This window comes from Macrotis lagotis, chromosome 6 (assembly GCF_037893015.1).
Source record: "Macrotis lagotis isolate mMagLag1 chromosome 6, bilby.v1.9.chrom.fasta, whole genome shotgun sequence".
In the NCBI taxonomy this organism is placed as follows: Eukaryota; Metazoa; Chordata; class Mammalia; order Peramelemorphia; family Peramelidae; genus Macrotis; species Macrotis lagotis.
Window position 1 is genome coordinate 193,686,111 of NC_133663.1, and position 144,179 is coordinate 193,830,289.

The 144,179-nt window shown below is 36.5% G+C and overlaps 1 protein-coding gene and 1 long non-coding RNA gene across 3 annotated transcripts; one reads left to right on the top strand and one right to left on the bottom strand.

The window, feature by feature from the left end:
- Positions 1–17,975: 17,975 nt before the first annotated feature.
- On the bottom strand, positions 17,976–19,512 carry POU3F3 (POU class 3 homeobox 3). The gene is given in 2 exon segments (XM_074192669.1): positions 17,976–19,401; positions 19,403–19,512. Coding segments are annotated over 2 exon segments (1,536 nt in total).
- A 4,385-nt stretch (positions 19,513–23,897) lies between these two features.
- LOC141491342 (uncharacterized) lies at positions 23,898–102,432 on the top strand. Of its 2 annotated transcripts, XR_012469566.1 has the most exons (4): positions 23,898–24,070; positions 81,234–89,130; positions 93,057–93,273; positions 96,322–102,432. It is a non-coding gene; the product is annotated as an uncharacterized LOC141491342 (long non-coding RNA). The 2 variants fall into 2 exon arrangements; XR_012469565.1 differs by having other exon boundaries at positions 93,057–102,432.
- The last annotated feature ends 41,747 nt before the right edge of the window (positions 102,433–144,179 follow it).

Below are 144,179 nucleotides of genomic sequence, written 5' to 3' on the forward strand. Positions count from 1 at the left end.
CAAAAAGAAAGCCATACGGGGGGGGGGGGCATGCATATTGAATACATGTATGATTAGTAGCATTGATATGTAAAGCTAAATATTGTATTGAAAAGTATGATTAAAACTATGAGGTAAGAACAGAAGCCTCAAGCCCAACATTCAGTTTAAGTTATATGATGCTAACTTTTTCTTCTCCCTTTCCTTCGCTTCCCCTCTGCTCCTCTCCCCTCCCCTCCCGTGCCTTCTTCCCTTCCCTTCTCTTCTCTCCCCTTTTTCCTATTTCTTCCTCCTCCTTTTCTACCTCTCTACCCCGCCTCACTCCTTTCCCCCCTCTCTCCCTTCTCCTTCCTATCTTTTTCAACTTATACTAGAGTAGTTCCTCTTCTAAGCGTGGAAGACAGCACAGAGACCCTGTGTAGGTGTCTGGAGCAACTAAGAGCCAGATTGTACAGGCCGAGAAAAGAGTAACTTTACTACTGTAAAATGTATTATTGTTCGAAATAAAAATAAATGACATACAAAGATACATATCTAGGAACATCAACTTTGTCAGAGAGGCAGGTTTCAGAAAGCCTTTATTAAGTCTAATTGTTAAAATATTAAGGGGAGAAACTCTGAAGGGAAGAGAAGTTAAATGCTCTGAAAAGACTTGGAATTTTAATTTATATTCAAATCTGTAAGAAAGTATCTTAAAATGGGGCAGATGACATATGCTAGTGTGATTTCTTTGTGTTTTTTTAAAGTTTATTTTGTTTGTATTCTTTTATTTTAAGTCTGCTCTATATTCCGGGAGTGTTTTCAAGTTAGTCAGGACAGAACAAGGTTGCAGCGACAAATAATGACACCTACATGAATTAAAATCGCTTTTCAGGTTTTTCCTCCTAGGTTTGTGGAGTATGTGAGTAGTTGTAAAACAACTACTTAATTGGCAATCTCCTAATGTGTGTCCCCAAAACAACCATCACTCCAGGCCTCCTCCTTAAACTACTTCTGCAAAAACCGGACTTCATCTCTTAAGTTCTTTCTTTGGCGGTCTGGGTGAATGGGTTCAAACCGAGGAAAATGGGCTCCAAATAAGAGGAGGAAGGGAAAAAAAGTTCCTTTCCTCCTGGCTGTGAACTTTTGCTTCTGGTAAGTTCTCCTTTAAGAAATGAACTGTTCCCTATGAATATTTAATGCTGTTTGTCTGAAGAAGCCAGATGACGCGGACCGCAGCCTGCCTCACATACAGGTCCTGAATTATGGTGGAGTAAATCAGCATCCTCTAAACGCACCCACCGCAATGAGTTCTGGTGGCATCCAGTTGCTAATGCTATTAAACATACGTATTCCAAACGGGAGAATAGAAAAGATTGGGAGAGGAAGAAAGAGGAGGGGGAGGGGGGATTAAAAAGAGGAAGAAGTTGAAGGGAAAGGGAAAGGGGCTGGGGCAGCAGAACCCAGGCTTAGGGGTGAGTAAGATATTTTGTTCATTTCCATAAGAAAGCTGAAATCACAGTTGGAAGCAAGATTTCTTGCCTCAACAGCCCCCTTTTCTGCATGAAGCAGGCTCGCGAGCTCAGAGCCATAAGTGTGTACTCTTGTCTTTGATTGTGTAGATAAAATGTGGTTTCATATTTTGCTCAAAATGAGACCGGTTTCCTGTCTGTGTATCGAGTGGAAGAACACCGCAAGGGTAAGTCCAAAGCTTGGGTTAGCCGATGAAGGAAGGGGGTGGAGGATTGGGGACTGGGGGTGGGGGGGGGAGAGAAGGGAGGAGACGAAGCAGAAGTCTATTAAACTTCCAGATCACTCCTAGACCGAAAGGACTCAAATGAATATGAAATAAAGCGAGTTTAATAAATGATAGGTCCTCACAACAATTGAAATGTTATAAATGATCTAGTGACCCTTTCCAGAGGCGATGAGAGAAAATGAGAGTGTTAGAAGACTCCTTACCCAGTTGATCTTCGAATGGGAGATGCTTTCGCTGTTCCTTAACCAACCCCCTTCCTGCGAATGAATAAAGTTAACTTTCTCTGTTGCTTATTCCAAATGCGGCTTGGATCTTTTACTTTCGCATTGTTACTTTTCAGTGTGAACAGCAGACATGTGTCCTCAATTCTATAGTATACCAAAAAAAAAAAAAAAAAACTACTAGGTGCTTTAGGATTCCATCTGGAGAAATTAAAACCCAGATCTGTAATGTTTATTCTTAGATAGTTTACAAAAAGCGAAAAATGTGTGAGACACATGTCTGCAAATATAACAAAAGTACTTTCCCTTATGCTTAAAAAAAAGTTGTATGCAAATGGCATCATTTTACCAACTCTAAACCACCTGTACTTTGCAGTAAAACTAAATCGGGTCACGCAAAAAACTCCAATCAGATCTAGCAATTAAATACCAATTATAACTATTAACGAGTTTATTATCAATGATTACAGTTAAGAAATCTAAACTTGCCCCTAGTAATCAAGTACTTTTTTTTTTTAAAAAAATCTCTTGTCTTAAAACACTACTACTAGAATTTTTTAAAATATAAAACCTACCCCCAACCCTCTTTCCCAAAGTAAGGAAAGGATATGGAGGAAATGTTTTTACATTTCTCCCCAATAAGTAGCTATGGTCAGGGCTAGGTTTGTTACTTTCTGTAAAGTTTGTTGCTACTTCTTGTAAATAATGGAAACTTAGTTCTTTGGAGTATCCAGTTACGAAAACGTGTAATTGATGCTGTAAATTCCAACATCCCTTCCCTGGATTGTAAAGTTAGGAAAATCTTCTTTCTCATCCCTTTGGTAACATCGGAAACTAGGAAGATTTGAATGAAGAAGCGTTTAAAATTTCAAACCTAATAATTAGTCTAGGGAAGATTGTGATGTGGTGAAGAGGAGGGAAAGAGTAGGAAAGTAGAAGAAAGTGCTTGCTTCGACTTAACCTCCCACGTACCCCAGTCTTAAAATGAATTTAGCCTGTCACCAGCCCAGCAACTGTTTGAAAGGCAAATACTTCAAAACAAAACAAACAAATAAAACAGTGGAGGTTGTGGAGAGGCCGAAATTGTGAAGTCTTGTGTGTTGGCCAGCATTCTTCTTCTTACTATCATTCGAGGCTAGTGTGAGCCCCTCTCCCTTACTCTCACCTTTCTATATCATTGGTTCTTAGTGACATACCGATTTTAATCCAAGATCCAAATCAATAACGGAGAAAAGGGATAGGGGAAAAGAAAAAAGGGAAAAGGGAATGAGAGAGACGAGGTAAGAGGGAGGAGGAGAGAGTGAAAGGGAAAGGGAAAGCAAGGAGGGAGAGAGACAGAGACAGAGACAGAGACGGAGACAGACAGACACTAAGATAGAGAGACACAGAAACACAAATGATAGAGACAGAGACACGCGTACAGAGAGACTTGAGAATAGATTGCCGCTGGAATTCAGAGCCAGATAGGAGGGGGCAGCTTTTCTCTGTGGCTTGCAGCCAGTCACCGCGAAGCAGGCTGTGGGCAATTGGGCGTTCAGAGAAAGAGCTGGCAGGTCAATAGGGTGGAGGTCACCTCTGCTCTTTACTTCATATCTCAGCCTATTCTCGGTGGCCTTTTAGGCCTTGGGTGCGTTAGAGCGATGAACCCTCATTCTATCTTATTTTAGACAACTCTTCCTGCATATCAGCTCGCCTGTTGGAGCTAAGGCAGCAGACATCTGGTTCTGATGTATTTCCCATGCTTGTTTGGAAGTGCCTAGGCTGAGATGGCAAAAACATGAGCCGCTTGAAAGAAGTTCGCTCTTTTGCCTGGTTATGTAAAAGTTTTGACAATTTCTGAACCCTGAGTATTAACCCTTTCCCAGGGCAAAAAGCTACAATTTCATTTACCTGCTCTTTGGGGATGCTGAGTGTAACCTAGAAATTGTCAGGGAACAATGAGAAAAGGAGTTCCAATTCTTAGACAAGCCAAGAATCATGGCAGTGAAGAGACCCTCTTTCAAAAATGGGGGAGGGCAGATATTGATAACTGAACAAGCAATTGGATGGTTAGGGAAAAGAAAAAAACTTGAAAGGAAAAGAAATATTTCCATTCTCTATTCAGGAACAATCTAGATCAGACCCCATTACTTATGTCTCACATAACTAACTGTACCCTATAAGTGAGGCATCTCGTCAAACAGAATAGCATCCCCAGGATGCAAACCCATTAAGATAACTTCATTCTATTTTGAAAAACAAACAAACAAAAACAAAAAATAACCAGGACCAACGACAACCAACAGAAACCTGGTCACTTGATGCAAATGTACAAGATCAGCACAAGCATGCATAGGTAGGATCAGAGTTAACATTCCTATGTTGCTATACAGTTCAGATTAGCTCAGAGTACTCTTGGCCACAGAAGATGTAGGAAGTGGGGGGGGGTGGATCTGTTAAAAAAAAAAAGCTAAGGGAGTTTGTAGACAATTTTAAAGAATTTTCTTTTTCTCTTTTGAACAACCTCAGGCTGACTAAATATAATATATCCAAAGAGGAAAGGAGAGAAAAGGATTCTTTTGGTCTGATTTTGTTGTGTTTTTGTCTTGTTCTTCCACCTGGATGCCCTCTTCTAAGTTATGCAGGAATTGGAAACTGAGGAAAATAAATTGCTTTAATTGATAATGTGCTATGACTACACTCCTCCTTACCACACCCCCACCCCGAATCCCTCCACCCAGTCCCAGTAGGCATTATTGAGTCATTTTTACAAAGCTATTTTTGTGCTAGGGTTTTCCTCAGGACCATTCAGAAAGACTCAAGGTCAGTGGCTGAGGAGTTTTCAACAGGCCTATTTTCTGAGAAACTGAGTGCCGACATTTTCTCACTGTTGAAGATGTCTTTTTCTTATATTTCTTATGTTGTCATCTGAACAATAAACAAAATTCTCTATACCACATTTCAGAACTAATAGCCAGCTAATAACCCCTCCTAGAAAGACTTTGTTATCTCTTTTAAGAACCCTTCTAGCTCTAACACCAACAATCTCCCCCCCCATCCTCCGAGAAATATAGCCAATATATTGATTATGCCATGGGAGATCATTAAAAAGAATGTATTAGTCCAAAGATGACTTTTGGGACATCCATGCATATATACACATACATACAAACATACATGTATAAACACATACATACATGCATATGTATATATCTTCCTGTCTAGGGCACACACTTTTTTGTAGACAGGAAAAGATTTATTCATCAAAGAGATTATTTGTGTGCAACAAATAGTTGTGTATACATATATACATTTGTATACACAGCAAATAGAAGTCTATCTGTAAGGTTAAGTGATTTGCTTTTCATCTCTCAGCTAGTAAGTATGCAGGGAAGGATTGGAACTCAGATCTTCCTGACTCCAAGTCACCAAGCTAATAGGATTTTAAGGGGTACTGTGCAATGCAATTTTTGTCCTTGACTTTTCCTACCACTCTCCTCATGTGATATTTTAGTTGGAGAACATGGGGGAGGGACGACTTCTCTTCTTTAGACCAGGATATTTGACAAGGCATAGATGCACCAATATGCTGCACAGAATGGAATAGCTAGTTGTTTACCTGATATCACTTAGAGGTTTACTGCTCTTTCCAGTAGTTGGGTAGAGATGGGGTGACTCACTTTAAAGCTTTTTTTAGATTTTGGAAAGGGAATATAATCTGGGGTCTGAGCAGGTGACCCTTATCATAGACTTCTAGAGTTAGAGCTTCATTCTAGGCTTGCTCCCACAAAACTTTCCTGGGGAAATTTTGGAATGGTAGACAAGAATAATAGAGATAATATAATAATAATAAAAGAGATCCAGTTTTATAGCTCTAGAAAATAGGAAATATTTTCTATTTTTTAGCTTAAATTACAGAGGTTTTAATGGGCTTAAGGGTGAGAGTTCCAAAGAAATATTTTTTGTTCTTGACCATATTTTGATAGCCCCTTTCCCCAATCCCATTCAAAGTTCTTGGCCTGTCCCACTTTTCCCTAGCTCACATTAAAAAAATGATCTTGGGTTCCAGGTGAGGGTTAAACCTGTGTTGGGACTTCAATTCTATCCCTGAAATTTATCTCTAATCGATATCTTTTCTCTATCAGAAGTCTATTCTCTGAGATCCTATTCTCAAAGCATTTTTCCTACTTTCTCAGAGAAGGAGACAGTGGAAGAGGGAAACTCTGAAAAAAAAGGATTTGGATTTCTTAAGGCAAAGGGTAGTTAGCAAATTGCACATCCTGAAGGCACTGAAATCAGAGGGACACATTCAGTTAGGAAATGACAGACTTCCCCCTTCCCCGGCTCCAGCCCCCTTCTTTTAAAAACTCATCTTTGAGGTTAGAGTCAAGCACTTCTTTTGAAAGATTTCAGTCCTTTTCTCACTAATCTAGACATAAGGTTAGGAGGGTGAAAGAAATTTAAGTCACAACCAAAAGTATTCCTGTGTCCTTGTTTCCCATTGCTGATTTTTTCCTTTTAGAGTGACAAAAATGGGTTGGATTATAGGTGGGAAATATAATGGAGGTTAGGAGTTGCAAAAAGAACTTAGCATACTGAGGATGTTAGGTAAGGGGAAAAAGGGATGGTTTTCTGTGCATCTGGGCAGAGAACCTGGGGCCACATTTCTCATTTAAAGCATCCTGCCTATTTAATTTGCAAAACCACTGTAAATTAAACATTCCCATCCCCCTTTTCATGACTTGATTATTAATATATACATCTTTCTCTTTCTTGTTCTCTCTCTCTAACTATGATCATTAGGAGAAGTAGCCACACAGGACATGAGAAAGACTCAACAGGGCAAGAAAGTACCAGGGCTGGTTAGGACAGAGCCAGGGAGCTCTGTCTTTGGTATCACTGCCCCCAGAAGTCATATTCCTACCTGTTACCTAAAACAAGACCAAATCAGCTACCTAACTGAAGTCAACTGCAGTCACCTCTCACAGTATTACCACTACTTCCAGCCTGCCTGACAACAAAAACACAACAAGTCTCTGCTTGAACTAGCTTGGAAACCAAGCCAAGCCAACACCAGAGTTACCAATCCACATCATTCGCTCAGTTTGGAATCAGCAGGAGCCAGACCCTCTCCCATCTCCCAACAACCTCACCAAAATGGATAGATTCTGAAAGCCCAACAGACACCAGAGAGCCATTTAAAACCTAGGCACGTTTTCAGAGCCCAAGGGAACAATTGACTGGATTCAGGGTCTCAGGAATTGGGTACATGCCTGTAAGGTGTGTGATTCTTTAAAGATCTGTGCCACTAGTTTTGCATGAAAGCTTTGTTACAGTTTTGTCAGCTTGCTTACATTCAGCATCCTTACTCCCACCCCCACCTATTCTTTTTCTCTTCTCCCCTCAATTGCCTATTCCAGCAAAGTCTGGTTGAGTTGTTTTGAAATTCTCCTTTAAATATATTTCTTGGGGGAAGTTATACACTGACTCTTCTCCATGGTCTCCCTTCTTTGCTTGTTGCAAATAAACTAAATTTTTACTCCCAGCTTATTTGATGTAAATAGTTGACTTTTCCTGTACATATCTAGTTTATGAATTTTACCTCCAGCAAATTCACTGCTGCTACTGAACACTTCTTCTCTCCTCCTCCCTCCTTCTCGACATTTCCCCCATCCTATCCAAGCGGTAGTAGTGTAAAAAATGGCCTGATGTAAATAGATGATAGCCTAGTTTCCAATTCCCCATCCTTTACCTAATTCACTGTTCTACAAGTTTAAATATGAATTATAAGAGAATACATCTTTTGGGGGGAGGAGCAGGACTGGATACGATAGTTATAAGGTAATCTTCGGAACTTGGAAAATGGGTGCCTGAATATGTATTTATGTTGACCAAGTATCATACGTACAATTTTCTACAACCTCTAAGATAACTTGTCTATTTCACTTTCCTTTATTTATTTTCTAGTCCTTTCCTCACCATTGTTATATTGGAACATATACATTACTCTTTATTCATCTCTTTCTCCCTCTCTTTCATGCATTTTGTTACATTTACCATATGCACGGTACATATCTTTTCCCTTAAGCTGTTTTTGCTCTGTTGTCCTAAATTATTGTATAACAGGGTTTACAGTTAGGGGTATAATGTGTGAATGGGCACTTCCCATCCTAAGTCTTTTCCTCCCCTTGAAGCTTCAGTTCAAGGCGGAGAAACAAAAGAAAAAAAGGTAATTGATATCCTTCTTTGTTCCCCCACCCCTTAGATTAATAAAGGGAATCTGTCTAAGGAAAGCTAGCAGGAATATCTGCATATGTAAATAATACTGACCACACATCCATCTAAACTCAACAATTAAAACAATATTAACCAGGAAAAACATCAATGCCAACAACAATCACCACCCCAAACTTAAAACTCAGTCTCTAGGTAGATTTGTCCAGGGAGCTATGTTTAGGATCAGTGTCCCCTGGGTATGTCTAAGAAGCTGAAAAACTCCATTGTCCCTCTTCTCCCTTTTTCAAAAGTAATTTCTGGGACATCTTGTGTACTTGTTACAACTTTTCCTTCAGGATGATTAAATTTTTTTTTTTTTTGGTATGGAAGAAATCTTAAAGTGGTAAAACAAAGTGATTGTAATTAACCAGCTAGCTTTGAGATGTTGTTTGGAAGTTGGAAAAAAATTCTTTGGCTCTGTACTCTGAAAACTTGAATAAATGGAATAAATAAATTTCTTTTGACTTTGTTAGTGGGCTGATGATACTTCCTGAAGATTCCTGATTAGCGTCCATTTTATTTAATTTCTCTCCCTCTGATTTCCCTCCTTCCCCTTCTTCCCCAGACAACCAAGCAATAGGATTCAACACTGGGACCTGGGAGGGGGAGGAGGGAGGGAGACATAGAGACATGCTATATATATATATGGAGGTCTACGGGTTACATTAGACCATTTGTAAAATATAGGGACAGAAACGGTCCCTCTCTCCAACACCTAAGCTGTCCTGTAACAACCTGAGTTAAATGAGGGTTACAGACATAGGACAGATTAGGCACCTTCCATTCCAACTCTGGCTTACTGAGACCTCTTTGAAATGAATATCTATTCAATTGCTGTGAGTCAGGTCCCAGGTGATTAAATGGGATGGCCTTTTCCTGTAAATCCTAGAAGACAAAACAGACCCGAGGCATCTCAGCACTGTTTTCCATCTGCCTCACCCTTTAAAAATTATTCTTAAGTTGATGTTCCTGTTTGATTTTTCTTTGGTCTGGAACACTGTACAATCTGATTTAGCAAGATTGGCAGAAGTTAATCTTTCTATCTTTTGTAAACATGCTAATGCTAAGAACTTCAAAATCACCAAATTTACTTTAAGGAGTTCCTGCACCTTTAATATTGATTTTTAGGAGTAGAATTCGTAGAAATAAATTCAAGACTAAATTTCTCCCATACCCCGTGGGGCCACATCCCCTAAGACTTCTCTTTTCCTTTCCAGAGAGTGCCAGGGGAAGGAAAACTCCCTAAATGTGTCCCAGTTCAGGGCTATGGTAAAAGAAAGCTCCAAATGGAGCAAAAACTTCATTCTGTGCTGTGTTACATTAAACTCTTTGTGCTAAAGTAACTGAAGAAGTTTGGTAGACAAGTTTTACCAGGCATTTCTTTTTTAAAAGTGTATGTGTATGTGTTTGGGCAAGTGCATGTGAAAGTCTTACATCCAAGTCTTTAGTAATTTACATTTCAGCTTCATGCACATATACATAAACACAATAATATACATACTTTCTAACAATCTTCTAATAAGAAAGATAAGACCCAAATGTCATTAACAATGCTTTACCTTAAGAATAGTGAATCTTATAAATTGCCTCCCAAAAGAATTTTACTATACATTTCTTTAAAAAAAAATCCCCAACACTTCAACCTCCCCTCCCCACTATCCTGCCTAAACTCATTGACTGGAAATAGTACATAGGCCCATCCTCATTTCTCTTTCTTTTTAAAAAAGTACACTCAAATGTAGCCATTGTCCTCCTTGTCTTCCCCTTCTCATTTCACAATAAAGCTGTTTTTTTTTTCTCTTTAAGGCCAATATTTCTGTTTCCAAAGAGGGATTAGAAAGAATGAATTCTATTAATGAATTACATACATGGAATGTTGACTTGGTTCAGGATAATTTTATTTGTAAATAAGTGGTTTCCTGCTTATTATGAACTTTACACTGAAAAGCTATGAAGCCTAGAAACATTGTAACAGGAAAGCTTCCATCTCACACCTGATCTCCCCAAAGCTCTTTAATATTCTCATCTCTCTCTCCAGTGAAAATAGGTAATATTACAACATCTAGTTACAAAAATTTACTTTCATAACCACCTAGGTTAACCAGTAGACATGTTTTTTTTTTCTGGGTTACACTTTTGCTTAAATTAGGACATACTTTCAGTTGCCGCTGAGGTATCAGGATCTCTGCAAGATTCCAACTTTTAAGCTATTTTTTAATTAAAGGATGAAAACAGCTTGAAGTTGGGATCTTTTAAACATGCAGAAAAAATGATTGTTGTGTAAGTGCGTGATTGTAGCACAGCCATCTATCTCCTAGCTTTTGCTTATTTGCTCCAGCTCCGCTCTGCTCTGATATCCATCTCATTATCACTGCAGAAAGCAGGGAGCTAAGATCTTGGGTGGTGTTGGACTTTATCGGTTCTAGTCCTCACATAGTGACAGCTACTCCCTCCTCTGCCTTTCTTATTTAAATGTTCGCTACAAGCTTTTATTTTAAACCTAGTGGAAATAGAGTCTAAGGGAGAGAAACTCTTTCCTTATGCGCGCGCGCACGCGCACACACGCGTACATAGAACCTCGGGCGCGCACCAGTACATTTAAGAAACTGCCTTGTACCCAGTTGAATTCTACAACAGAGGGCTATCTCCCAGCATTTCATTGAAACTTTCCTTCACTCCAAATTCCCCCAAATAGTACCACCTTTCTAAACAACTTTCACTTCTCTTGTTTCTTAACAATCATCATATCTCTATTGCAATTAACTTGTATTCCATCGTTGCTTTTAAACTTCCCTCAACCTAAGTATTCCACTCCTAAATAAGTACTGAAGAACAAGGCTAAAAAAAAAGGTATTTGTTTCTATTGACCAGAGTCTCTAGATTTTACATAAGACTTTCGGGGAAAGGGACCACTGAGGCTGTGGCTACGGTAATTCTTTCGATTTAGAAGCTCCTCTCTGGTGGAATCTGAACCAGAAGGGGACGTTTGGAGTCTGGGAGGGAGCAGAGAAAGCGAGACATCAGCCCCATGCAGCCTCAAAACCACAGCACAAATACCCACCACTGCTCGGTAATGGAAATTCAACAAAAGTTGATTTGAACTCAGTAAGGTTAGAATACCCTTCTCTCTACAACCACCATTGTCAGGGCCTTTCAAGTATTCGACAGCACCTTCTTTACTCCCACGGACTTGTCTCCAACTTAACTTTAACAACTTTCTCTTCTCTTGTAGCTGGCTTACTCCAGTAGTCACTACTTTTCTCTTAGTTTAACTCCACTGTAGTTTAATCTCTGTGGCTCCCAGTGCACTGATATTTTTAGATCGGATAGAGATAGGGCATAGGAGAAGAAAGAGGCAAAAACTCTGTGTTTCAAAAGGTTTCGGTTTACAGCTATCAGTAACATCGACAGACAGCTCCATTAAAAAAAAAGAGAGAGAGTTTTCTACTGCTTTTGAAAAGCCGTTATTTTTTACATCGCTTTTAGGAAGATCGATTAACAAAACATCACATTTCAAGCCATTCTGATCTGTAATTAAATGGAGGAGACGGGTTGTATTCTCCTATGGCTTTAACAGAAGTTGCAGTGATCCAAAGTCAGGTTGCTGTGTCAGAGTGGCATTTTTATTAATGAGAATACAAAAAGCTTGCATATTCTTAGCCCTGCTTGAATTTAGTTGCTAAGCAACCGGTGTATGGTAATTCATCCGCGAAATTTAAATCTTTGAGAAAGGATCGTGCGTTTTGCTGAATGGTCGCCACGAGGAAAACAACTTGTGGGATCCGCAGCAGCTGCCACTGGTGAGCGCACAGGCTGGCTGCGGTGAAGGGCCTGAACAGGAGGCTCCTTCTCTCCCTACAGGTCTCCTATTGCCCACGAGCAAAAAGCAGGTTAGAGACTGCCGGCCAGCCGGCAATAACAACAGTGGAGATAACAATATCAATAATAAACAGAAACTTGCCACCTACTAGCACTCAGTTGCTTTTCTTACACACACTTTTATTCAACGCTTCCCCCCTACAACTTTGTTTATTAAAGTATCTCCTATTCTACCTGAATCATACCCCCCACACCTGAAAACACCTACATCCTTAAACTTCTCGAGACTTGATTCACTCTATATTCTCACTCTTTAAATCCTAATCTCCCTTCCCCGTTTTCAAACAAATAAAAATACCAGGCACACCCACTCACTCACTATTTTGCCATTAGTATGATCTGTTAGCTGTGCTCACAGACCCATCTGAGGTCACTTCCAGAGTTGATTTTTTTCCTTTAGGAAAACCGGACTCATAAACGAAATCAAGTCACACAAGTCTGCCAGAAAGACCAGTGCCCTGAAGCTGAAACAGTTACATCATATGTCCATGCTTTCCACATTCACGCTCATATTTTAAGATACAGGAACAAGCACGGATGTTAAACCCAGAATGAAAAAGAATAACCTAATTAATAGGTCATGATCTGATCTAATAAAATCAAAGTCTTTGATTAAATAGTTCCCGTCCCACTGACTCTCCCCATCAGCTCCCTCTTCCCACCCACCCCCCCCATGTCCTTCAACTTCCCTCTGTATTTCCTTCTCCGGGGTAAAGTAAGTGAAAGAGTAAAACACTGAACCTACTGATTTCCTTATGGAAGTCAAGGTCAAGCTTTCCGTGCAGCACTGGCAATCACACAGTCACGTGAGTGACCTCCAGATGAGCAACTCTAAGGAGCTGGGATAAGCAAGTGTCCCACAAGCACAAAGTTAAAGCTAGGTAGTTAAGACCAGCAACCATTTTTATCCTACCAGCCTTTCTGCCCTCTTTATAGCTTGCTTATCATGGAAATAACTGGATGGGAAGAAAGGGATTCTATTCTTCCGAATCCATGCTGAATGTCCTTTTTTTTTTCTTGTTGGTGCTCTGCTTTATCCCCTTCAAAAGAGAGAAAGCCAGACTCATAACATCTTGCTTTGAAGGTCCCATTCGATACCCCAATCCCTCAGCTCTCTCTATTTCTGTCTTCCCTCTTTAAGACAGAATATAGTCAAGAATTTCTAAATAAAATAAAAAATCATACGGTTTTTCCACCAGTACATTGCATCTGTTTTCTTCTTTCTAACGCTCAGCTACATTCCACAAAATAAGAGAATTCGCTAAGAATTTCTGTCTTCTTGCCTGTTTAGGGGGTGGGGGGTGGGGAAGGTCTGGGTCCTAAATAATTAATTTCAATTCTATATCCATTGCCAATATGGATGCCAGGGCATCCATTTTAGAGTTAAATTAATTACCCCAGAACTTGGACAAACTCAACTCCATGGGGAAAGAATGTTTTTCTCCTACAATTTAATTCCGAAGGCTACAATCTATTGATGAATCTCATTCTGTTTACCATACAAACTGGTGCAAGTATATCTATCTCTTAAAATGTATTTTGCATAAGTATATAAAAGTGTCATTTTTGCTTTAACTTGAAGAGGTTGAAAATTTATTACAAAAATAAAACGAATAAATACAACAATATATTGTTGTTTTCAACAGGATAAATATTTTACAAATATATAATTTAAAAAACAAATTTAATTGTTAAAATTATTTAAAATATTACACTTATTGATAAAACTATCAATAGTATATACTGCATTTCATATCAGAACCAATTATTCTCTGAACGTTCCATTGAAAACCATTCATACAGAACAAGTCATGAACATTGCCATATGCAAACACCAGATACTACAGGAAAGCATAAGAAAGCTCTAAAGGTCAATTAGGAATGGTTATATTTGGAAACAAGTAGATCTGTGCTAAATCTAAAAAGAAAATTAGGTAGATCAACAACAGTGAGGTGACTATTTTAAATACACCTTGAAATGATTTCCCATATAGACTTGTGGAGAAAGAATGGGTGGTCAGTGAGAGAACTGAGGCTTAGAAACAAAAAAACTGTAAACTAAATAATCACATCTTGGGATTACCCAGACTGTTTAAATATAACTTTGTTAAGCATTTGGTTTTCCTTTAGGCTAGGTAGGGAAAGGGGGTGGGGTGGGGACAAAAATGGTGGAAAAAAATGGAGATTCATTTGCTAAGCACAAGAGACACTGGTGGTGTAAATGAACACAATGCTTAAATTCATTAAAAGATCTGGTGATATATAACAATATTTTCATATTTACATGTGTAACAATATAACCCTTAGAATAAACCTCTGCATTATAGCTATCCATCACTTTGTTATCCATGTGCTTGCAACCCTGAAGTTTCCAAATACATTCAAAGGATTATTTAATAATAACAATAATGTTGTTGTTGTTATTATTATTATTAGGGGACAAAATGACCTTACTGACTATGCAAAATAATTTCACAAATGGGAACATTTTTGCCAGCCTTTCAAACTTAAGGTTATTCTGCTACTCTAAAACCAGCTCTTCTTTCACAGAGACCGGCAAAGGTTGCCTTTTAATAGAAAACAGTGTGAAACCTAATGTTAGCCTTTGTTGTCATCCAAATCCAGTAACCAAATACCTCCAAGAAATTTAAATAGACCTGTTCCTTGTCTAATCAGCCACTACTCTTCCTGTGTGAAAAACAGGATTCCACTTCACGTGTTAATAGTATCTACCACATAAACACAAACCCACCCAACCCTTCGCCTCCAAATTAGACGGCCATTCTTTGAATCCCCTGAAGACGATAACACTGATGTAGTCCTTCTCCTCCTCCCCTCTATTCCCATCCCTTTCCAGGTTATAAAATTTCTGGACAGCTATTATTCAGCAAAAAAAAAAAAAGAAAGAAAGATAAGAACAGAGTAAAATAATTAAAATTATGGCTCTTTCATCTAATACCCTTCTCTTTTTTCTTTTAGATTATGGTCTTTTCCAAATTTCAATAATCCAAATGATTCTGATTTTTAGTTGGGGATGGTGTTTAAAAATAAAGCATGCTAATACAAAGCTATCAAGTTGGCCTTGATTTATGAAATGACACCAGACCTATTCAAAAGGAACAACTTTTTCTTGTTTCCCTAACTATTTTCTCAGTTTTTGATCCTAAGTTTCAAACAGAGAAAGGGGAAAGGAGGAGGGAGAGACAGAGAGAAAGAGAGGGGGGGAAGCGAAGATGGGGCAAAGATAAAGGAGTGACAGAAGACAAAGTGAGGGGGGTGAAAATCAGTCTATAAAATACTTAAGAATTATATCACACAAAGTATTTTTTGAAAATTACATCGATGGGGGTTTTGACTCTGGATACTTTAGCTTATCTGGTTCTTAAAACCTTAAATATTAAAAATTTTCATTTTCACACATCTGTAAATATTAATAAATTCAGTTGATAAGTATGACAACCCTTTCTGCTGTAGCTAAAGGCATGTTTGACAAACTGATGTACCCCATTGCATTATGAAGATTTAGAAACTGCTGAGGATGAAGAAAACATTGGAGCACTTAACACTGAGTACCAAGAGCTTGAGACAACAATTACACAGAATGCTGCTAGAATTCTGGGAGTATATTGTTCTATTAGAATATTAAAATTATAAAGATAAATGCAATTATCATTCAGATGTTACATTGTATAAAATCATTTATAGAATTAAAAAAACAACCATCCTCCATAGTTTTAGTTTTGAGAAAAGAGGCCAAGCAGAGAAATATAGAAAGGAGGGATGGAAAGGAGAGGGAAGAAGCTAAACTTTTTGGAGCCATTGGCATGAACCGTTAATGATCACTTGGTAGGTTTAGTGAGGCACTGTAGTCTTAAGTTAAAAGAATACAGGTATGTCCAAGAAGAGGGTTACTTACTTAGTTGGATTATTCCACTATGCCTACTTTAAAAAAAAAACTCACTGAAACTAGCAAGAGGAATATTAGGAAGCTTATGAAGTTACCAGGAGTGAATGCTACCTAAAAAGCTTACAGCATGAATAAGTCTTTTCTTTTGCATTTCCAAAAACCTTAAGTGGCTTAGGTTATAGTTCATTAGTTCTATCACTTAAGGATTTTCATTGTCTAAAAATATTTTAAGAAGACTTTTTTTCGACACAGTGTTTACGCATCAGACACAGACTATTTCATTCTAACAAATTTATTTTCTCAATCAGCTCTTACGGAATCACTACTCAAATTAAATTACAATCAAATTATCACATCAAAAGATACCCTTATTACCTAACAACTGTCCATATTTTCATTTCATTTTTGATTTGTGCTCGTCTGAAAAAAACACGTAATACAAGATCTGGGGAAAAATAAATTACCGTTTTGCAGCAGTTCATAGGTATTCTGAATAAAATATTAAAAGAAGTCATTTAATGAAAATATAAAGCAAATATTTTTAGATCAACAACGGATCTAACAATTCTATATTGCCGTCTTTTGAAAAGTCTGTTTATTAAAACCTACCAAAAACACTGCTTGGAAATGGCAGTATTATATAATCACATCCACAGCACCCATTCAATCAAAGTTGGCAACGGATTTAGGAGAGGAGAAGTTCAGATAAGTGCAGCTGCAGATATTCAGTCTTTCTAAATCCCTTTATCTGAATCAGTCCAGAAATAAAAAATAAAAATATTAATAAAAAAAATATTAGAGGTGGATTTTTTTTGAATCTTCCACGTTGAGTGGCAGCCGTCAAAACCACGACTCTGACAGGCTTGACTTATTTCCCATTTCTCTCGCTGTTGCCCTTGATTCATGCAAAGTCCTCCTAGAACTCCGAACTTTCATGGACTGGGAGTCTCCTCTCCCCACCCCCCTTCCGATGTTTGTCCCTTTCCCCCCCTCCCCCACCCATCCTTTTTTTTGGGGGGTCAACTTTAAGGGTGTTCTTTCTTTTTTTTACTTCAGTTATTCAGTCTGCTTATTTTAGTGCTGTGTGCATATTTCCTTTTCTGAAGTGAATTGATATTTTTCATCTCAGAGCAGATGTCTGCTTGCCCCAGAATTATATGAATATGACCAAAAAAAAAAAGCCCAGGGTCCTGTAATGCAGGAAGGTACCCTCTGATGCCTTTACTTCTTCCTTTCTGGACTGTTCCCATGAAAGAAAGAAAGAAAAAAGTTTCCGTGAATCACATTAGACAGCTCTTTGGAGGGAGAGTAAAGGTAGGGAAGGGGCATTTTTTTTTTCTCTAAACGAGAGAAGGAGAGAAGTGTCGAGGTGGATGCTGTCTCGTCCACCGCTCCGACCGGGGATAATTTAGAGGGAAACCCCACATCTGTAGTTCTGGCGCAGCATCTCCACACCCCTATTTAAAATAATAATAATAATAATAATAATAAAAGAAAAACCACCACAGTGTCTAAATGCGATCGCTTTGATGGCTCCCTCTTTTTTTTTTCCTCCGACCATTTTTTCACTATTCATATATGTATGTCTATATACATATATAAAGCAGTCTATTTTATTAAGCTTCTTGTTTCCTTTGCCCCCATTTCCTTTGATTTTGGCGTTTTTCTCCTCCGTCCTCTTGTCTTTTTTTTTTCCCCCTGTTTTTACAAAAGTATGTGCAGTGGGTAGGTGCAGGAGGAGGAGGAGGCGGGGGGCGAGAGGGGGGTGGCTGCGTTCTCCTCTGTGGCTGCGGTAGCGGCGGCGGTGGCGGCTGGCTGCGGAGGCGGCTGCGGTGGCTGCGGTGGCGGCGGCGGCTGCGGTAGCGGCGGCGGTGGCGGGGCCGCCCTCTCCTCCTCCTCCTCCTCCTTCTCCTCCTCCTCCTCCTCCTCCTCCTCCTCCTCCTCCTCCTCCTCCTTCTCCTCTTCCTCCTCCTCTCCCTCTCGGCTCTCCCCGCGCTCACTGCACGCCGGCCTGCAGTCCGTGGTGCGGGGGCGGCGTGTCCGCGTTGACGCTGCCCACCTGCGAGTAGACATCGTCGGGCGCCTGCGGCTGGATGCCGGGCGGCGTCATGCGCTTCTCCTTCTGCCGCCGGTTGCAGAACCAGACGCGCACCACCTCCTTCTCCAGCTGCAGGCTGTCGGCCAGGTTGGTGATCTCCTGCGCCGAGGGCTTGGGGCACTTGAGGAAGTGGCTCTCCAGGGCGCCCTTGACGCTGACCTCGATGGAGGTGCGCTTCTTGCGCTTGCGGCCCTGCGCCGCGATCTTGTCGATGCTGGTGGGGCTGCCGGTGGACGAGTCGGCCTCCTCCAGCCACTTGTTCAGCAGCGGCTTCAGCTTGCACATGTTCTTGAAGCTCAGCTGCAGGGCCTCGAAGCGGCAGATGGTGGTCTGCGAGAAGACGTTGCCGTACAGGGTGCCCAGCGCCAGCCCCACGTCGGCCTGCGTGAAGCCCAGCTTGATGCGCCGCTGCTTGAACTGCTTGGCGAACTGCTCCAGGTCGTCCGAGGTCGGCGTGTCCTCGTCCGAGTGCGGCTCGTGGCTGTTGAGCCCGCCGCCGCCGCCGCCGCCGCCGCCGCCGTGGTGCGGGGGTCCCTGCGGGTGGTGCGGGTGCGGCGCGTGCGGCGCGTGCGGGTGGTGGTGGTGGTGGTGGTGGTGCTCGGCCAGCTCCGGCGTGTCCCCGCGCACCAGCCCCGGGTGCACCAGGCCCTGGCCGCCGCCGCCCCCGCCGCCGCCGCCGCCGCCCCCGCCGCCGCCGCCGCCGCCGCCTCCGGGCCCCGGGGGGGCGCTCAGCATCCCGTTCACCGTGAAGCCCCCCGGCTGCGAGTAGAGCAGGGACTGCGGCGGCGGCGGCTGCTGGCCCCCGGCCATGGACGGGAGGTGCGCGGCGGCGGCGGCGGCGGCGGCAGCGGCGGCGGCGGCGGCGGCGGCGGCGCCCCAGCCGCCCGGGTGGGCCTGGTGGGGGGGCGGCGGCGGCGGCGGCGGCGGCGGCCCCAGGTGCGGCGGCCCGCGGTGGTGCAGCGCCGCGCCCGAGTGCAGGTCGTCGCGCCCGGCGCCGCCCTTCACGTCGGGGCCCTGTGGGGGCGGCGGCGGCGGCGGCGGCGGCGGCGGCTGCTGGGGGCTGCCCGCCATGCCCACGGCGCTGCCCGCCCAGGGCGAGCCCGCTTCCACGGCGGCGGCGGCGGCGGCGGCGGCGGCGGCGGCGGCGTGGGGCAGGGCCGTGACCCACTGGTGAGCGTGGCTCAGCATGTGGCCGCCGTTGCTGGCGGCCATGGCCCCCGGCATGAAGTCGCTCTGGACCATCTTGACGGAGGCCGGGTCCCCGCGGTAGCCGCCCGAGGTCACGGCGGCGCTCCCGGGCTGCATGCCCCCGCCGCCGCCCCCCGCCGCCGCCGCCGCCGCCGCCGCCGCCGCCCGCCGCGTCCGAGTGCACGATGGAGCCGGCCGCCAGCAGGCCGCTCCCGGGGAGGTACGGGTTAGAAGCCGCCGTGGCCATGCCGCTCCGCTCCCGCCACCCCACCGCCGCCACCACCGCCGCCGCCGCAGCAGCAGCAGCCGCGGCCGCAGCCGCCGCCGCAGCCGCCGCCGCCGCCGCAGCCGCCGCCGCCGCCGCCGCAGCCGCAGCCGCCGCCGCCGCCGCCGCCGCAGCCGCAGCCGCCGCCGCCGCCGCCGCCGCCGGGCCCCCTCCTCTCCTCCGCCCTCCTCCTCCTCCTCCTCCTCCGCCTCCCCCCCCCTCCTCCCCCTCCCCCGCCCCGGGCCCCCGCCGGCCCCGCCGCCTTCTCCTCCTCCTCCTCCTCCTCCTCCTCCTCCTCCTCCTCCTCCTCCGCCTCCGCCGCAGCCGCCCCCGGCTGCAGCTGCAACGCCGATCCGCAGGGTGCGGGGGTCGCCGCCGGGCCTTGGTCAACAGCAGCAGCAGCAGCAACAGAAACAGCGCCCCGGGGAGAGGGGCTCGGCTATCTGGGCGCACTCCCGGCCCTCCTTCGGGGATGGTCGTGCTTCTCCCCCCACCCCCCCAAGCCTCGCCAGCGCCAGCTGGAGTGTCGTCTCGGGGAGGGGGGCCCGACGTCGGTCCTGGACTTTTAAGCGCGGGCTCCCTCTCGCCCTCTCTTTTTCCCTTTCCAGGGGGGTGAGGGTGGACTCTGCCCCGGGCTCCGGTGGTCTCAGTTCACCTGTTAAATGCCGGCTCCGAAGGGAACAACAAAGGAAAAAAAAAGGGTTTTTCTTCTCTTCCTCAAAAAAAAAAAATCAGATAGAGGTATCATCTCAACGAACCACCCTTCTTCTTTCACTCGTCCACTTTTTCCCTCTTTTTTTTCCCCCTCTAGGAGCTCATTTCACTTCTTTTTCTCTTATAGTAAAACTTTTTGTTTTTTTAAAAAAAATTCCTTTAAGGCGTGAGGATGATGCTGTTGGTTGCTGGTGGTTCAGGGTAAGGGGAGGGTGACTCCTGGTCTCCCCTTCTTGTTCTCTCTCTCCCTCTCTTTTTCCTCCTCTTTACAAGTTTTGCTGCTGTCCTACGAAAACTTCCTGCGATGATGCATTTCTCCAAAGTTGCTATTGCTGGAATACTTTGTTGCCTCTGAAACAAGCGTCCTTTTTCATCCTCCTCGCAACAGTCACAGTCTGGTGAGACATCTTTCCTTTTGGGCAGAAATTAGGAAACAAATGTAACAAGAAAAAAAATGAAAAGGAGAAAAAAAAGAGGTTGAATCGTTCTGTTACCTTGTTGATGATGGGCTGGTTTGGTGTTTTATTTTTTATCCCAGCAGTTGTCTGCAGAATGAGGAGGAAGAGTGCATTGGTAGAGGTGGAGGTGTGTGTGTGCATATAGGGTATCCTTGATACACAATAACTCCAGTGGGGAAGTTGTTGCAGGGCTTGCTGAGTACACTGGTGGTGGTTGGTGGTGGTAGTGGTGCTGGAGAGGAGTTGTAGCAGCAGCTCTGCGCCCTCTCTTGCTCTCTTTCCTCTTTCCTCTTCTCTTGCTCTCTCTCTCTCTCTCTCTCTCTCTCCCTTTCTCTCTCTTCCTTTCTCTCTCTCTCTCTTCACTCTCTTTCTCCCCCCTCACACTCTTTCTCTCTCTCTCTCCGATCTGACAGTTCTCCCTCAGTCCCTCCCTCACAGAGCAGGGACTGTCGAATGTTTACCCTCCGCCGAGAGCGCGCACCCACCACCACACTTTCCCAAATACAAGGAAGTCGAACGCAAGAGCCCCCGCTGATTGGCTACCCGCTGTGTGATTGACAACCCTAGAATGACTGGCTCAAGACGCGCGGCCCCCCTTCCGGCCGTTCCGATTGGTTGCTTTTTAATTTAGGCAAAGTGTCGTAGAAGCTGGAAATCTGTCGTTCTCCCACCCTTCTCCCTCCTTCTCCCCTCTTTCTCCTCCCTTCCCCTGAAGCTCCCTCCTCCCCCGCCCCCCGGCCCGGTCCTTAACTCTTAGTGCCCAGCAAATACATTTGAATTTCCTAAACGTGAGAACCGAAAAAATGGATCCGGAGAGAGTGGAAAGGAGGGAAGGAGGGAACAGGGAACGAAAAGGAGTGAGAACTCGGAGGAAGGAGCAGAGAAAATAGGTGGGGGAAAATAAATGATAAAAAAAATAATCACCCCCCCCCCCCCCCCAATCTAATAATCCGTTCTGTCTGCGCACCGTTCCGGCGATTTGTAAAACGCGCCGCTTGGGATGCACTTTCTAAATAGATAATACCTATACAGAGAGGTGTCCTCGGCTGTTTCAAACTTTTGCCATCCCTTCTCCAAGCCCCTACCCTTTCCCTCTTTTCTGGCTGGAGTGCTTGCTTTCCCGAAAGCATTGGTCAAGGCATGTCTCCTCCCTGATCAAAACATTGCAACTTTCCGCAATCCTCTTCACAACAGTCTGCGACCCCCTTTGTTTTAATTCTCCGTTGCCATCGACGTGGGAAATCTCCTACTCGGTAGTAGTATTGTGCCCGCATGTGTAAGGGAGAAACATATACAGCTCTCTGTCTGTCTCTGTCTCTGTCTCTGTCTCTGTCTCTCTCTGTCTCTCTGTCTCTCTGTCTCTCTGTCTCTCTCTCTCTCTCTCTCTCTCTCTCTCTCTTTCTCCTTCTCTCTCTCTCCCCCCCTCCTCTTTTTCTCCTTCCCATCTTCACGCCTCCATCTCTCTTCTTTTTTCCTTCATCCTTCCTCTGGAATGGGAGCGAGTGTTTTAACTCTTGCAACTTGGAGGGTTAGTGTCTGTATTTGAAAACCAAATCCGCCCAACCTTTCTCCAGGTACCGGTAATAAGTGCATCAAGCCCGAATGGCCTTCAGACATTTCCAACCCAACGGAGATGGAGCCAAAAAAGCAGGAATCAATTGTCCTGCTTTCTACTTTGTGGCGGGTATATATTTTTTAATTTGGGGTTATTATGATTATTAGTAGCATTAATAATAGTCCACCCCCCCACACACACCCAGTTTTACATGTGGTTGGAGTTGGAGGGGGTGTGTATAAGTGAATGGTTGAATCTGATGTTTTATTATTTCCAAGTCTGACTGAAAGAGTTAAGGGGGACGGGAGGGGGAGTGCGTGGAGGAGGAGGGAGAAAAAGAGAAGAGAGGGTGAGATGCGACCAAGCGGAAACGCTGCACAGAGGCAACCTCAGCGAACCAAGAAAAAAGAGAAAGTGGCAACCAAAACAAGGGCAAATTGAACACTCCTCGGGGATTTCCAAAGAAATAACACAACTCGGACATACACTGAATGTATCTTTGCTAATGATTGTATATATAGGGTGCATCCTATATACCTAGGACATCATAGAATGTGTTTACAGACTTGCATACAGAATGCATAGATGCATAATACTGGCAGATTAAAATGTGCTATGTATTCCTGGAGACCTATCTGCTCCTTTGCAGGCAAGTATGCACAGTATGTGCATGTGTTGCTTGGAGGTAGGTAGAAATTCACATGTGTATTCCTGTTAAATGTGAACCATAGTGCCCTTCTCCCAGTTAATAATTTCACTGTAGAATACAGTGAGGTGGACTCAGTTTATGGCACAAGTTACATCTCAACTCCAAGTGTGCACTAGCATATGCGTGATTTGAAGATTAACTGTAGACGGGTAGAATTGAGTCCAGCTCCAGATCGTAGGGTGAAAGATACTATCTTAGGTAGGTTTAGCTAAACCATGAATGTGAAGTACACAGATCTGAAGGGTATTGGTAACTAACGTCTAAACATAACGATTTTTTTTGTTCCCTGTCGTCCTGCAAAGGTTTCTTTTATACGTGTGTATGTATGTCTATATGAAAGATCTAACACAGATTTCATTGAATAAATCTGAGATCTCCAGGTGCAGACGTTTGAATAAGTCAGTGCCAGAACCCCATGTTTTCCTTTCCAGCCGATTTTGCTTGGATCAGGCTCAAAAACCGAGTGAGTCTCGTGGTTTTGTTTACACTGAATGGGGAGGATAGGAACGGTGCCATGGGGCCGCCTTTCATTAATATACAGTGAGGATTTTGTCTAAATTACTGCTATGAATTTCACAGTACACGCTTTCAAAAGCCGTCTCAGGTGGCCTGATGAAACGTGATAGTGCCTCGGCAAACAGATCTACTTTCTTTTTCTTTTTTTCTTTAAAGGAGGGTGTGTGTATGGGGAGGGGGTGACCCTAAAAATGCTGTGCTCTTAGATAACAGAAATATACGAAGTTAGAATTTTCCCTTCTTATCCCTTTCTTTTTACTTACTTCCTAACTCTTCCCCCCCCCCATACACCCTACCCCCCACCCCACCCACCCCCTCCCTTTGAGGAGTGTGATTGTTTTGTCTGGAAAAAAATCCAAAGTATATAACAAGGGGAGAACAGTTAGTGCTGATTTTCATTTGCATAAATTTTCATATATTTTGGTGAAAATAATAGACTAGTGGAGAGCTAGGCTTAGTGGAGTCAGTGTAAAGGAAAGTCTTAGGATGGATGGTTTCGTTGGAGTTCAGAACATGCTGTTTTTCCCTGTCACCTTATTAAAACCTAAAATAAAGCTACTTAAAATTTCTATTCTGGAAGTTTGCTAGGTAAGTGTTTTTAATTTCCTTCTATTTTAATTACTTTATTTCCTTTATGAGTCTTTGGAAATTATTTTCATTGCTTAGGAGAAGACCGAGCGCTTTGGCAGTTGTTTGGAAGGCAAGTGGGCCTAGTCTGTGCATGTATGTGTGTGGGACACAACCTTTGTGAAATATTATATAAAATGGTTGGATTCATTCCAAAGTTCAAGGCAGAAAGGACCCTTTTCTGTTAGAAAGTCTATGGATGACTATAGTACTTTACTTCTCTGACCACTATTATGATTTTTTTGAGGAAGGCCCCAGAAAAATAGTAGAAATTTCAAAGTGTATGGGAAATTTTAAATATTTCTTATTTTCAATTTTTTTCCTGGAAAATCCCTCTTATTAATGTCTGTATGTGTGTGTGTGTGTGTGTGTGCGTGGGGGGGGGGGGAATCACAGCTTTAGCCAGCTTTGGGGTGGTAAACTACAATAGTGTGACCAAGCTAGAAAGCTAGGAGGGGAGGGTTGAACTCCTGCTGAGAGCTGGGGAGTGAAATGAGGCAGTTTAAATCTTGGAGGGGAAGAAAGGTTGGGGGAGGGGAATAGCATGAGAGAAAGAACTAAGAGGGGGGTGCAAAGAAGAGGAAGAGGAGGAGAATACTACAATGCACACATGGGGTTAATACTGTATCTAGGGAATAGACAGTTAAGCACAACATCTACAGTTCTGTAGTGAAAGTCCATCAGAAAGAGTATAATCCATCAAAACTAACCAGGACATCCCTTCATTTTATTCTCAAAGGAGATTGGAGCTTCAGAATTACAAACCAGATTTCACTTTGTTTTTCGTTTTGACAGCCTCTTCTATCTCTCTTTTTCTCCCCCCACCCCCCAGTTTAAATTGAGAGGTGCAGGCTGATAGCTTGAAACTCTTATGGAGTGAAGTTAATTCCATAAATAAGATGCAAGGAAATCAGTATGCCACATGAACCTTTGGCCTGAGTTAAAACAGTCAGAAGGTAATTTTTAGACTTTGTTGGGTCAGTTGTGTTCTTGTATTTTAAGGAATAGGAGTGGGTATCCAGTTGGCAAAGGATCGAGTACTATTTCATTGTCCATTGGGACACAAAGCATATTGCATTTTAATAGAATTAGACACTTCTTCGGAAACAGTCAATGTCCAAATCAATAAAATGGCTTGTAAAAAAAAAGAGGGTTAGAGGATTCAGTTTTAGGAGAGAAGAATTGCTGTTTTTCCCACTTTCTTGTGGACGTGCTCGGCAGTGTCTCTTTTGACTGGGGTTAACTCTGTGTGCTCCATTGGAACAGATGCCGTATAGAGCTGCTCCCTGAAGATCATTTGTTTCCTTGATGGGGAACATTTCTGAGCAGAACATATTGGTTGCCATAGAGAAAGAAATAAAAGGAAGAACACTAGTCACATTAAGCTATATGTTTGTGCACTGGGCTTTAGATAAAAGGACCCTAGTTCAGCCAAAGAGAAGAAGCCAAACCAGAGCTTTCTAGCTCCACTAAAACTAGCTTTATTTTGTTTTGGACTTTTACAGTTGAAACATATAAGCTAATTTTATTGGTTGTCGTTAATTTTATATGACACGGCTTACTGAACAAAATAAACTTTTGAAGTGTTCAGCGGTAGCATTTTTGGCCAGCAGGGGGAGCACTGACTCGCTTAAGGCAGAGCTGAGAAAAATGCAGCGAGTTCAATAGCCAGTCTGCCCCTCTAAACTTGCCAGAGGAAAGACCAAACGCCACTTTTATGCATATTCACTTGGTGGATTGTATACATTGCACAATGTGTGTGTTTTTACAAGAAGCAAGATGGCCCCCAAACCATATTTGTGAAGTGGACCTGAAAGAAATACAGTTTTAAAGCTAATCATTTCATTTTCTCAATAAGGTGCATTTTTTGGTCTAGTTTCTCTAGAGCTAGGGACACAGGGGTTTAGCTTTGAAGACAAGGATAATTTGGTGGGACTCTTTAGTCTGTTATCTGAAAACTATCTTCCAAGCTATGGGTTTTTGAAACTAAAATCCTTAGTAAGGAGCAGTCCAGTACTCAGTAAGTAATTATTGCAGAAATAACCGGATGAATTGTTTGGGTTTTTATACTAGATAGAGAGCTCAAGGAAATACGGGCTAGAGATAGAGCCAAAAGAGGGAAAAAAGGAGTACATTTTACTTTATTTAATATCTAATTGCTATTATAAACCTTGGCACCAGCAATGTTTTATGAGAAAATTATAAATTTTAATTTAAAATAGTTTTCTCCTTGAATAATTTTTTATGGCCTTCCTATTTTTTGATTGGGTATACAGGGCATATTTATCACATTATCCTACGTAACCCGTTTGGGGAAAACTTTAGAAGGGACACAAGCCGCCCCTCTCCTTGACTTTTGGGCTTGAAATGAAAACTACTTCTCTGTGGGACCATTGTAACAGTGTAATAAGAGCTTTCTAAAATACTGAAAGAGAAACCTAAGCCTGTTCTAAGAAAATAGTTAATTTATCTGCAACATTCATCCTCCCTCCCCCGGGAGATATGTAGAGGAAGATTTAGGAAAGGAAATCATGTATGACACTGAGTAAGAAGTCTCCTTCCATGGGTCAATAGTTGAACACACCTGTAAATGTGTGATGGAGCCTGTTAGCACAGGGATACATTAAGTGCAGAACAATAATCTGCCTCTGGAAGGGTGAGAAAAGATAACTCATTCTTTCCAATTGAAATCCAAATTAACCAGGACCAAAATGGGAAAAGTTTTTATTAACTTTTAAACCCTAGATCCGAGACTAGGTTCATTTTAAGGGGCTACATAGTCACATGTCAAAGCAAGATGGTTTGAAATAATGTGAATAATACTAGTAATGGACTAAAAAGTATTTTCATTTAATCATTTTATTTCATAAACTTCCACATGTAATGTCAGGAGGATGATGTCATCTATACCAGCAAAATGAAGTAGAGAACTGAGGTAATTTTCGCTGTAATTTGAGCCCCCCAAATCTGCTTTTGCTTTGACTATGTGAGTATTTCAAATGAAAGCTTTTTGGGAAGATGGGGATCTATCTATCTGTAGACTTGTCTCAGAACTCTGCTACTAGGAACACCCTGACTAACACGATTAAATGAATTTTAAGAAATATTGGATTTTTTTTATATAAGAAAAAGCGGTTTAAAGCCAAGTATTTGAGAAAGTGTTCACAAAGTTGTTGTGTCACATATTTCAAGCATGATTTTCTTTACACAATAACTTGTTTTTGATATATGGTTTATTATTTTAATTTTATTGATATATTTGTGTCTACATTCATATACATATCCAGACACTCACATATATGTTTTGGGATGACTTGGCTATTTCTTTGATACAGGTAGCATTATTTTCTTTTGTCAAGTATACTTAAAGACAGAAGGAACCACTTAAAAAAACCCACTTTACTGTCACTGCCTTTGGTTTTAGAAGTTAAAAATAATCAGAAAATGAGTTCCTCAAGACGCAACAAGTTAAATTAAGAATGATATTTTATGCAGACTATTTTGCAATACTGCAATTATTTGGGGACGGATGATCTATATATGAATTAAAAAGTAAAGTGCTGGGTAAAGCCACAGATTTTAATTTATTGGAGATTGGCAAATCATCTTTGCCAAGTGGTAGTGGTGTTGTTGGGGAGGGGGAAGAAGACCAGAGCCAATGTAGTACCTGCCCCCAATGCAAAGTGGATATTTATTCATTTGCTTCCATTTGAGAATGATAAGGTGCCGGGACACTATTGCAACAGTGAACAGCAATTGCCTGATTAGCATTTACAAATTAAAACGTTAAGCATACTCATGATCCAGACAGAGTGCTCTATGCACAGGGAGTAGAGAGGTTTTTAAAATGGGAACATTTCCATGAAAATTTACCCCTCTCAATCTGGAGATTTATATGGGATAGGTCCATGTGTTCAATGTTTTTGAAGTTTTCAGATGGAGAAATCTATAGAACTTATGACTCCATTGATAGAACTAACTATCTGTTTTTCAGGAAAATTCAGGTATCTTGGACCAATTTATAGACTCAGTTATAAATACAAAGCTATGAGATCTTGCCACTCAAAGTATAATGTTTGTCAGTCTCAATAGTGTTGGAGCTGCTTTTAACTTGACAAAATATTTCAGGTTCCGGAATTTACTTATGGACATAAGTTACTTTGAAAGATTAAAGTGTGCTTTTAAAAAAATCACTACCACCAACATCATTCCATCCTCTTTGAGTCAGTGCACCTGACAAAGTAATTGAAGCTATCACGTATAGGAGTAATATTGTTGACACACTTGTAGGCACATTAGGGGAAGGATACTAATTTTCCTCCCCAAACTTTCATTCACAAAGGTTCATAACTTTTAATAGAGCTTTTTGAATGGAGCCCGTTTATAAAATTCTGATTCAAAATGATACTTAGTCAAGACATAGTGTCAAAAAGAACTTACAGGATCGGTCACTTTTAAAACTGGGGAGCATTGGCGCAGTCGTGATTAGGGGTGATGTTTTTTTCTGAGCTCCTCATCCTAATAGAATTTAATTCCCCCTACCCCAGCCTCCCTAACAACTAACAACAACAAAAGGTCTCTGTATGTGAAATGGCTTTCCTCTTCTATGTTGGTGCCCCGAAGTCTCTTAGTGGATAAGGGAGTAAGTAATTGTGGTACACCAGAAAACAGTTCATGCAGTTTGGCAGTTCTGTTTTTTATTATTAGATTTTTTGACATTTGAACTTGTCTATTGTCTGAGGAGCTGGGTGCAGATTGCATTAGGTCAGGTTTAAAGCTGCTCTTTTTGGCATTTCACACAAACATGCACATGCTGTCGATTTTTTTAAAGTGAATACAGGACTTAACATTTTACTGTCCTCTCCTCTTCTTTCACTTCCCCGCCATTCTATTCTATTCCCCCCCCCCTCCAAATTTGTGCATTCTCCACCTTACAATATATACTTGGGAGACATTTTCATGTTAGTGTAAACTATTGTTTTCCCCTTCTCCAACATAAGTTTTCAAATGTACTTATTGATATTTTGTTCTTTACAGTATTCCATTTTTTTACAAGAGCTCTATAGCACAATTCAACATCCAATTGTCTGATAAATAGGCTTAATAAGATTAAATGATTCAGTTCCCAAGAGCTTAACTAAACTCTGGTAATGACTCTTCCAGTGAAAAGTTACAGGTACCCACATCTTTGATTGTTACCTTTTAAATCAATTCTCTATCTTCTTTTTAAAAGTCCTGGTTGTGTGACTGAAGAAGACTCCCGGACTTTATAAGAGCATTTGATACACTTTCTATCTTAATTTGGCATACTCTTCGGGTACAGAAAGTCTCTACCAGTGCAAATGGTTTGCCACACAAAACTTGGGCTGTGGTCTTTTATTTGATTAACATCTCAAAACAAATAAGCTTTGAAGCTTCATTTAGGATAGTGACAACTCTCAAAATAATCAAAATTTTAAAGGAAGATTAAACTGCCTAACTGTTCATCTCGAGATTCAGTTTGCAATAAGAAAGTGTCATTTGGATTTTTTTACAGATATATATATATATATATATATGTATATATATTTGTGGAGAAGGGTTTCCTGTCCTCTCCCTTATATATCTGGACTAAAACTTGTGCCTTTAGAATTTTAAATGTCACTTTCCTCTGAATTTTCACTCTCGTATCAGTTTCCAGTGGATGTAGTTTTACAAGTTACATTTAATTTCGTTCAGAAACCCTTTGCATGTTTTTGATCTCCCTTCCCTGCTTCCTTTCTTTCTCTCTTCTCTTTTCTTCCTTTCTCTTTACTTCCTTTCACTCTTTTCTTCCTTTTTCCTTCCTTCCTTCCTTCCTTCCTTCCTTCCTTCCTTCCTTCCTTCCTTCCTTCCTTCCTTCTTCCTTCCTTCCTTTCTCACTTTTGACCTTAGTGTCATGCAGAAATGTACATAATTAACATTTTTAGGGGTTGTTCAGTTATTTTTTTTAAGATAAGAAGAAAGGAAAAAGGGTGAGAAAGGGGAAGGTATGAGAAAGAACTAGAAAGACAGTGAAGGGCATGGAGAGAGGGAGGAGGGAGGGAGGGAGGGAGGGAGAGAGAGAGAGAGAGAGAGAGAGAGAGAGAGAGAGAGAGAGAGAGAGAGAGAGAACGCTGAGTCACTGCAATAGGGTCATTGGGTAAACATGAGCGAGATGCTGGCGTCTTATTGAAAAACCCGGTGCAAATCGCATCTTCAGGGCTGAAAAGCCCTCCTTCCCTGGATTTATTAGTTCAGACTTTGAATAAGATGGCAAAACTGCATCCAGGGTGCCCCTTTGTCACAGGATCTCCTCTTCAGGCACAATGCTGCTGAGACTTGCTTTGTTAAAGCAAAGTAAGGCAAATACTACTATCACAGCAGTCCAAGATCCCCCCCCCCCCCCAGCCTTCCTCTTTTAGGCTTTATTAGAAGAGGAAGGTGGGGGCGGGTGGAAGGGAGGAAGCACGGAGAAGATGGGACAAGAAAGAAGGGAATATCCTTGGGCATATCCGCAGTTGTGATCTTATTCTTTATTCCTTTTTTAATTGAGTTATTCTTTCTTTGCGGAGTGGAAAGGGAGGAGGTAAGAAGTGTGTGGAATAGAGAAGCATCATGCACTTTCTAGGGTAGAAAGAAGGAAAGCTCATTTTCCTGTCCTTGGGTGTTTCCATTTATTTATTTATTTATTTTTGAAACAAACACAGTTGAATCTGATCCCCATTTTAGTTTGTGTAGTTCTTTGGTTTGCTTGTTCGTGCTGCTTTGCTGCCTCTGACTGGTGGATTTGCTTCCCCCAGTGGCCCTTTCTAAAGAGATGTATAGGGCTTCAGGGAGGTGGAGGCACTGGGACCCTTGCTCAATACCAAGACTGCTACTGCTGCTGCCGCTGGGGCTGCTACTGCTGCTCCTCAGACCCCAGACTCCCCACGACTGAACTAGGGGCTAGTGCAATCCATTTGCAGCAAAGGCCTGTGGTGGGAAACAAAAGAAGCAGAAATCCTGAGAACCACAGGGACGCACGCGCGCACGCACACATTCCCAGAGAGGCTTTCCTTCTCAGTGGGTGACAGAATGGTATCCACTGAACTGGCTGTGAGCTTTTGACTGCCCCCATTAAACCAGAGTCAGTGCATATAAAGGAGAATCCAGGTTGTGTGGAAACCATTGCTCTATATTATATTTGAGCTGTATGCCAGAGTGTTTCTGCTCCCCCCCCCCCCCCCACTAAAGGTGAGTGCAGATTGCAATAGTTACTGCACTGTTTTTGTTTGTCAAACAGGGCCCTTCTCTCGGGAGAGGGGCATGTGGCGGATCCCAGGCCAGGATTACATTAATCAAGGCATTATTTCCCCAGAGATGCAAAACACAAATGATAGTAAATCCTAATAAAATTGGATCGCTGAGAAATTGAACGCTTTAAGTAATCTGCTCTGCCCGATAAAAACCTCAAATTTATACAATGTGGGTCTTTAAAAAAATTCCATAACTGTGGTAGCTTATAAATTTTGTATAATCGCATATGAGTGTGGTAGGGTGTGCCCAAAGTAGGTTGCATTCACACAAACTCCCCCTATATACCTCCAAGAAGGACAAACGTATGTATTCCACTAAGAATTCTGGTGCTTTTATTCTCAATCAGGAAGTAAGGACTAATTTTAGCTCGTCCGCTTTTCTTTTTTTTAAGTATTTGGAGAGCAGTTATTTCAAAGGATCTCCACTGCCTGTGCATTGTGTTTGGGAAGGTGAACTTTGTTAATCTACAACCTTCACATGTAGTGTGAGAACTATACCAATGAAGTGTTTAAGAGCTCAAAGGGAAGTTGTAAGTTCATATATCTATATATGCACATATAAATATATAGATATGATCATACATCTCTATAGAAACACGCTTATATCTATCATATATGCATATATGTGTGGGAAGAGGAAAGGGGAGAAAAGGGAGTAGAAGGGGTAGCTATATTCTCCCTTACCCCCTACTCAATGATTTGCTTGCCCATATAAACAGGATACTCTGCACTCATTATTAAGTGAGTGCCAAGCTCTCGGTCACCTTCTTTTTCAGGAGAGTCAGCTAGGTGAGTCCAAGGAAGGACAGCAGCTTCCATTCTCCTCCCTATCTTCACTACTTCCTCTATGAGGGAGACTGTTTACCGTCAGATTGGCGGGGGAAATGACAGCACTCCTTTCAAATTCACCTATCTACCACTTAAAGACGGAAAGCACTCCTAGAAATGAAGGACTGGAAGATCCACCCTCTCTTCCAAGGACATTAGAAACTTCTCAAAGAACTGCACAGTCTTACAATGAGAGGAAGATAGGGAGGAGTTGCGCTCTTTCCCTCTACCCGCACCCCCCCCCCCCCAGTTCCCAAACCACCTAGTAATGATTAAGCAAAGCAAAACCAAACTAACCAACCGGCAAAACCCCAAATTCAATCCTGATTTCATGTTCGAGCCACGTAAGACAGGATAAGTATACATTACTGCAATGCAGCCGATACAACCTCCTATTAGGTAACAAATTTAATAACATACACATAGACACACACACACATACACACACACACACAGATACGCGAATACCAGGTAAATAAGAATGACAGAAAAGCAAACAAATCAGAAACGTCTTAATTGCTTTCATCGGCTTTGCCTGACCCTTTCTGAAGATTTGCGGTTCTGAAAAAGCAATGTTGGACGCTTTCTGTCTTTTCTCATAAACCAATCTCTGTACTTCATTTTGCTGCTGTTTCCATTCCCTCAGCTCCGGTAGTCTCACGCGCGGGCGCACACACACAACACACGCAAGCACAACAATCATTAACACCCCGACGCTTTTGCACCGGTTTGTACACTCATCACCTAGCAATAGAGGGCTGTTTGTGCAGGGACACTCATCAAGAGATTTAAATCCATACATCCTCTTCCTCCCTGCCCTTGATGAGGAAAGGACACAGACTAGCTGCAAAGAAGGGAAATCCAACTGGGGATGTGTTGTGCATGCGTGTGGGAATGTCGTGAATGCATGAGATGCATGCATGTGTGAGTGTGCGAGAGAGAACATCTCTCTGAAAGGTGCATCCTCCAGCGGTAGCCTGCAGTTTGGGCTACATTAATTTTCAGATCAGTCCGTCCTCCCCCGCAGCCCCACACATACAACCCCCCCACCACAATCACACACCACCCTCCCATTCTTCACCTCCCCCCCCCCCCCCAATCCCCTTAGTTCATCTCTTCAGGACTGTGGGATGCTGATGAGTCCTGATGAGAGTTGCTTGTCTCCATTTTCAAACAGGAGCTGCTAGGAGCGGTGAGAAGGGAAGGGGGGGGAAGGGGTGGGGAAGGAGAGTGGTATGGGGAATGAGAACTGAGAATGATGCATGGGATAGAGTGAAGGAGTGAGAAGAGAGGAGTCAACTCGCCCTCCCCCGACTCGACTCCCCCATTCCACCCCCCCCCCCCATGTTTGCTGCTCTAGCCCTCTCTAGTCTAGGCTATGGCAGGAGAGTGCTGCCCGCATTTAGCATCCGGGGGACTGCCTGCCGCCTGCTGTCGTTGCTGCTGCTGTCCCTGCCGCGGCGGCTGTTGCCTCCCCACCACGGCGGCTGCCGCTGCTCTCGGGCTGTCTTGGCGCTTCCTCGCTTTCGCCACGCCCGCCGCCTGAGCAGCTGCTACAGCTGCTTCCACCGCGGGCCTTAAAGACCGACTAAAGCTGACCCCCAGGTAGCTCCCTATTTCCTTCCACAGGGGCCAAGCCTGGCGCCGGGTTGCGAAAAGAGAACTGCCTAACCAGAGTCCCTTCATGCAGCCTGTAGGATGGCTGAGCAGAGGAGAGGGGTGGCCTCTTCCTCTAGTGTGTGTGTGTGTGTGTGTGTGTGTGTGTGTGTGTGTGTGTGTGTGTGTTCATACCAGAGCGGGCGAGGGAAAAGTATCTCTACTAAGGATCGTTGTGATGGAAATTTAACCTTTGTAGCACACTTAGATCTAAAATCTCTCTCTGTCTTTCTCTGTCTCTCTGTCTCTCTGTCTCTGTCTCTGTCTGTCTGTCTGTCTGTCTGTCTGTCTGTCTGTCTCTCTCTCTCTCTCCCTCCCTCCCCCGCCCCCCTTCTCTGTAATTCCCCGCTCTCCTTTCTCCCTCCACTGAAGTTAAGACCCCTCCCCTGTTGATATGATGCTCAGAACGAGCTTTCCTCCTTTGCTCTTCGGACGCTGCATCAGCAAATGACACAATGTCTTTGGGCATTTGTATGACTAAAATAAATATAGGAAAACATTCTGGATTGCTAGTATTTCCAATAAAAATTCGGACAATTAAGATTGTAACTACTTCTCCTCTCCTCCATCACCCAGTCTTATTAAACCTGTAGTGGCTTGGGATATGTGATTTCTTTGCGTTTTTGCTTTTGTTGTGCTTGGTGGATGTGGAATATTCAGGACTTTGGAATGAATTTTGGGCTTCTTGCTTTTCGAATCCACTTCTAATTCTTATTTGTGGTTAGTTTCTAAGCTTAGCCTTTGACATCTTATTGGTTACCTAACTTTCAGGATGTGAATTATATACCGACCTTGCAGACTGAATCTCAACTTTCTCCTTGTTCTAAAGCGGGTGAACTCCAGGATTTCATGCAAAACAGGGGCTGTCAACAACCTGGTGGTAGAAAAGAGAAAAACCAAGCCGGGGGAAGGAAACTCTCCAGACTTGGACCAAATTAAATCCCTTCTGGCCTTAAAACTCTAAAGCGTTCTAGTTTGTTCAGATCTCAAGGGAAAGCTCTGTAGACAGGTTTAAGAGAAAGGTTAACACTTTCCTTTATTTTACCCAAGCGATTAACCTTATTGCCAAAATATATTTTTGATGAAATTTGATTCATGATTTTCTTAAAAGGACCTTCATTAAATTTAACAGTTACTTCCTTAATTGATCTAATCTTTGAAACTAACGATTTTCATTTTTCTTGAATGTGGAGTTAGTTATCTGTATATAATATTTAACTTTTTAAAGTTAATAGATGACTGCCATTATTTCTAATTGCTGTTCAGAATTTCTTTTAGGTAACTATTTCAGCTACAAATAATAATCTCATTGCTTTACTGATGATTTTATTAGAATTAGGTGACTTCTTTATAGAGTTTTCACTTCTTTTAGAAGTAGTTTCATAGTCAGTGGAACTTTAAAATGAAAAAAAGTTTTCATTACGACTAATAACACTCATTGGGATATTAAAAACGAACTTTTAAAAACCAAAGTTCACTTCTTATTTACACTGAGGGTTTAACCAATTTACTTGTAGGCCCTCAAAGTAGAAAGTTTTGAAGTGTAACAAATTTTTAAAAAATATTTAAAACATATGTTAGTATATAAAACTGGCAAAGGACAATGAATAAAGCTACCTGAAAAGGCTAAAATCTGGGATTACAAATTCAGTCTTGTAAGGCAGTAAAGTTCTAGGCAGTTAACTAACATTTTGCACTACATTCCTTGCCAAAAAAAATCATAACAACACAGAGCACAACAAACAATCCATCCCTTTAGTTATATAATTTACTAGTAGAGTATACACATTTGTATGTGTGATATATATATACATAAGCATATGGCTGAGTATAAATCATAACAAATATCTATAGTACATCATCCACAGAAATAGACACACAAATGTATCATTTATATCTTCTTGAACTCAGGCAAACAATCAGATTTATGAAAGACCTCAGAAAATAAGTTTATTTAACATTGTATAACATTAATGAGTGGATCTCTATCAAATATTAATAACATTCCAAAAATTCTGACATAAAATATAACACTTCAAATTTTCTTGAACTCATAATGATGTTACAAATAGAACCAATAGAAAGAGTGTTCTTCTGGATAAAAATAACAAATGTCACTGTGCCTTGGAAGCAGGAAGGGGTGTCAACCTAGGGATACATCATGAAAAAAGTGAATATATGCCCAATATTATATTTAAAAGGAACTCTATTTAAAACAGTTAAGAACTTAGGTATCTTGTTTCACATGAAGAAAAAGGGAGCACCCTTTAGACTGTAAATTGAAAATGTAAACATTTTTATGTAGCAGAGCAATTTCATATAAAATTAAAGTCAGAGTTCTAAATTTTTTTGTTATTTTGAATAAATGAAATATAGCTAGCTTGGAGTATGAATTCAATTCTGGAAGTAATAAAAAAGAACATTAGTTTTATTTTCCATTGCATTGCAAGGAAAACATTTTAAAGTAGCTGATTAATGAGATGAAATGAACTGACACACTTTAATACTTTCATGGGCCTTTATATGTACTAAAACACATTCAAAAATCTAATGACATAGAAAAATGAAATAATAAAACTGAGGTCTATATGCTTATATTTAAGTGATTTATTTAAAATGAAAATATTTAAATCAGCTGCTTTTTGAACAGTATCTTGAAATACTGGACATAGAAAATGAGTGCTGTGTGTTGGTGTGTGTTTGTGTGTGTGTATGTGTTTGTGTGTGTGAGTGTGTGTGTGTGTGTGTGTGTCTGTGTGATAGACAGTGGGAGGTTGTGCAGACTGAAGAATTATACCTAAAATGAGAGCCCTGGGGTCTATTGGCAAAGGTACATCATTCAGATAGAATACAGATGCAGATTTGTGCTGGGTAAACAAAAAATGGCATTTTTATTTAAACTTCTCTGCACTCCAAAAGTGATCTGTCCTAAGTGACAAATGAATCAAAAATTTGAAGGACCTAAGAAGTTTTGAAATCCTCTCTGACAGCTGCACTAAAAGGTGTTTCATATATGACCTGACAGTTTTTTAAATTGGTACTGTAAAAAAAAAGTTTTTCTTTGTTCCTATGTTTATGGAAATATATATTTCTAGATTTGAAAATAGATCCAATATTTACTACTCCATTTTCCCCACATGCAGTTTGCCTTTATTTTATTATTTATTTATTTGTTTATTTTAGAGGGAGCATTTCAGAGATTTCAATGACTTATCTTCTGTTATCTAAGGATTATTGATGAGCAGTGACAAAAATCAGGTTAGCTTAATTTTTCTGCAAGGTTTATATATTAATATATTAAGGAATTTGAAATCAAAATTCTCCTTCCACCCACAGAGAAGGGAAAAAACCTCTCATATTCACTTTTCCTTAAGTGAAGGAAAAAATATATATGCTCCTAGCAAGGGTGAAGTTTTATTGAAAAAAAAATATTTTCTTCTGGATGGTAGAGTTTCTGATGATGAAGTGTATAAAACTTTAGTTATATGACACTTTCAAAAAATGCATATGCTGAATCTGAAAATTGGATGACCAAATAGTAATTCTCTCCAAATAAGCAAAAAACCTCTTCTTTAAATCTATCAGTGGAAGGTAGTTCATTAAGAGGTAGTCGTGCCAGCAGGCACAGATCATACATACCTACAGGATCTGTTTCATTGTGTATCTGGAAGAATTAATACCTTAGTGTCCTAGAATCTAAAAGTAGATAGAAGTGCAATTTGACAAACTAAATCTCTTGAGCGTAAATAGCAGAGATTCAGTTTAATTAGGATGTTTGTCAACTAAAGGGAAGAAGAAAAAAAAGATGCTTATTAAATCAGTGCACTATAAAATATTGACAGAGCTCAAGTTTTATATCTAAGTGTTCTCTCAGAAAATATCGATGGACAAAAGCTATTTTGTAAAGTCTTTTTTTATTTTGAATTTAAAAATCCAACCTAATAGACTCCTCCTACTCTTTCTTTTGCCTTTCTTTCTCTCTCTTTCTTCTTCCTCCTTTCTTTCTTTCTTTCTTTCTTTCTTTCTTTCTTTCTTTCTTTCTTTCTTTCTTTCTTTCTTTCTTTCTTTCTTTCTTTCTTTCTTTCTTTCTTTCTTCCTTTCTTCTTTCTTTCTTTCTTTCTTTCTTTCTTTCTTTCTTTCTTTCTTTCTTCTTTCTTTCTTCTTTCTTTTTTTCTTTCTCTCTTGCTTCTCTTCTTCTTCTTCTTCTCCTCTTCCTCCTCTCTTCTTCTTCTTCTTCTTCTTCTCCTTCTCTTCCTCCTCCTCCTCCTCCTCCTCCTCCTCCTTCTCCTGTTCCTGCTCCTCCTCCTTCTCCTCCTCCTCCTCTCTTCTTCTTCCTCTTCTTCTTCTTCTTCTTCTTCTTCTTCTTCTCCTCCTCCTCCTTCTCCTCTTCCTTCTCCTCCTCCTCCTCCTCCTCCTCCTGTTCCTCCTCCTCCTCCTCCTCCTCCTCCTCCTCCTCCTCCTCCTCCTCCTCCTCCTCCTCTCTGTTAGCAGTTTGGGTGATTCTAGTTAATACTATTTAGACAAATAACTTAGGGGAATTTCAGATCTCTAGCCTCTGCAGAGAGACATCATAAGATTCCAAACATCAAGAATACTGAGAACAGCTGTGTTCCCTCAAAGCATTTATTTTCTTTTCTTGTCCAGACATTCTTTTTCAAAAGGGAGAATCAGTCTACACAGGGAGAATAATTGCTGTATATGTCCAGGTAGTTCCTTCCCCCTTTCCCATTCTACCATCTAATGAGGGAGAAATATGCCATAATGAGATCTGAATGATGTAAATTATCTTTACTTGTTGATTCAACCTAGGAAACACATTTGAATTATCTCTGAAAAAAATAAACACACATGTACATATGAAGTAAAATATAAAGTTTAGATAGGTTCTGTAATTATTAGACCCTAGAAAAGAGAGTTTAGGGGCCTAGATTAGGAAGACTAACTGCTTGCTTTGATTTGACAAAAGTGCAATGTTCTATTTTTCTTTGCTCATGAAAGGGCATATATAAACACATATATGATAAAAATACCTTAAATTATTTCAAAATAGTCCAAGGAGAATATTTGAAATTATTTACACTGAGCAATGAATTAAGATGTTAACATTATACATTTAGCAAATTAGAATCTCAGTATTCTTGCATGCTAAGACTTGGAAATATTTGTTAAGCAAATCTTCAGGGCCTTTTTAGAGAGGACAATTTTCTCAATATAATTCATTGAATTGAAGCAAGCAGTCTTTTTACTTTCTGTGGGGGACAATAAACAAGAGTGAAGAAAAGAAGATAATGTTATGTATTGTAGATAGTAATTAGACATGTACTATCTTCTCTCAAAATTGCATTTCATAAAGCAGTATAAGAAGATTTAAGGTAATAGGGGATTGGGCTAAGCATAGTCAGTAAAATCAACACTTTGCCCTTTAAGATTGAGTAATAAGGTTTCTTTTCAAAGCACAGGATCTGAGGTCTACTCTATAGGTAATTTTTCTTTCTGGCTTAAAAATCTATTCAAAATTGTCACTGCATTAGAATACATTCAATTAAATAATCAGTAATATTACAGTATATTTAGAATATGTATATCTCTTATTATCTTAGAAAAGATGCTTGCCTTTCTCCCTGTCAGTAATAATTTATATGCTATATGAAAAGAAAGCTGATGATTTGATTGATTTTATTGCTGTTTTACCTCTATAGGAAGGGGTGGCTTGGCAAAAAAATTATGTGGGCTGGTATCTTTTGTACTTATTTACAAGACTATTTTATAGTATTCACTCACATAAATTATGTTCAAAGAAAAATAAATTTGAAAGAATGCATAATACCTCTTAAAATAAAAAATCATGCAATTGATCATATACAAAATATGAAAATATTGCAATAATTTGAATTTCGCTCAGTTTCAACATTAATTTTAATGTTTGCTCAGCACTAGAAAAAATAGAAAATTTCAATAAATAAATGAATAAATATGTAATATTTGATATCTATATTGAGTAGTTGTTTTTATTGCTTGCTATTTTTTGGATTCTCCCTCTTTTTTTCTTAAGATGTAAAAAATTTAGACATCAGGGATTCCACTCTTATATGTAACTGGGAAATCTTCTACACCTTACACAAGAGGTATTTAATAAATTTGTTGAATTCAAACGTAAATAAAATAATTACCATAAGAATCAAGAATTAATCTCAAAATGCTATCATTTTTAGGTTGTGAAATTTCTCACTTTGGGGCATTCATAGATATTCCTTAGTAAAGCACAAATAAGATCTCTGAACTTTATCTTTCTTACCTGTAAAATGGAGATAATTGCCTTGCCTATATTACAGGGTTATTGAAATGTAAATTGCCACATAAATGAAAGGAGGTGAGGTCACACAGTCAATAAGCATTTATTAAACCTTTACTATATTCCAGACACAAACAGACCAAAACAGTCCCCAGTCTCAAGGAGCTTACATTGTAGAAGAGAATATAGCATGTAAGTTACTAGTACATACAATGAACAGATGGAAGGTAATTTAGCCTGGCATAGAGTACTCACCATATAAATGTTAGTTATTATAATCTCAGAGAAGAAGGAATCATTAGCTGAAGTGACTGGAAAAAGTCTCCTAAAGAAGGTGGGTTTGAGTTGAATTTTGAGGGAAACCAGAACTGAAAAGGAAGACTATTTCAGGTATATTGGAAAGTCAGTGCAAAGTAACAGATGGGAGATGGAATGACCTCAGTGGTGATTATCCAATAAACAAGGAGACACAGTTAATAGAAAGAGTAATGGAATTCAGGGACAGCTAGGTGGCACAGTGGATAGAGCACCAGTCTTGGAGTCAGGAGTACCTGGGTTCAAATCCGACCTCAGACACTTAATAATTACCTAGCTGTGTGGCCTTGGGTAAGCCACTTAACCCCATTGCCTTGCAAAAAACCCCCAAAACTAAAAAAAAAGAGTAATGGAATTCAAAGGCCAAGATGTGAATTCTAATGCTGCTCATGTTACTTGAATGTCACTTGCTAAACAGTTTTGGACTAGCTTTATTGGAGAGCTCATTACTAGACCAATGAACCTTTTGACCACAGCGACTCATAAAGTTATCACTATTAAAGTATGGAGGAATTGTAAGCTAATTTTTTTAGGGGGCAGGGAAGTATGTGAAAATAAACCCAAACCTATAAAATCACAGATTTTTGAAAATTCTAAAGTGAAAGCCTAATTATTTTTATAGTTTTTTATTCATGAAGTCTGGATTAATAATGTTTCATGGGAAAATCCCCAAATACTTTTCTCAGAAATGATGTCAGCCATTGAAGATTTAAGACTAGGAGAAGAAAAAGAAAATAATAGGCTCGTGGTTGGGAAGCACTCTTTCCATAAAAATTTAATGGTTGTTTTTTTGATTAATGCCTTAAGGGATATTTATTTTGATTTCTTACCTTATATCCTGATTTTAGTTTTAGGGTCTAATTTTCAGTGTTGACCATTGATCATGGTGCAGACTGCTAGAGGTAGGCCTGTAATTTTTATATCTATCACCTACAAATTACACATATTATTTTACTGCTCAAAATAAGCTCTCCCAATGAGTTGCATTCAGTAAATGTCTTTCACAGCATTAGTGCAGAACAGAGGTACAAAAGAATATTAATCTAATACATTCCAAAATTCAAATACTTGTGATTAATAAGCATTATTATCTATAAATAAGGCCCTAATGATACTTTGGCAGTGTTGTAAACACAAGAATCAGAGGCAATTATTGTCATTATTGTTCTGCAAGCACTTCCCATGAATACCAAATGAATTTTGCTGTCCAGCTACTTGGCAAATACAGATTTTGTTTAAAAAAAAAGAAAAGATGTTAGCCAATCAGGACTGGCTGCTATTAACTGTCCTTTGCCCAAGATGTAGCATACTTAAAGAAAGAAGCAGCCAAGTTATTGAAAGGAGTTTTGATGACCCCCTTCTTGTTTCAGTCTTTTTTTCTTCCTGTTTTAGGAAGGACATTATTTAAAATATGAGATGTGAAAACAATTATTGTTGTTTCCTAATATCCTAGAATTTGATGAGTTAGATATCTGAGACCCATTGTACCAGTTGCAAATAAAGATGCAATTTCTGACATGTTTTATCTCCAAATGAAACTTGTAAGAGAGTATAGTAAAAGAAACTTTGATTAGATAAAAAAATAACCTTATAACTTTCATTCTTACAATAAGTAGAATCCTGCAAATAACTAAGAATTTTGGAATTTAGATATAAAATTATCCCTACTTTTTTCTTTTTACCACAGGTTTTATATTCAGACCTAACCAGGCACTCTGATTTGACTTGATCCTCCATTTGACATGATCAGTTCCATCAAGAGTTCTACTGGGGAAAAATATATATCCTTCTAGGTAGTATTGTAAGTTTAAATTCTGTGTTTTCAAACTGTAAACCAGTTCAACACACCTCTAAAATTCCCTTTGCTACATACTTTTTGAAACTATTGCCCTTTATAAGTTTCTAGTAATTTATGGGCATCTTTATCAGAACCCAAATATATTCAGGTCTTTAATCATATTTTAAAACATTTAAAATTTTTTTTATTCTCAGCATTTTACTCTAAATGCATCAAACATTAAGCATTTGATCAATTTCCATTCTTGACTCAATGCAACTTATATTCATAGAACTAAAAACCCTCTGATTTATAGTATTGGAGCTATATGGTGGGAAAAACCCAGAAGAGTTTAATATTTCTTTCTTTTTTTTAAGATTTTATTTCTTTCGAGTTTTACAATTTTTCCCCTAATCTAACTTCCCTCCCCTCACCCCCAGAGTTTAATATTTCTTTTACTGTGGTTGTATTTATGGGCATGGAGTTGTATTTTTGATTTTCCTTGTGTCTGGAATTTGCATCCTCAAAGATAAAGTAATAGATCTGTATAGTAGTCTTTGAGAGTTCATTAAATTGATCCTCTAAGGATTTGGGAAAGCACAGAGGCCAATGGCCATATCAAATCTTTAATGAATTTAGTTGGGAGTGATATTACTCTTATCAACGACTTAAATTTTCAGGGCATGGTTACTGTTTATACTCAATTCTCAAAGGTTTATAAGTGAAAGGTACCTGACCTTTGAGGTAATTTAGTCCAGTCCCCCATTTTATAGATTAGGAAACAGAGACTCAGAGATGTTAAGGGACTTTGTCCAGAATCATGCACATAGATGATATATTACAGAACCTGATTTTGAAATCAGATCTTCTGAGTTCCAAAGAAAATATTCTTTCTTCCACTTTCAGAGACTATCAGGAAAACTGACCTCAGTATGCTTTTTTGATTAAATATGAATTATCAGACTTTGAATATAGTCACTCAGGTATATGTGGAATATTTCTCTTTCCAATATTCACTATTAAAAATAGAATGGAATAAGATAGGTAGTAGCTCACTGCATTGAGAGCTAACACTAAGCACAGAAGGCCCTCTTGAGTTCAGAGAGACTACTTGACCTGATAGAGTTTGTCAACAAGAGTCTTTTCCCTATTATTTTATCTTGTTATTCCTCAAACTGTAATGTCATGGAGGCTGGTATTATCATTTTCATTTTGCTTTCAAAGAAACTGACAATGTATGTATCTCATTGTCTCATCTGGTATGAAATAGGAATAAATGAAATAATTGTTATCAGTTTTTGCAATCATTCATTAAAAGTTATTTTATTTTTTCCCATTATATATAAAAACAATTAATATATTTTTCAAATTTTAAGTTCTAAATCGTCTCTATTTCTACTCTTCTCTCCTCACTGAGAGGATAAGTAATTTGTGATAGGTACATGTGTAGTCATGCAAAGCATATTTCTATATAAGTCATTTACATGTTTTAATGCTCACAACAATCCTGGGAGATAGGTGCTATTATTATCTTCATTTTACAAATAAGAAAACTGAGACTGAGAGAGGATAATGACTTGTCCAAGGTCACACAATCTGTTGTGTCACCTTGCTGGCAATTGATCTTTTCAACTAACCATCTGAATTAATGCTATATTCATTATTCTTACAGATGAGGAAGCTTAGTTTCACAAAAAGAAAGTGAATTACTGATCATTACATATCCAGTAAGTGACAGAGCTGTGATTCAAACTCAGATTTTTGCATTCTTTGTATGACATTAAAAGAGTCAGTCATGTGGTGCAAGGGCCCCATGTGGCCACAGCTCTACTGAAGATAGCCCCAAACAGATTCAAATGTTGTTCTTATCTGATTTTAATGTTGATGTATTAATAAAATAGAAATCTAAAAACTTGTTGTTTTTAAGGTAAATATACAGCTCACAGGGCTCTTAATTATATATGGTGTAAGGGTCCCTGTTTCTGTTGAAGTTTGACAACAGTGGGTTATATCAATCCTCCTTTCCCTTAAGAAAAGGGTAAGGTGGGATTCTGAACTCACCAGCCTCACATTTGGAGGCATTTGCCTCCTGAAACTCTTTACATTATGCTCATATGATTTTTGTCTCAGAGAAGTTGTACCAAGTGTAAAACAATAATCTCATCTCTGAATCTTCATGCATATCTGTGCTTGTCTTATATATGGGGTAGCTAGGTACACTGGACAGAACTCTGAACTTGGAACAGCGAACTCAAAGTTTGACTCCTGTCTCTGCTGCTTACTGACTGCATTATCCTGGATAAGTCACATCACATCTTCCAGCTTTAGTTTTTCTTCTTTGTAAAATGGGGGGATAATAATAATAATAATAATAATAATAATAATACCTATCTCTCAGGAATATTGTGGAGATTAAATGATCTTAACATAGTTAAAGTGCTTTGCAAACTTTAAAGGACTATATAAATGTTAGCTATTTTTACTATTGTACAATACTTAGCTATAACTATCTATTTCAGTATGAAAGTTGAAGGGAAGAAAACAAGATATTGATGAGAAAGGAGTTTCTTTAATAGGCATAATATTGACTGAAAAGATCAACACTACCTCTGAACCAATAAAGTCAGTTTTGTCAATGTGTGGCTCATTGACAAAGCAGAATAGAGATGTGTGAGTTTATAGGAAAATTTTGCCTTTCTTACTATGTAACTTTACTCAAAAGTTAGTCCTATCTCCATTAAAATTTGATATGATATGCATGGTGGCTGCTTCTCCAAATGAATCCTTTACAAAGATGATTGTCATAGGACAGTTGGTTGCAAATTCCATCTGAAAATAATTAGGCCTTTTCAAGTATCCACTGTATAGTCAGTGAAGTTGGAATCTAATCTCAGATTATCTCTCATATCAAACCTTTAAAACTAGAAGTTGCATTCATGTTCACTTCTCAGAAAGTAGGATCTTGAGCTAGGGATATGGGTTATTTATGGTGGTCCTTATGGTTTGGTAGGAAGAGTGGATGGTTCCATTTTTGAAGAGTGGTAACGCATAGTCATATGCATAGAAGAACCTTTGAAAAGTGCTTCCAAAGTTGAAAACTTACTTAATAAAAGAAAAAAATCACATTTTAAATCAGCCTCCACATACAAATGGAACAAATGTTATGTTTCAAATGAAATATTTATAGTTGATATTAACTCTCAAGAGGCAAGGCATGAACTGATATAATAAAGGAAACTTTTTTTACTTTCTGAAAATAACACAAATGTAAAATGTGAGGTTATTAAAGTCTATAATGTCTTGAGGTTTAAATGAAATAATGTAGAGAAAGCTATTTCCAAACCTTAGTGTCATACAAATGTCAACTCTTTTCATTATGTAATTTTCTGTTTTAATAATAATAATAATAATATTTTATTGTTATATATTATATATAAACAGTAATTTATATTGTGATTTAAAGTCTGCAAAGTACTTTATAGATATTATTTCATTTGATCCTCAGAACAACCCTGGATGGGATGTACTACTATTATTTCTTCTTTACAGATGAAATAGAGACACACAGAGAGAGAGATTAAGTATTTGTCTCAGGGTCACACAACTAGTAAGTGTCTGAGGTTGGATTTGAATGCAAGTCATTTTGACCCCAGAGCCTACATTTTATCCCCTTTACCATTGATAGGGTAACTTGTATTTTCAAAGTTCTTAATTGGATTATTAACATTTGTAAAATGTTAGGAGGGTTTTTTTTGGGGCGGGGAATGTGGGAACTTTACATCTATTCCATTCATAATGAAAAAAACCCAGCCTAGTCCTTAATACAGTGAAGAATTTTGTACCAGCAGAAAGACCACAATATCCTTCTTTAACTCTTTTAAACAATAGAAATGAACATTATTTTTAGGTGTTAGTACTTATACGTTCTAAGATAAAGGTCACATTTTGTTACCATTTTCTGACTTTTCTTGTGGTAATTTCTCTAAATTTATTGAAGTTTAAGCTATATTGTGAGTCTACCAATAGTTTCTGTTTATAGCCAGTTAGAGGTAACCATTTTTAATACATGCTTCTACCTATTTGTTTGGGCAGTCAAGACAGCAACATACATATACACACATAACACATATGGGAGAGAGACAGGAGACAGAGAAAGGAAGAGAAAGAAAGTGAGAGGGAGATACAGAGAGAGAGAGAGAGAGAGAGAGAGAGAGAGAGAGAGAGAGAGAGAGAGAGAGAGAATGGTTAGCCTCTTTCAATTGAGCAATAGACTGATATATGTAGTAAGTAGCTATGTGTGATTTTGACTTTAGTTTTCTTTTCTTAATAGGGTTCAACTAGATGATTTGTCAAATCTCATGGTTTAAAAACTCTTTTATACAAATTTTATCTACATGCATGTAGAATCCATTAATATGAGCAAGGTATTTTTCATATTATTATCTTTAAATTGGTATAAATCTGAGTGTATATAAAGTATGCTATTATACAATTTAAATCAATAAAAGGAAAATGTATCAATTGACAACATTTGTATTTTCACCTATTACAATGGCATGCCATTTCTTTGAATACAATGCACTTTATGCACCATTAAAGAATGCTTGACATTGGTTTCAACTATTTGCAAATGCTGAGATGTTGAGAAACATAACATTTACAAAAGATACATCTGGTGCATATTTAACAGACTTAGAATAAGGAATGATTTAAATACTGCTATGCCATTCCATATTAGGAAAAAAGGGATTCCATGTCCATGTATGAAATTAATAGTAAAATACATGGAGATCTAAATGCTTTTTGTATAACAATTTTTTGCATTATGTCCTTTTTTTTTTGTTTTTGCAAGGCAATGGGGTTAAGTGGCTTGCCCAAGGCCACACAGCTAGGCAATTATTAAGTGTCTGAGTCTGGATTTGAACTCAGGTACTCCTGAATCCAGGGCCAGTGCTCTATCCACTGTGCCACCTAGCCGCCCCCCCCCCCATTATGTACTTTTAAAAATAAAGGAATCTGATAAGAGTTTAAAGTAATTCATTTGAATTGTGGACAATTTTTATGTTAAAACTTTTAAGAATTATATATTCTTAAATATCAGCATATGGGCCAAATATGATTGGTTTGTTCAATGGACAAACAAGGATTGCGTTATATTTGTTCTCATAATCTTGACTTGAATAAAAATAGCATCTCTAACCAAGCAAACATTTGATAGCAAAAAACCAAACGACTCTCATTTGTCTACATTTTCTTTCCAGGTGGAATTATTTTTAAGATGGGCATAATATTAAAAATTGATATTTACAGGATACTGTCAAATTTATAAAATGCTTAACAAATATTCTCTCATTTGAACCTCTTATATACCATGTGAGGATGGGACCTACAGGTTTGATTATTCCCATCTCACAGAGGATGGAATTCCAGTGATTTGCTCATATTTATATAGCTCAGAAGAATGAGAAGCAGATTTTTTTTGTTTGTTAGCCAAAAACAAAGCTCTTATTTTATTTTTTCCAATTACATGCAAAGATAGTTTTCTACTTTCATCTTTTTGTAAGCTTTTGAGTTCCACATTTTTCTGCCACTTTCCCATCCCTTACCCGTCCCCATGGCAGTGATATAGGTTGTACATGAACAATCTTGTTTAATTTATTTCCATATTCTTTATTTTTTTGTTATAGTTATTTTTATTTTTGTACAAATGATTTTTTACACATTACTAAAATATTCTTATTTAAGAGTAAACATAATACCCCTTCACCTGAAATGTATAGATCTTCATGAGTAATAAAGGAAGTAGAAAAAAATTAAAATTAAAATAAAAAATAATAACAGGGGCAGCTAGGTGGCTCAGTGGACAGAGCACCGGCCCTGGAACCAGGAGGATCTGAGTTCAAATGTGACCCCAGACACCCAACAATCACCCAGCTGTGTGACCCTGGGCAAGCCACCCCAACCCCATTGCCCCACAAAAACAAAAACAAATGAAACAACAACAACAACAACAACAACAACAATAATAATAAAATGTGCTTCAGTCTATGTTCCAACACCACCAGCTCTGTTGTGGGTGGATCATATTCTTTATGATAAGTCCATCACAAAAGCTACTTCCACATTTTTCCACTGTTGCCATTGCTTATTGCAGCTCCCTCCATTTATACTTCCCTACTACTACACATTATATTTTCTCTCTCCTTTCACTCTGTCCCTCCAGAAGCAGATTTGATAACAGGTCTTCTGCTGTCAAAATGGGGACACTTTTCATGAAGATAGACTGCCTTTCAGTTTTATGTTTTTCTAAGCAAAGTGTAGGGTTCTTTCTGTAGCAGGGAGATCAAGGGGTGAGGAACTCATCTAAAAACTATACTGCTTTTCTAGAATATAATGTGGTACAATATAAAACATATATATTTATATGTATGCATGTATATATATATATATCTTTTATGCTTCAACTCACACATCCTTTAATTAGTGTTATGGACTATGCTTTAAATTGAAAGAAAGGAAGAGAAATCAAGGTAAAGGACACACCATTCTTCACTTAAAGTAAGTAGAAAGGGGGAATAAAAGGATGCAATTATGTAAATGAAGAATTCAGGAATCTCAGTGTCAGGTTTTTTAAAAATCTCTTGTCAGTTTCAATGATCCCTAAACAAGAAGGTTATGTTTTCTCACTTTCTACCTCAACCATGCAATAATTTCTTTATTACAATATATTACACAAGAATCCTATTGATGTTTTGGACTAGGTAATCAGAATGGATGGATGAAGAACAGCTAAAGTGATGGAGAACCTTTAAATATTGCCAAGGGGACAGCTTCTCCTAAATAGGTCTTATTTGGATGTTAAAGTCAGCTGAAGACTGCTTAGTAGTGAATAGCATTGCCCAAGTTAACTCCTCATTTGTGTAAGGCTGTAGTAGTTAAAGTTAAGGTATTTCTAAACTCCCAGATGTTTGACATTGTGTAGACCCAACATCCAGATGATTAAATTTTTCACTTTGCTTCCAGATGTTGTGGCATCATATAGACATAGCCTGTAAAGCTGGTATGATCTATTGTGCCGTAATTTTTAATTTGAGGGGTATTAATTGGATAGATTTTTTCTGTTCCTTTGTAGCCCTTAAGATCTATCATGTCAGTCTGGCAGCTGTGTATATGAACTAAATCCACATGCATGCTACGAACCAGATTCTAATTTCAGATGCAGGCTCCCTCCCCCACCTTTCTTCCCTTCTGTCTTTCCCTAGACATCTACACTACAGATCTATTAGAAGTATTTCATCTTAACAAGAGGGACTGACTTCCCCTGAGTTCAGACCCCTAGGTAATGCCATGTGGAGGAGAGTGGATTTTTTCCCCCACAGGGAATGGGTGTAAAGCATGTGTTTGAAATAGAGTTGAAAATGCCTTCAGACTCAACATTCAAATGAAATTTGGATTAAAATGCATTTTGAAGCATACTGATGACATTTGGGGAAAAAACCTGAATATGCTGGATATTTTCATTTTTGTTAACTCACCAGGAGCAAACAGACCATATTTTAGAACAACTGCCTGTCAAATTTTGTGTTTCAAAGACATACAGTTGCAGAAAAGTATCTAGAAAATGTTTCTATTGGTTGGCATTGCTTTTTATGACTTCTGTCAAAAGTACAAACAGCATGGTTATAAACTAAAATACCATAGGTCAAATTTCAATGAGAAAGACAAAGATACTATACAAAGATAATCACTTTTTTCCCTAAAGGACATTAGCTCTAATGCTCCAAATAGCATCATCAAAAACAGAGATACAGCCTGCACTGCATCTTTCCTTAAGCAATTAAGTTACTGATCTGCCTTTTACATTTATTTACCTTGATGGAAAGATATGTTTACTCAACCTGAGTACAAATCAACATGAGGAGGCGGAAGCTCAGAGTAAATTTGACTAATGATGTTGTGTTTTCATCTTTGGAAGGGAGAAAAAAAGGTTTTTTGCCTTTGATGCCATTTTCTCTCCATTGGAAGAGATCTGAGATGATCTAAGCTGTCATGTGAGAGCCTCAATGTGTTCAGCTCTTCTTTGATTCTCTCTGAGTGCCTTTCTAGGTTGGATCTACCTCCTTCTATAAATATAATGTTCAGCACTTCAGTTGCTTAGCAAACCACACTTCAACTTTCTACCCAGCAATGCTTATGTGGAAAAATCTTTGGGGAGAATATTGCAGAGAAAATGATGACAAATTTGATTAATACTTTTCTCAAAAAGTTGACTGGACAGATTTTGTGTATGACTTCCCCCTCCTCCAACTATGGGGACAATATATTTGTGTGTCTCTTTATTAGAGGGGTTAATACTATGTGAGGTATATCCTGACAGTCTTTGACATTGGGAAGATGTGGGTTCAAGTCCAGCCATGATACCTTTAGTGAAATGTATATTTGTTTAGTGCTTAATATGTTCCAGACAATTTTCTAGACTTTGGGAATATAAAGACTACAATAAAGAATACCTGCCTCCAGGATGTAATATTCTTCTAGTGATCAAATGACCTTACTGTTTAAAGTAAATCTCTAGGACTATAAATTACAGACTGATTGGTGAAATGCATAACTTAGGATACTATTGTAAGGACTTTGGAAGAAATATGCAAAATCATGGGAGAAACTACTTTACAAATGGAAGATTTTTTACTATTTCATTGCATGGAAGAAAGTAAATGCCTTATTCTGGAAAGGTGTTATAGAAACTCAAAATATTCCTCTCACCCAGTTGAACCTCCTTCATGCAGTACAAAAACTTAGAGGATATATAATTGAATTAAATTGACCTGCTGGAAAGTTGAAAAGATTCATTTGGCTTCTAATCCAAACTCCTGACAATTTGTCTGCATTACTTTTTAAGTAAAGCTATGTTTTATGTTTTGTGCATTTTATATATATATATATATATATATATATATATTAAATACGCAATTTGTGTTAATATTAAAAAAGTATTGCTGAAAAAATAAATCTATGGAGTTGGTAATTCTAAAGGAAAAATATTATTTCTGAAGCATTGTGCTCTATACCAATGTAAGTGTTAGATTCTGAAATCAAGATTTTTTTTTGCTGTTTTTTGAAGTAGCTCTTACTTAAGCAAAAAAAAACTTGCTACTACATACTATAGCAGTGGACCTGCATATGCCATTTAAATCACATTTTGATGTTCTAGGTAGTAAGTTCTATAATTGTTACTATAGTGACATTTTATACTCAGAATCCACTCTGAAGATGCTCACAAATAATTCTTCCAAGTATAGAAGGACCTGTTTTTCATCATTTCAGATATAGGGAAGAATTTCCAGAGAGGACAGATAATAAAAGAAGATTAGAAGAATATTTTTCCCCACAGGCTTCTCTCAAAGCAGGAAACATGCACCTGGAGTGGTTTAGATGTGTTTTATTTTGTTTTGTTTTTCTTTTGGAAAGCAAAACATGGATATAATGACCCCCTAGGTCAATGAGAGCTAATATTTTGCTCTTCAAATTATTTCATTTGGTAAAATATTATGGAGAATGATGTTTAGATAATAGCCACATCCCAAAGAATATACAATAAGGAAGAAAGGAAGTCAAAAAAACTCTTCATAAGTTTTAATGTTCAAATTGGACCTGTTCATCCAAAACACCCAGTGAATTTTATGAATTCATCAATGTAGTCAAACTAGCTTGGCTTATGTTTTCATTAACATGATCATCATTATTATAACTTTTCTTAATTCTTTTGTGAAGATTTTTTTTTTCAAATTGATCAATTCAATTGAAATGGGGAGGAAGGGGAGAATGCAGTTTTACTTAGAGATATAAAAATAATTTGTTATGTAGTTATTTGTAAAGAGTCTTATAATTGGAAACAATGTCATAATACATTTATAAGAGGAGAAAAATATTATTTTTGAGCTGAAAAGGATTATAGTTCAATTTTTCATTTTATAACTAAAGAAAATGATGTCCAGAGAAGCCCAAGATCACACAAGTAGTGCTGGAACCAGGATTCAGAATATATCTTCAGAGGTTAGATCAGGACTTTTCTACTATACTTCATTGACAGTCAAACATTAAAGTGAGAAATTAGTAAAATTTTGGAGATTGTGTAACAAGGGCATTTTAGAAAACTTTTTTTTTCTAGTTAAGACTATTTTATTTCTGAGATGGCTAGGTGGTGCAGTGGATAGAGCACTGGCCCTGGAGTCAGGAGTACCTGAGTTCAAATACGGCCTCAGACACTTAATAATTACCTAGCTGTGTGGCCTTGGGTAAACCACTTAACCCCCATTGCCTTGCAAAAAAAACTTAAGAAAAGAGTATTTTATTTTTTTCCAATTACATATGATGATAAGTTTCAAAATTCATTTTTGTAAGATTTGGAGTTCCAAATTTTTCTCCCTTCCTTCATTTTTTCATTCCTCCCCAAGATAGCAAGTAAACTTGTTGGTTATGTATACACAATCGTGTTAAACATATTTCCATATTAGTCATGTTGTGAAAGAATCAGAACAAAAGGAAAAACACATGAAAAAATCAAATTAAAAAGTCAAAATAATATACTTTAATCTGCATTCAGAATCCATAGTTCTTTCTCTGGACATGGATGGCAGTTTTCATCATGAGTCTTGTGGAATTGTCCTTGGTCACCATATTACTGAGAAGAGCTAACTGTATCATAGTTGATCATCACATAATGTTACTGTTACAGTGTACAGCATTCTCCTATTTTGCTAACTTCACTCAGTAACAATTCATGTTAAGTCCAAGTTTTTCTGAAATCTGCCTACTCATGGTTTTTTCAAAACAAAGTGAATTTCAGGATTGGACTCTCAGAAGTCTTCCAATTGAACAGAAATCCCTCTTTAATTTTGAGAGATGAACAGTTACCCAACTCTTCCTGGCAAACCCAGTAATGGGGAGGCAGCCCATTCTCTTTTTGGACAGCTTAGACAGAAAATTTTTTCTTATTTTGAGACTCAAACTGTGTCAACTTCCACCCTTTGTTCATTGTTTTGCCCTCTAGTGCCAAGGAAAAATGTAACCCTTCCACAATGTAGTAGTTAAAATACATTCTAGAATATAAGCAGGCAATTGCCTGAGATTCGTCAGTGTCCAACTTGACAAGACTTAATATACATGCAGTTTTTTATTTCTAAGTGTTTCACCCCTAGATTACATAGTACAGAGAAAAAAATACTGACCCATGAGAGTCAGTGAACATTATCATATATATATATGTCCATCACTGGACATACATACACATATATATATATATTAAAAGACAGGTCTGCTCTTGAAGAGTTGTTCAAACAAGAGAGATACACTGGATAACTTTGAAAAATGAACAGAGGTAGGACACTGGAACTGAAGAATTGGGAAAGTTGTCTTATAGGAGTTGGGACACAGAAGAAAGCAGGAGATAGAGAGAAGGAATAAATATTCCAAACATGTGGGATAGCCAGGGGAAAAGCATGGAGCTGGGAGGTGAGGATATCCTATTGGAGGAATTGAAAAGAAACCAACTTCACTGGATGAATAGTATTTGAAGGGCTGTAAATTATAAAAAGCCTAAAAGGGTGTTGGAGGGTGAGGTGAAGAATAGGTAAGGAAAGGTTACAAAGGGTGTTAAACACCTAACAGGGTATTGTATTTGACCTGCAAGTGATTGAAAGGGAGCCACTGAGTTTACTGTGTTGAGAGGTGAAATGGTCAAACTATGATTGAGAAAGATTGCTTTGAAACCTAAGAGAAAGATGAACTGAAGTCAGTTTGCCAGGGATATTAAGATGTCTTTCCATAGGCATTCCAATGCCACCATTATAAGATGTAATTTGTTACCTCTGCTTCATAAACCTTAAAATGACTTCCTATTTTTTTTAACCAGATAAATCTAAACTCAATTAGATATTGAAAACATTTTAGGACTCCAAGTATCGAAAAGTCCTTTAGTTAAAAACAAATCCCCAGATCATTTTCTGCAGTTGTCAACAGATAGTTGGACAGTGCATCATGAAGAAAAATCTACACATCACTTTAGCCAGTACTATGTCACCTGGACAAAAATTCATATTTCAACCTTGTGTTTTTCAGGAGCTTGAACATCTTCCTACCATAAGTCAGTGATGGACTTTTCTTGATCTTTTCAGTCTAGACTCCTGTGTCAGCTCTTGAATCTTCCATAACATCACTTATGGATTTTCTTTCAGCAGGAAGGATTTTGACTTTTTTTTAAACCCTGTTTTAATCTTTTTTTTTTGTTTTACTCTCTAATTCCATTCTGTTCTTGTGATTTTTTTGTTTAACTAAACTCTTGTTTCCCAAACTATCTCTCATTTCCTTTTATTCTCTCCTTCACATTTTACTAAGAACATTCTCAATTTTTGTTTCTTTCACTGTTTTTATTATTTTAGTTTTCCATTCTCTTTTTAGCATATTTTTAGGTTCTCCTCCACTCCCATCACGGGCATCCATTTCTCGCCTTTCTTTTTACTTGTATATATCTGCATGTGTATGTATACATGCATTTATACATACATACATACATAAATGGATTTCTTTGACAGAAATTGCCCAAATGATTGACTTGAATAATTTATGTTAATTTCCACATGATTTTGCCTACAGTTACTGTTAAATGTCAACATGGATTTCTTTATCTTTCTCCTTTCTCCTCCCAAATTTACATTCAATATACATACTATTTATTGGTACAAAGAACTTCTGCTTACTCTCAGTGTCTCTTGTTCTCTGCTTCTTTGATGAACTTCCCTGTGTCTCCCCTCCCCATTTTTGATCAACCTGGGTAGGACTGAATTGGAAAAAATCATAGGATCACAGATTTAGGTCTATGATTTAGATCATAGATTTAGAGCTAGACAGAACCTTAGGGGTCATTGAGTTCAACCATCTTCTCTTTTTTATACATTAGGAAAAACTGACAACTAAAAAGAATAAGGACTTCCCCAAGGTTACTGTGCCACATTGAAATACCAGTTGAGTTCTTCTTTTAACACTATTCTTGGCTATAGTACATTCTTCTTGATAGTGGTTCTTATCATCAAGACCAGTGAAGCCCATTTTTTTTCAAGTATGAAAATATTTTTATTAATTTGAAAAAATTCTGAAAACTGCCACATGGTAATAGATGTATTTTCAGTCTCTTTTGATTGAAAAAAAGTGTCAGTGAGAAATACTATAACACTTTAAAGCTAGAGCGACATTTAAAAATATCAATTTATATTTTATTAACTATATTACCTATAGGTATTTGAAAAAAATTGCTATATATATGTGTATACACACACATATGTGAGGCATATTATTCATTCAGTGTATAGAAGAAACATTTGCTTTTTTGTGCATTTTACATATTTATATGTGGATCCCTCATAATAACTCTAGGACCCACAAACTGGGAACTAATGTAATTAAATCTTCCACACCCATTCTGTTTGAGACAACAGTAGAGTTCACAGAAAAGATCATTATTTAGATTACAGAGGGCATTGGAGGGGCAACTAAGTGCCAGAGCAGATGTAGTACTGGTCCTGGAGTCAGGAAATTGAGTTCAAGTCCAACTTTGACACTTACTAACTGTATGACTCCAGGTAAGTTACTTTGTCTCCATGTCCTTATTTGTAAAATGAACTAGAGAAGAAAACGAAAAACTTCTCACATATCTTTGCTAAGAAAACCCCAAGTAACCTATGAAGAGTTGGACATGATTGAACTACCAAACAACAGCAGTGGGTACTAGAAACTTGTAAGCAGATTCTGAAGAATAGTAGTAGTCAGACCAGTAATTTGTGCTGCTATTAATTAAATAATACCTTACGTTTGCACAGCATTTTAAACTTTGCAAAAATAAATCCTTAGGGATTTTTTCATTTTATCTTCACAATTATCTGTAAAGTAATTAGGCTCTTTTCCTTCAGAAGAGAGCTAGAACTTCATGTTGGATTGACTGAATTCATAATATACACTGGGGGAAAAGAAAACCCAAGTGCAAATCTCTGTGGTTATTGTGAGGGGTTTGGCTAGTTAGAAGTTGTGTGGAGTGTGGAAAATTGTAGGCATTCAACCTTATAGAAAAGAAGAGTTTATTTTTCATTCCTGAGTTCAGAGAAAAGGAAAAAAACTTTCCTTTTTTCTCCTTGTTGTTTTTGGCAAAAATTTGCAAGGCTCCCACTCAAGTTTAAGACATACTGGGCCAAATTTTTGTAGAGTTTCTATATTTTCAATGTGTTCCATTTTCATGAAGTTAGAAGGGTTTTTTTTTGTGTGTAAATAAATAAGTAAAAAATGAAAGACCCACTAAAATCCAGCCATTTTGGCTTTAATCATTGAAAAACTAAATTCCCTTCTACCCTCATTCCTCAAAAATACTATGAATAGCAGTTGTGATAGTAGTGATGAAGAAGACCATGGTTATTGAGTGTATATTTATTTCCATGTGTAGTAATAAGGGACTTATGTTTATCTGAATGGAGGATACATTTATTCAGAACTGTACAGATTCGAATAGAACTTTCTTTTTATGTAGACACAATTGTCCAAGAAGAGTTGGTTTGTTATGTGAGTATATTTCTGTCTTTGAATTAGGGATGGGATTTCACTAAAAAAAATCATTAGGATTTGGTTGGTTTCAGAAGAATTGTCCAAATTGGAAGTTAAAGCATCTCTTTATTATGACTTTATAAAGAGAGTGGGTTTCTTTATGACTGTGATGGATAGTGCCTTCTAAATTCATCTTCTAACTCACTGATATTTTTGGACAAGGGTGAGTTCTCAGTATAAATACTCTAATGCTTTCCCTGCAAATCTTGGGTTCTCGTAATCTTGTTGATCCTAACACTCTGAGGATTAATGAAGAAGTCATATAATCTGCTCATCTTTCTGAAGATGAAAATCTTCTGAATGAGGATTATAAGAACAAAATTATTACAAAGAGCATAACTTTTCTTGGTCAGTGAAACTAAAATATCTTTTATGAACTCTTCAAGTTTGGTTTTTTTTTAGAGATTGCACTTGTTTACCCTCCTCTAAACCCCACCCCAGTGCATATGCAACATGCTTAACCAAGAAGTAACATCTTTTTTGTACACATTCGTCCCAGTTGTTAAAATGAGGAAATAAAGATCCAGAGAGAAATGGTATATAAATAGCTTTTGAAGGCTTTGACAAAAACTAGTGAAAGGGAGGGAATGGGAACCAAAGTCCTAGTTCTCATTTGGTGTTCCATCTGGCAATATTATCAAATGAGATAATATGTAAAGCACTTTGAAACTTTAGATCCCTATGCAAATGCTAGCTATTAACATCATCTTTTATGTGACCTTAACTAGGGTCATTTTCCTCTTTGTGGGAGAATACTGGGCTATAAAAGTAGCTAGATTTTGCTGAGTTTGGCTCTCCCTGGGGTATGGAGGTGGGATATTAGAGGATATGAGAGACTAATGTCTCAAGAGTCAACAAGGTTAAAGAAATAAAAGAGAAGGGAAAGCAAAAAAAATATTATTGCAACTGATAGCTCTCATTGGCTTAGGGTTGGATTGAGCCTTTCTTTCTTGAATGTGTGTTCTCTTTGTCCCACACTCACTCCTTTTCTCTGGCATCCTCTCTCTTCCCCTGTAATTTGAAATAGAACAGTATTCCATTGATACCTTAAAAGTCAGCAGGCTGTGGAAAAGGAGGTATGTGAAACTGGGGCTCTTCTAAGGGGTGTGTGTGTGTGTGTGTGTGTGTGTGTGTGTGTGTTTCAATAACTTCAAGTCACATATAGTAGGGTAGCTGAACCCATAAACCAACGACTAAGCTGTCACCCTTTGGAAAGATGAAATTTTCAGTGATCTACAATTGGCTAGGTTAAGTTAAGAGTTCTAAAGCACATAGTAAGGAAAACTAGAGAACAATTACTTTATGAAGAACCATAATCCAATGAATTTGAACATAGTTTGGATTAAATTATCCAAACTGACTGTCCACAACCACCCAAATTTGCTAAATAATTACTCCACTGTCAGCTTCAATTTTGGGGGTCAGTTGGAGTATATATACCCTGGGCCTAAGGGAATTATTTTCAGAGACAGACTTTGTAGATTACTCTTGTTCCCTGTTGTCAAAACAGGGCACATTCCCCATATTACTGTTCAAAATTTAGATTCAATGTGAAATCTTGGGATTCCTTGGAGATAGATGGCATCTTGGGTCACTGCCCATAGATTGTGCAGCTCTTGGTTTCTTTGGAAGGTGACAGGAATTTGTGTTTTTGAATTTTTCATTTGGAACTAGTCAAGATGGGACAGCAGAGTAGAGTATTCCTGGTCTAAATATTCTTTTGTTCAGTTGCAGAACTTTTTATTCTTTCTCTCCTCCATTATTAATGAAATAATGGTGTTATTACATTACTGATCCTGGGTCCAATTGAATATTTGCCAAGAATTCCATGCTTTCACCTCACACGATGCCTTTTCTTTCTGGGATTTGTTTGTTGAATCAGTTTACTTCTTCGTGGTCCAATAATCACTAACTGGTATTCTCTCCCATCTTTCATCCTTCATCATTAGAAAAAATATAGTATCACTTTCAGTCAAGAAATAAATATTCCAAAATGAAAGACAATATTTACTGAACAAAACAATCCAGAGCCTTGCTCTTCTGATGAATAGGAATGGGAGGTGATTAGGGCTCAGTGCATTAAAACAATGTCTTACTCACATCCATACCTCAATCTTCATAAGAAAATCAAACAATCCCTTTTATGTAAGTGGGGGGTGACTTGATGAACTCTTCAAGTCAGTTATAGAGAGGCATATTGGTGAGGTTTGAAGGAAATGCATAAAACAGATCAAAAACTATTTATTTTATTCTGAACTTTGAGTCACAGCTGGAGATTCAAGAAGCACTGGAGTAAGTAACCAAGCAATAGATACTCTTCAGTCATATGAATCCTATTTATTTAGTTATTTCTTTGAATGCATATAGCTTTAACTTTCTACTCCAAAGTCAAAGCTGTCCTTTCCACCAAAAGCGTGATTTTTGTATCCATTGGATCCCAAAGTTAGGAAAGATCACAAATATTGTGAGTTCTCAATACAGGGATTAAAAGATACAAAACCATATGCTGCAGAGCTATTACATAATAAAACCAATTGCTTCTAGACTTTAACATCTATGCTTTTTTTCAAGCTTGAAACATGATGTCATATTCTCTATTCTGCCTAGAGGTGGGAAATATTGACTATGTCTAATTTCAATTTCAATTGAAATTTTAAAATGATCACTTATTAGGTATGGAAATCATTATTTGGATATGGAGTGGAGTTTTATTTTTGTGCATTTTTTGGTATTTAGCAAGGCAATGGGGTTAAGTGACTTGCCCAGGGTCATGCAGCTAAGTAAATATTAAGTGTCTGAGACCAGATTTGAAATCAGGTACTCCTGACTCCAGGGCCAGCACTCTATCCACTGTGCTACCTAGCAGCCCCTTGGTGCATTTTTAATTGTATTTTAAAACATTCAATTTGCATGTCTACTAGTGGCTAGCCACTTCTTGTTCAAGAAAAAGAATTTGTTACAATCTTAAACTCAACAGAAATTTAAGAAGCTGTGTGAAACTAACTTATTTTTTATAATATTCTTTAATATATATATGGTTTAAACAAATTCTGATTGAATTTTACAATGCATTTGATAAGAATAAGTAGGAAATGGCACTATGTAATAGATCAATTTATAATTGTTTTTCCTTGGGGTGGGAGTAACTATTAAATAGTTTACCTTTTGGGAACACTATTTTGTTTAAAAATATTGAATATATTCAATATAATCAACTTGATTAATAACTAGTTACATTTCAATTAATTCATTTCAATGGTTAAACTACAGGACAATTTTACAGTCACTTCATCTAAGTTACTATCTGGATTCTTTGTCCATTCATTCACATTCACTTCTCCAGTTCTGTGATTGTGGAGTATACTTTTAGGTGTCTTTTTTTGTTTGTTTCTTTTTTTAAAATTCAAAGTTCTTTTAAAATTTCTTTGAATTTCTTATACTTTTTTTGCTCTTAAATGCATTTTGTGTCATTAATATACTATATTTGTAAAGTGTTACCCTACTAGAAGAACTTGAAATTGATTTACTTTTTAACAAATTAGTTAAAATGTTTCTGTGAAATTAAAACCGTCTCTGTCTATTTGTCTCTCTGTGTCTCTCTCCTGTAGGGCTACATGTATCTTCTTTAGAGATAGTTGATTATAACATTGTTGCAGCAGGTAAGGTTTATAAGGTTTGGAGGGTAGGGGGTTACTTGTTTTTTGTTTGTCTTAGTCCAATACCCAGAATTATATATGAGTGTTGAAGGAAACCTATTTGCTGATAATAGGGTGGGAATCTAATAAGAATGGAAAGCCTGGGACAGAAGATGATAAGTACAAAATGTCAGGTCATATTCCCATCTTTCTTCTCTTTATGCAAATTCTCCAGCAAAATAGCTATATATTGTAAAGCAGGTTTTTCCTTGGAAAAAGCTAGCTGTGGGCACCAATTCAATTGAATTCCCAAAGAGATTTCCCACAGAGGTTCCTCCATAAAATTACAAAGACTGGGAATGTTGCCCATTATTATTATTAATTTTTTTTCCTTTTTGGTAAAATGTCTTCTGGCTTCTTTCAGAGCCATATCGTTTTCAAAGATCTGTTGTCAGGGTGAGAGCAGTTGAAGTTGAAATAGCCTGAATGCTAAATGTAGCTACAGAATGGAAACTTTTCTTGAGCTAAAAAAACTGGTGGAATATTCATAGGAACTTAATATGATCCTGGGATACAGAGTCACTGGTAAAAATTTATTTGAACTGTGAATTTGTCCCCTTCCCCTTTAGTCATTGCTCAGCAGTGACTGTATAGGAGATAAGATAAAATGTCAAAATTGGTCTTTATGCAGAATGAGTAAGTTTGAAGGGGTCATTTAAATTTTTTTCCATGTTAGGTTATGTTAGGAATGATACTTTATCAATGGTAGTCACTGATTTTATTAATCAGGAAATAATGTCTTCATTGCCTAGTGGTCTTTGGTTTTATGACCTGACTTGTTTAGAAGGATGTTTGCTGTAAGCCCTAGCATATTCCTAAAGATGCATGTAGAGTACCAGGTCTGGGGCAATGGACAATATTCTACCATTCTATGTACATAGGGAAATGACATGATCCAACTATATTAATGACATCATACTTGATATATATTTTGTGTTTATGTGAACATATTGCTTCCTAGCGTAGAATCTAAATTCCCTGAAGGCAGGAACTGTTTGAATCTTGTCTTTGTAATTCTAGTGCCTATAGTAGTTGCTCAATAAATATTTATTGGTTGACAAGACAGACTTATGGGAAAGAAAAATGAAATTGCTTTAGGCAATATCTTCTAGAAAAGGTTGGGGTTTGGTGGAATCATGTTGGACTGATATTTTTGTGGATGATATTAGAAAACTCAATGCTCAAACAACACTCCATTGATCCCAGATCATCTAATCCAGTGTTTCTCAAACTTCCTGCTCTGAGGATCACTTTATGATCTTATTTTTTTTTGAGAATTAAAATGTCTTGGCATTATGATGAAAAGAGTTTTGATATGAATGCTCTGAAAGAGTCCCTAGGGATCTGAAGTGTCCCCAGACCATACTTGGAGAACCACTGATCTAGTCTATTATTTTACAGAGAAGCAAAGTCACACAGAAAGCAAGTAGGGGAAGTATAATATGAATCCAGGATCTCTGCCTTCAAATCTAGACCACTCTCTACTATGCCACATGACTTAACAGTAAATCTGATTTAGATATTGTGATTAATCCTTGAAGCACTGCTTAGTCATCTACTCATTTTATTTTAAATTCTAATGCCTAGAAAATATGGATCTGGTAGAACTCCTAAAAGTTAATTGCTGCATGATGTTTTGTAAGTGCAAATAAAATGTTTTAAGCATTCCATCATATTTATTTGCAAATATATCTCTCCTTTCCTCTCTTGTTAGTAATCAGTTGATTGTAACAAGAAATTAGGATCAGAGAATCATTGATCTGGAACTCAAAGGCACTTTAGAGGATATCTAGTCTAACTCCTTCAGGCTGAAACTCAGAAATCTTAAATGACTTAAAATCATAGATTTAGAGCTGAAAGGAACTTCTGAGGCCATTTAGTTCACCCCCAACTTATTTTAGAGATGAGGAAGCAGGAATTCTTGAAGGTTGAGTGATGTCCTCAATGTTAAATACTGAGCAAATATCAGATAGGATCTGAACTCAGATCTTCTTACTCAATAAGTATTCTTTTCCAGAGATTAAAAAAACTCTAAACATTTAAACAAAACTTAAAAAAATTAAACCCACTAGTATAGTTTGACAGTATTTTCTCTTGCCTTCTTCCTCAGCAAGATTTATCATTGTTCTTATGTAATTTTGTTTGTTTGCTCTATTTTCATTGTTGTAGTCATTTCTGCTTCTTGTTCCATACTCCTTCATGACTTTTTAAAAAAGTCCTATTCATGTTCTAAAATTGAGCAGCTGGGGGCACAGTGCATAGTTTATGGGACCTGGAGTCAGGTCTGAGTTCAAATCAGTCCTCAGACACTTATTAGTTGTTTGACCCTGGGCAGATCATTGAACCCCATTTGCCTCAGTTTCCTCATCTGTCATGAGTTGGAGAAGGAAATGGCAAACCATTTCAGTATCTCTGCCAAGACAATCCCAAATGGTGTCATGAAGAGTTGGACATGAGGTAAACAACTGAATAACAACAAACTTCTAAAATACAGTCTAGCTCATTTTCTTGGAGGTATCATAGAATAGTGAAAAGGATTCTTTTTTTTTAGATTTTTCAAGGCAATGGGGCTAAGTGGCTTGCCCAAGGCCACATGGCTAGGTAATTATTAAGTGTCTGAGTTCGGATTTGAACCCAGGTACTCCTGACTCCAAGGTTGATGCTCTATTCACTGCACCACCTAGCTGCCCCTGGATTCTTTTTTTTTAAAACAGGAGTAGGGAATATTTGGTCCTTGGGCTATATTACTATTATTTGGTCTGGTGCTGCCAAGGCAACTGCAGGTAGGACTCAAAATTCAATAAATCTAGGTGTGAAATAATTTTTAGATTATTAGCTTCAGTTATACAACAAATACTAGATCTGGGATTGACTTTTACTATGATCATTTCCTTAAGGAAAGTCACCTAATCTCTCTAATACTCAGTTTACTTATTTGCCAATTGAGGGAATTAAACTAGTTGATCTCTAAGATCCTTTGAGGCTCTGAGTATATAATGAAATAATTAAATGTTTGTCCAAACATAGTAGGTTAATTTGCTAATTTTATATGGTCCTCTAATGGTGTCATTAATATCTAAATGGCCCTTGGTAGAGAAAAGATTCCCCATTCCTGCTTTAAAGCACAAGACAGTTCTATTTCTGGTTTGACAGATAGTTAACTGCAAATTTGACCTTAGGTAAATCACATCACCTCTTTTTTTGTTATACTTTTTCAATTATATGTTATGAATGTTTTTCAACATTTATCCACTTGCATATTTATGTTACACATTTTTCTACCACCCTCTCTTTCAGCCCCCACCCCTTCCCACCCAGCAGCGAACCATCTGGTAAAAGTTATACACTTACATTTGTGTTTAACATGTTTGCATATTAGTCATTTTGTGAATGAGGAATTAGGACTAAGGGAAAAGGAAGAAAATTATGTGATAGGAAGAAAAACCATGAGAAGTTTTTAAAAAGTGAGTATAATATCCATAGAAATTCTGTGGGTTTTTTTGGCTGTTTGTTTTCCATCTGGATATGGATGGTGTGGTCCATAACAGGTCTCTCAGGGATGTCCTAGATCTCTGAACTGTTGAGAAAAGCTACATCCATGCTAGTTCACATCACTTCTTGACACCTTGTCTTGACTGGATCAGAGATACTAAACCTGAAGTCATCATGCTGCTTCCTCCACCAAGGTTTGAATTAAATTAAGATATATTTGGAAAATGTTTAGCAAAATAAATAAAAATGCAATATAATTTGTGGTTTTCTAAGTCAACATGGAGCTGGCAGTGATCCTTTTCTACTTGACTTAGACACCTTATGGACTAGATGATCTTTAAGGTGTCTTCTAGCTTTAAAATTCTATAATTCAATCAACTGATATTTAATTTTTATTCTTTTTTCTTAGTTTAGGGGTAAAAAAGAAAATTAGCATTTAAAATAAAGTATAGCCAATAGCCAAAATAGGCTATAAGTATAAGTAAGAAACTATAACACTTACTTTCTTTCAGAACTGTCCGATTTGTCATGAGAGTAAATCAATCATGCCAGATAAAAATGTCATTTGAGCTTACTGATTACCATAGTACATTTCACTGGCACACCTCGTTGAGTCAGTCATATCATTTTCTACCAGGAAAGTATCATTGAATAATTTCTCTGAGTCTGTGATGGTTTTGCTAGAGTGCCTTGCTAGAGGGCAGGAAGATCAATAGCACCAAGTCTTGGGTCATCTAATTTAGGTAATTCTAAATTATTAGGGTTACTTCTTATTTAGCTTGGCCCATAATTATCATCCACAAGATCATAAATTTAGAGCCTGAAGGGACTTTAGAGTCCAATGCTCTCATATAGAAGAGGAAACTGAGGCCCAGAATCTTGTTTGAAGTCTTACAGATGCAAGATTTCATTCATTCCAAATTTTGTGCTGTTTTCACTATGTGAGCCTAGGAATTTGAGTCAGTGCATTCTAATCAAAGTCTAAGCAGTCAGTCTGAAATCCAAGGAAATGGATTTCCTCTATAGAGGAGGAAGTTAGATTATTAGCTTCAGTTATATGACAAATACTGGCTCTGGGATTGCCCTTCACTATGACTATTTCCTCACAGAAAGTCACCTAATCTCTCTAACACTGAGTTTACTTATCTGCAAATTGAGGGAATTAGACTACATGACCTTTAAGATTCATTCAGGCTCTGAGTCTATAATCATATGATTCTATTATCTAAATATCAAATTAATGGAAAGACAGATTAGAGAGGGTATAGGACCCTTACTGACCCATAGTTCTGAAGTTCTACTAAATCAATTCTGGCAGTACAGACCCAACTTTCCACCTGACTCTCAGATTCTCTTTTCCAAAATTTCTTCAAGGAATAAAGAACAGGACTTGCACATAGAATCATTTGGTCCAGTCCTCTTGTTTTAAAAACTAACAAACTGAAATCTGAGAGATATTTAATTATAATTATTTATTAATAATTAATTAATTTATTTATTAGAGTTTATACTGTTATATAGTCAGAATCAGGATTTGAATCCAAATTCTTTGACTCCACAAATTCTCTTCCCACTAGACCATGCTGTTCCTAGAATCAGAATAGGATTTTGTTTTTTTGTTGTTGTTGTTTTTAATTATAAAGAGGCTTTGTGACTTTGAAATGTATAGGACCTAGCACTATGTGGGGACACTTAGAAAATATTAAATAATTACAGGATGTAATAGAAACCACAATTAAGTATGTTAAGGATTTAAAGGATAACCATCTATCAGAAAAGCTGTGGCAGCTGGCTAGCCAGCCAATGAATGAATATCCCTGGAACAACACCTTGCACCTTGCTATACATGTTACTTATTATTATCTCACACCTGGTCCTGAGTTATTCAACTGACAGTATAGAATTTTGTCATCTTATCAGACAGGATCTGGGGTCAACCAATCATGTATTTCCACAAGCATAGAACAGACACATCTATGCTCCCTCAACAGGTAGAAAACAATGGTCTTCCTATAGTAAAGACACACTTATTATTTGAGATATTATTAGAAAGGGAGGGGGAAGCAAAAATTGATCTGGGGGAGATAGAAATAAATAAACTTTTATTGACTTTTAGAGACTCTTTTGGCCATACCAACAACTCCTTGTCATCCAGATAAAACCGATACACCAACAGGTAGATGAAACAAAGGGCTTATGAGATATAATAAATAGTTATTGTTTTTCATAGGATTTGTTTAGAGTTAGAAGGCATCTTTAAAATTGTCTAGTCTAATATCTTCATTTATAGATAAGGAACTGAGGTCTGGAGATATTCAGTCATTTGTCCAACTGGTTGTAGCCCCATTTTTCTTGGTGTAGATACTGGGATGGTATGCCATTTCCTTCTCCAGAATAAATAAGGCAAACAGGGCTAGATGACTTGCTCAAGTTATACAGCTAGTAAGTATCTGAGAGGGGATTTGAAATCACAAAGATGAGTTTTTGACTCCAGGTTTTATGCTCTATTCATTGTGCCAGCTAACTGCCTTTAGCTCTAGCAAACTTAAATGCCTTGCCTCAGGTCTCACAGTAAACAAGGTGCTGAGAACCCAAGTCCTCCGACTACAGCAAATTTAGCTCCCTTTTCTACCAGGATATTTTTCCTTCTTTTGGGGATTCTTTTGAATTTTTTAAAGAAAACAACCTGTCTGAAGACAGTAATATAACATGTTCTTAGTTATATTATCTATCATAATGAAGTTTTAATGAAGAAATAATGATCCAGCCCAGTTCAAATAATAAGTGAAATAATCATATTTGCAGAGAATATGAAATTAGAAGTATAGCTAACATGTTAAATAATAAAATTTGCATATGGTAGATCTTGTCAGACTGAACTAGCAATCTTAATCTTTCTTTCCACTGGTTTAAAAAATATTTATTAATTTACATATTCCTAAAATAGCTTTTTTTCAAAGTGATTAAAATGGTTTTTTATTAAGATACCTTAAAAATGGCACACTTTTCTCATTCCTGCATGGGAAGTTGATAGAGAAGGGTCCTAAAATAGTTTTGAAAGAGTAAACATAATCCCCCTCCACAAAAATAGAAAAACCTCATGAAAAATAAGTGATAGAGAAAGAAAAGGAAACCATACTTCATTCTGTGGTCAGATACCATCAGCTCTGTCTCTGGGATGGATCACATCTTTATGATAAGTCCATCAGAAAAGTTGCCTCAATACTTTTTCCCACAGTTGCTATTGCTAATTGTATTTTTCTCCATCCATTCCTCCCCATTCTCCTCTTCTATTTTCTCTCTCTTTCACTTCATCCCTCCTTAAAAATGTGTTGTGGTGCAGCCAAATGGTACAACAGACAGAGAACCTCCTGACCCTGGGTCAGGAGAACCCAAGCCCAAATCCCTCCCCAGACACCCAACAACCATTCCAGTCACATGGACCCAGGCAGGCCACCCACTCCCAGAACCTTGCAAAACACAAAATGAAAGTGTGTTGTATCTCAATATTCTCTCCCATGATCTTCCCTCTTCTCTATCACCTACACTTCCCTCCCCTCCCCCTGACCCCTTTCTTCTATCCCCTTCGTTTCCTTTTACCTCTGGTGTAAGATGGGTTAAGTGTGTATGTTGTTTCCTCTCTGAGCCAATTTTGATGAGAATGAAGGCTCACTCATGTCCCCTTGCCTTCCCCCACTTCCACTCCATTGCAAAAAGCTTTTTCTTGACTCTTTTACATGAAACATCTTAGCCCATTCTACTTCTTATTTTCCTTTCTCCCAGTACATTCCTTTTTCACCCATTGACTTCATCTTTATAATATATTATGCCTACATATTCAGCTCTCTCCTGTGTCTTATCTATATACGCTCCTGCTAATTGCTCTATTAATTGAGATGGTTCATTTGAGTTATTAGTATCATCTTCCCATGCAGAAATACAAACAGTTCAACATCATTAAATCCATCTCTGAGGTTAGACTCTGAGTCTTGTACTTGGAGATCAAGCTTTCTGTTCAGCTCTGGTCATTTCCATAGGAAAGTCTGAAATTCCACATTTCACTGAATGTCCATCTTTTCACCTGAAAATGGATGCTCAGTTTTCCTGGGTAGCTGATTCTTGGTTGTGGTTCAAACTCTTTTGCTTTGCAGAATATCATATTTCAAGCCCTATGAGCCCTTAATGTAAACACTGCTGAGTTCTTTCTGGCTGCTTGTAATATTTTTTTTCTTTGACTTGGGAGTTCTGGAATTTGGCTATAATATTCCTGGGAGTTTTTTGGGGGGAGGATCTTTTTCAGGAGGTGATCAATGGATTCCTTCAATTTCTATTTTACCCTCTGCTTCTAGGATACCAGGACAATTTTTTTTCCCTGTAGAAATTCTTTCAAAATGAAGGATCTTTTTAAAAATCAAGACTCTTTTCCCAGTCATGACTTCCTGGTAGCCTAATAATTTTTAAATTTTCTCTCTTGGATCTGTTTTCCAGGAGTTGTTTTTCTCAATGAGGCATTTCATATTTTCTTCTAATTTTTCATTCTTTTAGTTTTGTTTTATTGTTTCTTAATTTCTTGCAAAGTCATCAGCTTCTTTTAACTTCACTCTACATTTGAAGGAGTTATTTTCTTCATAGAGCTTTCTTATCTCCTTTTCCATCTGGCCAACTCTGCTGTTTAAGAAATTCTTCTCATTAGACTTTTGGACTACTTTTTCCAATCGTCCTAAACTGATTTTTAACATGTTATTTCCTTCAGTATTTTTTGTATCTCCTTGACCAAACTGTGGACTTGGGTTTCATGATTTTCCTGTATCACTCTCATTTCTTTTCCCAATTTTTCTTCTACCTCTCTTACTTGATTTCAAAATCCTTTTTGAGCTCATCCATAGCCTGAGACCAATTCCTATTTTTCTTGGAGGTTTTAGATACAGAAGCTTGGACTTTGTAATCCTTTGTAATACTTCATGAGACCAAAGTAATTGTCTATGGTCTGGTTCTTTTTTTCCTATTAATGTATTTCCCTGGTTTTGAAGTGCTTCACAAGCTTTTGAGAGTTATTGGACCCCCATAAGGACATCAGTTCCTTCAATGTCTTATGAGAGGCTCTATCTATTCTCCTGTTCTGTGCTCTGGCCTGTGGATGGTCACAAGTACTCCCCTCTGCCCTGGAACTTTGAGGAGGGTCCCTTTTCTGCTGTGGCAATGGGGCCCCAGAATGTGACCAGGGTCTGGACAGAGCACAAGAGTCCTGCCCCAGGGACAGTAAAGAGATCTCAGTTGTCTCCCCTAATCCCCAATCCCCTTACTTTCTGTGGGCTGAGTGCTCTGGAAGCCACTGGCTGGCTCTGCAGGCCAGCCTCCATTTCCCCAATGGGGCTGTGCTGAGGGCTGGGGCTGCCATCCCTCTCCTCTTTTTAAAATTAATGCTCATTTAATTTGTCATCTCCTTTCCCTCTCTGTAATGAGGGAAAAAATGAAAAACAAAAAACTCTAATAAGAAATTATATAGAGTACAACAAAACAAATTCACCAATAGGCTATGTTAAAAAAGGTCTCAATACACACCCTAAATCCAGCTCTTCTTTATCAGGAGGTATTTAACACATTTAATTATATGTCCTCTGTAATCCTCATTGGTCAGTAGATGACCAGGGTTCTTATATTTTTCAAAGTTAGTTGTCTTTATAATGTAATTATAAATTGTTCTCCTGTCTTTGCTTACTCTGCTCTGCATCATTGCATAGAAATTTTGCCAAGTTTCTCTGAAACTGTAACTCATTCTTATAGTGCAATTGTATTCCATTACATTCATATACCATAATTTTTCCAGAAATTCCATACTTTATGACTATCCCCATAGTTAGTTACCAGTTCTTTGTCACTATAAAAAGATCTGCTATAAATATTTTTGTACATATGGTGCTTTTTCTTTCTTTTCACTCTTAGGGATTTAAGGCTAGAGGTGGTATTACTAGATCAAGAGTTTAGCTTAGTGACTCTTTTAGGCTAAACTTCCAAAATGCTTTTCAGACTGGCTGAATCAATTCACAACTCTACCAACAGTTCATTACTGTGTCTATATACATATAACTTCTGCAATAATTATAATTATTTTACTTTTCTGGTCAGTTTTGTCAGTCACATAATTGTGAGGTAGAGCCTCAGAGTTACTTTAATTTGCATTTCTCCATACATTATATGGGACATTTTTCATATGACTGTTGAAAGCTTGGGGTTCCTTTGGAAACTGTATATTTATATCTTTTGACCTCTTGTCCATTTAAAAATGGCTCTAATTCTTATTCATTTGATTTAATTCCTTATATATCCTGGAGATGAGACCTTTATCAGATGAACTTGCCACAATTTCTTTCCCACTTAATTGTTGACTTTCCAATTTTAGCTGTATTGGTTTTGTTTGTGCAAGAACTTTTAAATTGTATGTAATCAAAATTGATGACATTTTCATTTTCTCTGATTTCAGGAATGAAAAGATCTATGAAGTTGCAATTTATAGGACAAATATTAAGACCACAACATAGATTAAAAATTGTCTTCATATGTATACAGGATAGATAAAATAGACCAGAAGGAAGAAAAAGATTTGAGAATTTAGTGAATTGCCTACTTTACCTGAGTCAACAGGACATTGAAGAAAAGTATGGTATCTTCAATAATCAAGGTTAAGTCTCAAAGACTCTATTCTTGTTTGACAACTTTTGGAGCATTGTAATAAGTCCTGGGTACTAAATTTTAGAAAAGGCACCGACATCTTGGGTGGTTACCAGAGCAAATCAACCAAAAAGTTTAGTGAGAGTGAGGACTGGAAATTATACTGTATAAGAATTGGATGAAGGAACTAGCAATGGTTTGGGGATGGGATAGTAGTTCAAAAGTTTTTCAAGGGCTGTTATATAAAAATGATATTAAGTTTCATTCTTCTTGGTTCCAGGGGACAAAATCAGGATCGGTGGATTGTTGTGAACAAAGTACTTTGTAACCAAAAATTACTATATAAATGTTTTATGATAATAATTCCAATTATATTGTTGTGATAAATTTTGGCTCAATATGAGGAAAAATCTTTCGCCAAATGAGGGATAATGCAATATGGAATGGGTTTCAGTCTCCATGTTGGAGATTAGAGTTATTCAAGCCTATGCTAGATGCCGCTTATTGAAAATTTTTGTAGTAGGAATTCCTGCTTAAGAAATAATAATAATAATAATGATAGCTAAAATTTATATAGCATTTACTATGAGCCAGACACTATACTAAGCACTTTACAATGATTATTTCATTAGATTCTCACAACTATCTTGATAGGTACTATTATTATCCCATTTTACAGATGAGAAAATGGAAAACAAATAGAGAATAAGTAATTTGCCCAAGATCACAGTTAGTAAGCATCTGAGATAGAATTTGAACACAATTAAATGAGATAGAATTTGTTAAGTGCTTAGCACATTATCTGCCGTTTAGTAGCCATTTCATAGATTATCCCCCCCTCCCACTTTTGCTTGTTTCTCTCCCCTTCCCTTAGAACTGTTTGAGTATTATCTACAATTCAGGGGAAAAAAGTGAAATTCTTGAAACAGACTTTCTCTGTTCCCATCATTTTCAAATTTGATACTGATATATGGCAAACACTGCAATAAGGATACAGATAAGAATTCTGACTCCTATAATCCAGAGTGGTCATGTTGTTGCCATGGTCTCCTGCCACCTCTATTCCCTTTGCTTGATGGTCATAATATCAAGCCCCTACTTTCACTCAAGCTTCATCCTAGGTGGTAGTTCATTAGTGATGATGATGATGATATTTGTTCTTTGTTCTTGAAGAAGACATATCATCAAGGAGGTGATGCCATGAAAAGTACATGATTTGGATTTGAATGAGGGGTTGCTGTGTTAAGTGACCAATCTCTCTTTCTCCTCTGGAACCATTTGGGTCCAGTGTCCACACATGGAGATCAGGACAACTAGAGATGGTCCTGAATATGAGGCAATTAGGGTTAAGTGACTTGACCAAGTTAGTTAGTGTAAAGTGTCTTTAGGCTGGATTCAAACTCTTGTCCTTCTGACTCTGAGGCCAGTGGTCTATCTCCTGTCCCTACCAAGGATAAATATATCATTCATTCACTCAGTAAACTTTATTAAGCACTAAGTCATACACTGTACTAAACTTTGGGGGTACAAAGAAAGATAAAAGTAGTTTCTACTCTCAAGGAATTCACTCTCTAATGAGGAAAACAACATTCAAATAATTATGAACCAACAAACTGAAAATTGGAAATCAGCAAAAGGGGAAGGAAGTAGAATTAAGAGACATTAGGAAAGACTTTCTATAATGGGAATGTAGCTAGGATATGAAGGAAGCTAGGAAATGATGCTAAGAGGGAGAACATTCTGTGAATTGGGGACAGCCAATGAAAAATGCCTAATGTCAGGAGATGGAGTCTTGTCTGGGAAACAGGAAGAAGGACCATGAGTATCTCTCCATCTCTCCATCAGAGAGTAAAGGGGGACTGTGTTAGGTGTTAAAAAGATAGTGGGAGATCAGGGTATGAAGGGAGTTTTGAGGGCAAAACAGAAGATTTTATTTTTCCAAGTATGACACCTTAGAATAGTACAATGTATAAATTTCCAAACACAGTTTTTAACTCTAATAATATTTTACTACTGAAGGCTGTTCAGATCTTTGTTATCTCTCACAATGAAAAATGCATCAATACATACAAACTTCAAAATTATAATTTCATTGGTGATGTGTATATCCTCTTCTTTTTTTATTTTAGTTATTTAAGGCAATGGAGTCAAAAGTGACTTGCCTAAGGTCACACAACTAGGCAATTATTTTTAAGTGTCTGATGCTGAATTTGAACTCAGGTTCCTGACTCCAGGGCCAATGTCCTATCCATGGCACCACCTAGCTGCCTTATATTCTCCTCTTGGATAAAGACTGTGGTTCTGTTAGAATTTATTGGTGATCTTCAACCATTAACATGGCCAAATAATTCTACACTTCAAAATACATTTGATGGCTTCTCTGAGCCTAGCTGGAGATTGTTCTTTAGCTGACAAAGATACAGTCCATCATTGGTCCATGCTTAATAATCAAGGATATATTAATCTTCTACTATGTATTGGGCACTATACTAGATCTTGGGGAAGCAAAGTGAAAATTGTGAAAGTTCTTGCCCTCAGGAAGTTTATAGTATATCAGGGGATACAATGTGTGAAAAATATTTTTATGTAAAGTAATTTTGCTATGGAAACTGGGGAAAAGGAACAGGTCTCTTTTTAAAGGTCATATTTTATTCCCCTCCAATTACTTCTGTTCCACTAGCATAACTTCTGAAAATCCACCATGATGAGACAACAAAGGAGGATATTAGTGGAGGGAGGACTTAGTGTACTGATTAGCTGGTGGCTTATAAAATTAAAAAGCGATTCAATGGGAAATGTAATAGTTTATGGAATCCTACTTCTGATTTTCTCTACTAGTGTCATATAACAATCATTTATTAAGCTCTTATACACACACACATATGGCAAACATTGTGCTAAGGGCTGAGGATGGAAAGAAGGTTTAAAACAGTCCCTGCCCTTAAGGAGCTTACATTCTTGTGGATGAGACAACATGCAAACAACCAAGCATATATAAGATACATATAGTGCAAATGGGTGGTAATTTAAGAGGAAGAACACTAGTAACAGTGGGAAGGAGCTAAGTGGGAAATCTCTTGAAGGAGGTATGATTTGAACTAAGTCCTTCATGAAGGAAGCCAGGAGGTAAAAGTGAGGAGGGAGAGAATGCTAATAAAAAGACTTAGAGTTTGGAGATAGTGTATAATGTTTGAGGAACTATATGGAGCTTAGATTGTACAGAATGTAGAGGAAAGGAAGTGTAAGAAGACTGGAAAAGTAGGAATTGATGAAATTGTGATCTGATAACATCTTTTCATCTCCCTGTAAAGTAAGTGAGGTGATTGATCTAAATGAACTTCCAACTCTAGATTTAGGGTCCCTTCCAACTCTAGATCCAGGACCAATTCAAGAATGGTCATTGGCCATTGGGATACAAAGGATTCTCTTACAAAACCAAATTTCCAAAGGGAGGTAGAAATCCTTTATTTGGCTTTTCTCCTTGGTGTTTGTGTGTGTCTGTGTGTCTGTGTGTCTGTGTGTCTGTGTGTCTGTGTGTCTGTGTGTGTGTGTGTGTGTGTGTGTTTATAGGTCCTCACAATTCTGCAGAGCCTCTGACAGTGTTGTTTATAAGAGGCAGTGCTTGGCACCATTACTGTAGAATATTCTTATTAACATCCTTTTCATAAGCAAAGCATCACTCATCAAATATTTATAAGCAATAGACAGCAAAACTAATGTTTTCCTTGGCATCTGTGGGGACATTTCCCACATGAGTTGGGTGGAGTGTGAGCAGGTGAGAGACCCTTCAATTTGATGTCATGGTCTAGGTGCTCCTGGGTGAGCTTTTTTTTGGCATGGCTTCTTCATGGCTGTGGGCCTGATTCTCCAGTCTCTCAGAACTCCCACTTAGCCCCTCCTTGCATGGAGCTCCCTTTGAAGTCCTCAGGAGTTCTTTGAATAGAAAACATACACAACGGGGTGTTGATGCAAATAAGAATCTGGCCTTATATGCACAGTGAATAAAGGTGATTCTTACCCCAAATATTAGCTCTCTATCCTAGAAAGTTTGATCATTAAATAAAAGAACCAAGAAAAAATCCTCCAAGGAGATAATAACCAGCGGATTATTGGAGTGTTTTAATTAAAGCAATAGATAAAATAAGTGGAATGCTTTATTTTTATTCTTATCATATCAATAGGATAAGCATTCTCTTTTTTTCTAGGGCAACTTACTAAATGAAAAAGTAAACATTAACAGCTTCTGAAACCTCCCTGATATAAGATGATAATTTAGAAAAATATCTCTATTAAAGATAGTTATAGATATTTTGGGGGAGAGGGTTGGAAATGCAATCCCCGAATGAGCATATAGCAGCAATCTATAGACAGGCTAAGTAAATTAAATCACTCACTGTCTTTTTTTTCAATAGCTCTAAAGTTAAAAGTAATTTGCAAAGAAAAATACTCAGTTTGAATTGGTTTGTAATATCTGTTAATGATCTTAAAAAAGAAATCCACTTATTCACAATCCTGTCCCTGAGGGAATTCCAATGTGCCATCAGGAAAATTTCCCAAGTCTGAAATGTCATTAGCTAGTGATTTCTTTGAAGTAAAAATCTGTTAAAGAATAAATTGCACCAGGTATACAAATGTATGGGACAATCACTTTGATGAACAATATGCTTCCCCCCCCCCAGATGTTTTCTGTTCCCAAAAGCAACAATTTAGAATCCAAGTTAAATGATGGAGGTGTTTTAGAATTACATCAGGGTATATGGATCTTTTCACTCATTTCAAATCTTTACATATATTTGTAGATTGTTGATGTAAAAACAGTGGAGTTGGAAACAATTTTGATTACATTCATTGTACTTACCTCTTGGAAACATAGCTTAGTAAAAATATTGCCATTCTGGCAAAAACAATAGATAATTTAATACTAAATTCTGGAGCTGAGAGTAGCCTTGGTCAGATGCTTTGAATGAAGGTGTAAATACTACACAACAGTATGAATTGTTCAATACTAGATAACGGACCTGGGAAACATTACACCAAAGGGAAAATTTTTTTCCTAACCACAGCTGGTGATCTGTTTGTGCCTGGAAGTTGAACAGCCTTTGTAATCTAATCCCAGTTAGTATAACTGCAGATGCTAGTTTTAGACCTATAAATAGCAAATCTTTTTTTTTTTAACATTGTTTTTGGAAGAGTTAGATTTTTTTCTAAAAAGGCATTTACAGCAGTAATTTCCACAGGTTAATTATACATTGCATGAAAAGGCATCTCCTCAGAGGCATCCTAAATTTTTTACCTTTAATCTCACTTCATGTGACAAAACAGGGGAAATGAGAGCCTCTAGCTGGTCAACCAAGTTATCATTTATTATTTTGTATATTGCTACCTTTAGCTTTCTTCTCATTTACTCATCTCCTAGATAAGCAAAAGGGCCTTAGTTTTTTTTTTTTTATTAATTTCCCTCCTTGGAGAAGGGTTTCTTTGCTTCTTAATTCATTCCTCCTTCAGAATACTTTTCCAGTCATTTCATATTGCTTCCTTTTTCTCACTATTCTTCTAGATCCTCCCATTTCATGATATTTTATCACCTGCCTCTATGCTTCTTCTTCCCAGTGAGTAAAGGTGATTCTCACCCCAAATATTAACTCTGTATCCTAGAAAATTTTATCATTAAATAAAAGAACCAAGAAAAAATCCTCATATAAATCCTCATGCCTTTAAGGTACTCATTCCTCACCTTCACCTTATAGAATATCATAGCTCAGGTGCCTCTTCTTTCAGTACATTCAGTGCATTAAATAATAGTAGTTATTTAATGAATGTTTTTTTGAATTGAACTGAATAACCCCTGCCTGTTTGTCTCCCAATTTAATGTCTGGTTATCCTTTTCCAACTCTGACACTTTTTCCCCAGAAAAAATAACCTAATTGGGTCCAGTATTTTATGAAAAGGATAGAACATTGCTCTTAAAAAGTAAATAGTCTATTATAGTTTATGCACCCTTTTCTAATTTCCAGTAATTTTTTATAGTCATCAAAGCCTATTCAAAATTTGATATTATTTTTTAACAGTCATAGATTCATCTCATTCAAGGATGACAAAAAGAAACTCTACCTTGAAAGGTCTAGCATATTAACTGAATATCAAGGAATAAGTGGGTGAAATGTGTATATTTCTTTTTTTTTTGAGATTAAATTTTTAAAATTTATTTAAGGCAATGGGGTTAAGTGACTTGCCTAAGGTCACATAGCTTGGCAATCATTAAGTGTCTGGGATCACATTTGAACTCAGGTCCTCCTGACTCTAGGGCCAGAGCTCTAGCTACTGTGCAACCTAACTGTCCCTGAAATGTATATTTTTCAAAGAATAGGACACAGAAATTAAGGTAACATGACTGGACAGGGTGGTCCTGGTTTAGTTCACTTGTTTTTCAGTTGGGTTTAACTCTTTATGATTCCAATTGGGGTTTTCTTGGGAAAGATACTGGTGATTTGCCATTTCCTTCTCCAGCTCATTTTATAGATGAGAAAATTAAGGCAAATAGGGTTAAGTGACTTGATCAGGTTCACATAGCCAATGTGTCTGAGAGTGGATTTGAACTCAGAAAAATGAGTCTTCCTGATTCCAAGAGCAGTGTTTTCTGTGGGCATTAGACATTCATTGAAATGCATCCAGTAAAAATTGGATGCCAATGCAGCCTGTTTTAAGGTAGTGGGTTAAGAAGCAGGTGGTTTGAATTCAAGTCCTCATTAAATTTCTGGACAAGTCACTATATCTTCCCAATACCCAGTTTACTTGTAGAATTATGATAGACTGCTTCACAGAATTGTTGTGAGTAGGACTTGGAATCAGGAAAATCTGGATTTGCATCATATCTCTGATATTTATTAGCAGTGTGACAATGGGCCAGTTACTTAACCTCTCTGAGACTTAGTTTATGCATTTGTAAAGTGGTAGCAATAACACTTTTAATACCTACTAGCATGGCTGTGAGACTGAAATAAGATAAAGTGTTCAAAGAACTTTTCAAATATTAACTCAAGAATGAATTCTAAATTATTTGTTATCATTAGTATATCATCTTGATTCCAAATTCAAATTTGGAGAGAAGAATTCATAAATAAAAGCTCCTTTTCAAAGATAGAGGTTTACATTATATATTTATAGCTGCCAGAGAGCTCATTTGTAACAAGATGCTCTTTTTACAATAAAGATGCAGAGACCTAGGGTTGTTATAGTACTTCTCTTAGGTTACATGGATATATTGACAAGGCCAGGATTTAAACACAGATTTTAATATTCTGCATCCATGCTATCTCTCTGAATAGCATATTCTTGATTATTAAAGTAGAGAAGGCAAAAATAATTGGAACTCTTAGAAAACTCCTGCAACTAAATGTAGCCACATTTTAAACTCTTGTCCCTACTTTAAAAAAATTAATCTCATTTATTTTTTTGTTACATTTTTAAGTTCTGAACTGTTTCCCCCTCCCTTCTCTTTCCATACTAGAGAAGGCCACATTTTACACAAATTTATAAATATATATAAAAACCATACTATGCATACTCCTTTTTATGGCTATTGAATTTATTGAGCTGTCACAATCAAGAAACATTTTTGCATTCCTAATTCAATTTGCAATTGTACTTTGTCCCAGTAGTAAAAATGGGGACGCTGGAGGAGGGGAAGAAATAAGAGTTTAAGGTCTAAGCAGGCAATGTCATAAGTCATGATGTATCGTTTTGCATTCTTCCATTTGTCAGTTCTTTCTCTGGAGATGGATAGCATCTTCCTTCATAGGTCCTTTGCAGGTGATTTGAGGATTTATAACACTCAGAATAACTTGGTTATTGATAGTTGTTCTTTGAACAGCATTGCCATTATCAAATACAATGTTCTCTTGGTTCTGCTCATTTCACTTTTCGTGATTTCATGCAAGTCTTTCCATGTTCTTCTAAAATCAACCAGCTCATCATTTCTTACCACATTAACCCTCTTTGCTCCAAAATCTTTCCGTCTACATATAAATGTCCACCGTATCATAGCATCATAGATTTGGAACTGGTAGAGTCTTATTATTCATAAACAACAAACTTGACCTATTTCAGTTTCACACTGTGTCTCACTCTTCGGAAGTGATACAAGCAAATAATGAAGCAGCCAAAAGGTAGTGAATAGGGAAGCAAGGAACCTGGATGATTAATAGTTGAGAATGTGATGATTAAAAACCTCACACAGTAAAAATCAAATTGCTATGAAAAAGATTGGTAAATATAAAGAATTCAAAATGGTCAATTTACCCAATAAATCTATGTGTAAAATATTATTTTATTTTGGAGAGAAAGCAGGCCACTGTGTTTCCTTTTTCCTTTTATTAATAAATTAGGATGCACAAAAACTCAATAGGAAATTACCCAGGACTCAAAAGAATCATTCCAATCTGTTTTCCTAGTCAGTCATTTCCATTTTGTAGAACCAGCACTTCTGTTGAACTATATTACAGAAAAATGGGCCTTGCTATATTTTTATGTGTCAAGGGTTCTGGCTATACAGTGGAGCCATTCATTTTGTGTGGCCCATTTATTACAAGGGCTTTCTAAATTTGGCCTTAATTATTTTTCCCTTTGCAAAAATATTTCACGGAATCTTTTTGAGCCATGCCTGCTTCCTCCTTGCCCCTTAAAACAGAAGCCAGGAGTGTTATTTTTGTTCTCTTCTAATTAAAATAATTGCTTGGTTCTTTTTAACCGGGTTCTTGCAAGTCATTAGTTTAATACATGGATGGATGCCAGGGGGTGTTTGAAAAACAAAATGAAAAGTAATCATCTAGTGTCACAGGAAAAAGATTCCATGGTGCTGGGGAACACTAATTCCTTTCAACCAGTATTTCCTAAGGGCTCTTTAGTAAACTAGGAGCCCATATTCGTTGAGGGGATTGGCATGAGTGGTCATAGAAAAAAAGATTATCCCATTTTAATGGATTGGGAAGGTCTGCTAACTCACTGCTATTGAGATGGCAGAGAAAGAAGGATACACCAGTCATTGACTTGAATCATCTTTGCTGCACTCCTTTTTATGGAAACTATGGTCAGGAAGCGGATACAACTGATTTTCCATTCAGTGTGGATGTTGTGTGGTAGAGTAGCCAGAAGGCAGAAGGGTAGGGGAAAAAATGCATGGGGGTCTACCTTATCTAAATCATTCAATTAAGTTTTATTTAGTGCCTACAGTGAACCAGGCTATACTTTATTAGTCATCCAATTGACAAGCATTTTCTAATCACCTGGATGCCAGGTGCCGGGGATAAAATACAGATTACAAAAATACAGATTTTTTAAAAAAAGATGATTGAGAGCTCGTTATATGCAAATAGTACCAGATTCCTTGAACCAGTAATATTGATGCAAAACAATTTATTCAATTTATTTTAAATACAAACAACACTGAAAGTCTTAAGAATTGGTCAACCTAATGCCTAACTGTGATTCCAGAGGATAGGTGATAAAGTTTGCCTCTAGTCAAATCTAGAGAGAGAGGTGGGAGACAAATATATTTTGGATATGGTTGATGTGGGTATTTGTTTTTCTTGATTATGTTTACTTGTTATAAGGATTTTGTTTTCTAATGGAAGAGATGAGAAGGGGAAAAACTGATTTTTGGTAATTAAAAAAATGAAATTTTAAATTGAAGACAATGTAAAATATTTCATCTTACATAAAACTTTTCTTGCCTCACTCTATGGGTTAGATATAGTAATACAATTATGATTGGAAAGTGTCGGTTCATATAGGCAAAGACTATATTGTTTTCTCTGGACTTTGTCTTCCATAATACTTTGGGTTCCAGAAAGATTCACTTATATGGAAAGTAACTAGGTTACTTTTGGTTATAACTTGGTTATAGGAAAAAAACATGGTGTGTATGCCTACCTAAAGATGCTATGAGACTGGGCAAATTTTTACCTTACCAGGCAATTTTGTAACCCTTTTGATCACAGGTGAGATATTGATTGTATCTTAATGTTCATATAGCAATAGAAACTACAATTTTTGACCACCAACAAAAAAGTACAGGTGAATGAATGTTAAAACGCTTACACAATTTCAGTTTGAGGCTACTGTGATGTATCTTAAAATTCTGGGAGTTAAAAATGATAAATGTAGGAAAACTCTGTAAGAATTCCTCTATATTTATTCAATGAACCTAACAATGGTTGGACTGGACAATTTTAAAAATTTACATTATCATTGTACATAAACTAGATTCATGGGATGGTTTAATCTCTTTTTTTTGAAAGGATGATTTCCATGTTCTCCCTGCCTCCTATAAAAGCCACTAGTAGGCCACAAGAGATTCCTGAATATTCCGACACAAGTCATCACGCCATAGCTGAAGACTTTCTTTTAGTATTTGCTCATTATTAAGTGCAGCTTTCATTACATGCTTGTTTCCTCTGTTCAGGTTTGTCCTTGAATGTGAAAGGATTCTCTAAAACATTGGATCAAAATGGGACTCAATCCAATACTCTTAGCAATTGGACTTGCCATATGGAAGATCAACTTACTAGAGTTTTCCATTTCATCATTGAATGACATACCAGGCCTAGGAGGCAGACCAGCAGGATGACCTTCAAATATGAATAGAAGGCACCTCTCTCAGCACCTTGTTCTACAGGCTATATTAGAATTACTATTGAAGTATGAAGGCTGTCCTGTCTACATCTGCAACCAGTCTGCTCATCCATATTGTCTTGATGTTCCTGAAAACTCTGCTGCCTTAAGAAATGCAATTTGGTTCACTGAACAAAAATCAAAATCATAACAAGACTTAACATTTCAACAGATAGCACTTTTCCTCCATAAGGAATTTAAAAACATTACCTAATTCATTTAACTGTGCTATAAAAGGGTCAATTTTTGATTGCAATTTGCCACAAAGTATTTTGGAAGTTCCTTCTTTGAACACATTATTCCTTTAGCAGGTGTTCATTTGAAAAACCATTGCTATGCCTGCTTAAGTTTTTTTTTCCTTTTTTAATGGGGAAAATGTATCTTCCCAACACACACTGTCAAATCCCATTGTGTTGCTTTGTTTTCATTGCCATTGTATGTAATTCCAAGTGGAAGCAGAAAGGAGATATTTCAACTGGTTTCCCTAATGCCTTGAAAGTAAACCAAGTCATTTTGGAAAATAACTTTGGTTTTCCTATGATATTAGAAAGCATTTGTTTATTTAATAACACACTGATGGGCATGAAGAAATTGAGGCAAATTCCAAAGGTACAAAATTAATGATTGATAAATTATTATACTTGGGACACAGAAATGTTCAGTATTTGGGAGGGCAGACTCGGTGATAATCCTAGGGAAAAATCAGCACACATTAAAAGATTATAAAAAATGCTTTCTTGAGAATCAGAAAATGTAGATTTTAGTCAAGACTGCTACTAGCTCATGTGACTTTGGACATCCTTTTTGAACCTCTTTTTTATGTATTGTGCAATTGGCAGGTTGCACAAATATATTATGTAAATCATGTAGGAATGCTTTCATGTAGGTTTACATGGAGGCATAAGGGTTCCTACCTTCTTCTCTACTTCATAATTTATGCCTTTTTGCAGAAGTATTGTTAAATAGTACAAAATCCATTAAATTTGAAGTTTGAGTTATAGATCTCAAAAACAATTAGTTGTATGACCATAGTTAAATGTAAAGCCTCAACTTTCCCATATGTAAAAAGGGAATACGTGCTTTGCAAATTTGAAGTTCTATTATCAATAAGTAATGTACCATGTGAAATAATGTCCTCATGTTTTAGCCAGTTCTGTAATTCTGGTCAAGGTGAAGGTCCAGCAGTCATTCTGGCATTATGGGGGGTGCCAATGACTTTTAGAAGAATCTCATTGAATTCCTCTCAGGTTGAGTGATTCTCTCCTGTCCAAGACTTAAGTGGAGATTCTGGAGAGCATAGGAGAGGTTTTTTATCTCTTTGAAGTCTGATAGAAAATTTTTGAACCTCACAATAGATGTAAGGAGAACTGAGAAAAATTGTTTTGGCTTTAAAATGGTTATAATTAAACCCAGTCATTCACATATTTCAAAAGAATGATGTTTGTGAGGAAACAAAGCAGAAGTCCTCTTCTATTAAGCCTCTAACTTCCCTGGCCTTGGTAAAACATCTCTCACCATATAGAGAAGACCAAATGTACATCTCCCTGTGGAGCAGGGAACTCTCTGCAGCACAGCTCTGGATTCTAGGAAAAATAATTAGATTGCTAGTCACAGATTTAACAATTCACTTCAGGCAATAGGATACAGTGAACAACAAACATCACCTCTTTGGTATTAAATTAGATGGCAGTTATAATTGAAAGTCCTTACCTTTTGATTAGAATTTCATTGGTTTGGAGCAATATAATTTTTGTCTCTTCCCTTTACATTCCTTTCTTGTGAAATTCTTTTAATTATGAAATCAATAAACATCAGTATTTTTACATATAGTGAATAAAAAAGGATTTTACTATGAAGGAAACTATGTTAAGTAGTTTAAAAAGTATGTGTTAAATTTAGTGATGTATAAGCACAAATGCTTTACTTGTCTGTGACCAAATCTGAAATTCCTTAGGCTCTATTCTGTATTTTTTAAAATGATTCATTCCTTTATTTTTGTGTCACTATCACTGTACCCTTCTCTCCCCCCCCAGAAAGCTTCTTTTGTAACAAATAGAGCTGAGCAAACCAAATCAATTCATTGGTGATGTCTGAAAATATGTATCATTCTTGTAGCTCTTTGCCAAGAGTTGGGAAACATACTACATTTTCAGTCCTCTGGAGTCATAATTGGTCAGTGCATTGATCAGAGTCCTTAGAGATCTCTTTAATAATAATGATAACTAGAATTATATAGCACTTTGAGGTTTACAAAACATTTTATAAATATTATCTCATTTTATTCCTCACAATAACTCTACAAGGTAGAAACTAATATTATCTCCATTTTACAGTTGCTTGAGGCAGATGAGGCAGGGAGAAGTTAAATGACTCACCCAAGGTCACATAGCAGTAAATATTTGAGGCAGGATTTAAATAAACTCAATTCTTCCTAACTCCAACTCTAGGGCTCTATCTTTTGTACTACTTAGTTGCTTCTGTCTTCAAAATGACAAATTTCACCTACCTGTAGTCTCATCTGGCTTTTGGCAGTGAATTGAGAATCCTCAAAATATTTTTTGATATTTACTGTATATTTGCCTTTACTACTCCAGTTTAAACTTTAGTAAGGACAAAATTTCATAATTTCATGTTCAGTACTTCTTTTTTATCCCTTCCCCATGAAGTATCTCTATGAAAAGTCATTTGTCTTATTCCACTCTAATGGTTGGGAGAGATGAATTATATGGTCCTGAGTAGTGATGAGATCTTTTGCTTTATTCGTTGTTCTAAAGCCAATAGATTAGAATCAGTGTAGTGTCTTGGACTGGTCACTTTCTAATATTTTATCTATATTTTCATAAAGTCTTTGTAGTCTGACAGGTGCTCAGTCAGTCAAATCATCAAACAACAAATTTATTTGTAAGAGTTGGGTCTTGTGGAGATTTTTTTTGGATGGGACTCTTGCTACAACTTCTTATATTGGGTATAAAACCATTAAAATTGTTATCAGAATAAAAAATTGCTTTTAAAAACCAGTTTACTGTTTACTTCAATGACACACAGACTTAAATGATATACAAGATTTGCAATCTACATAGAAGCAAAAAAAGGAGGAAACTTGATTTATTAATGTTCTTCACTCAATTGAAAAAGCTAAAGATTAGGAGAATTTATTTATTTATTTCTGCTACTAGGAATCTGTTTCCTGAAATACTTCTTAAAATAGAACTCTTAAAATTATACATTTATCTGGATCCTTAAGGGTTCATTGCCACCCCAGTAATTTCCATTTTCCTATCCATATAGTTGCAAAAAGAGCAGCTACACAGAAGCAATTTGGATCTCTTCACATCTATCCCTTCCTTCAGAACTTTTGGCTTCTGAAAATGGAGCCTTGGAGAAAAGGGGTTCTTTAATGATTTGAGGGGAGAGAGGAGGAGAAGCAGAGAGCAAAAGTGAGACAAAGATAGTCAGAGACCATAAATCATAAAGACAATGACAGAGAGAGGAGAGGGGAAAAAGAGAAAGACTTAAAAACAGATACAGATAGAGACAGACAGATAGTGACAGAGAGAGGAGAAAGAAAAAGATAAAAGCTATGAAAAAGTGAGAGAAGAGGGGAAAAAGGATTAGGGGTAGAAGCAGAAAAAGAGAATTATAGGAAGGAGGAAGGAATTTCCTTTCCTTTCCGATTTTATATTTGGGGACCAGTAAATTTGTTTGTTATATGAGAAGGACCAGGTTAGGTTCAACTCATTACTCTTGTATCTCTTTATAAAGCTAGAGAAGTATTGGGTACTTGGGATCTTTGATCCTACAACCCAGGAAAGACAGGAAGATGGATATAAAAAATGAAGTGAGAAGCACCTGGGAAAAAAACTAAAGGATGAATGTTAACTAAATTAGGCTTCTCTCCTTCTGAACCAAGGTAGCCCAGACTGCTCCTTTGGCTTAATAATAGTCCACTAAGCTAAAGAGGTTCCAGGTATTAGACTTTAGAATTAGATATATAATTTTATAAATAGAATTGAGGTGTGAGCCCATTAATAATGCCTTATAGTTCAGCTAATATGAACAAACACTACACAAATTCTTGATTCCAGTTAATGCATGAAAAATTTATGTCTACAGATTTTGAAGATGTTGCATAACTTACTCATTTAGATACCTTGAAGGCAATGAAAGTGTCTTTTATTGTTAATCATTTTATGTTTTCAATTCTTGGTATCTAGTTAAGTTCAAGCTGGAGGAGAGCTGAATTAATATGAATTCAATGGAATATTGACCAATCAGGTCCAAATGAAAACACTGCAATCTTAACTTCCTTGGGTCTCAGTTTCTTTATCTTTAAAAAGATTGGGTTGTACTAAATTAACTTCAAGGTCCACCCTAGCTGTAATTCTAAGATCTTATGATTCTACCAAAGACCCACAGCTCAGTAGGCCATTGAGTTCTCTAATTCAAGATCCTGATTCTAGCCATTTCAGTAACCTGCTGCTTCCGAGAAATTTCAAACAAAGCAACATAGAAAGCATCTGGTCAAGGTATGCAATGGGGAAAACAGCCACTGATCCCTGAAGCCCTGAAGTAAGGGATTTGATTACTCTTATCATGATCTTAGCTTCCATCCCTACAAATGCTATTAGTTATATAATTAGATAATGTCATTACTTGTCATCAAATCCAGACAGCACAGTCTCTAAAACCTCCTGTGGCAGTAAATTCCACAGGTTGACAACACATTGCTGAAAATCAAGTTCCTTTCATGCTTTTCAATAATTCTTGTAGTGATCCTCTGGTTCTTAGATTGTGATGCTAAAAAGTTAGAAGAAACATTTTTTGATAGTTCTACATTTAAAACAATATGTTTCTTCTTGGCTAGTTTTTCCTAATCTTTCTTCTCTCTGTGTTAAAAACATTTCTTGAATATTTACTTGAATAAACTATCTCCCTTTATTTCTTTATTTATTGGTTATTTTGGAATATAGAATCATAGGTAGGAAGGATTAAACATTCATACGCAGTAGGTACTGTGCTAAGACTGTTTGCAAATATTATCTCAATTGATACAACAGCTCTACAAGGGAGTTCCTGTTAGTATCCTCATTTTATAGTTGAGGAAACTGAGGCAGAGGTTAAATGACTTACCCAAAGCCACACACTAGGTCTGAGGCTAGATTTGAACTTAAGTATCTCAGACTCCAAAGCCAGATGCTTTATCTGTTGCACTACCAGCTGCCTCTAAATCATAGATCACAGACCTAAGATTGGAAGGGACTTTAGTGGTCATCAAAGTTCAACCCTTTAATTTTAAAGATGAAGAAACTGAGACCAGCAGAAGTGAAGTGACTTGTATAAAATCACAAGGCAGTGGGTAACAAAGGTATGATTCAAATCCAGGTCTTCTAAATCCAGAGCCAGTGTTCCTTCTAAAGATAACCACCACCACCACCACAATAACAACAACCATAATAGCTCTATCATTTATATAATGCTCAAAGGTTTGTGGAGTGCATTAGAAATATTATCACACTTTATCTTCATGATAACCCTATGAAGTAGGCTCTATTATTATTATCCTGATTTTATAGGTGAGGAAACTGATTTTCTCAGAATCACCCCATTAGTGAATATCTCTGACTGGATTTAACATAAGACTTGCTGATCAGGATCCAGGTCCAGTTCGAGCAATCTAGCTGATAGTGTCTACACAGGCACATTGACCAAAACAGTAAACAGCTTTTTAGAAGACAATATTCTCCACATTGGTCATAGTGATGACATTTGTTTGTTTGTTTGTTGTGACCTGTGATTTCATTGGGGTTGGGTGAGGAGATTCTTTTCTTTCAATGTAGGGGGCAGTTGTTCTGCAATTTATAGTCTCAGAATTTTCCTGGTAGATGGGAGGAAGTAAATTATTTCCTACTGGTGATGTAGCCAGGATGCATCAAAGCCTCTGAAACTGGATTTCTGTCTACTATTTTATCTTTTAATTATTTTTAATTTAAGCTTTAAAAAATTCCACATACATTCAATTTATTACTATTGAATGCTAGGCAGGGATATAGCTCATTTGCTAGCATCATTTCTTTAAGTTCCTGTTTTTAATTAATTTATTTATTTGCCATCCTGGGTTTTCATAGCATTGAATTTACCCTCATAGAAGACTTCACCAGGGACCCTGGGTCTCATTGATGCATCTTGCAATTGATGCTTGGAAGCAGAATGGTAGTAGAATGAGCACTCAATCATTTTAAAAAATGTTTTGTTGATTCTTTTGTTGTTTATATATCAGAATAATTTCCTAATAGAATACACTGTTTCCTTTTAAACCTTTCTTTTTAAAAATATTTTATTTATTTTTTTGAACTATGTGCAGAGATAGTTTTCAACAATCATTTCTTTACATGGTTTTGTGCTTCACATTTTTTCTCTCACTCTCCTTCCCTCTCACCTCTCACTGGTAGAAAGCAATTTAATATATGTTATACATGTATAACTATGTTAAACACAAATCCATATTAATCATATTGTGAAAAAAGAATCAAATCGAAATGGAAAAAAGCATTAGAGAGAATAAAACATAATACAAAAGACAACTTTTAAAAATTGAAGATAGTAAGCTTTGGTCTGCATTCAGGCTCCATAATTCCTTCTCTGAATGTGAAAGTCTTTTAGAATTGTCTTTGATTGTTGTCCTGCTAAAATCCACAAGTTCATCATAATTGATTATCACCCAATATTGCTGTTAGCATGTACAATGTTGAACTTTCTTTGCAACAAGGAAAAACTGAATTTGACAATGCACACATTACTCTATTCCAATAGTTCTCCACCTCTTCATTGGAAGGAAGGTAGTATGTGTAGCAGATTTGAAAGAAGACAAGATGAAGGTTTTGCTACACTAAGTTATATGTCACTACTCCTCAGTCTGCCAATTGACTCATTGCTATATATTTAATTTTATCCTCCTGAGCTCTATAGCTATCTAGGCGTATGTTGTAATAATTTATTTCTCATTAATTAACTTGCAATCTCTTTCTCATCAGGCTATTAATTAGGTATAACCTTCATTCTAGTTAATTAAATATTAATTACTTAATGTAATGAAGAAAGCTCATTTCCCAATAGTATTTTCATTTTCTATATTTAAACAAACATTAATGGAATTAATAATAAACATAGACACAATATAACTATTTATAATATTTTGGCTATGACCAGTGTCACAGTCTGAATCACCTCAAACTTTCCATAGATCAGTACATGACTCTTCTTTCCTTTTTCAGAAAGCCTCAGATTATTTAATTCACTCCAGACAATGATTAAAGTTTCTTTAACCTTCTTATTAATATTTTTCTTCAGAATTAGTGCTTTGTCTTTGTTTTATATTCAATAAGCATAAGAAATAGCCTTTCACTTTTCCTCATTTTTCCATGTTTTTTTGTATTAATATAATGTTCCTTTGATGTTGCTGTCGCCATTGTTTGTCCTTCAATCTCAAAGAAGACCATGGCATCAGGGGGTGATGCTGTGACATGCACATGAATTGGATTTGAGTGAGGGGGACTGTGTAAAGTCACCAACCTCACTTTCTCCTCCAGATCCATCTGGGTCCAGTGATCAGATATGAATCAGGATGACTGGAGATGACCCTGGATGACAGACAATCAGAATTGAGCAACTTGCCTAGGGTCACACAACTAGTAAGTATCAAATGTCTGAGGTCAGATGTGAACTCAGTTCCTCTATGCTCTATCCACTGTGTCACCTAACTGCCCCACCTCCTCACCTCTCTGTCTTGTGCACAAATTCTCCATAGCTCTTTGTGGATCATTAATAAAATACACATTTTTATCCATGACACATCAAGAAATACTTCACATTAAGAAATTTCTCAATTATTTTAAATTTATTTTTGGGTTTTTATAAGGCAGTGGGGTTAAGTGACTTTTCCAAAGTCACATAACTAGGTAATTATTAAGTGCCTGAGGCCATCTCATTTATTTTTCATATATTCCCTGATCAAAAGAAAACACCTTCTCCCTGAAACGTTTGGGAGAGGTACTTCACATCAAGTCATTTTTCTAAATTAGCTTTCCAAGATTCTGGCAGAGCTTTTCTCATCATTCTATATGAACTCTCTCTTACTCTTATAATCTTTCATTGCTACAGTTTCTTTAGTCACTGTGTAGGATAGATATTTTAAGCAGAGATTATGTTTCTTTTAAATCAAGAATAATCACTACAATTGAATCAAATTGCATTTTAGTGTATAATTAAAAAAATCACTGTTGTCATTGTCATAGTTTTCTTTTGTTCCTCCTATCTTGCTTTGGATCAGTTACTGTAAGTCCTCTTATGTTTCTCCAAATTGCTCACAGTTGTCATTTCTTGTGGCATGCTAGTTTCTGTTCCTGTCATATGCCACAATTTGTTTTGTCATTTCTAATTGTTTGGCATCACTTCATTTTTCATTTAGAACCATGATTTTTTTGTCTTGATGAATATATCTTTATATTTCATCTTCCATCAGGTTATGCTTATTCTTCAGTGACCTCAGATCTAGTTGGTTCATCTCACATTGTACTATGGTATAGTGGAAAGAACACTGAATTTTGAGTTGGAAGACTTGTCTGGGTTTGAGTCCCAGATCAGTCACTAATTGATTTTGTGATCTTGTTACAAGGATATACATACATACATACATACATATATATGTATATATGTATATACACACATACATATTATATATATATGTATATATATATATATATATATATATACATATATATATCTAGGTAATTATTAAGTGTCTGAGGCCATATTTGAACTCAGGTACTCCTGACTCCAGGGCCGGTGCTCTATCCATTATGCCACCTAGATGCCCCTGCTCATTCTTGTAGGACTTATTATGTATTTAAGGTGCTAAATAAAAGTGAGGCTTGAAAATAAAAATTTGATTAACTGGAATATTAGATTCTCAGATCTTTGAAGATGATGACCATGGCTTATACTTGTTTAAAATTGTACTAGGAACAAAGAAAATTTTCAATTAAATAAATTCTTATCAATGAATTGATTGGAAAGTCTAGTACAATGATGACCAGATCTGTTTTTATAACCTGCCAGGAGTTATCCAGTTTTTCAGGACAAATCTTCCAAAACAAATGTAGCAAAGACTAAAATTTTTCTTCTTTCCCAGAATTAGAAACTGATTCTGACCCTCTCAATCTCCCAGAGACTTTTTTTTAATTAAGCACCTCCTGGTAATTTATTAAGCACCTCTGGGAGGAGTGGGAGCGATGAGACAGACCGAGTTTTATTCTCATGATATCCGAGAGTGTAAAATGTAAAAATCAAGTAAGAGGTTTACCATCTAGACCAAAGGAAGAAAACTTCTGGCCCATAGGCTGTATAATGCCAGTGAAATCATTTGATCTGACACTGCCAAGGCAATTGCAGGGGCAGTAAATCAGGGAGCTATTTAGAGAAGAATTAATTAAATTTTGACCAAAAATAGCAGACTATTTTTTGTTAATAATTTTGTATGGCCCACAAATGATGTTGTAAATGTCCAAATGGTCACTGGAAGAAACAAGGTTCCCTATCCCTGACTTAGACTATAAGTGTTCACTGTACGTTTCATTGAAGTATGCATCCAGAGTTGCATTTTTAATGTTTTAAGGTGAATGTTTATCAAATGCTCAAAAAAATTACTTCTATTCATTAAATTAAAGAAATTGAAACAACTAAATTTAAGACTGAACAGCAAAATTTTTTTTTGGCAAGGCAATGGGGTTAAGTGATTTGCCCAAGATCACATAGCTAGGTAATTATTATCTGAGGTCAAATTTGAACTCAGGTCCTCCTGACTCTAGGACCAGTGCACTATCTACTGTGCCACCTAGCTGTCCCAACAAAATGTTATTTAAAAAAATATAACCTTAAAAGACTGAGCCACTGAAGTAGTAGAATATATTTATTTGGATATATCTGGAACAACATGTATGCACATAGGGGGATTCAATATGAGGTATAAGATTAAGGGTCATAGAAGGAAAATTCATTATGGGGGAACAAGTCTTGATTACCTCCAAAAAGATTCCTTCCCAGGACAGTACTTTAAGTTACAAAGACTGCAAGCTTCTGGGAGAGGTTTATTTTCCTGGGAGTGTTTGGCATGGTCACTTGATGAGATCTAAGTAAAAAATTTTAGGTAAAAAAAGTAAATAAATATAGCTTTGTGGTTGAGGAGTATGTGTGCTTATAAGATGCCTACACTTAGGAAATATCTTTCTATGACCAATTGTATAAAGACAATGAACTAGAGATATGAGAAGTCCCCAAGGACTATGTAGGTCCTTCCAGGTCAGGAGGGTGCCCCTCTGGCACAAGGGACACAGAAATCTCAAAGTAAAATTAATCCACATCTGCTTTCTTAAAAATAAGCATGCCATGTGACATCTTTCATGGAGTTGAGAATGGTGGTAAGAAATAATAAAATATAATAATAAATAAAGTAATAGTTTAGTAATAAAATAAAAATAAATGATAATAAATTAAAAATAAAATAATAAAAATAATAAAAACAAGTGAGCTATCATACTTGAAGTGTTCCATTTCCTTAGAAAGAAGAAATCACTGACAGTGCCTCTTCAAAACAAGTACCTCTTCATTGCTTACTGTCCACAACAAATTTTAAAAAAAGATCTCAAGCTTAAATAAGGTGAAAAGACAAAACATAGTGATTTACTCATGTATTGGGAGAGCTCAGAAACTATTCTAGTATATACATATTCTCTAATCTAGACACGTGTTCATGTGTATGCAGTGAGTTTGATATTACCTGTTTAAGCTCTGTTATTTGAGAGGCAGTGTGGGATAGTGGAAAGAATGCCAGTTACAAAATTAGAACTAACTTGTTAGAACACTTGTTAGCTAGATAACTGTGAATAAAATCACTTAAACTCTCTGATCTTCACTTGTTTAGTTGTTTTTTTTTCCAGTTGTGTTCAATTCTTCCTGACTTCATTTGGCATTTTCTTGGCAAAGATACTGTAGCAGTTTGTCATTTCTTTCTCCAGTTCATTTTATAGATGAGGAAATGGAAGACTAAGTGATTTGCCCAGGGTCACACAACTAGTACATGTAAACAAGATTTGAAGTCAGGAAGATGAATCTTCCAGGTTCCAGGACTCTTGGAACTTGTGCCTAGCTGCCCAATATCCTTTCAAATAAGGGGCTATACCTGAATGATCTGCTTCGCAGGGTTCTTATGAGAGGAAGTGCTATATTATTATTATTATATCATTAATTTATAATTATGCCAAAATTATTTCTGATTCTAAAATTTAGGAATCCAAGATACTTCCATAAAAATTTCCAATGCAGTTACACAGATTCCCCAAAATATCACATATTTTTTTAAAGATAGATTTAAACTCCAGGTGACAATCACCTCTTTTTGTCTCCATTGCTCATCAATATACATATCACCGTCCACAGAAAATTATATACAATGAAATAGCAATTCCAATTTTTTTCTTAGCTGAAATGTTGCTACATTTCCTATGACACTTGTATAATTAGGAGTCATATCTAACCTCATCTGTCTTTTCATCTCTCTTAGACTTGACAGAAATGAGTACTATCACTTACACAGAAGAACTGAATCTCTTAAAATTCCCATTTCTACTTGTTTCCATCACCATGTGGCCTCTATCTAGAACTGGAGGGAAACCAGAAACATGCTATAAAATGGATAAATAAGAGAACAGAGTAACAGTCATGTACTAGAAACCAATGCACTTATTTTTCAGCTTTCTGGATCCTTTGTTATTTACAAGGTAAGGATATTCATTCTGATACTTTTACCTGACTGAATTTTACTGTAGGAAATGAGTTTTTCTCCCTTTTCTTTAACAGCTATCTGGGAATCATAGATCATAGAATTATAGACTTGGAGTCAAAAGACACCTTTAGTCCAGACCCCTCTACAGATGAGGAAACCTTCAGGCAGCACACTTAAGAGATTAGAATCAGCATTAAACTTCAGGTCCTTTACCTGAGTATCTTATACTGACCTGCTAGAATCTTGTATAGAGTTTTAAGGAAATTTCAGCACATTTAGGTGAAAGGCCTGCTAGAATGCAGAAAGCATAATGTATTGTGAGATGACTTGAAATTTCTTCAGCTCCAACATTTGTTGGAACTCAAGTATTAACTTTGTGATCTTGGACTGCTCACTTAAAACTTTTTTGCACCCCAGTTCCTTCATTAATAAAATGAGAATACTAATTGTTGCCCTATCTTTAAGGGTTGTTGTAAGTTAAGTATCCTTAAACTGAAAAGCCTTATATAAAGATGAGCAATTATTAGCTTTTTGTGTTACCTTTCTCAATATTAAAAATTGTTATTTTGGAAACCCATCACAGCTTAGCTCCAATCTTTCATTCAAGCCTTATTATGCATTACTTCTGTTCATGCACACTATGGTAATGCCAAACTGGTCTCTTTATTCCAATCTCCTGTATTTATATTTTTGAGCAGTCTGTTCTCCATATCTGGACAGTGCCATCACCTCCATCTTGATCTTTGTCTTGCCACTTGACTCCAATAACTCTAGAAGTGAGAGTAAGACTGTTGATAATTAGTGTAGTTGTGCCTCTCTTAAATCCAATTCATGTGCATGTAAAGATATCACCCTTAGGATGTCTTTGGTTATCTTTGAGAATGAAAGATGAACAGCAACAATCTCCATGACTGGAATATACTCCCTTTTGAAATCTTTACTTTCTTTCAAAACTCAACTCAAGAGGTACTTTCTACTTGAGAGTATTACTGATCAATCCTGAAAATTATCTTGGTTTTTTTTATGTGTGTGTATCTTATATATGCAAATATGTTGTCACTTCCTATATAATGTAAGCTACTTGAAGGAAACATTTTTGTCTTTTGAAATACTAGATATTGAGTATTAGTGCCTGGCATTTTCAAGGACCTTTAAAGATTTAAAGGAATATCATTTGACTTATAAAAAGTTACATTGGACTGACATCAGATTATGCAAATTAATGTCTCATGCTGTTTGAGCATGAATAAATATTAGAATATATTGAATGGTTCATTTAGGAAGAGCTGTGGTTTGATTGTTCAGCAATTTTTGGACTCCCCTACCTCTGTTTGAAAGATGGAAGGCTGAGGTTTCAGATTTTATTGAACTTTCATTGTGTTTGGAGTTTTAGTTTATATCCTTGTCGGTACCTCCACTACCTCTCAGTTTGTTTCCTTCCAGAAGTCTCAGGTGCATACTATCAGGTCAAGGTGATTTACTGCTATGTTTGAGTTTTTCAGGTTGCCCAGTAACTTTCTCCTCTGAGACTCCAGTCTGTGTTTAGGCCACACCAGGGCTTCCTGTGCAAAGTGCCCTTGGAATGGGAAATTCCCCATCATTCTTGATGATAAAAGGGATGAAAAAAATCCCTTTTAACAGCTTTGTTACCTCCTGGTCCTCATTAATTACTCTCCTATCCCCACCCCCACCCCTACCCCAAATCCTCCCGGAACAGCATTCAGTGATTTCATGTGGATTTGAGTTACACTCTGGGGGAATTTGGCTCCCTGATCCAGTGAATGGATGTCATTCATACAGACTTTTAAAAAATCTGTGCTAGATGAAATAAGGATGGTATCCTTCATTTAATAAGTCACTCATGAATATTATTCCATATCAGTTTCTGGAGCTGTATAAGTTAAAAACACTCTTCATTTACAGCAGCGTATGTTAAAAACAGTCTTCATTAAAAAAAATCAGGAAACCAGCCTGGAAGAACAGAGGGTGAAACATGAATGAGCTATTTAGCTTTTCTTGGAAAATGGCACGATTCTGGGAGGAATGAAAGGCCATGCATTCCCCAGATTTTTGACAGACACATGCATCGTTCCACAAAATGCTGGAACCCCAAACATAAAATGTGGAGACATTTCTATTTCGGTAGCTCAGGTGCTGTGGCACAGAATAAACATCACCAGGAAGGCATCCCAGTGGGTGGAGGGGAGCCCTCATGCAGACTCTGTCAGACTGGCTTCCTCTGTAATTCTAGGCAAAGACTTGAGGCTTTTTTTTTTTTGAATGCAAGGTTACTGATTGGATTGTTTTGAATGAATAAAGCAATTAGGTAGTTTGACTATCATCACTCTGATTGTTAGACTGAACCAAGAGATTCCTTTTCATATAGATATAGCCTTAAACTAACTAATCAAGCTTCAATTTCAGACAATGGACACTTAGCTACTGAGACCTTGACCTATCTGTGCAGGACACAGAAGAATCTAAAGACAGAGTCCTTACCCTCAAAGAATTTGGGATTTAATTGTGAAGGTAGTGAGGTGACACAGTGGAGAGAATTCTGGACTTGGTATCAGTGAGATCTGACTTCACATTCTGCTATAGGTATTTACTAGCCTTGTGACTTTTGGTAGGTTACTGAATTTCACTTAGCTTCAGCTTCCTTATCTATAAAATAGGGATAATTGTTCTTACCTCACTTTGTTGCAATAGATGAGATATCACATATAAATCATTTGGAAAACTTTTAAGTGATATATTAGTATTAGTATAAGAACAATGCTAACTAGTGTTAATTATTTATTTATATGAATAATTAATTAATTAATATTAATTGAGGTGACAAGGTTAGGATGGATGGGAGAACCTCATAATATTCAGTCTAAATTTACAGGTTAACTGCTCATTACTTCCTAGTAGACACTTTTTGTTTCAGCCAGACTGACCTCTTAGCTCTTTCTTCACACAGCATTCTATCTCCTGTGTATTTTTTGACCAGTATTCCCTTATGAAATACAAATGTCACCTCTCTTAATTTTCCCCTTAGAATTCATAGCTTCCTTTGCTGATGACAATGATTGTCCTTCGTTCTCAAAGACCATGATATCAGTGGGTGCCATGACAAGCACATGAATTGGATTTGAGTGATGGGGGTGCTGTGCTAAGTCACAGCCTCACTTTCTCCTTCAGAACCATCTGGTCCAGTGACCAGATATGAATCAGAATGATTGGAGATGACCCTGGATGTGAAGCAAGCAGGATTAAGTGACTTGTCTGAGGTCACACAGACAGTAAGTGTCAAATGTCTGAGGTTTGATGCAAGGCACTTGGGAATAGGGAGTATTACATTTTTGTGCTTTTACTACATTGATTTGCACTTAGTAAGTTCTTATTATTAATTGTTAAATGGTGGGAAATAGATTTTAAGTGGTACAGAAAGTGAGAGAATGGAGTGATTACTGGAGGTCAGAGTATTTCTGGAATACTATAGATGGTGGTGCTTAATCTGGCCCTGGAAGAATAGAAGGATTATAGAGTAATATATATTGAGTCTGAAGTGATTTTAGAGATACTTTAATCCCACCTTTTTATTATATGGATGAGAAAATTGAAACTTAAAAAATGTCATGTAACTACTAAGGGGCAAAACCATCATTTGAATACAAGTCTATGGGTTTCAAATCTAATTCCCTTTCTAGTTCATTATACTGTTTTGATTTGACTGAGAAAAGAAGGAAGAGCATGCCAGAAATGAGATGGGAAGGGAGTCATGTGAGCAAATGTATATATATATATATGCATATATACATATATTTATATAACTATAATGTGATGATTTTGTATGAAACCATATTATAATGTGCTATATATAATCACATATATTTTACATAAACATACAACATATTTATTTATAATATATATAAATACATAATAATGTCATCTGAATAAACTGATACACAGTGGATATTGAGAAGGCTTGCATGAATGGAGTTTCCTTATCTATAAAGTGAAACAATTCAGTTAGTTCTCATATGCCCAGTTTGTACAGGGAAGACTGAGAGGATTAGGTGAATTAAACGAATCCTTCCGAGTCAACAAGATAAGTATACAACCTTGCCATCATCCTGGACTCCTCATCCTCAGTCATCATCTCATTTATCCTTATCAATTCCTGTATCTTGTTGTTCTTGCAGATATATTTTAGGAGAGTTTGTTATTAAATACTTTTCAGCATAGTCCTACTCTTTTTTGTTTTTGTTTTTGCAAGGCAATGGGGTTAAGTGATTTGCCCAAGGTCTCACTGGTAATTATTAAGTGTTTGAGATCACATTTGAATTCAGGTCCTCCTGACTGCAGAGCTCATGTTCTATCCACTGTGCCACCTAGCTGCTCCTATCTTGCTGTTCCTAACTCTACAATATCTACTTCACTTGTCCCTTTCTTTCCACTCATGTGGTCAACCCAATTCAGATCTTCATCATTTTCCCCCCTTAGTTATAATAACATTCTAATTAATATCTCAGACTCAAATCTTTCTCCACTTCAATTCATTCTTCATATGATAAATAAAATTACTTTTTTCCCTAATGTACAACAGGATTGCCCATGTCAGTTCCTTATTTAGCAAACTCTAATGAGTTCTTGTTAATTCTATTAAATCTATTAATTCTAGGATCAAATATAATGAACTCCTCTGGCATTTTTTTAGTTTTTTTTTTGCAAGGCAATGAGGTTAAGTGGCTTGCCCAAGGCCACACGGCTAGGTAATTTGAACCCGGATTTGAACCCGGGTACTCCTGACTCCAGGGCTGGCGCTTTATCCACTGCACCACCTAGCCACCCCTCTCTGGCATTTTCTATGCAATCTCTACAATCCAATAAAGTTGACCTTATTGTTGTTCACAAACAACACTCCATCTACCACCTCCATGCCTTCATGTCTCCCTTGCCTGGTATGTACTCCCTTTTTATCTCTGCCTACCAGAATCCTAGTTTTCCTTTGAGACAGCTCAAGTCCCATCTTTTACAAGAGGTTTTTCCTGGTCCCATTATCTGCTCATACCTCCCTACATCTTAGTTTGCCTTATATATATTTTGTCTATATTTATGTGTGTCTTGTCTTCCCCTTTAGGATCTATTTTACTTTAGTGTCTATATTATTCCCAGTCTCTAGCATAGGTGTGAACAAATGATTAGTATTTGATTGAGCCTAGGGTCATAATTTTAAATCAGAAAGCAACCTTATCATTTTACAGATAAGGAAACTGCTTCCCAAAGGTTAGATACCTAACCTGACTTACACAGGTACATCAAAGAGGCAGAATTTTAACAAGTCTTCTGATTCTAAATCTAACATTCTTTCAAACACACAGACATACATATACCATCTCTTCCAAGTTTTCTGAGAATTGTTTGAATCAGAGGAATAAGAGCATAATGAAAATAAGAACTCACATTTAAGTATTGCTTTTGGAGTTTCCATCTTTTATGTCATTGGATACTCAGGACAGACCTGTGAGGAGCTTTTGTCAGTTTTCTTAACTTTTGTTTTGTCACTGGACTCCAATAACTCTGGAGGAGAGAGTGACTTTGCACAGCTCCGTGTCATTTAAATCCAATTCCCTAGTGATACCATTAGTCCTCTTCAAGAATGAAGGCTGCACAACCACAACAGAAAAGAAAACCCAGGCTCCATGAGGTTAAAGGAGTTATGCCCAAGGACACACAGCTAATAAGTGACAGATAGTGTTCAATCCCAGGTCTTTTTATTCCAAATTTATTGAACACTCTTTCCAATATCATACTTCTTAGCACACATAGAGTATTTTAGAATTTCTGACTCATAGTGTTTTAGAGCTAGTTCAGGATTTCCTGGATGAGAAAGTTGGAGTCCTGAGAAATTAAACTGTTCAATGGCTCTAGCCCAGAAGTTGTGACCATATGTCAAATATTCTCTTAGGCACCAAATACTCTTGCATTGAAACTGCCATCTACCAGGTGGCATATCAGGTGGAAGATTCTTCTGAGGTCCTAGGAACTTCCCTATTCTCAAATGGACAATTCACTCTGAAGCTGCAATAGCTGTTAGGAAAAATTCCTTCATTTGCAATTAGGGATGGGACAAGTAAGACAGTGTCAGGTTGTTCAATGGACATACTAAGTATATGCTCAGATGCTTCTCCTTCCCTCCTCCACACATTTGCCAGAAATAAAGTGGCTAGCAAATGGAAGCTGGCATGGAAAAAACAGTCAGGAGATTTAACTTCTTATTACCCTGAGTTCAAATCCTATGTCAGCTGGATAACCTTGGATCAGACACCTGATTCTTAGGGGCCTCAGTTTACTCATCTGGGAAATGAGTGTTGAACTAGATGTTCTATAAGGTCGTCTTCAACTCCAAATCTATGAACTGTTTGTCATAGACTTAGAATTTGTACTTCTAGGTCCTGATTATATACAGTAGCTAAAGGGAAAGATATGAACCTTCCTTGCATTGTTGGTCACCTTTACTCATCAGTAAATCTTCAGATTCAATAAATCTGAATGGAATATATCCCAGACCTTTGAACCAACTGCAGATGATGATTGTGATATAATGTGATCCTAGCATTGTTAGAAATAATATGTGTGACCAATTCCTTCCTCTCCATTACTCTTTTATCAGTATAAAGTTTTGGTATGGAAACTCCCTTCACCTGTGCAGATCAAGAAGTCATCTTTTATTTATAACCTGAGAGCACTCCCTGTGGTTATGGAGAGGTTGTGCTTATAGTCAGAGAATTAACTTAAGATATAGTTTGTACTTGAACTCAGATATTTCCAAATCCAAGGAACTTATTCCTCCAGGTTTATACTATCAACCTCAAATAAATCACACATAAGATTCCTGCAGACCAGGTATCTACATTCATTAATTTTTTATTTCTTTTGTTAAATATTTCCCAATTACCTTTTAATGTTCTGTAGGTAGTATTGCAATATGGCTTACCTTGTTGGGCTTGACACCTCTTCTTTAAGGTTCTTGAAGGCACATTATTGTTGAGTTGTTTCAGTCATATCTGACACTTTATGACTCTATTTTGGAGTTTCTTGGCAAAGATACTAGAGTAGTCTGACATTTCCTTCTTCGGCTCTTTTGATAGATGAGGAAACTGAGACAAACAATGTTAAGTAACTTGACTAGGTTCACACAGCTTCTAAGAGTCTGAGACTGAATTTGAACTCAGTAAGTTAGAAGCCATCTGGTGAAATCATCACCTTTATTTTCCAGATGAAACAACTAAGAGGGAACCAGTCTTGTGCAATATTTGCTTTAATTTTTATTTGTGTCCATATTTATTTTAAAAGACTTTTTTGATGCTACCTTTTGTTTTACATTGATATCAAAATATTTTTCACACCTTCTTAGCAAGACTTGCACAATAAATCGTCTCTTGTAACAAAATAAAAAAATCCACTGACCATGCCAACATTCCATTCACATAGTACCCCAACTTTTCTAATGAAAGCAAGGTAGTGAAAATTATCATCCCCCTTTTATAGATGAGGAAACTGAATCTCTTTTCTGGAGTCATTGTTGATTATTATTTTTACTTATGGAGTTCTGAATCTTTTTATCATTTTTACAAATAATTTTTCTGTCAGCATTATTAAAGTCATTGCATATAATATCTTAATGGTTTGTCTACTTTACTCTGATTAAGTTCAAATATCTACCTTTCTCTTTGAATTCTCATATTTATCATTTCTTATAGATGTTGTTATTAATTTAAAAAAAGAAACATTCTAAGACCTTAGAGAAGGTGTAGAAATGTGTCATTAGTAAATATAGGAGTTACTTATTTCAAGTATCTGGGTAATCACTGGTTTAAGGCATAGAATGAGGCTTCATCTTGTAATTTTTGCAGCCTGGGGTGAGGTGTTAATGAAAAGAGAGGAGATATTTCCCTAAGGATTCAAAGCAAAGACATTCCTGGAGGTACTGGGCTGGAGGCTTATGTTGGAAAGAGTCTCCTTAAATTTTTTCTTGAGGAAAATGGAATTTGAATTTTTAAGGTTGTTAGAATGACAAATAGATAATAGAATTGTTATAATTCATGAAAGCTGCTATTTGTTTCCAAAGGGTAAGACTATTAAATAATGGAATAACATGAGCATAGATTTTGAGCTGGAAGGGTATTCATGTAGTACAATCACTCCCCTTCAAGATGAAGAAATTGAAGCCTTCAGAGGTCAAATGACTTGTTCAAAATCATACAGGCAAGCTAATCTATAGGACTGAAATTTGAACTCTGGCTCCAAATATAGGGTTCTACTTTTGAATTATCATACTCAAATTTTCCCTTTTTACATGAGTTACTCCCAGAAGTTTTTCCTTAGAGTACTTTTACACTGCCCTTAGAGACAGGTAATGCAATGCATAGTCTTATTTTTTTAAAAAAGCAAAACAAAACCCCTCTATTTATTTATTTATTTTTGTTCTAGATATGTATAAATCAGCTCATAAATATTTAAAATTCATTGTTTTTCATTGCTAGGTATTTCCCCTCTGGATTTTGATGAGTGGCTTATTCTTCTTGCTAAGAATGTTAACAAGAAAAATATTCTAAATGTCAATCTTTCCTCAGATCTGGTAGATTGTTAGAGTACTCGATTCCATCTCAATCAGCAGAGTGTAGTAACCCTTGGGATAAATCCTCCCCTTGTTTCCCTCTTTGTTTTTCTCCTTATTACTTGCTATTCCTCACCCCCCCCAATATTCTATTTTCCAAGGCTGTCAGGGTAATTAATGCTTGACCATTTCCAGAGGACTGTTTGCCCATTAACTTAATAATATAATGCATATTTCTTATTTTTATAATTCTAAGGCAGTATGATGTAGCTGGCCTCAGACACTTGTTAGCTATATGACCCTAGGAAAGGCAAACCCTGTTTGCCTCAGTTTCCTCATCTGTAAAATTTGTTAGAGAAGGAAATGACAAATCACTCCAGTATCTTTGTCAAGAAACCCCCACATAAGGTCATGGAGAGTCAGACACAACTGAAAATGACTAAACAACAATAATTGTATTTTATTTTATATTTTTCGGGGAGGCTAGGTGGCGTAGTGGATAAAGCACCGGCCTTGGAGTCAGGAGTACCTGGGTTCAAATCCAGTCTCAGACACTTAATAATTACCTAGCCGTGTGGCCTTGGGCAAGCCACTTAACCCCATTTGCCTTGCAAAAATCCCCTAAAAAAATAAAAATATTTTATATTTTTCTAACTTGCTTGTGATACAACTGCTTCCACTGATGTTCCTTCTTTTTTTGGGGGGGGGCACTAAGAAATTAAATGACTCACATGTGAATTCTTAGCTGGTATGTATATGCCAAAGTTGATGTTTAGTTATTTTTAGTCATTTCTGATTCTTCATGACCCCTTTTGGGGTATTTTCTGGGTAAAGATACTAGAGTCAGTTGCCAGGAAACTGCAACCAAGTTCATTTGCCCTGGGTAACACAGCTACTGTCTGTGACTAGATTTGAACTTAGATTTTATGATTCTAGGTCCCACATTCTATATCATACCACCTTTGTTTGGACTTGAATTCAACTTTTCTTTCTTTTGAGGTTAACCTGCTTACAAATTTAATCATATCACTTTTCATTTTAAGCTCTCTATGTACAAAATCTGATTTACCATTCATAAAATGGGGACTAGGTGACTGCAAGAAAAGTCAAAGAATACAAACAGATCAGAGCTAACTGGTTAAAACTTCTCATTTTATATGTCTCTCCTTTTTATATATCTAATCACTATTAACATTTAGATAATTCTTTAAATTTTGCAAAGCATTTTACATTACCTCATTTGATCCTCACATCAACCTTGAGAAGGATGTGCTTATAATTACCCCCATTTTACAGGTGAAGAAATTTCAGTCTAAGACAAATTTTAAGAGACTTACCCAGAGTTAATTTTTTTTTAGATTTTTCAAGGCAGTGGGGTTAAGTGGCTTGCCCAAGGCCACACGGCTAGGTAATTATTAAGTGTCTGAGACTGGATTTGAACCCAGGTACTCCTGACTCCAAGGCCGGTGCTCTATTCACTGTGCCACCTAGCCGCCCCCAGAGTTAATTTGTTAGCAAGTTTCTGAGTCAGGATTTGAACTCAAGTTTTCCTAGAATTTCCAACATCAGCTTCAACTTAGCTGTGCTTGAGTGATATATGAAAAAAAACAAACAACAAAAAAAGAAATGTCATCAGAGTTAGTTCTACTTGGTGCTTCCCACTGACTAACACATGCTCATAGAATGAAGTCTTACTTCCTCTTGTTTGGGAGCTTACATCAGCTTGGCCTCTCACCTGCTAACTCTCCTAATACACTGTGATTAATGTTTGTCTCTTTGGCTTCATAGCTTCTTATTTATTTAGGAAGTAAATTGGGGTTGCAGTGAAATGTATTGAGGTGAAAATGAGATAACATAAGGGGAGAGCTATATTAAGGCTTTGGCTGGTGCCTTCCTGATGAAATTTTTCTGATTGAGAACCAGCACAGGCAAAAGCCTGTATAAGCCTGTGTAATGACCAGATTTGTAGATCAAGGTTTGTAGATTTAGATTCTTTTTTCTTTTTTGGTATATAGATGTGTAGTCAGGGAAATGGAAGGAGGAAAAGAAGAATAATGAAATATTGGTGACTACATGAAAAAAGTAGCCCAAATTTATAAGAGTTTCAAAAATAATTTCCATTTAAGGTATAAATTTCTAATTTCCCACATAAAAGTATAGGAATCGAATGGCAAATCATTTTTTGTTGTTAAACCCCTGAAATGGTCATAAAAAATGATATTTATTTTTCATTCATATCCCTTGAAATCCATTATATGTTAAAATTCTCTGAAAGACTCAGTTGTAAGTTTTTCATATTTTGTGTGTGTGTGTGTGTGTGTGTGTGTGTGTGTGTGTGTGTGAGAGAGAGAGAGAGAGAGAGAGAGAGAGAGAGAGAGAGAGAGAGAGAGATTTTGACTAAATCTGATGACTTGGAGAAATCAGTTACAACTAAAGTTCTAGGATTTCACTTTATGGTAGAAGTTCTATGACTTAATGTAAGCTGGAGTCACTATTTGGAAGTGTGGCATTGACTCCTCTGAAGAATGACTAGTCCAATCACAAATTAATATTGATCTGATTCAGTCATAACTAGTCAATCAAAAAGCATTCCTTAAGTGTCAGGCATTTTGCTAAGTGTAAGAAATGCAAAAAAGGACAAAAATATTTTTCTTCTAATGGGGGGATTGACATGTTCAAGGTACATACAGTGTAAATGACAGGTGATTTCAGAGAAAAGGCACAGGGTGGTAAGGAGATCAGGAAAGGTCTATTATAGGAAGTGGAATTTGAATTCAGTTTGGAAGGAAACCAAGGTACCTAGGAGGTAGAGGTCAGGAGAGATTATTCTAGGTGTGGATTAGCCAATAAAAAGACCAGGCATGAGGTGAAGTGGTATGCAGTCAATGCACAGTGAAGAGGTCAATGTTGCTGGATTGCAGACTACTCAAAACAAGGAGCAAGCAGGGAATAAAGTGTAAGAATTCTGGAAAGGTAGAAAGGAGTCAGGTTGTGGAAGATTTTAACACACAGTGGATTTTATATTTTATCTTATAGTTTTGTAGTTGAGATGAGCATTTCAACTACCCGAAGGGGAAAGATCATGTCAATAAAAGTCAACCTGGAGAGCACTGTGGTTGTGGTATTCGGGGATAAAATGCCTGAAGATACTTTCAAGGTCACTTATTTTGTGAACCTCTCAAATTTTAACCTTTTCCCCATTTCCTTATGTTCCCTAATTATTGTCCCTCTTCATTCTTGAAGAGGACCAATGACAAGTCATGTGCCTTCCTTCTTCCTCCAGAGTCATTTGGAGCCCTTAATGGAAATGTCTCTTACTCATCTCTACAGTTTGTGGGGGGAAAGGTCCTATATAATCCTCAATGGGAAGGAGAGCTGGACATGAAAAATGGAATTGAAAATATTTGATTCCTTAAAGCATAAAAAAACTCAAGAAAAAAACTTAATCACTTTAAATTGGAATATGTTGGGATTGACTGTCCAGGTAAACAAAGAAATTGCCTTGTGTTTCTATTTTCTATAATTCTATAGAATTTTCTATATATTTTCTACATAAATTTCCATAATTTCTGTGGTAATTTCTATAATTTCTATTGTAATATGTTTGCCACCAAATACTATCACCTCCAGTCTCCATGACTATCGGTGCAACTTTGTGCAAATTGCTTAACCTAAGTTTCAAAATTCTCATCTGTAAAATGAAGGAATTGGATAGCTGACCTCTACATATTTTTCCAGCTGTAATATTCAAGAATTCTATGGCAGAAGCAGGCTTCGCTGATTGACATTAATATCTGCTCAATAATTTTCCCAATGAAATTTGTCTGGTCAAGATTCACTTGAGTATTATTAATGCTTCCCCTTTTTTGGGAAAAGTATTTGCATTTTGGCTTGACCTACATTTTAAAGACATGTCTCAATTACAAGAAGGAGTCTGGGCAGCTTTCCCAGTGGGGCCATAGGTGACACCAAACTCTGAACAATTACTTAGAATTAGCCTTGTCAAATTTGTTTAAAGTGACCAGGAAAGTGCATACATTGAACTAATGTCCCCTTTTGCTAGTGAGACGTGGCTGTAATGATTTTATATATCTGTCAAACTATTTAAATACGAACACAGCTTTCATGTAGTAAGTGCCATTCCAGGCAGATGTCATTTTTAGAAGCCAATGGGGAATTGCATCCCTTAATTATTCTTCAATACACAAACCAAGCATTCTTTAATTGGTGTAAATTGAACAGTGTTCCAGTGCAAACAAGGAGAGGACAAACTAATCAATGATTCTGTGCATGTCTATTGGAAAGCCATTGCCATTAGATCAAGTAACAAATCCTTAACTCCATTAGCTTCAGTGGAGTGATGGACATATACACAGGCATGTGCTTACACACACACACACACACACACACACACATACATTATACACACACACACACACTACACACACACACACACACACACACACACACACACACACTTCTTATTCTCTGTTATTCACTAGGACTGGGAGACATCTAGGGAGTTGGGATTCCAAAATTGCCAGTTCTGGAGGGGGAAAATGCTAATGGAAATCTAAAAATGCCTTTTCTTCTCTCCTTCCCACTTCAAAAAAGAAAAAAATTCCATTTTTAAAACACCCTACTACAATGTCAGAAACTACATTCACCAGTCTTTTATGGGAATTCAGTGGAAAACAAAGTGTTTCTATCCTCTTGTGGTTTCAGTCTTGTATCTATTTCTCATGCTCTGTTTTTTTCTTCTAAATTGGAAACAATATCCTTTTTTTGGTTAGCTTGTCAACTCATTTTCCTACCTGAATTTTGTTACTGAGACTATTTTTATCTAGCTATTCCTACCTATGAGTTGCAGTTGGATAACATGAAACTTATTCTTTCCTATCTTTTAATATAATAAAAAAATAAAGACATTTTACTTAGGAAGCCAAGGAAAACCCCTACTCATAAATATATTGTACCTACTTTTCATTCCTGTCTTTTTTATTAACTGTCCCAAACTGATTATTTATTATTAGAGAGGGGAAAAAGGAACCAACAGGTCCATTACATCCTCCTGGCCCAGATTTGCTAGTCTTCCACTTTATGGAGTTCCTAAGACTAAGCTGCACTGAGAAGAGGTATATAATGGTTTTATTTTTTGAAAAGAAATGAGCTCTTTCTTGTTGAAAATTCTTCATATTGATTTAAGTTTAAGTTTTTAAAGTAACCTAATGCAGAAAAGTTAAAAGTGAGAGGAAGAATCAGAGAAATGTCCACTTCATTGACAATCTTTGTTTAATATATTATATTTAAAGAGAGATGGGGATGGTTTTCAGTGGGTGCTCTATCTTACATTTGTATTCTAATTTATGGGTGTGCTATCTTACATGTGTATTCTAATTTATGCATCTCTGACAGAAACTGTATCCCTTGGATTTCCATAGTAGGCTCCAGGGTTTTGAGAGAAGTCCCATGAAGGAAATCTCACATTTCCAGAGTTTATGAACAAGGAAAAGTTAAAAGAAAGTGACCCATCATCAAAACTTCTAGGTGTTAAGGTACAAGGACTTGACACCCAGAAACTCCATCTTTAAAATGTTTTCAAAAGGCACGAAGTAACACAAAGTTGTTCTTATCATCACAATAAATTCTCAGTGGTTGATAGAGTAGCTGGGAAACGGCTGTGTGTGTATCAATCATCTACCCTTTAAAAAATTTTATTGGGTCAATAGGATTTAATAATGATTTGGTCCAGATTTACCAGTACTATTTCTGAGAATATTTTAGCATTTCTTGTTGCTTTCCTTATAAGGTCAGTCAAAAAGAATTTATTAATTATTTATTATGTGCCTGACACTGAGCTAAGCATACTACATATAATATTAGTCTACAAAAAAATCACCTCTCCCCAAAGACTTTGATGAAACCAGAGAGAATAATAATAAAACTTAAAAAAGGGACTCCTCCAAATGGAAAAAAAAATTGAAAAGAATATACACAGGGAAATTTTGTTACTTCCATTCTAAATTTAATATATACTTTAAAAGCAAACTACTAATAGAAGCTTGTCATTTCATATATAATTCTTTTTTTGTTCTTTGTATGTTGGAATGCTTGTGTTTATTGATGATGGTTAAGGTAATAATAAAAAAATAAAATTTAATTTAAAAGCAGAGAAAACCATAAGGTAAAAAAATGAAGTATCAGTCCATTGCCTGCTTTTCATTAGTAAAGAAGTTAACTGAATAGCAGAAGTTCCTGAGTGGTTAAGATGTTGGATTGCTGATCCATTGTGATTTGTGTATGTTTGGATCCTATAATTTCCATTTAAGAATTTTTTCTACTAGATTATCATCATCCTCTTGACAATTGGATGGCACCCTGGATAAGGCATTGGTTTTGGACTCAGGAGTTCAAATTCAGCTTCAAATTCAAGTAAGTAATTTGCCACTTACTAGCTGTGTGACCTTGACCAAGTCACTTAACCTTGATTACCTCCCATCCAGAGCCATTTTCAGTTGTCCTGATTCATATCTAGTCTACTGGACTCTAAATATCTCCAGAGGAGAAAGTGAGGCTGATGACTTAACACAGCATTCCTTCACTCAGATCCAATTCAATTACTTTTCATGGCGTTATCACCCTGAGGACATGACCCTCTTTCAGAACAAAGGACTAGCATCATCATCATCATCATCATCATCATCATCATCATCATCATCATCATCATCAACATCATCCTAGGGAGGTAGCAGGGAGTGAGGAGGAAAAGAGACATTATTAGTTGGTGTTTAAAACAAAACTAACACATAAACAACAAGAATGAGAGAATTTAAATTTAATTAACCAAAACTCAGAAAAAAATTAGAAATAGAAAACCATAAATGAGCCTCCCAAGTGTGTGTGTGTGTGTGTGTGTGTGTGTGTGTGTGTGTGTGTGTGTGAAACTTTGAATCTTGATGGATTTACAAGTAAATTCTATCAAACATTCAAAGAATTATTTCCAATATTATACAAGTTGTTTGAAAAAAATATAAAAAAGAGACCTATCAAATTCCTTCTGTGTTACAAATATGAGACTAATTCTTAAACCAGAGAGAGTAAAAACAGGGGAAGAAAAAATAATCGGTTACTGGTGCCAAAATGTAAATGAAATATTAACAATGATGTTACAGAACTATACCAAAAAGATTTTATACTTTTATAAAATCAGATTATAAGATTATACCAGGAATTAGTACAGGGTTGGTTAAATATTAGGTTAAATATCAACATAACAGACCATCTTAATAACAAAACAAAAATCATATAATTATATAGTGAATATGAAAACAATTAGACAAAATACAGATTAGGAAACGAATCAAAAAACATTCCTTAAAATAAGTAATATTTTTTTAAAGGGCAGCTAGGTGGTGTATTGGATAGGGGACTAGATCTGGAATCGGGAAAATTCATCTTCCTGAGCTCAGATCTGGCATTGGATACTTGTTATCTGAGTAACCCTGGATATATGTTTGCCTCAATTTCTTCATCTGTGAAGTGATCTGGAGAAGGAAATGGCAAACCACTTTAGTATCTTTGCTAAGAAAATCCCAAATAGGGACACAAAGAGGAAGACTTGACTGAAAAATGACTAAATGACAAAAATGTATCTGAAACCAAGAGCTAGCACTTTCTGTAATGAAGATAAGCTTGATGCCTTAACAATAAGATCAAATGTTAAGTAAAAAGGTCTGTTATTAGCAATACCATTTGATATAGGCCTGGATTTTGATGTAGTACTTGCCTTATTTGCATTATTTTCAAAAACCTTTTTTTTTTCCTTTTGGAGGGGGTCCTTTTTTTTAAAGTTTTTTTTATTTTGAGTTTTACAATTTTTCCCCAATCTTACTCCCCCCGCCACAGAAGGCAATTTGTCAGTCTTTACATGGTTTCCATGATATACATTGATCCAAATTGAGTGTGATGAAAGAGAAATCATATCCTTAAGGAAGAAACATAAAGTATAAGAGATAGGAAGATCAGACAATAAGATATCAGGTTTTTTTTTTTTTAAATTTAAGGTAATAGTCTTTGCTCTTTGTTCAAACTCCACAATTCTTTCTCTGGATACAGATGGCATTCTCCATTGCAGACAACCCAGAATTGTCCCTGATTGCTGCACTGATGGAATGAGTAGGTCCATCAAGGTTTCATCGCTCCCATGTTGCTGTTAGAGTGTACGGTGTTTTTCTGGTTCTGCTCATCTCACTCAGCATCAGTTCATGCAAATCCCTCCAGGCTTCCCTGAATTCCCATCCCTCCTGGTTTCTGATAGAACAATAGTGTTTCATGACATACATATACCTTGGAGGGGTCTTTTTCTCAAGTTTTAAATTGTTATTCTCTTTGGTTTCATCAAAGCATTTGGGGAGAGGTGAATTCTTTTTTGCAGACTAATGTTATATATATTGTGTTTTTTTAACACAGTGCCAGGCACATGATAAGATATTAAGAGCATTCAAAAAGAAATTGAGAAAATAAACATATGCAAGATAAAACAAAATGCTTACTTTTTTACAGATGATATGATAGTACAGTTTTTGAATCCTAGAGAATCAATTAAAATTAATGAAAAAATTAATGTCAGGGGCAGCCAGGTGGTACAGTGAATAGAGTACCTGCCCTGGGGCCAGGAGGACCTGAGTTGAAATCCAACTTCAGACAATAATTACCAATTGTGTGATCTTGGGCAAGTCACTTAATCCTATTTCCTTGCAACCCCCCAAAATTAATTTCAGAAAACTTACAGCATATAAAATAATTCCATTTAAATAATCAACATTTCTCTATATAACTAAGAAAGCTCAGTAGGAAAGAAAAATTCCATTTTAAATATATGAGTGTTTAAAAAACTTGGAGGTCAGCTTTCCAGAACAAGATTCAACTATAAATACAAAATTATCTTTAATACAGATAAAGGTTTTATTTATTTTAAGAATATTAATTGCTCATGGATAAGTGGAATCAGTATCATAAAATGACAATACTATCTAAATTAATTTATTAATTTAGTGCCTTACTAATTCAACACCAAAGGATTATTTTATAGTTAGAAAAAATATTTAAAAAATTCACCCAGAAGAATCAAAGATCAATCATTTCAAGAGAAATAATTTTAAAAGTTTGAAGGAAGAATGTTTAGCAGTCCCAAAATTTAAACCATTTATCAAAATAATAATCATTGGAGCAATTTGGTACCGGCTATGGAATGTCTATTATTAGAATATATTAGGTATACAACATTCATATGCAATTGAACTCATAAGCCTAGGGTTTGATAATTCAAAGGGCCCACTTGCTGGGATAAGATTTCACTATTTTTTCAAAAACTACTGGGGATCCTGGAAAGTAGTTTGGCATAAATTAGATATAGACAGTTATCTCACACCATACACTAAGATAAGATACAATAGGATAAATAACTTATACAAAGACTGATAACAAACAAAGTAGAGGAATATGGAAGAAATTATCTTTCAGTTCTATGGTTAGGGAGAAATTTCATGGCAGAATAAAGGAAAAGGATAATCAGGATTTTTGATTTTGATCATGTGGAATTTAGAAGATTTTTTAGTAAGAAAAACTGATTCAGCTAAAATTAGAAAGGAAATAGCTAACTGAGGAAATTCTTTCTAGTAATTTTTCTAGGTGGAGTCTCATTTCTGAGAGATTTAAGGATCTTGTTAAATTCATAGGAGTAAGAGTTATTCCCCTGTAAAATAAATGTCAAAGGATATGTCCAGGCATTTTTTTAAATTTTTAAAAATTTTTACAATTTCCCCCAATCTCGCTTCCCTCCCCCACCCTCCACAGAAGGCAATCTGATAGTCTTTACATTGTTTCCATGCTATATATTGATCAAAATTGAATGTGTTGAGAAATTATATCCTTAAGGAAAAAATAAAATATAAGAGATAGCAAAATTACATATGACAGATAACTTTTTTTAAAAAAAACAATGATAATAATCTTTGTTTTTTTTTAAACTCTGCAATTCTTTCTTTGGATACAGATGGTACTCTCCATCACAGATACACTAAAATTATCCCTGATTGTTGCACTAATGAAATGAGCAAGTCCATTAAGGTTGATCATTTACCCCCCATGTTGCTGTTAGGGTTGTACAATGTTTCTTTTGTTCAGCTCATCTCACTCAGCATCAGTTCATGCAAAACCTTCCAGATTTCTCTGAATTTTCATACCACCTGGTTTCTAATAGAACAATAGTGTTCCATAATGTACATATACCACAATTTGTTCAGCCATTCACCAACTGATGCCCCAAGTTTTAAGAAGAAAACAAACAAAAAAAACCAAGCTACTAACAATCATATTTTAAAAAGTTCTTTCACTAATAGAGAAAATTTTAAAAAGCAATTCTGAGGTTGTACCTTATACTCATCAGATTGGCAAAGATGTCAAAAATGAAAAAAATGACAAATGTTTTGAGGGACTACAGAAAAATGTATACAGTACATTGTTGGTAAACTTGTGATTTAAGTCAGTCAATAAGTTGCACAGTTCAGTAACGTTTAGACAACATTCTAAATCTTTATCTAGATTGACTGACAAATCACTAGTAACACTACTAGTGAGACTATAGCTCAAAAGAGTTCAGAGAAAGAGGAAAAGAACTGATAAATACAAAAATATTTGTTAAAGCTCATTTGTTGTGGTAAAGATTTGGAAACTAAGATATTTTCCATCAATTGTGAAATTGCTGAAAAAATTATGGTGTATAAATATAATAAAATACTACTGTGCTGTAAGACATGATAAAGAAGGGAAAATTTTAGAGGAACTTGAGGAAATTTCTATGAAGTGATGTAGAGTGAAGAAAGCAGACAATTTATGCAAATATCAACAACATTGTAAATATAAATAATTTTAAATGAGACTTAGGAACTATGATCAATGCAATGACCATGATGAATTATACTGCTTCCTGAGAGAGATATGATGAACTCAACTCAGAGATGAAATTAATTTTTTGGTAATGACCAATGTGGAATTTTTTTACTTGGCATTACATAGTTGCTGAAAATCTTCTCTTTGTTCTGTTCTGTTCCTCCCCTCCTCTCCCCTCCCCTCCCCTCCCCTCCCCTCCTCTCCTCTCTAAAAATAATACAGTTAATCCTAGTAAATCACTAGCATAGTTGATAGCATTTGCCTCATTCTACACCTGTACTCCATCTACCAAAAGGAGAGAAAGATATGTTCATTCTTAGATCCAGGACTGGTCTTTGAAATGATGAGTTTTTCTGTCCTTTCCACACATTATTGTGGTTAATATGTATCACTATTATTGTCTAACTTGTACTTTTTTCCACCTTAAAATTAGTTCATAGAAGTCTTGCTAAATTTCTTAGATGACCATTCTCTCTCATTCATTAAATTCTTTTCTGACATTTTTTACATTTATTTTTTCTGACATTTCCCAATCTATTTGCTTTCATTTTTTCTTGCTAAGTCAAAAGTGCTTTATTAAGTTTAATTATACTTTATTTAAAGGCTCAAGTTCAGGTAATTATCTTGGTTGGAAGATGATATTGAATTCTTTAAGTAAAGGGAGGATAACTAGGCAATCAACTCTTGCAAAGATATCTGTTCCGATATGAATTGATTCTAACTCAGAAATTCTGTGGTTCTGATATCTACATAATAGATGACTTGTTTTCATTGATTCTTCTATGCAGAGATAGATGGGTAAATGTTTAACAAATAGGTTTACAAAAAAAGTATCCATAACAGACTTTTAAAGTTTAATCTGCATTATTAATGTTTTCTTCATCTTTTTCTTATGTCTAGGTATTCAATAAAGTATCAAAGCAAGCTCTCACTTATAATACTTGATTTTTTTCCTTAACCTGACTCTTGCATAACCCTGATCATAAATAAATTTGCACTTTTTAATTTTTAAAATTTATTTAAGGCAATGGGGTTACATGACTTGCCCAAGGTCACACAGCTAGGTAATTATTAAATGTCTGAGGCCGGATTTGAACTCAGGTCCTCCTGACTCCAGGGCTGATACTCTAGCCACTGTGCCACTTAGATGCCCCTAAATTTGAATTTTTTAATCCAACAGCTGTAACACCAGGTAAGACGGTAAAACAACGGCTAAATGAAACCTTTTGTCATCATCTTAAAACATTTAAATGTTGTTCATCCTTCATTTTCTAAGAGGATCATCGATGATTTCTTTTTGTGAATTAGATTTAAGTGATGCAGAGTTGCACAAAGTTGACTCCCTTACTCTCTCTTCTAGGATCATTGATGGCTAATGGCAAGACAACAATCAAGACAATTGGCAATGGCCCAGTATACATCTTCAGTGTCTAATCAATTCTAAGTGCTTCATAGCACCTGCTTTGACTACCTTCATACCATTGGAATAAATTGTTCTCTTCCATCCATTCCACTGGGTCTTCACATGCTTGGGGAAGGCATCACTCTAACTCACCAAAGCAACTGAGGACTGTTTACTACTGTATGCCTTAAATTTGAAATAGACTTGTGCATGTCTTCCGTAGCTCAGGGCAATCACAATTTCATATGTCTAATTTCTGTCTGCTTCCTTATAGTGGGTGTTCAATCAATATTTGGGGAATAAAATCTCATTGTTATAATACACTTTTTAAAATGCCTCCATTCATTTCTTATTGTCTTCTGTTTCAATGCTCTCTTTAATATCAGAGACAATAATCAAGGCCTTAGCAACATACACCCATTCTGGGAAAACTTGTAATCAAAATCTTATGAAGGAATTTTTTCTTTTTATAAGAAAATGTCAGAGGTGGGTAGGCCCTGGAGTCAGGAGTACCTGGGTTCAAATCTGGTCTCAGACACTGAATAATTACCTAGCTGTGTGGCCTTGGGCAAGCCACTTAGCCCCGTTTGCCTTGCAAAAACCTAAAAAAAAATGTCAGAAATGACTATGGATATAGCCACCTCTCTACCTCTGTCCACCAATATAATTGTCTGACTGAGCCAGCTGCAAGAGAGGAACCAGTTTGATTTGTAATTGGTTGCCACACTGATCGACAGCTCAGTGACAGGGAAGCGGTTATACTGATTTACTAATATTTCTGACTACCTCTTGTTGATTCAACGTTAAGAAGAAGGTTGGTGGATACAAAATGTGTGGTACTTCTCTAGGAAAGCTGGAACAGCAATTAATGCTTCTCAGTCCTTAGACTGCTTCTTATTGTGTATCCACTTAATGAAAAATTGATGGTGGTACTGGTACAGGAGATATTTGTATAGGGTGAGGAACTCCTGGCTGTATTTTGGGCATATGAAATGGAGCAATAAATCAATGTGAATACTCTTCAATTCACAGTTTTACCAAGAAAGTGGACAGTACTGTCCTCCTTCTTTCCACCAAAATAATTGACTGGCTAAAACTGACAATGATGATGAAAATTACATGGAGGCAGGGGTATTGTAGTTACTGATTCAAAAGGGTAGTTTTCCATTTTTCTTTCATATGGACAGAATATAAATTTTTTTGGGAATCAATTATAGTCATTTGATTAAAATGCGTTTATTAAAAGCTTCTATTATAGAATAAACACTGGGCTAAGTGCTGGAAAAATATAAAATATTATTTCATCTAGGGAAAGATATAAGCTAAAGACACTTCTGAGAATTGTCATGTTGAACAACAGCTTGTAAGAGTGTGTTCTGAAAAACCAATGCCCACTCACCCACCTTCCTATCCAAAGCAGGGCATATTTAAACTATGTTTACAGGAATCAATCCAAAAAATTGACTGACTTGGTCTGAGCAGTTGATCCAGTAAATCTCAGTCAAATAAGAGAATATTTGTAAAGCACTTACCTCAGTATTTGGTAGTAGGGAACTAAATAAACTTATTCTCCCTCCTGCTCCACAAAACAGATCATAATTTTGATTCTCTTATTTTCTAACCATGATTGGTTTTTCATGATACTACAACAACTAAAATTAAATATTCAGGCCTACAGTTGGTTAATTTTGTCTACATGATTTCATACAACTAATCCTTCCTCTGTCCACTTCAGTGCATTCATTGTATATTTTGGTATTTTGTACAGATAATCTTAGTAAACTTCTTTCCAAGTGGGTACAAGCATAATGTATGGTCCTCACTCAATTATTTTGGTAGCCATCAATTCTTTTTTTTTTTTAGGTTTTTGCAAGGCAAATGGGATTAAGTGGCTTGTCCAAGGCCACACAACTAGGTAATTATTAAATGTCTGAGACCGGATTTGAACCCAGGTATTCCTGACTCCAAGGCCTGTGCTTTATCCACTACGCCAGCTAGCTGCCCCCATCAATTCTTTTACTAAAAGAACTTTTTCCTTAATTGTATGTATATGAAATAATGACATCTTAAGTTTTTGTATATTATTTTTAGATTTGAAAAATGCTTTGTATGCAGTATCTCATTTGAGCTTTTTAATAATCCTGTAAGGCAGGATTTATAGTTTTTATTATAACCATATTGAAGATCAGGAAACTGAGGCTCAGAAAGATTGATAGATTTCTACAGTAATACAGCTTGAAGTACCCAGATGAATATAAAGTTCCAGACTCAGAGAAACAGATCCTGCATTTTTCCATTCAAGATATGTGACCAAATAGTGACAAACATGTTGCATATGCTTCACCACCAGATGTTTTAACAAAAACAAGTCTTCCATGGATTGTATCTGCAGTACTAATGAAATGATGCTCCTCTGTCATTTCTAGCAGTTCTTGTCTTCTAATCTAGTAAAAAAAAATAGGAGAGGTTAGGATTTTGGGACCTCAGTTTTTGCTTATGACTTCACTAATTTCCTCAAAGAGAAAATTGGAACAATCTGTTAAGAAATCTCTCTACTTTATCCTTAGCCATTGTTTCCTTCTTGACCATCTGTTTCAAATAGATGATCCCTATCCCTGTTGCTCACCAATTTGAGACATTGCTTCCAAACTTTCAGTTCAATCACTTTGCTTTCCTATTACCTGTTCTCTTATTTAATTCCTTTTTCTTCATCTCAAAATGTTTTTTATTTTCCATTTTCAAAAATTCAAACTTTCCTTTGATCTATTGTTTTAAAGCTTCCTTATCCTTTATATCTTTCCAGTATCTAGTATCAATTTTTAAATTCTTTGATTCATTTCACATTCTCAATTTTTGTTTGACATCACCACTGAATTCAAGGGAAAGAGTTTATAGCAATATATTTCATAATGGTTCTCTAGATTTGACTTAATCATGGTCTTCCTACTTCTTTTTCTGATCCTTCAGTAACTTCTCTTTCCCCTTTAAAGTCATTATTTTAATTCTTTCTGGTTTTTCTTCAATTCTCATAAAACTTAAATAACTCATTCTATAACAACCTTCAAATGGACCCTTAAAACCTTTCTGAGCAGTCACTCGGTGATAAATTACAAGCAGTGAAAGATTAAAACAAAGAAAAAACAAACTGTCTTGCTACAGCATTAACTTTCATTTCATGAATTTTTAAAATCAGACCTGAAATATCTCTACAACTTAAATCACATGTATGTATGTATGTTCTTTTGTTTTTTCTTTTGTTTTTTGTCTCCTTATCTCACCTATAAATTGGATGTGTAGTGGGCATACATGACCTGACCTCTACTGATAACCATGGAAGCCATGGCCTGCTCCATTTTTTTAATTAAAGATTTTATTTGAGTTTTACAATTTTTCCCCAATCTTACTTCCCTCCCCCCAACCCCCCCATGGAAAGCAATCTGTCAGTCTTTACTTGTTTCCATGTTGTACATTGATCCAAATTGAGTGTGATGAGAGAGAAATCATATCCTTAAGGAAGAAACAAAAAGTATACGAGATAACAAGATCAGACAATAAGATATCTGTTTTTTTCTAAATTAAAGGGAATAGTCCTTGAACTTTGTTCAAACTCCACGGCTCTTTATCTGGATACAGATGGTATTCTCCATTGCTGACAGCCCCAAATTGGCCCTGATTGTTGTACTAGTGGAATGGATCAAGGTTGAACATAACCTCCATGTTGCTGTTAGGGTGTACAGTGTTTTTCTGGTTCTGCTCATCTCACTCAGCATCAGTTCATGCAAATCCCTCCAGATTTCCCTGAATTCCTGTCCCTCCTGATTTCTAATAGAACAATAGTGTTCCATGACATACATATACCACAGTTTGCTAAGCCATTTCCCAATTGAAGGACATTTACTTGAGCCTGCTCCATTTCTGACTTGGCACCATGTTCTTCCCTCCTTAAGCCCCTTGCCTTGCCTCTACCACCTTTTCCCCATCCATAGGACTCACTATATTAGTACCAGACCTTTTAGTGTGGACAACCTGGAGGATTTAATCAGCAATCCACTAGCCACAGTCTCCTCGGTAGCCAAGATTACAGACAAAAGCAGCAATGTCCAATTAAAATGTATTTTTTGAAAAAAAAGTACTTTTTATTAGGCTTTCACATTTGTAGGACTCAGACATTTATTCAACTCTTTGGAATAATAAAATTTAAAAATATCTTCTATTTTGATTTCTGAATGAAAACACAAATGCTGAAGAGACAGACACTGAAAAACACCCCTAGAATTATACCAGAAACTAATTCAAGAAGAAAGAATATTGATACTTTTGATAGAGTGAGTTTTTTGTTATTTCAACTCCATCACAAAACACTTTGAGGTGAAGGATATGTTGGTATTAATCTAGTTCTCCCCATTAGACAAAATAAATATGCTTATTGCCGGTCCTAAGGGTAATACACACTCTGTTATTGATTAAAGTGAAGTCAACAATTATATCAATGAAGCATTTTGGTAGGATCAATTTTATTTAAAAGACAAGCTACATCATAAAAATTGTGACCATTTTATCTATGTGATATTTATAAATGTAATCGGTTCCATACAGAGAGAAATGCCCAAAGAATTAGATCATGAGCAAAGAAAAATAACATGGAACAAAAATGAAAGAACATAAAACATGAAAAACACCTTGTCCTTTCCAATATCTGTGATGTGGAAAACCTACAGTCTGTGGTGAAGCACTATGGGGGCAAAGGGGAAGAGAAAAACAAAAAGCAAATGCCGAGTCATTCTGAATGCTGCCTCCCCACAATTATATTTTAAACTACTGTTCATAATTATACTTAACTGTCATTAGTTATATATCACAGTGGAATTAATGAAATGACATGCATAAAAGGGAAAATTTACATAATGCTTTCTGTTGGAGGTGCATGAAAGGTGGTTAGAAAAAGGCAAAATTCAGTTTTGGACATTTTCTATTTAAGTAAATTGGCTATTGGATCTTATTCTTTCTCTTTTGAGAAGCTAACATTTTTAGGATCAAAAGCTTCTCCCTTTCATTAATGTCAAAGAACATAAATAAGCGTTGGCCTATAACTCCCTTTTTTAAGGGTAAAATAGTACTGTCTCTGCACTGATATTTGAAAATCCTGGTTTTAATAATTCAAAGTTATGGTGCATACTCAGAATTACTTATAAAAAATAGTGTCCTCATATCATATCAACTGATTTATCTTTCTTTTACATTTTCATTCTATTTTTAGCAAGGCTTGATTCCTAGCCATTAGTAAACACTACTGTGAAACCCTGGTAAGTATGTAATGAATGATTTAGCATCACCTAAAGCATTTGTACTTTTGCAACCCTCAAAAAAATGGAATGTAGAATGTGGAAGGCTGCTCCAATTCCTAACTAGTCTAAAAAGTACCCAGAAGATTGCCAGTCAAATAGCTGATTCTCTTAGGAGCTGGTGCTGTTTTGGAGCATTTCTAATTTCCTACATAAATAAAGGGTTTGTGGGTTTTTTATTTTTAAGACTGGCTATTGCTTGAAGAACCTTAATGTGACTTTTCGTACATCAAAGAGTGACTATTTCTTTGGCACAGGCTCATTGTACTTTTCATTTCTTCAATGAGGATATAATAGTATAAACTTTACCTTGATGGCCCATCTTTTTTTTTTAATCAAATACATAGTTAAAACAGGTATTTCTTCTGAGACATGTCTAAGTATTTTCTTTCAATTTACTGACTCATAAATTAATCAATCTATCAATGAACGTTTATTAAGCACTTAGTATATAAGTACTATGCTAAATGCTGAGAATATAAAGGGGAAGCTGTTTTGAGAGCACTCCTATTAGCTTTCTGTAGTTTTTTCCTCTTAAATTAGCATCACTTGGGGGTACTGGTACTTCCCTGTAATCCCAACTACCAGACGAGGCTGAGACTGGAAGATTTCGAATTCAGGAATTCTGAGCTGCAGTTGGCTATGCTAGTTAGGTGTCTGCACTAATTTCTCCATTAATATGGTGAGTCCTCAGGATGGGGGAGGAAACATTGAAGGGAAAACTGACCCAGGTCAGAAATGAAGTAGGTCAAAGCTTCTTTTCTGAACAGTGGTAGAATTGGTTCCATGAGTGACTTTTGTACTCTGTCCCAATATAAAAGAAAGGAAAACAAATGACTCAAAAGAATATGTAAGATCATGGATTTAGCACATAGATTTAGATTTGATTTACTTTTATTTCATTATTTTCATTTTTAAAAAATGGCAATCATGGGGATTGGGGATGAGCTGGGATCCAAAGAGACTCTGATCTGAAATAAACACTCCATTTTAAAATGCAAAAAAGGTAAAGAAAATATAATGAACTAGTTCATTTGATCAGATCAGGGCAGGTTTTCACAAAAATATGGCCAGAATTTTATGGAGGTTCTAAATAGAGAAAAGGCAGGCCAAATAGAAACCAAAATAACCAAGCAGCCTAGTCACACACATCAAGAAAAATGACAACAGAAACTCCAAGGCAAAGGTCTATGTGACTCTTTTCTGAACCACAGGGAGAGACAGGATTGACAGTACAGGGTCAGATCAAGATTTGGAGCCAATACCAGGTTCAGAACTTTGTGAAGAGAAGAGGAAATAAAGGATTTAAGTCTAATGTCTAACTTGAGTCACCAGGAATCTGAATCAAAAACCCAGGGATTTTTTTTGCAAAGGGAGGGTCTATTCTGAGCCACCCTATCTAGGTTCAATCAAGTTTTGACCTCATCATCCAGAGCACAGGAAGAAGTAGAGTCTGAAATAAGCACAAATTACAATTAAGAAAATAAAGTTGAAGATAGGGATAAACAAGAAAATGCTGAACATGGTGAAGAATTATTTGGACTGAGAAAGTCCAAGAGGTAAATCCAGAAGAAAAGAGTTAGAATCAGAGTCTCATAAAAAAAGAATGTCTAGCTAGAAGGATTATAAGAGTACTTGGAATAAATGAAGTGAGAAATACAAAATGTTACATGAAAAGCTAGGAAAATGGCAAGAAAAATTAAAAACTTAAAACAGAAGATAAAGAAACCTTACTAAAGAGTTGAACTCCTAGAAAATTAAGTCAAACAGGACCATTTAGTCTGGTCTCTCTCTTTTTATTGATAATATTCCTTTTTATGATGATCATCCATGAATCCATTCATCCCTTTATCCATTCTTCTATCCATTATCACTCATTTGTACAAGTTAAAACAATATATATTTTGATATTTAGTGACTATGATACTTGGGATAGATAAGAATGATGATTAGTATATTGGAAAGGATGAGTCAAGAATAAGGAATAATAGAGGACAAAGGGTTGTCAATTACCCAGAAATCTCAAGATTCCATTTTTGGAGAAAGAAATCCATAGGTGGTGAATTTGATGAGCACCAATTGACTTTAAAATGAATTTTATAATATTTTAATAGATAAGAAATAATTTGTTATTGATGGAAATATCATTCCTGAACCATGTTTCTTTGTATAGTTTGGTCTTATCTTGTTAGAGCAAAGATCAAAATTAGTACAAGGTTAAAGGAAAGAATAAAAATCACAAAGATATACTAAGTTAAATTAAAACAAATTAGTTCTTACTTATTTAAACAAGTTATTGAAAATGAAGTGGAATAAGAAATATTATTGGGACTGATTATAAAAATTTTATGCAGAAATTTAAATGATGTAAATCAGTTGTCATAATAAGGAGACTTAGAAGAACTTCAAAACCATCCTGTTCAGCAAATATTTTACTTAAGCGGTAAATGAGATGTGTGATCTATTTGTTTGACCCTATGAGTATGGTGGCCGTATGGGATGGAATAAAAACTTGCTTTTAAAATCTTTCAAAGAAGAATAAAGGGAGATTTTGATAAAGTAAAAGAAACAGTGGTGTGTAAAACCAGTTTAAAGAAATCTAGGTTGAAGATCCAACTTAGAAAAGTTTTAACAGAGTCATATAAAGATGAACATGTTGACCAACAAACAAGAACCATGGAAATTTTTGATCAGTAAGTTTTTTTCTTTTTAAATAGTAATGTTTTTTTTTTTTTTTTTTTACCAGGACTATTAGAGTCACTTTTCTTGTGCTCTGACATCACAGTCTTGGATGTGCTGCTGGAGAAGGCATAAATGATAATAAAGAGAATAAAATCAGGAAAAACAGTTTAGATGAATATATATGGAGATTTGAGTTGGTGATGACATAATTGGGAAATGGGATTGATTCAGAAGATAAATGAAAGATGTCATGTCTTGTCAAAAGCATGGAACAAATCATGGGCCTTATCATTGCTAAAAATAATATCTAGAAAATATCAACAATTACAGAGGCATATGCTTTCTTTCCCAGATATATAACATTTGAATGAGAATCATCTAAATGAGATAATATATGATTCTCTCATCACTCAAGGCATTATGAATAATGGTGTTATTAGGGAACAGGCAGGCTTTCACAAACTATATTTTAGAGTGAACTTACATTTTTACCATCAAACAACTGATAGCCATGAAAGTGAATTGAAGTAGGTTGTGGTGTACTTCGAGCTTGGTCAGACATTGAGGACACAAGATCATCCTCAGCATACGGGGTCATTGCCAGGAGTCTCAACTTTTGTTTTGTCAATGGACTTTAATGACTCTGGAAGAGACAAGGAGACTAATGACTTTTTACAACTCTGCCTGACTGAAATTCAATTCAGACACAAGTCAGGACATCACCCTATGATATCATTGGCTCTTTTTGAAACTGAGGATGAATACCAACAACAATCCCCCTCCAGATGTGTGTATCTTCATTCTTGTTCTCTGACCTCCATTACTTCTTCAATGTTCTTCATTCATGTGTCCTCCCTATATTTGCCTTTTGTGTAGGAGCCTAATCATGGCAGTCCTATAAATACCCCCCCCCCCCCCACTGCAAGGAAAAAACTCATGGAAGAATACAGTGTTGTCATTTCTTGTTGCTTTATTTAATCTACAAAAGAAATACCTTTTGTTTGGGCAAAGATGGACTAGTAAAAGGAAATACCTTGGAGGTGATTCATGAGCTAAAATTATGAATGGTAGGAACCCACAGAACATCTTGAACTTAGGGTAATTTTTCTTAGGGATTCCTATACAAGAGGGAGTAAACATAGGGGTATCATTTAAAATTTTTTTTGAGATGTTAGTAGCAATATTATTTCCATAAAGGAATATAAGGTGATTTGCTTTCTCTACCTCTTAGGAATTAGTTCCATATATTTCATAAACTATGCAGCCTGAAATATCCTATAAACTGTCTAGCTTGAGCAGAGCATTCAGAAGCACAGCTACAGAATTTCTTCTAGGCAAGAATGTTATTCAGGCACTTAGAAAGGACTGGAAGGTGAGAGTTACACTCACCTTAAGATATCCTGGCAGATGTTCATTCTCACTTATTTTATCCCTTCTATAGAGAAAGGAAGAACACTACATAGAAAGAACCTGAGGTTTGGAATCAGAAGATCATTACTAGAATCCTACCTCTACTATGTGACTTTAGACACTTCACTCTGAGTCTGTTTCCTCCTTTGTAGGATGGGGATATGGATACTTGCATTATGTACTACTTAGTCATAGACTTGCTGTGAGGATCAAATGGACAGTGTTTGAAATCACTTTGAAAAGACTTGTATAAGTGGAAGCTATTATTCTGTAAGTTTGGTTGTAAGTGAGAGCATCATGGGGAAGTTTCAGGGAGTTCCCTCCTGAGACAGAAAGAGATAATCAGGCTTCATAAATTGGGTTGACTAGGTAATAAAATTTTTATTACGATTCTGCCTTTTTTTGAAGTTCAAATATTCCTGTCATCTCTGGGCTGAAGTATGTGGACACATGAGAGGAATTCATAATTAGAAGAGAAGTAACTTGGGAGTATTTATTGATCATTTAGGTAGATAGCTGAAAACGATTGTGTCTATACCCACAAATTTTTTAGGCTTTTTTCAACAATTTTTTTGTTATTATTGTTCAATTATGTCTGACTCTTTTTGACGTATTTGGGGGTTTTCTTGGTAAAGATGCTGGAATGGTTTCTCATTTCATTCTCCCAGTCACTTTAAGATGAAGAAACTGAGGCAAACAGGATTAAGTGACTTGCCAACTAATAAGTGTCTGAGCTTAGATTTGAACCTACAAAGATGAATCTTCCTGACACTATCCACTGTACCATTTAGTTGCCCTTTCAATAGATTAAGCAAATAGTCTTAATTAATTAATTAATTAATTAAGCAAATAACTCACCCAGTCTGGTCTGTTGTTTGACATACTAAGGATTAGAAAAGTAACACTGATGTGCATGTGGGCCCTGACTGATCTGAATGAAAATTTTCATTTCATTTAACTTCATGTTAGAACCTCTGTAGAGCTGACAATTTGACTTCTAAAAGATTAGAAGTGAATTATGAGTTATCCCTGTTTATAAAAACAAGGATAGAATAATTTGACAGCAATGATTTGAGCATAAAGATGAGGAAACAATAATTTTTAAATATGTAATTGCCTTATCAATCCTATTCATAAAACTTGATTATCATATTTAAGGTTCTTTGGGTCTCATAGAGGTACAGGTTTTGGAGCTTTTACCCATGACTCTGCAATGTAGAGATCATCTAACTTAAAACCCCTCAATTACTTTAGTAGTATTGATGTTACCTGCCTGAGTCATAGAGTGAATAGACTCAACTAATTCACTTTTCTGGTGAAGTTCACACTTGACCCTCTGGATTGAAACTTTATGATAGTGCTAGTGAGTTTGGAGGTGGTTACGATAGATTCCTCCTTCAATGAGCAACAGAACACATAATGACAAGGATGACAGAAGCTGTATAACTACATCAATTGGATTGTACCCATGTGAGTCACTCTCCAGACCATCTTCTTGTCCTTTCCCTGCTGAAGGCACAGGCTAAGGTATCAAGCAAGAGTTTCTTTCTTTGAAACTGTGTTCTTTCTATTCATATTTGAAAAACAGCAGCTTTCAAATCATTGCTCTTCAGACATAGTATCCTTACATATACCTAATCAAGATTTATTTTAAAAATCTTCTCTTAGGGGGCGGCTAGGTGATGTAGTGGATAAAGCACTGGCCTTGGAATCAGGAGTACCTGGGTTCAAATCCGGTCTCAGACACTTAATAATTACCTAGCTGTGTGGCCTTGGGCAAGCCAGTTAACCCCATTTGCCTTGCAAAAACCTAAAAAAAAAATCTTCTCTTAGGATTTAATTTTTATTGAAATTTTTCTCTTGTGTCTACAGAGTATTTTGTGATCTGCTTAAAAATAAAGTTATTTCATTTTGTTGTAGTTGTGAAAGCAAACAAGTAAACAAAAATAAAATTCAAACATTTTTTGGACATGAATAATGGTTTAATTTTGAAAACACTGATTCCTACCTTTCCATGAATCAAAGCCTATATTATAACATTAAGTAGAGACTTGATGCAATTATCTAGATTGCTCAGGCTAAAAACTTATCTTTAAGTACTTAGGTAAAAGAACAAAAACAAATTTGAGTCTACATTATCTCACAATTATCTCAGTTCTCTATTATAGTTTGTTAGGATATACTTAGCTACAAAGTAACTGAGGTCCTGTATGATATCAGTGAAGTATCATTAAGTATTTACTTACATGAGAAAATTTTAACTTTTTGCCAAATGTGAGCAGAAAAAAGTCAATACTTGATTAAAAAATATAATTCAATCAAGTAGAAAAAGCATTAGGAAATATTTCTTTCCTTTATCAAACCAAATTCCTGAAGAATTTTTACACAAAACTGAAAATAAAGGGCATTTAAAATCAAACCTCCCCATATATAAAAATATATACGTATATGCACACACAAACTTATAATTGTATATAAGTTAATGTTATATACATGCATCAATGCACATGTGCATATACATGCGTGTATAAATCACATATAATATACATGTATATTTGTTATATATACATATACATACACTTTTTCCCTTTGAAGCTAGAAAATGATAACCAGTTTATAGAGATGGACATTTAAAACTAAGCTTTAGTTCATCTCTGCCAACTTCTTGTCTTTGTCACAGGTTCATCATTACAGATAAATTATTTCATAAGACATTGAAAAAATGATGATTCTGTAGTGCTCAGTTTTTCCCATTAAATTCTCCTGCATTTGATCTTGAACAAACATTTGCAGTCAATATTTGATAAAAAGTCCAACTCAATCAAGTAAACAAAGCATTAGAAACCATAATTTCATTCCTTTGCCAAACTAAATCCATTAAGACTTTAACACAAGTAAAATTGAAGACAAAGGGTATTTAAAACAAAACAAAACAGTAAGACTCATTGCACATTTGCATTTTAAAATTAATTGCTGACCTAATTATTTGTTAGTAGAAACATAAATTAAGCAAATATAACTTAGAGTAAGCTTTGCAATACCCACAAGATTTTCTCCTGAAGAGTAAATTGCTATCCTGGTTCAGTGTGACAATTTATTCTTGTTGCTCTCTCATGATTGAAAAAAGATGGTAGATTGGAAATGGTGCCATATTAAATTGATGAGGGCGAGAATGAGAGACTGAAGATGGGGGGGGAGGGTTTTGTGTGTGTGTGTGTGTGTGTGTGTGTGTGTGTGTGTGTGTGTATGTGTGTGTGTGTGTGTGTGTGTGTGTGTGTGTGTGTGTGAGAGAGAGAGAGAGAGAGAGAGAGAGAGAGAGAGAGAGAGAGAGAGAGAGAGAGAAACTCTAATAAAAGCCTTTTAAAGTAACATCAGAAAAATATGATGCAGTGATGGTATAATGGAAAAGTGCTGGATTTGGAGTCAGAGGATCTGGATTCAACTCTTGCTTCTGCCATACATACTCTCTGTGTGACACTGAACCAGTCATTTAAACTCTCTGGACATGTAAAATTAGAGGATTAGACTAGTTGATTTCTAAATTCCCTTCCAGGTCTAAAAATATACTGATATTGTCTTGGAACCTATGATTGGTATGCCTTAGATAGGCAACACTCCCATTGAGATTAAAATTCTTTAAATAGCAATAAGTCATATAAAAATTCATTTGCTTAATGTTTCCAAAATTTGCCCCTGTGTTGATATGATTTGATTACATTTTCCAATTTCCATTAGGTAGCTTTGATAACTAAGCAGACATAGCCCTCTATATAGAATGGCAAATTGAGCCCTTAAGAGTTGGAATATTTCTGGAAGTCACACATTCATGGCCTATTTTTTGAGTCTATATGTTCAAAAGCAGGATTTAAATTTTTCTGATTAAAGAGTTTATACTTACAAATAGTCATACAGGACCAAGGAAATTATAGTATTTTTGTGCTCTGCTGAGATTAGACCACTGTATTCAGTTCTAGGTGTTATATTTTAGAAATGATGTGGAGAGGTAGCATGGTATAGCAGAGAGTATAGTCTTTGTAGTCCTCCAAGTAGTCCTTGGGTCCAGAAATATCTGAGCTCCAGTCCTGCCTCTTATACATACTTGCTGTATGACTCTGGGAAAAGAATTTTGCCTTTCAGTGCTCTGAGATTACAAGTTGCAGAGAAGTGCCAACCTATATTGGTGGGGGGAAGTTTTCTCATCCATAAGTTCCCTATACTCTTGAAATCACAGGTCATGTCCTTGTCCCTATTGATAGCCTGGAAAGTGTCCAAAGGAAGGCAACCAGGACTGTGAAGGGTCCCCATTTCATTCCCTTTGAAGGAGATATTGATATTTGATTTAGAGAAGACTAAACTCAAGTGGGGACCATGACAGTAATCTTCAAGTATTTTAAGTGCTCTCAGTTGCACAGCTGAGCCCCAGAAAGTAGAATTAGAAGCCATGGGACAGAATTACAAAGAGGAAAATTTAGGCTTGATGTAAGGGAAAGTTATCCAAAGTTTAGAATTACTGAAAAGTAGCAACATATTAGGAATTCTTAAGCCTGGACTCTGCAAACTTGTTTTAAAAATATTTTGAGGGCTGCTTTCTAAAATAATTTGGTTTCTTTATAATCCTGTACATTTTATTTTGTGTATTTAAAAGTATTTTCTGGGCAAGGGTCCATAGTCTTCATCAGACTTTCAGAGAATTTTTTTCACAAAAATTAAGAATTGTTTGCATAGGCAATAAACTGAGTTCTCTCCTTTGCTATTTCAGGGAGGACTGCTTCATACTGATCTACAGGTTCTTTTCACTTTCTGTCCCTGCATTGTTCATCCCTAGTAAAGGCCAGTGGTGCAGGAAGACAGCCGGAGCAGATGTGTGAATGACTTCACTGCTCCTTTTACAGTATCACCTCTCCCCTGTCATCAACTGGCAACCCACAGCAAAGAATGTTTTTCTGATCATTTTGCACTCATTAAATACAGCTGTCACAGCAGCGGATGGGAGGAGGCATGCAAAACTTTCCTGCCACGTCAAAATAAAGCTGAAATGAAACATTCTTTAAAGGAGCTGAAACCTTTGAAGCCTATTCTCAAGGAATATTGAAATATTGCTTTTTCTCATTGACAATAGAAATTGTTCTGTGGTGATGCACATTAAATCTCTGGCTGGGTAAAGAAGCATCCTATACATACATCCTTTACAGCTTTCCAGAAATAAAAAGCAGTTGGTTATCTATCTAGTTTGGGCTCAATCATACCATTCCCAAGTCTGAGTGAACTGAGGGATGCCATTTTCACTCAGGCTAACTTTTTGCCTCAGTTGTTTCATCTGTTTAATGGGGAGGGAAATGTCCTTTTGGTTTTCCAATAGGAATATTGGGCAAGTCAACAAGTAATTCCTATCATGACTAATGCTGCTTATTTGAATCCTTTATCCTTTGCTTCCTTTGATTGTTTGCCATTGTTTTATCATTTTTCATCTTGTCTATCCAACAAGATTGCAAATTCCTTAAAGGCAGGGATTATGCTTGGTTTTGGTATTGCTCATAACATGCAGTAGATTATAAATATATACTCTTGTATAATTTAAAATGAATAATTGTGAATTGATTGGCCAAAACATTAACAAAAGTAAAACTCATGCCAGTAGGAGATATTAAGTAAAAATATGAACTTGTTCCCTAGGGAGACTCATTGGGATCTCTACTTATTCCTTTAATTCCCCAAGTCTAACTTTTCCCCTGGGTAGGTGAACTAGTAACTGAGCAGCCTGAAGCTGTACAATTTTCTCTTCCTCAAGAAACATTACAAGACATGGCAGAAATCAAATGATCCAAAGTCAGGCACATGAGCCTAGGGATGTGATAAGGGTGTCCTCCTTGCTGGCATTTTTGTGGTAAGGCTGTCTCCTCAAACATAGAATGGAAAAAAGAAGGGGAAAAGGGGGAAAAAGATGTTAGAAACTGAATATTTTCAGTTCCTTACCATGACACCATAGGACTAAGAAAATCCAAAGACTATAAATAACTAATTTAAAAGAATAGTGGATGAAAACTTAGAATTCTCTTGTGCTCCAAGAATGAATGCATACATGTTCAACATTGCCAAGATGACTGAAATGGGGATGAAAAGAAAGACACATGTGGTCAAGAGAAAACTGGGACATGAGTATGTTTAAAAATTGCAGCTAAGATTGATAGAGAAAATAGGTCAGTTGACCTGGGTTTATATCTGTGTCTATATGATGCCACAATAATCTACTGAAATACTTCCCATGAAAATATGCATACATATTTGTATATGTATATATATATATATATATATATATGTCTATATGTCAATAAATGGGTTCTCTTTGTCTAAAAATACAAAATCTCCCCGCTCCCAATGAAATAAGCTGCATTTACATTAGTATGTAGTATGGTTTTAGTCACTATAGGTGACAGAATCTACCCTCAAAAATACATGTAATATAACAGCACACAATAACCCATAGTGACTCTTCTGCTATCTAGAAGTTTTGGTGACTGCATTGTTTTGTGTCTCAGTTTTTTTTTAATTCTTGAGATTTTTTTACCCCTCAAAGCTTTTGTGATAGAAATCTTATTTAAATATTTTACTAGTTTCCCCAACTTCTTAAAGTAATTAAAACATAATTTTATCTTTCTTATAACATCATAGAATAGAAGTAATATGAATAGGGCATGAAATTCATAGCTTAGAATCAAGAAGAACATGGGTCAAATATTGTTTCTGACAATTTTTAGCTGTGTGAAAGTAGGTAAGTCACTATACTGTTTTGTGTCTTCGTCCAGGACTCTCTACAGTCACTTTCAGGACTCATCTACAAAGTCACAAATGGGTCACAATTTACATTATTGAAGGGAATCCCACAAGAAGAGTTCCCCAAGCCAATACAATCACAGGTCCTTTGTCTGTTGACATCACATAATTTCTCCTTTAGAGTGGTAGGTGCATTATTCACACTGATAATACCATGATTCATTGTATCAATATTATTAGCTAATGGTTAATACTTTGAATACTTTGAATATCATAGCACTATCTAGAAGACTCACAAAATGTCAGAGTGGGAAGGGACCTTGGAGACTATCTAGTCTGAACTTTATCTCATCTCACATCTCTTTTAGTTCATATCTCATAGTCAGTCATCTAGTCTTTGCTTGAAGACCACTAGTGAGGGAAAGCAATTATATTCAGAGCAGGTCTGGTGAAATTTGGAATAATTTTGTGAAGTTTTTTCTTATTGCATATCAAGACCAAATTTATCTCTGCAATTTTTACTCAACTTTTGCTAATTCTTTTTTTTGGGGGGCCACGAAGAAGCTAAATCCAGCTTCCAAATAACAGTTCTCCATTTCATTTAAAATGACATTTCATATATCTTGCTTTATTTCTTCTAGAGACTGATGGAGTCCATGTGACCAGGCCATTCTTTCCTCTGAGGTTTTGATTGGACATGTGGAGTTACTTCTGGTATTACCTCTTGGCATCTTCCAATATGTAATATTTCTTCATTATTTTTATCACTTGCTTCTGTTTTTCATCTCTCTAGTCTCAGTTTCTGGATTGGGATTTTTTGCTTAGGTCTCCCTCCTTTCCTCTTCAATGAAATCATCAATCTCTGATTGGTCCTGGGTCTTTTCCTTTTCTCCTTTTGCCTGGATAGTCTCAAAACTGAAGTCACTTTCAACTCTTGCTTTGTCCATCATGAACCCCAATTAGATGCTATCAATATTATTTTTAAGACATGAGTTGCTCTATTTTCCAGTTCCAGCTCTAATCTTTGTTGCATCTAATCTTTTGTTGCATCTCATGTTAGGTTGCCTGGACACTAAATTGCACAGTTGCTTGACTGATCCCCTTTTCTTGCTGTGGCTCAGGTATAGATTGTGTAAACCCTTCGATACTGTTCCATTACTTTTTCCTATCATGGTTCTAGAATGCTCTATCTTCTGTCTACACTGACTTTTCTCTCACAACCTCCATAGTTTGGATCTTAGATGATAGAGGTGCTTAACAGCTATTCTGCTCATTTTTCTATATTGTTTTTATTTATGATGTGTTTTAACTATGGTATTTGTGTTCCTGTAGGCATTCTCATTCTGGCATCTTACTTGGAAGTCTCCAGGAAAATCAACAACAATTCTTAAGTTCCTTGAAGATAACTGTCATATTCTCCCCAAATATTCTCTTCTTCAAGGTAAAAAAAAATCCTTATTCCTTCAACCAAGCTTCATATAGTGTTAACTCAAGATACTTCAGGATGTTACCCCTACACACCCACCTCTGAATACTTTCCAACTTATCAGTGTCCTTTAAATTTGGCAGTCTTGAATATGTACTTCAGAGATGGTCTGACCAGAGCAGAATACAGAGTATTCTGAGGATAGAATACTATACTATACTCTGAATATAGGGGACTACTGCTTCTTTATTTTTGGATACCATTCCTCTTCTAATGTAGGTTAGATTCATGAGATAGCTGCCAATTTATGTACTACAGATGAAATTCAGTTGACCATGATAATAAAGAATAGACAATACTTGAAATATTAAAAAATAGGATGATATGAGAAAGAATGGTTCTGCCTACACCTCAGTTTATCAATAGCATTCCTAAGATATGATGCTTAGAGATGAAGCAAATACTCCAGATGTTGCCTGAAAAGTATAAAATAAAGTTGAATTTTTATCTCACTAACCCTGGAAATGATGATTAGTGAATGCGGACTCATATAATATTCAGATTTTTTTCTACTGTGTTATATACTGTTGACCCCTATTTAGCTTTCAATCCACTTAGTCTCCAATTTTTTTTCAGCAGAACTGCTGCACTTTAAGGTCTGCCAATTCCTTTACCTGCAAAATCTCATATGCTACTTATAACAACTCTGTTAACCCTATTTTATAGTTGAGAAAACTGTGGGATATACTTAAGACCACACAACTACTAAATTTCTAAGGAAGAATTTGATGCTCTTAGGTATTTTAGAGGCAGGGTTTGGCAAGGCAATGAGGTTAAGTGACTTGTCCAAAGTCACACAGCCAGGTAATTATTAAGTGTCTGAAGCCAGATTTGAACTCAGGTTCTCCTGCCTCCAGGGCTGGTGCTCTGTTCACTGTACCATCTAGTTGCTCCCACTTCTAGGTATTTTAAAGGTAGATAAGGGTTTTACATTAAATAATCTTGTGCTACTATTTTTTGAGTTCTTTTGTTTGCTATTTATGCTTATTTTTTCCCTTTGACTCAGGTTGTCAGTGTCCCTTAGTGAACTGCTGTGTGAGTTTGAAAATAATAGAAACAAAAATTATTAAAATTGTGTTTAAAATAAAAGTAAATTGGCTCCAAGAAAGAGTAGAAGGACTTGTCTGTGAGAAAAACTTTAATCTCTGGGCTATGAGACATCTACTCTAATCATTCATAGACTTTTCTTCTTTACATCATCTTAACTTTGTACTAGATATACAAACTTATGATATAGTTAAGTTACTGATAGATGAGGAATTGTTTTCATAGAAAATGGTAATGAATAATACAAAGAATTAAATGATGAATAAAATGAGTAATAGAAATATGTTATTACATGGTGGATCAGTGGTTTAATTTATCTAAAATCATAGAATTTTAGGGTGAGAAGTGACTTCTATGGATTATTTTCTCTAAATCCAATTTTTAGGTGAAGAAAAAGAGAACTAAGAAGGTTTTAGTGACTTGTCCAAGGACCACATCTGGTTATGATCCAGATTGGTATCTGTTCCTGCAGTCTGTTATCCTTTCCACTGACTCAAATGCATCTTTTTCTCCCCTTTTTGGACTGTACAATCCTTCACAATCAGCACTGAGAGGTTCGATAATTTTCCCAATATGTCTCAGAGTCAAGACCTGAACCCCTAGTTCTAAGGCTAAATTTTCTTTCCAATATATCATGCTTCTTCTTGTGAGTATAGGAAGAAAGAAAATTAGCATTTAAAAAGGACCTACTATGTCTGAGGCACTGAACTAAATGATTTACATAATTCCTATTCAGTCTACACAACAGCCCTGCTAAGTAGGGACTTTTATTATTTTACAGATGAGGAAACCGAGGCAGAATGCTAAGTGATTTACCCTAGTAAAAGATTTAGGGAAGATTTGAACTTGTCTTTCTGTTGCCAGGTCTAGCAGCCCTAACCACTCTACAACCTGGCTGCCTTTTGTGTGAATAGTCATAAATAGCACAAATCATAAGCTGCTAAGGATCTTGGACCCTCGAACCTTCTTGTGATGATGAATCAGATAGGACTTGACCTATCCATTCTTCTCTTCATTCTTGTTCCTTGTTTCCTGAAGTCAAATTGATATTGCATTGATGACCATCAGAGTATTTATGGTTTGTCAAGAACTTTTTAAACCATAATGTATCAAAAAGCAGTGATTTTTTTTAATAGATGGAGCAGGAGGGAAAAGGCAGGTTACTTCAGTGTTGGAACTTCCTTCACTGAGTAGCAAACCATAAACTTTACTGCATCAATGTCTCTTGGAATCAGGAAGACTTGAGTTCAAATTAGGGAATGACAAATTAGAGACAGACATTTATTAACTGTGTGACCCTGAGCAAATCACTTAACATATCTCAGAACAATTTCTCTTTCTGCAAAATTGGCATAATAATATCACCTTGATTAGCTGTATTCAACTCCTCATGACTCCTTTTGGGATTTTTTTGGCAAAGATACTTGAGTGGTTTGCTATTTCTTTCTCTTCATTTTAAAAAGGAGGAAATTGAGACATACAAAGTTAAGTGACTTGTTCAGGGTCACACAGCTAGTTAGTGTCTGAGTTCAAATTTGAGCTCATCTTTTTGACTTGCACTTGATCCACTTGTGCCACCTACCTCCCGTAACCTCATAGGATTGTTGTGAGTATCAAATGTAATTAATGTAAAAGATAATATATATATATATATATATATATGTATATATATATATATGTGTGTGTGTGTGTGTGTGTGTGTGTGTGTGTGTGTGTGTGTGTGTGTAAAATATTCTGCCAACCTTAAAATATTGGATAAATACTGACTTAAGTGACTTACTTAAAGTCCTATCTAATAGATGCTATAGGTACATAGATTTAGAACAGAAAGAAATCTTTTAGGACATTTAGTCCCATCTTTTAATTTAACAGATGAAGAAAGGTCTAAGTAACTCAATGTCTCATAGATAGTAAGTTAAAGAGTTCAAACCTGAAGTTTTATTATTTTATTATTCCAAGTCCAACACAGTCTACTGTGTCATATTACATGTATCTCATTTATATGAAAATACTATGTAAATGGCATTTGGTTTTACTGTTTTAGTCATTATTATATTTAACTTGGGCTTACCTGACTGTTTCCTGATGGTCTAGTGATTAGGATTCAGTGCTTTCACTGCCACAGCCTGGCTTGGATTTCCAGTTTGGGGAGTACATCTAAGTTACTCAAAAGAAATGAAAGATGTGCAGATTTAGAGAATCCACCCTCAATGCTCACATGGATTATTTGTGCCTGTGGTGTAACAATCCAGGCTTATAGTGGTCTGATCAACCACAGTCAGATGCACTAAAACTTGATTCTAAACTAGTGATGTCATTTTTGGTTTTCTTTGAAAAGGAAGAACAATAACTACAAAGTATAGATTTCTTTTTATCAAGGTTAAAGTAGAGTTAGTACGGTATAGGGGAGAGACAGTATCTTATGAATCCCAAAGACATGAATTCTACTATTTCCCTTCTAATAAACTGGCTACGTGACCATGGAAAAATTCTTCTTTGTTCCTAGGCAACTTTATTAGATGATAAAAATATGATTATCAAAGGAAATAAGGTTTGTAAAGAACATTATAAATGTTTATGCATTGAAAACTTGTGATTTCATATATAAAGGTGGATTAGGAAGGAAAAGGCAGGTTACTCTGGCATTTCCTTCATGGAGGAGCAAATTGTAAAAATTCTAGGCCATCAAATGAATCAGTGTAAGATACAAAGGAGTTGTTGAGGTGCACAGGGAGGGAGTTTCCATTCTGACATCTCCCTAGACAAATTAAATCATATCTCCCATCTCCTTTACCTCCTTTTACCTTTCCTACCTCTATTCCCCCCCCCATCCCAAAAAGAAAATTCTTGACATTCTGTAAGTATCACTGCAGACTTACAAGGAGGGGAACAAGCAAATCACAGCTTCAATGTAAATAGCATCAGAGTACCAGACCAGATTATAGGAAATAACCTAACTCAGAGATAGAACTCTGTTAATCAGACTGGCAATCACTTAGAAAGGGAAAAGACCACCCTGTACTCAAGACATGTTAGAATATATTTTTCCAATAATGAATGCTTCAGTAATGTAACTGTCTCTAATTCACTTCTTTGAAAGATGGAAATTTTAATGTGCAGTTAATTAAATGTTGTGTTGATTTGCAGGTCCTGAGCTCCCAGAGAGGCCTCAGGGATGGAAGCAGGTTCGGAAATCAAACAGTTAGAGCAATGGCTCCTTCAGTTTTGACCACAAAGAAAACAGCAGAGTGTGCTTTAAACTACCTTGAAAGAGTTTCGAATCAGCCCTTGTCTCCCTTCTTCTCATCCACTTTTCTCCATTTCTCTTTCCATTCAAAAAGCATGCAGCAATGTCAACAGGTACAGAGTTCTTTGGGGAAACTATTCTCTTTGCTTCTAGATTTTGGATGGCATTTATTTTCTTCTTTATACAGTGTTTCAGAACTTATATGTGCTATAAAGGATTGTGTCATGTTGAAGTTTCTTTCATAAGAAACCAAAGAGACCAGCTGTTTGGTCTTAGTTGAAGTCTATGAACCTGTGGGAAATTTCGTGTGAATATACATATATGCATGTGCACGTTCATATATATGTGTGTGTGTGTGTGTGTGTGTTTATCATCTCTCTTTCTCTCTCCATGTTTATATTGTATGGTTATCTAGATATCTATACTGTAGAGTTATTAAATTGAATGGGAATTTTTTGGGGAGTTTTATGGAAACCACAGATGATATGCAAAGGCCAGCAGATGACAAATAAAAAGTTTAGAAATTCAGAAATGCATAAAATATGTGTATAATTTTGTAAAATATCAATATTTTATCTTCTAATACTGTAGAAACATCATAAAAGATAAAAGAAAAAAATTCAGACTTCTCTTGTACAAAGGAAGGGCCAAAAAATTTTATGCATTTTTCCAGATGTGTCCTTAATCTCTGCAGCAAGGCAGATATAACTGTATATAGAAAGATATATTTATGTATGTGCATGTACATGTACACAGAGACAGAGACAGAGATAGAGAGGAAGAGAGAAGAGACAGACAGAGAGAGAGTAGATAGCCCATTTGAACTGCCAACAGGGAGTTCAAATGTGCTGTACACATCTAGGCAAAGGAAAGAAATGTTGACAGCTTAGAACTAACTTAAAAAAGGAGGGTGTGATGGAAAAGTAAATAACCATGCTCCTAAAATAGTCCCAGTAGCTTGCTTATGCAAAAGAATGAACAATTTGGTTGAAATGCTAGTTTAATTTATTAGTGCTAAATTCACCACCTTTGGATATCAGTTATTTAAAAAAGGTCTGTCATTTAGGTGGGAGTACTCTCTTTAATGTAGATGGTCAGCTCTTTATGTTTCATAAGTTGTCATGATTGGATTTTAAAATTTATCACCTGGGAACCATCCTTCTGGAAATGAACTTTTCAGCAATTAGTTACATTAATCACTGTATGACCAACACAACAGTCTTTCTATAATCTTATTTGAGACCTTTAGGTAGCTTGTTATTTCCTACCAGAGCTAGTGTTCTAGTCTCAGGGTGTGGGACTACACTACTCTAAAGCTAGGATTACTACTTATTGGAAGGCTCTGGCCTTACCTCCCTGATTGACTTATGTCTACAGTATCTATAATTATGCTTATTATTCTCCTTGGTTCAATTCATGGCAAGAACATATTGTGTTGGCTGAAAGTAATAAAAGGAATGTTGATGATTGTTAGAATTAGTTCCAGAATAGTAGAATTTTTCCAATTAAAATGGACAGATCATCCAGTCCAATCTCTTTATTTTATAAATTTGGAGTCTTAAATATTTAGAAATTTACCTTCATGGTGATATAGGTCTGTAAAGAGATAGGCAGTAAATAAAGATTTATTAAACATTTACTATGTTCTAGACATTGTGCTGAGCAATGGAAATACAAGCAAAAAGAGACAGTACCTACCCTCAAAAGCATATAGTCTAATGGGGAAGACATCAACTATTAGGAAGCTGAAAAGATATGGAAGGGGAGGTAGCAGGTGCTTGGGCATGATGGAAAAAAATTGTGTGCATTCTGGTGAAAATGAAGATATGGCTGATCTGGGCACTCTCCTTACATGGAGGTTCTCATGGAGGTTCTCAAAAGAGCTCTCTATATAAGTGGAGGATACTTCCCAGTTGTGAATTCCAGGACTGAATTGATCTTCCACATAACTAAGTGTCTAAGGTCCAATTTGAACTAAGGTCTTCCTGACTCCAGGTACAACCACTGCCCCCCTAGCTACCACTTACTGTCTATAGGAAGTAGACAAATAAATAAAGTTTCTGGGACATGATGGAGAAGTTCAAGGTCCCAAGATGGAGAAGTCCCAAGCATATATAGTAATTATGTGTCTGGCAGAAGTGGGATCTAAACCATACTCTTTCTGTCTCCAAGGCCAGCTTTCATTCTACTATGCTTTTTATTTCTTCAAAAATTGTATATTTTCCCCTTTATAATACTGAGGTTTTTAATTTTTTTCTCCATGACCTGACAGTGACTCAGAAATCATATCTGCTTCTTCTTCCATGCCTAGTATATCATTTATCTGGACTGGGTGATTTGAACGAATCAAAAGAGGAGTGGCTAGGTGGCGTAGTGGATAAAGCACTGGCCTGGAGTCAGGAGTACCTGGGTTCAAATCCATCCTCAGACACTTAATAATTACCTAGCTGTGTGGCCTTGGGCAAGCCACTTAACCCTGTTTGCCTTGCAAAACAGAAAACTAAAAAAAAAAAAACCAACTAATCAAAAGTAAAGTAAGGGGGGGCAGCTAGGTGGTGCAGTGGATAAAACACCAGCCCTGGAGTCAGGAGTACCTGGGTTCAAATATGGTCTCAGACACTTAATAATTACCTAGCTGTGTGGCCTTGGGCAAGCCACTTAACCCCATTTGCCTTGCAAAAAACAAAAAAACAACTAAAAAAAAAGTAAAGTAAGTAGATAAGGAAGGAAACAAGAATTTGTTAAGCATCTGGGCACTATGTTAAGCACTTTAAAAATGATTTTCACAACAATTCTGTGAGGTAAGCGCCATTATCACCCCATGTCATAATTGAGGAAACAGAAATAGAGGTTGTGACCTCCCCAGGGTCACATAGTGCCCAAGATTGGATTTGAACTCAATTCTTCCCACCTACGTACCTAGGTAGCAGAAACTACTGCTTACCTAGCTGCTTCTAGGCAGTCTGCAAATAAGTAAAATAAGTCAGAACAAGACTGGAATCCAGCTCCTCTACTTCCAGTGGTCCATTCACATCACTGGGAACTGTTTCAGGTTGGTATTTTAATTTCATGTCATCTTAAATTGCCAATAAAGGATGGTGCGTTGGCTACTTAGTTCTATGTCACTAGGTGCTTTGCCAATGCACTGTCACGATATTCTTATTGTGATTAAACAAAAACTTAAATGAAAAACTTCTTTTCACAGTGAATTCATCATGAATTTATTAGTCTTTTCTAAAAGGTAAAGACTGAAAAAAAATGAAAGAGTTGAAACGAGAACATTAGGATCTTATTTGGCCAATAGTATCCCTGTTTACTTTGGCTACTCTTTTTTAGTATATAAATATTTTATTTGTTTTCCAGTTATATACAATAGTAGTTTCTATCAGTTGTATTTTTGCAAGGTTTTAAGTTTTAGTTTACTCCCTCCCCTCCTCTCTCCCTCCAACCAACAGAAGGCAATATGTCAATCTTTACCTTGTTTCCATGATATGCATTGATCAAAATTGAATGTGTTGAGAGAAAAAAACATATCCTTGAGGAAGAAATAAAATATCAGAGATAGAAAAATTATGTAGTACATAAGACAACATAAAAAATTAAGATAATAATCTATGGTCTTTGTTTAAACTCCACAGTTCTTTCTCTGGATACAGATGGTATTCATCACAGAAACCCTGGAATTGTCCCTGATTATTGCAATGATGGAATGAACAGGTACATTAACATTGATCATCACCCCCAGGTGACTGTTAGGGTGTATAATATTGTTCTGGCTCTGCTCATATCACTCAGCATCAATTCATGCAAGTCTTTCCAGGCTTCTCTTAAATCCCATCCCTCCAGGTTTCTAATCAAACAATAGTGTTCCATTACATACATATACCACAGTTTGTTCATCCATTCCTCAATTGATGGACATGCCCTAGATTTTCAATTCTTTGTCACCAAAAACAGAGCTGCTATGAATATTTTTGTATAAGTGATGTTTTTTAACCCTTTTTCGTGATCTCTTCAGGGTAGTGGTATTGCTGGATCAAAGGGAATGTACATTTTTTTTAGGTTTTTGCAAGGCAAATGGGGTTAAGTGGCTTGTCCAAGGCCACACATCTAGGTAATTATTAAGTGTCTGAGGCCAGATTTAAACTCAGGTACTCTTGACTCCAGGGCTGGTGCTCTATCCACTGCGCCATCTAGCTGCCCCGAATGCACATTTTTATTACCCTTCAGGCATAATTGTTTCCCCAGAAAGGTTGAATCAGTTCACAGCTCCATCAACAATGTATTAGTGTCCCAAATTTCCCACATTCTCTTCTGACATTGATCATTGTCCTTTCTGGTCATATTGGTCAATCTGATAGAGTGTGAGGTGGTACTCAGAGATACTTTAATTTGTATTTCTCTAATAAGAAATGATTTAGAGCAATTTTCATATGAATGTTGATAACTTTGATTTCCTTGTTTGCAAATTGCTTTTGCATATCCTTTGACCATTTGTCAATTGGGGAATGGCTTTTTTTTTATAAATCTGATTCAGGTTTCTATATATTTTAGAAATGAGTCTTTTGTCAGAAACACTAGTTGTAAAAATTGTTACCCAATTTGCTACATTTCTTTTGATATTAGTCACAATGGTTTTGTTCGCGTAAAAGCTTTTTAATTTAATGTAATCAAAATTATCCAATTTGTTTTTAATGATGTTCTCCATCTCTTCCTTAATCCTAAACTTCTTCCCTTTCCAAAGATTTGACAGGGCAAAGTATTCCTTGATCTCCTAGTTTGCTTATAATTTTGTCTTTTATGTCTAAATCCTGTATCCATTTTGATCTTATATTGGTATAGAATATGAAATGTTGGTCTAATCCAAGTTTCTGCCACACTAACTTCCAATTTTCCCAACAGTTTTTATTGAAAAGAGAGGTCTAATCCCAGTAGCTGGATTCTTTGGATTTATCAAATAGCAGGTTACTATAATTGTTTCCTGCTGTCTTTTTTGCACCTAATCTATTCCACTGCTCCACCTCTCTATTTCTTAGCCAATACCAGTTTTGATAACTAATGCTTTACAATATAATTTTTGATCTGGTAAGGCTAAACTACCTTCTTTTGCACTTTTTTTCATTAAATCCTTGGATATTCTTGACTTTTTGTTACTCCATATGAATTTAGTTAAATTTTTTTTCTAGCTTGCTAAGGTAATTTTTTGGAATTTTGATTTATATTATACTAAATAAATAGTTTAATTTAGGTAGAATTGTCATTTTTATTATATTAGTTTGACCTATCCATGAGCAGTTGATATTTGCCCAGTTATTTAGATCTGATTTTATTTGTGTGAGAAGTGTTTTATAGTTGTTTTTATAGAATTTCTGAGTCTGCCTTGGCAGGTAGACTCTCAAGCACCTTATATTGTCTAAAGTTACTTTAAATGGAATTTCTCTTTCTAACTCTTGCCTGCTGTATCTTGCTAATAATATATGTAAATGCTGAGGATTTATGTGGGTTTACTTTATGTCCTGTGACTTTGCTAAAGTTGCTAATTGTTTCTAATAGTTTTTTAGATAAGTTTTTAGAATTCTCTAGATATATCATCATGTCATCTGCAAAGAATGAGTTGCTAATTGTTTCTAATAGTTTTTTAGATACATTTTTAGAATTCTCTAGACATATCATCATGTCATCTGCAAAGAATGAGAGTTTTGTTTCTTCCTTCCCAATTCTAATTCCTTCAATTTCTTTTTCTTCTTTTATTGCTGAAGCTAACATTTCTAATACAATAGTGAATAGTAGTGGTGATAACAGGCATCCTTGTTTCATCCCTGGTCTTATTGGGAATACCTCTAGCTTATCTTCATTTCATATAATGCTTATTGATGCTTTTAGATAGATACTGCTTATCATTCTAATGAAAAATCCATTTATTCCTACACTCTAGTGTTTTTAGCAGGAATGGGTGCTGCATTTTGTCAAAGGCATCCATTGGATAATTACATGATTTCTATTAGGTTTGTTTTTTTTTTTGCAAGGATTTGGACTTTATTTTTTAATTTTTTTATTTTTATTAAAGATACTATTTGAGTTTTACAATTTTCCCCCAGTCTTGTTTCCCTCCCCCACCCCCACCCCACAGATAGCACTCCGTCAGTCTTTACATGTTGTACCTTGATCCAAATTGGGTGTGATGAGAGAGAAATCATATACTTAAAGAGAACAGAATTCTCAGAGGTAACAAGATCAGACAATAAGATATCTGTTTTTTTCCCAAATTAAAGGGAATAGTCCTTGTACTTTGTTCAAACTCCACAGCTCCTTATCTGGATACAGATGGTACTCTCCTTTGCAGACAGCCAGAAATTGTTCCCAATTGTTGCACTGATGGAATGAGCAAGTCCTTCCAGGTTGAACATCACTCCCATGTTGCTGTTAGGGTGTACAATGTTTTTCTGGTTCTGCTCATCTCACTCAGCATCAGTTCATGCAAATCCCTCCAGGTTTCCCTGAAATCCCATCCCTCCTGGTTTCTAACAGAACAATAGTGTTCCATGACATACATATACCACAGTTTGCTAAGCCATTCCCCAATTGAAGGACATTTACTGGATTTCTAATTCTTTGCCACCACAAACAGGGCTGCTATAAATATTTTTGTACAAGTAATGTTTTTACCCTTTTTCCTCATCTCTTCAGGGTATAGACCCAGTAGTGGTATTGCTGGGCCAAAGGGTATGCACATTTTTGTTGCCCTTTGGGCATCGTTCCAAATAGCTCTCCAGAAGGGTTGGATGAGTTCACAGCTCCACCAACAGTGTAATAGTGTCCCAGATTTCCCACATCCCTTCCAACAATGATCATTATCCTTCTTGGTCATACTGGCCAATCTGAGAGGTGTGAAGTGTTACCTCAGCGAAGCTTTAATTTGCATTTCTCTAATAATTAATGATTTAGAGCATTTTTTCATATGGCTATGGATTGCTTTGATCTCCTCCTCTGTAAATTGCCTTTGCATATCCTTTGACCATTTGTCAATTGGGGAATGGCTTTTTGTTTTAAAAATATGACTCAGTTCTCTGTATATTTTAGAAATGAGTCCTTTGTCAGAATCATTAGTTGTAAAGATTGTTTCCCAATTTACTACTTTTCTTTTGATCTTGATTACATTGGTTTTATCTGTGCAAAAACTTTTTAATTTAATGTAATTGAAATCATCTAATTGGTTTTTAGTGATGTTCTCCAACTCTTCCTTAGTCATAAACTGTTCCCCTTTCCATAGATCTGACAGGTAGACTAGTCCTTGATCTTCTAATTTGCTTATAGTATCGTTTTTTTGTCTATGTCCTGTAACCATTTGGATCTTATCTTGGTAAAGGGTGTGAGGTGTTGGTCTAATCTAAGTTTCTTCCATACTGACTTCCAATCATCCCAGCAGTTTTTATCAAAGAGGGAGTTTTTATCCCAACGGCCTGACTCTTTAGGTTTATCAAACAGCAGATTACTATAATCCTCTCCTGCTTTTACACCTAGTCTATTCCACTGGTCCACCACTCTATTTCTTAGCCAATACCAGTTTTGATGAGTGATGCTTTATAATATAATTTTAGATTGGGTAGTGCTAAGTCACCTTCGTTTGCATGTTTTTTTCATTAAGCTCCTGGCAATTCTTGACTTTTTATTTCTCCATATGAATTTACTTACAATTTTTTTCTAACTCATTAAAGTAATTTTTTGGAATTTTGATTGGTAGGGCACTAAACAGATAGTTGAGTTTTGGTAGAATTGTCATTTTTATTATATTAGCTCTACCTATCCATGAGCAGTTGATATTTGCCCAGTTATTTAAATCTGATTTAATTTGTGTGAGAAGTGTTTTATAATTGTTTTCAAAAAGATTCTGAGTCTGTGTTGGCAAATAGACTCCCAAGTATTTTACACTATTTGAGGTTACTTTGAATGGAATTT